The sequence below is a fragment of the Polistes fuscatus genome, unplaced genomic scaffold (genome assembly GCF_010416935.1).
Source record: "Polistes fuscatus isolate 324 unplaced genomic scaffold, CU_Pfus_HIC Scaffold14, whole genome shotgun sequence".
NCBI lineage: Eukaryota > Metazoa > Arthropoda > Insecta > Hymenoptera > Vespidae > Polistes > Polistes fuscatus.
This window is the reverse complement of record NW_025113042.1, coordinates 4147195-4275472: the sequence shown is the minus strand read 5'-3', so window position 1 is coordinate 4275472 and position 128278 is coordinate 4147195. Positions and strand designations below refer to the sequence as shown.

The window sequence follows — 128278 nt, the reverse complement described above, 5'->3', positions numbered from 1 at the left end:
CTTATCTCTTGTTAGAAATTTAAATTCATAGAATATATTTTATTAACAATTTTATTGCATTCTAAGATAGGACACGCGTATCAACGAATAATTGTAATTTCATTATTTTACATCTTTTATACGTAAATGTAAAAATTGTATCCAAATAAAAAATAACATATACGATTGAAAGATTAATAGACAACGAATTATTTAAGATGGTACGTTCCTTTATTTTTTATTTTCTCGATTCACCCTGTATATATATACGCGCTTATACGAAATACGTAATACGTCGAATATAAAATAAAGATTGAGTGTAGAGTTTGAGATCTTAAGGGGAAAATCTTATTTGTAGTCAGTAGGGAACGTTTCACGATTGCCAACGAATTTGGTAAGATAAAAAGGGTCAAATAAAATGGAAGAATGAGAGAAAGGGAAAGAGAAAGAAGGAGAACGGATTGCAGAGTCACTTCGTTTAATACTAATAGAGTGACCGGTCGAGGTTGACGTACCTTGGTCTAGCTGTCTCTCCTAAGAATCGCTCGTTGGCTACTTATCGGAATTGACTTTGGCACGTAACACCACCACCACCCTTCAGGGAGGATTCTCTTTCGGGAAAACGATCGACGGACAGGTTAGAAAAAAGAAAAGAAAAGAAAAGAAATAAAAAGGAAAGAAGCGAATGGAAAAAGGGGGAAAGTAAAAAAAAAAGACAAGGATCTACGTATATGTGCGCAAGTGTGTTACCAGCGTTAGAAGAAAAGAAAGATAGGGAAGAAGACAAAGTTACGTTACTAACTCGAAAGGAATGGAGCTTATCGAATTTCATATCGGTCAGACTACTATTACTACTTCTTCTTCAACTACTACTATTACTACTACTACTACTACTACTCGTAGGATCTCCAAGGAAGCAGAAAATAGCCAAGGACGATCGTTGCCAGATGTTACCGCGTGTCCTATGACGATACACCCACCTCGACTCGGTGTCTTCTCCGAACATTTTACTTCTCATTCGACCACACACGTAAAACAATGCTTGTTTCCTCCAACGTTTATTCCATCAAACTTTATCCGTCTCTTTCTCTTTTTCTTTCTCTTTCTATCTTCCACTTAAACAAATTTCTTTATATATATATATATATATACTTGCATGTCCTTTTAATCAAACGATCCCTTTTCGTGATAAATTTTTTGTAGATAACTACGCTAGCTTACGTCACGATTCTTTTTTCTTCTTCTTTTTTTTTTCTTTCTTCGAACGAAAAGGCCCCCGTCGTAGAGGAATATCCTACGAGAGAAGTTTCTTCCCCCCTCCCCCCTTTCTCCCCCTTTCCCCATTCTTATCCATATAGAAACCCGAGCTAATTCTAAAGCAGCAGCACCAGCAACAACAACAACAACAAGGAAAGGAAATTACGAGCTACGTGTACAAGTTTAATCGATTAATCCCACGCGGTACATTGAATATTTTCTTTAGTAGGTATATATATCGATTCCCAACGATGTTGCAATATCGTTTCTCCTATCGGTGGTCGTGGGATTTATGGAAGTATTAAAAGCTTTCACATCGTAATTTTTTTTATTTTCTTTCTCTCTTTTTTTTATTTACCTTTTCAAATTCTGTTATTCGAGTTTCGACGTATCGAACAAGTTCAATGTTCTGTCGTATATACGTCAATTATTTTAATAACATCGAAATACATTTATTAATACGTTTTTATTATCGACGTTTGAATTTACTTTTTAATAATATCCAATTGAACGGAAAATATATTTTAATGCTAATGATAAAGAAATGATTTGAAGTTATTACGAGTATAATATTTTCTCGATACAATTATTTTTCTATACAAATTTCTTGACAATAATCATTCGATGTATTTTAAAGTAAGATCTTTTTACTTTTCTCATTTCTTTTTACCACTTTGTTGATTCATTATGATTATAAAGTTCTTATCTTATTCTTCTATTATATTTTAATAATATATAAATGTTTTCTTTTTTTTTTTTTTTTTTGTAATAATAACTCAGAATATTCAAAGTAAAATCTTTTCAAACTCATTATTTTTACCTCTCCCTCTCTCTTTTCTTCTTGTTCTTCAACTTTGTAGGCTTTATTATTATTATAAGATTCATTTCTCAATCTCAAATAGTAAAATACAATACATACACAATATTCTTCTATATATATATATACATAAATTCCCTTTTAATTTTAATAATTCAATATATTCCAAGTAAAATCTTTGTAAATTCATTACTTCTACTTCTATATCTTCCTTGTTCTTCAACTTTGTAGATCTTATTGTTATTATAAGATTCATATTTCATTCTCATGTAATAAAATACAATATATATACAATATTCTTCTATATAAAATTCTATTTTAATTATAATAACAATAATTTCATATATATTCAAAGTAAAATCTTAAAGAAATTCATTATTCCTATCTTTCTCTCACTCTCTCTCTTACTCGTTCTGTCGCATTGTTTGTTCATCGTGATTATGGGATTTGTCTCTAAGGACTGCATAATGCACGATTCCGTTGTGTCGTCATATTCCACAACGATTGTGGTTTTATCTTACAACAAGAAACATCCGACAATTTGAATTACAGTTAATGCAAACCTTTGTAACCGTGCTGTAAACAATAATACATTTTCCAAGTACTAACCGTAGTATTTTACATTAAACCAAAGAAGATACGATGATACCGAGACACGTAACATTTTCAAATAATTCACAAGTTTGAAGCTTCGTTGCATCAAAATGAAAGCTTTAACGTTACCGAAACGACACTCCAACGTATAATGCAATTCTTAGATATCCCATATTACGATATTTTTTTCAAATGCATTCGCGAAACACTCGAATAAAACGATCGAGAGAGAAAAATATTACCGAATTCTATCACTTGCGATATTTTATCTCATATTTTCTACTTACTATTAATTTTTTATATAAGGTGATATTGAAAATGATATCCAAAACGTTAAACATAAAAATAATTCAATAATATGTATTAAAAAATATATTTGTTCAAATATAAGTAAATTTATTTACGATTAAAAATTATTTATACTGGTTACGTAATAATAATCATAATAATTACAAAAGAAAAAACTAATAATTGATCATCGATACCATAAAATCTGAAAAGTTACAACGTGAAATTATTATTTTCTTTCGAGTTACGGAATAATTTCGGGAATAAACTAGACAAAACGTACTTTTATACACGGTTACGTAAAAATAAAGAGAGGTGGTGGCTTCCGGTCGCACCATTCCGTCGATTTAAATTTCTCGAGAAGGGAGGATGAGAGGGTGACTTACGTAAGTCGATATAAAAACATAGTTCACGTCGTTTAATCAATTTACAATAATACTGAAAACATTTTTATATGTATACAAAAATTTACATTAACGAAAATAAATGATACGTTTCACATAACGAGTGGAATATTTACAATATCACCTTTTCTATAATTACGTATAAGAAACATTCGAAAAAATATAATAATTCTAATTGATATATATATTTTCTATTAAACGAAATGAAACAATTCGATTGCTCATTTAAATAATATTTTTCGGATGATATCATGAACAAGGAAGATATTTCAAATATTAGATTTACGTGAAATAAACGTGTATATGTGGTATATAACAAAAGAGGAGGGGGGGGGTGACTGAAGGTAGAAAAGGAAAAAGGGCGAGGAGAAGGGAGAAACGGTTAATACCCAACGAGGATGGGGTAGTGCCACCGTCGATTTCGCACAACAATGCAAAATCGTATTCATGGTGTGCAAACGGCCGAACCGAGAATACCTAACCGGAATATTGGATTTCTCTTGGTCGTTATATGTACATCTGACGAATCGTTCCAACTCGAACCATCGTTTCCTAGTAGTCGAATCCAATCGAATTCACCTAAGTGCCAATCGTATTGGTCAACGTATACGCGATCTTGTCTACCTCTTTTCACCATTTTGTCTATTCCGCACGACGAAAATTTAAGAGAAGATTTTATTTCAAAACTAATGAAACGCATCTTAAAGTCATACGAACGAACGAACGAACTAACGAACTAGCTAGCTAGCTAACTAACGTTTCGTGAAATTGAAAATCTTTAATGAAACTTTAACGGCCCGGAGACGGTCTCGAAAATTTCCGATACGAGTAATCGGAAAAGCTTGTTCACACGATAAAACGTTTCTCATTTATATCGCGATTAGATTCTAATTATTTCATTTCGTTGGAAACGCGATAATCAAATTCTAATCATTGGATTTATATACATATTTTTTTTCTCCTTAATAATACTCTTTTTATAATTCCTAATCGAATGAAACAAAACTAATTCCAAAATACATTTTGGTATTGGTCGAATTTCGCTAATATCATATTCCTAATTTAACATAAATCAATAAAGAACGAGAATCACTATTCCAATTTAATTAACTTCTCATTAAATTAATTTACAAATTATAATGAATTAATGAATACGTACAAACTCATTTCATATACTACAATTTCGTTAACACCGTGTTACTAATATAAAGAGAAATCAATGAAAAGTGAAATTCTAAAAACAATTGAATTCTTCGAATAATCATTTCGTTATAAATTTCATTTTTTTCCAGTCAAAAAACATTATAATAAATCCACCAACCATCTTTCGCACTTGTAACTATATTTATTCCACACATTTGTCAAATAATTTAACTTCCGTTCTGCTACTATATATTTTATCTTTCATCCCCCCTAAGAGTCTTGCATTTTACTTTATAGAGTCAAAATATATAAACGCAAAAACACGAACCTAACCGTATTTATTTCCCCTTAGCATTCCCTTTCAGCTCTCTTTCTTATCCTTCTTATTTTTCTTCTTTTTCTTCTGCTTCTTCTGCTTCATCTCTTCATCCCGATTTGGGTTTTCCTTGTCTCGATAAATTCAATTTCGTGTATCTTGAAATGGCTTCGTTGACGGGGAAATCTCGACGGGCAGGCAGGCAGGCAGGCAGGCTGGTTGGTTGGCAGATACTGTATCTCGAACGTGCTGCTTCCCAGCCTCCGGAATAAATTTGCGAGTGTGATGGCTTGCATGACGGAGCGTTAATATTAAGCCAAGCGTTAATATTACAAGCCATGTGGCCAACATACACATACAGACACACACACACACATGAATATATAAAACAAGACAAGGCAATGCAACACACACACTCAGAACCCTATGTGTATATATATATAAAGCTTTTTTTCTTTTCTTTCTTTTTATATATTTCTTTTTTGTTGTTTTGTCTACACCTCCTTTGGCACGGGCTCATGCCTCAACAAGATGTACATATCCGAGAACGTTATTTTACAGGATAAAATTACCTTGCAGACACAAGGGGGGTGGTAGTACCTACCCGCGTCCGACTTCTACAAAATAATATAAAAGAATATCAAAAGAAGCAAAATATAACGTAGGAAAAGAAAAGAAAAAGAAAGAAAAAAAAGTAGCACGGCTTTTTACAAAGAGAGTCCTAGCAATATATCCATGCAACGCAGGAAGCAACTTGGTCTTTGCCACAATACGTTGTCGTCCCTTTAACATCCTATCTCACCCCTCCCCCCCGACCCTTTTTTTCAACCCATCTTTTTAACATTATTGTAGACAACTCGCTAATGTATCCTTATTCACTTATTCCAACTTAATGTTGTTAACGTGTGTGTTAGTCGTGTCAAAATAAAGTTTAGTTAGAATCGTTTATACGCGTGTTGGTTATCTTTTCATGGTTTGAATTAGTCTTTGTTAACTATTCTCGGAAGAGATTAATAACGTAACAATGAATACTTTTAATATTAAAAAATTAAAATGATTCTAACATTGATCTCGATTTAATCGTCGATCTTTCGTTTCTTTTTTTTATTTTTTTTTTTTTTATTTATGCTCAGGGAATACTTAAGAAAGAATAGGCAAAATCTGTTGGAGAGAGAAATAGAAATGAAGAAAGGAAGAAAAGTTCGATCGAAGGAACGGGACACGTTTTATCCCACTTTATTTCTTTTTTTTGTTTTTTTTTTCTTTCTTTTTCTATTTCTTTCTACTCTCTCTTTTTCCTATTCTTTTCTCTTGTCCTTAGAACTTGTCAAAGATTATAAATCACGCTGTAGGTGTGCATGGGGGGTCTCTTACTGTTCGGTACAAGCAGACTTTCGGATGATTGATAACGAAACTTCGGAAACGGTCGCCATCGGCAGTCGCGTTCGTCGTGTAAGTCACGAACTTGAAGAATCAAGATCCTTATATAATATTCAGGCGCTTTTATTGTTTGAAAAATTATCACGACCGGCAACGAGAGAAAAAGTATTTTAACTTTTGTCGATCGATTTTACCAATGTGTTCTTCTGTCTTCTGTCTTCTTATTTTTTTATTCCACTTCTGTAACAAAAAACTAGATAAAAAGGGCATGTGTGGGAAAATGAAATCCGATGTAAGATCCGTGACCAAAATTATTTGATTAATTTTAATTATTTGATAAATAATACAATTTAATAAAAAAAGAATTGAAATGGTCGAGAAGCGAACATTACAAAATATCCAATTCTCGATGCATTAGAATATGCGTTTTACATTTAAATAGAAGTGTATACCAAAAAAATACATGTCTTTTGTTGCATGGTTTTTTTTGTAATATACAAATAATATATGAATGAAAAATATTTCAGTTCGATATAAAATTATTAATTGATTAATACAATTACAAATATACACGTAAGAAATTATTCAAGACACGTTATGAAAAACTTCAATAATTGTGAATATATCACAATAATTAAAAAATAATTAACACCGCATTTAAAGGAAAAAAAAAATAAACAATATTGCACCTTGCGTCGTATTACAAAATGCATACGCAATTATGTATATCGCCATAACCATAACCATAACGAGATTAAATCTACATTTGATCGATAGATTACATAAATCATTTATTTAATTACGTTTAAATTAACACGAAGTATGCAGTTATATCGAATATCTGATGTACATATTATATTATTTATATACACAAGATACTTTCTTATTTTTAATAAACTATAAAAAAACAAAAAATAGTAATACAATTTCATAATTTTCGAAGCACATATTTTAAATAAATATGAATTAAATTATATCAATGCAATATGAAATCTTAGAAGAAGAAAAAATTGAAATTCAATATACATAAATATTAATTGAACAGTTAAACAATATTGATAATTAATTAATTGCTATTGCTTGCTTTAACAGATCCTAATCTAATCAAGTCTCATAGATTGTTAACCGGAATAATGTGAATAATTTTTGATTTAGGTGGGTGATTGATTCTAATACATTGGACTAATCAGATTAGTCCAGATATTTAGAATAAAAAAAAATATATAAAAAAATGTAAACAAATATACAAAAGGTTTTATAAGAACGCTATTTATGATTGTAAAAAATAGAAAAAAAAAATAGTAGAGTAAGATTATTCCAAATTAACATCTACAAGCTTGATAATCACCCAGGTGCATTTACAATCCCGTATACAAGCCTGGGCTCCCTGTATTCAACTTATTCATAATAATCCACACTCTCTGTCTTTCGAGAGAAAGAGAAAGAGTGTGGGACAGCCTTTTTTAAATTAGCTTTATTCGTATATCAAGATTTTTATGCATTTTTATTCATATCATATAATTTCTTCTAATTATAAATCTGCGTAAAAATATTTCAATGATTTTTATATCATTTCTCTTCTGGGTTTCATTTCTCTTAGAAAACTTTTATTTATGTATAAATTTAATAAAAAAATTCTTTGTTTAAATATTTCTCATGTGAAGTTGATATATTTTATTTGTCAATAATTTTAGAATAAAAATGCACACATTCTTGACATATTTATATGCACTCGCATGTGCTGGCTGTACTTTCGCGTATTTTCATTCGCTTAGCAGGAATGTTCGATTGCATTTAACAATTATATTCTTCTGCATTTAGCAGGTGTGTTTGTACTTACTGCGATTTTTGATATGTTCGATTGCATTTAGCAATTATATTCATCTGCATTTAGCAGGTATGTTTGTACTTATTGCGAATTTTAGATGCACTTTCGAGTGCAGGCAAGCCTTTTAAATTATTTCATTTATATATTGTACCAAAACTATACATTTTTATTCCAAAAAATAATCTTTCTACTTTTATATGTAATAAATAAAAAATCTATTAATCATCTTTATATTACTCATTATTACTCCTCCATATACATCTCTTATAAAATTCATTTCAATATTTACGTATAATAAAAATACTTTCTCCTACTCTCTCTTATGAATTTATTAACTCTTTCATTTGGTATTCATTCATAAATAATTTTGGAATAAAAATGTATATGCCAGGTATATTAATATGCACTTATGAGTGCTGGCTGCCATTCGTTTTATTTCGTTTCTTTAGCAAGACTTATACGTTTTTAATCAGAATGATTCAATAATACTTTCTCAATCATTTGCACTATGTAAATATAAATCAATTATTATATTTAAATTTAAGTGAAATTTTCTAATAATTATTAGATAAGTTTCTTTGGTTAAAAAAAAAATCACGAAGACTGAAATATTTTAAATATTCATTTATTTAGTACTTTTATTAGTGCATACATTCCTTCATTTTTGATCATTCTGAATAAGAAAAGTATATTCTTACTATATTATGTTCATCTGCATTTAGCAGGTATGTTTGTACTTACTGCGATTTTCATATGCACTTTTCAGTGCTGTCATGTACTTACTGCGATTTTCATATGCACTTTTCAGTGCTGTCATGTACTTACTGCGATTTTCATATGCACTCTTCAGTGCATTTAATCAGAATGATTCAAATTGTTTTTTCTTTAATTTGTTACTATTTAAAATAAAAATCTACTATCATATATTCAAGAAAAAAAATCTGCAATTAGGATAAGAGACTATGTGAAGCAAAGTGGAAACAGAAATCTTTTAACTTTTTGAATGCAATAAAAAATATAGTACATTATATATTACATATATTTAATAAATTATTATATTTTATATTATAGATAAAAATTGAAATGAATTTAAATGATATTAAAATATTTATTCATTATATACTTTGATTAATGGAATTATTAATTCAATTTGAATCACTCAGAATGATGAAACCTTATCTGCATGATGAATATCCTCTTCTTTCATCCTTGTATCCAAATGCACACTTTTGTGCAAGCTGCAGCAATCCATGGACGTCCACACAATTTAATCGTACGTGACTCTAATTTAATGAAAAATATCTAAGACAAAACTCTAATTTATATACTTCAAAAATACAAAGGACTCGATTTTTAATTTAATTTAATTTAATAAGAAAAATTCAATGAGACTCTAGTTTGAATCTAATTTAATAAAAAAAAACAGCAATGACTCGACTTTGAATTAAATAGAAAAAAATGCAATGACTCGATATTTAATCTAACAAGAAAACTGCAATGACTCGACTTTTAATTAAATAAGAAAAATGCAATGACTCTATTAATTAAATAAAAATAGCAAAATCTAGATTCTAGTATTTAAAAGACTTTAATTTTTCACGAACGCGAGTGTGGGACAGCGTTGGGAGATGGAATGGTCCATCATCTCCATTCAGGAACAACTTATAACTAATACTACTACGAGCATAAGTGACAACGTGATAAAGGGGTAGACAAAGGGATTTTGATATGACCACGAACCATTGATCAAAGGGTTATCAAAGATATCCTTTGAAAAATAACTCGTAGTCGAATAGTTGCCCACTTGATACCACAATTTGTGGGGGCCTCTTCGGCATTTAGCCTCTTCTTTGCTTCGTGCCCTGACCACTGCAATGGAGCATTCCCTACGTGCGACGCAAGAAAAGAATTACGTGTCAAAAAACGCCCTACCGTTTGAAACAAAACATTCACAAAAATTGGCACATTTCAGTGGATTATATCAAAAGAATGAAATCGTCCCTGAGCTAAACCGACCTAATCCCGACCTGTTCTCACCATACGCGACAAGACTCAAACCCTCGTGTTTAATAAAACGCATTTTATTATACGAGACGCATTTGATCTAAGCTGAAAGAAAATTGGGAAGGAAACAACACAGTTATTAGTAATTTTATTTCCGCAAGTTTTTACGCTGGTATTTTTTTTTTGTTTTTGTTTGTTTGTTTTTATTTTTGTTCTTATTCTTACTTAACCTAACGAGAGGTAAGAGCTTGCAACGTACAGTATCGATTTATCCTAAATAATATAACCACTGAAATATAACAAAGTTCATAAATGCATCATCCCAAACGCCACTGACGAATCCCAACACGCAACCTCAACTGCGTTCCTACCTGAGTGCGTCTCGATTTTTTCTAATACGAGTTTTACTTATTTATTTATTTGTAAAAAAAAATAGTTAAAAAAATAAATGTGTAATAGATTGAAAAAATATTGAATTAATTCCGTAAATTAATCACACTAGCCTGTGGACGATCAATGAACTCGAAAGAATTCAATGATCGTACGCAACTACACAAGCACATTTAATCGAATGCTCCAGCAGATATAATTTTTCTGAATGATGAACCTATTACAAACTAGGATTAACACGTTGCACATTAAAGGTGACAATGTTTCGATAAAAAGAAAAAATTACAACAATTGTAATAATCTCAATTTATTCGAATAAGTGTATGTTATTTCTAACATTAAGAATTATATTACTAAAGATCGCGAGGTGCAAGTGTTAATATACTTAAAAAACTAAGTATCAAAACTAATTCAAAATCCTTTGCTAAGTTCAAAAGATATTGGGTGATCTATCTAATGTTCTCATTGGTTGCAAAGTATTTTTGAACTGTTTGATACAATTATCTTAACTTAATGCATAGTATCAGCAAACAAAATGGAGAGAAAAGGTATAATGAAAAGTGTAAAAATTTGCTGACACTTAGCCGAAACCCCGGAGGCAGGAATGTCCATCCTGAATGGAAGCAAACCTATTGCCGTACCTGGTCCTTACCTACTTAAAATTAAAGTATTCACATACACTCAGAAAAGTATGCTACCTGCCTATCCCTCCACCTATATTTAAAAGTGCAAACAGGCACACCAACACAATCATTCCACGCTGGATCTGTTACTCACACTCCACCAGGGTGCAAAAAGCCTAAACTAGAGAGCATGCCCCGGGGCACCTCCGACACCCTAGTTCAACCACGTGTTCTAAACTTATATTCTATAAGGTTACGTACCCAATGCTGTAATCGTCTGCCAAGGCTAGTGATTATTGCAATAATAACTAAAGCAAAAATACTGGTACATACTAGTATATATCTGCATACTAATATAATACAAGTATTGTCAAATTTCCACAAATAAATGTGAAAACTCTACTATTCAAAACGATTCGGGAAAAAAAATGAGAAAAATTTAATGTAAGTAAAAAAATACAAGTACATATCACACGTGAGTGTACAAGTATTTATCTAAATATTGAATGATGAATTAATAAAAAACTTTCGCGAAACGATGTACAGTACACGCTACCTAATACGCACACACCGGTGTAAAGTACATCGTGCAATCACTAACACAATGACAGCCGCCAAAAAGGAAAACTTATTTACTAATAACCCATGCAAACTTTTTCTCACCCATACGTGTAACACCTGGGCAACACGCATCGATGAGAACGAAGAGTGCATAGGGGGGAGAAAAGGGGAATTAGTATATTAGGCTGAAAATCCTGATCTAAAAATACATAATTAACATACATATATATATGAAAAAACATTTTTATAAAAATTCATCTAAACGGATTAAGGACTCTACAAGTCATTTGGTGAATAATGACTTAAGCAAGTGAATGAAAAAAAAAAAAAAATACCCCATAAGAAACGTTTTATATTATATTAATATATAATACTGTTTCGAGGTAGTGCAGTGTAGAGTGATTCTAACGGTGACAAAAGATGGATATTTCTTAAAAACCTCGGACGACTCTTTCATTAAATGGCTGTTCTAATTAAAGAACTGGGTTTTAAACCACCACTTAATTGCCAGAATCTATCCGTTCGCGAATTTCGTTTGTCTTCTTGCTCATTTATTGATAACAATATCGAAGTATCGATATATCGAAGTAAATTACGATTTGAAAAACTAATCACGATTTGAAAATCTAATCATTATTAAGAAACTAATTACAATTGAAAAACTAATCACGAAGCAATGCATATAAAACAATTTTTACATGCTTTATTGGCACGAAATCGAGTAAATTAATGCTACTAACACGATTAAATACGTAAAGAGAAAAAAATAAGTACAATAATTAATAGCAGTGTCAATTAAGTGAATTGAAACCGATGAAACAAGAAGACCCTGGCCTGATCTAAATAAATCACATATATAAAAATCACATATATATTGGGAATCACTCGTGAGCAAAACCAAAGGTTCTACTCACGGTCGCTTATGCTCGTTTTGGACAAGACACATCTACGAATACAACCAGGAACTCGTGCCGATATTGGAACTTTCATCCTCGGCATGATTGGGTCACTGGAGGAACTTTAAATTTGTTCGCTCACTCGTTACCAATTGTTACCATAAAAATAAAATAAAAAATGAAACTGAACAATTGGCAGTAGAAGTTCTGCGATGGCTCCGAAACACTCGTCCCCCTCGCTGTTGGTTGAACGATGTCGTGAAGTTGATTTAAATTGGATGAATCGTTGAATCGATGAATCGATGAATCGATGAATCGTTGAATTGTTGAATCGATGAATTTATGAGTAATCTGTAATTAAAAATACAAAATAAAATTAATTATGTTTCATATCATTCAAAACATTTCGCATAAATAAAAATAATCATGATTTAAAAAACGAATGAAAAGTATTAGGATAAAAAAATAATACTAACCGTTGATTGATCCAGACGAAGCCCTAGATTCGTCGATAAAGATGATCCAGAAGAAATAAAGATGTGAAGTTGATCGATGAATTGTTGAATCGATGTATTGTTGAATCGTTGTATCGTTGAATCGATGATTAATCTATATTTAAAAATAAAAAATAAAATTAATTATGTTTCATATCATTCAAAAGATTTTTCATGAATGAAAAACATGAATAAGAACAATCACGATTTAAAAAATGAATATGTGAGAAGTAATAATTAAGATTAGAAAATAATACTAACCGTTGGTTGATCCAGACGAAGCCCCAGATTCGTCGATAAAGATGATCCAGAAGTTATAAAGATGTTAATTCACACTTTCAACCATGACAATATTTTAATCGAAACGCAAATCCTCTTCTACCGAATTGGCCGAAAGTGTGTTAATGATTCTAATCGCGTACCGAGCAAATTGTTTTTTCAACAAGAATATTTTAACAAATTCTTGCACTGATTTTAAATTACGATTTAATTACTTTTCAAGCAATCTATGCGATTGCATAACAAGAAATGAAACATTTTTCAAAACGAAAACTGACTCTAAGATTGCATTGCCCGCAATCGCAACTGGAGCTCTGAAAATCAAAGTTTAGTTAAAGCAAGTCGTAGCGTACTTTTGTTTATTTATTATGTTACTAATAAAAAATATATTATATAATCGTTTTATAATTCAATTATTTAAACAACGTATTTCAAAAATTCTGGAATCGTGCTACTATTTTTATATGCTTTAATTATTAATAAAAAAATATTCAATAGATGTGATCACAAACTTGTAAGCTACATGATAAAAAATTCAGATAAAATACAAACGAACAAATATCGCGTTGCATTCTATCCTCCAAAAAATACATTTAATCGCGATAAGGTTATTTTTACAGAAGTATACTAATTGCGTTAATACCTATAGGAAATAATAGATATAGCATTAGTGTAAAATTAAACAAGGTACAATATTTATGAATAGATATTTGAACTAATTAATTAGAATTGATTGAACGTGTCTAGAATTATTTATGCGAATTTAATACCATGAGAGAAATAAAATGAATTTAAATGAATATCAAATTGAAACACAACAATTGCAACGCGCAATTAAATAATTAAATTAATAGATCATTTCATTTACATTACAATTAATTAACGAAACGAGAAGTTAACATTTTCTAATGCACCGAACGTCAGCCATTGGCCCGACAGTGCTTACGTTGCACCATGCAATTTCTATGGACATCGTAAGCAATATCGGTTACCGGATCTCACCACTGGGAGGTTGCTGCGTCGGAGATCCATTTAAAAAATTGATGCACTTTTCAAATTAAAGAAAAGAAAGAAAGAAATATACTCGCACGTTTGTACATCACGTTTTATATACCACCATTGATTAGTATGAATACCATAGAACGATGGTGAACGTCTTTCTAAAACGATGGAAACAATGGGACGATTGCAAACTTCTATCTAAAACCATAAAAAGAATGACAGATTATGGTAAAAATCTTTGCGAAACTATAGAAAAATATAAGATATAATTCTAATTACAAATCTTCTTACCTAATTTTAAGACGTTCGTGTCATCGATAATGATTGCGTGAACCTGTTAATTAAATGCGATTTGATTAGATTATAAGATTTGATATTAAAATATTATTTAATTATGTAGTAATAAATACATACACGGAGCGGAACAGGTAACGACTTGTCTCACCGCCGTCCGAGTACAAAGTGAAAGATGACGTAATACGCGTCACCTCTCCCCTCCTGTTTACCTTATAAGGTAGTTACTTCTCTACGCGTACTAGACGAAAAACATTTGTATACATTGCCGATGCTTGCCTCGTTTGACTTTGACCTTCTCCTTCATCTCTAAACCGTCACTGTTGTACACGTGCTATCGTATTGATTTTTCTCTCTCTCTCTTTCTCATTATACTGTGCTTTATAAACAAAAAAGAAAACACGCGTGTTAACGAAAGAATTCTCGAATTAAAAAAAAAACATACAACGAACGTATTTACAATTCTTTTTATACTGTTCTATGTTTTCTAATTTTAAAGATAAATTTTTACTTGTGTTTCTCAATATTTAAATAATTAACGTGTATATTAATCTATTTATTATTCGATTAAAATTATGAAAAAAATAATCGTTAAATTAGTCTCCAATGTAGAATAATTGAAATTACAATAAAATCTTATTATACAAATAATTAATATCCGGTGCGTGATCGTTTTTTATTTTTCCTCCCACGTCTATTCACAAATCTTGCTTGATCGATATCACTCCCTTTTATATTTAACCTGGGAATTCCGTTTGAAAATATTTAATACCTTTTTCTCCCTTAAGATAATAAATGTTTCTCGAATATAATAATAAAAATGTATATAATAGAAACATTTAAAGAATCGTTAAAATATTTGTTCTCGTATTTTCGATTGATTCATCGCAAGGTGTCGACTTTAATAAGAACGAAGCGTTTCGTGGATTAATACCATACAATAATGAATACTGATAGCTATTGGCCGAGTGTAAGGTTGGAGGAACTAGCAAGAGGTTGCTTGCCGGAGTCGTTGTTGGAGAGGGTGGAATGGAGAGTTTGCTCGGCGTTAGAATGGTAGGAAGCAATTAATAACTTTGTCGTGGCAGGCAAGCAAGCAAGCAAGCAAGCAGGCAGCAAGCAGGCAAGCAAGCAGGTAGGCAGGTAGACAGGCAAGCAAGCAGGTAGGCAGGTAGGCAAGCCAACTAGTACCAAGGTAGCTACCTAGAAACAGCCACCACTAGACCTCTATGTTGGGTACTTTTGGTAGGAGGGATGATGGGGGGGGATGATGGGGAAGGTAGACGAGCAACCCAGGCCTGCTTGCTGTACCTACGTTGCAATAATTACGACGTCACGCCTCCTGCCCAACCTAATTAACTAATGTTACGCTACTCTCTCACTCTCTCTCTCTCTCTCTCTTTCTTTCTTTCTCTTCATCCACTGTCTCTCCACTATTCTTCATCTTTAAAATTATATAATTCCTTACCCAGTCGAAATAAAACCATAGAAGTGGACCGAGTCATTTAAACGAATGCTAAAGGTATACTACACGTATCTTATTCTATCCTCTATCTCTTTCTCCTTTATCATTTTCTTTATATCTTTCTATGCATATTTTCTCTCTCTCTCTTTCTTTATCTCTTCATTTTTTGCTCTTCTTTCATTCTATTTCGGTTTCTCTCTTCTTATATTTTTTTCCTCTTTCTTTTTCGCACGTTTTCATTCCCTTAGCTACCCCTACCTCCTAGTTTTTCTACTTCTGTGGCTAAACAGAGGATCTATTTTTGTAGGATTCGCAAGTTTCTTCTAACATTCGCAAAGTGCATACTAAAGCTGACACGTAACCAGTGGCTGTGTTATTGTAGGTCAGTGGTTAAATTTGAAACGATTTTGAAATAGCTGACGCGTCGAGTTCACGTTGGGGTTTGTTCACGTTGGTTAAATGACTCAAGACGACGGTGGAAATAACGAATAGTCTAGTTAACGGTAGTTATTTATTTAATAAGCACGGAAAGAGATTAAGAGTTAATATTTCGTTTTATCCTTTGTGTAAATAAACGCTTAATTACGTTTTCAAAATAATCCGGCGAATGGATTTGTGTCCGTTGCAAAATATCGCATAAATATAAGATCGTTTTTTATATCATGTATAATGATTATTTTTGAAAGAGAAATAAAAAGACAAGAAAAAACACATCGAATATTGTCGGGATACAATTTGACGAATATAATATTCAAAGTTTTCATTCAACGCAAAAATTCGTGTACATTTTTTATGATTTCGGGCAGCGTACAAACCGAACAAGAAAACAAAAGAGATAGATGTTGTAAAAAGAGACGGAGAGATAGAAAGGATATGTATTTATATATGTACATATATATAGAGAGAGAGAGAGAGAGGAAAAAATTCGTGTTAAAAACTTTACAAACTTCAATTATATTTAAAGCCGTATTTTTATAACAGACGAGCTTGGAACAGGCCGTTAAGCATGCAGCTGACACTATTTAAACAATTAGAGGATAACCGTCAACGAGTGTGAACATTCTGTGTGTTTATGAATGAATACGCATCGTTAACGAAATTTAACTGTTCAAAAATAAAATGTTCCTCCTAAAAATGTATTGCTTGTCACAGTTTTGCATTCGAACGAGTGTTTTTTTATTTATAAATATTTGCCATTGTCTAACAAACCTCAATCTCTATTTTATTTTAATATATTATATATTATCATTGTGTGTATCATTATAATTATTAATGAACTCTTCTATCGTATAATGTAATAAAGAAAAAATAATATTATGTGTGCAGCAAAATGTGCATATACAATATTTTATTTATTTCAATGGTCAGTGTTTCAAATAATTACATTTATATGATTTTATGTGATAGTTAAATGATAAGCTGTGCTTTTAAATACTGTTATTTTTAACAATTACATAAATATTATTACAAATCATAGAGAGAATTTATTATATCGTAGACTTTTAATCGCGTTTGTTCTTTCGTAAACGTGACTGTCATTTTTCGACAGTAGTATAGGTAAAGCTGTAGTCAGTCGTGACCACTTCGAATCGGATATAAACGGACGCTTATTCTCCACTTTGAAATCTTAATTAAACTCAATTAAAAGGGAAAGAGGGAAAGAAAGAGAGAGAGAGAGAGGAAGAGAGAGTGAGAGAATGTAATAGAACGAAAAAGAAATAGACAGAATGATAGAAACTGCAAGAATGAGAGAGAAAGTTTTAGAGCTAGCGAGAAATAGACGGAATAAGAGAAAGTACATGAATGAGAGAGTGAAAGACATACATAGATACAATCAACGAAGATAGAGAGAAAGAGAGAGAGAGTAAGAGAGAGAGAGAGAGAGATCAAAAGAGATCTGTCTATTTTGAACTTTGAACAAATGAGAATTAGAAACGGAAAATCAGAAATACCGGCAAAGGGATAAATAGACAGAAATACGTAGAGGAAGAATAGAACAGATAGAGAGAGATAAAAATACCAAAATGAAGGGAGAGAGAATGAAAGGTAGTTCAATAAACCTACTCAATTAGTTCGCTTAAATCTGTTGGCTGATTTTAAGAGGTGCGAATGCGATAGAGTTCGGAAAGAGTACTTCGAAAGTTTATTATCTCTTTCTCTTTCTCTATCCCTCTCTCTCTCTCTCTTTTTTCTCGATCAGAAGGTATACAAGAATTTAAAGAAAATGCTTTTAACGTAGCAAGGCATTATATGCCAGCCAGCTGTCCACGGTTCGTAAGAGATGGAACGAACCCCTCTTACCGTTCGAAGACTTTTCTTTTCTTTTTCTTTTTCTTTTTCTTTTTCTTTTTCTTCTCTCGGGGCGATCGAAGGAAAAGTTTATTCTTTCGACGTGACGCGTCCACCCACCCACCCAGCCCCGCTCCTATGCCTTCTTCGTATTTTTTTTCCTCCTCTCTCTTATTTTCTTTTTTCTCTCTCTCTCTCTCTCTCTCTCTTTCTGTTGAGTTTTTCGAGTCTCTGCCTCCATTGAACGATTCATTAATTCTCGAAACGGGACGATCCGACGGAATAGTATACTTTGGCAAAGCCATTTCAGCTTTTCTGTGATACCAAAGGAGAGTAGTTAAGAAAGATAAAAAAAAAAGGAATATGTATAGGTATATATATTCGTTGACCTCCTCTTTTTTATCTCCCTTTATCGAATTAACTTTCATGAATTTCATTTTACCGTGTAACACATCAATTTGATACCTTTATTTTATTTTTTTTTCCTTATCGTACCTTTTTGCAACCTCATCGATTGATTTACAAAGAAATAATTATATATTATATAATTGTTTTTATTTCTAATGCACGCAAACATGCACGCGTACTTTTTATATGAGAAAGAAAGTGATGCATGTACGTAAATTGAAGTGAAAATTGAAGTGAAACTAAAATCAAACGGGGAATCAATTGAAATTCCAAATTAAATTGTTTAGCAAATATTTCTTCTATTTTACTTGTATAAGTAATAAAAAAAAAAAAAAAAAAAAGGTATGGATTATTTCTTCTTTAGAGAAGGGGTGAGAGGGGTGGGGAGGGGAAGGTAAGGTTAAGGAATGCTTTGGATGTTATATCCTTCGACGTGAACGTTTGCAACTCTGGTTCAGGAAAAGCAATAAGACCGTCAGCTACCGGTGATTGCTTCATTTCCGTAAAGAGCCGGACTATCTGAGCTTCGGTTTCTCTATCGAAATTCGCCTAGGTGAAAATATCGATCGATCGAACGATGACGAAGGGAAGAGAGAGAGAGAGAGAGAGAGAGAGAAATAAAGCTTGTGAAAGCTTCTAGGAAAGCTTTCGAGGAAGGTAGGAGAGACGTACACTTTTCACCGTCACATCGACGATCGTTTCCCATCGAAGTCTGACAGTATCTTCGATGGATCGAGTTACCATCGAGTATCGGTTCTCTCGTTTTCGTGTGCCCATTAAAAATGCAATCGAATCGAAAAAGAAGAAGTAGAAGTAGAAGAAGAAGAAGAAGAAGAAGAAACATCAACGCCGATCTATTTCTTTTCGAGTACCAAGTACCCTACTCTCTTTCTCTCTCTCTTTCTCTCTCTCTCTCTTTCTTTCATACTTCGATTTTAAATAGTTTTATTTGTACTAAGAAAAAAGAAACTTCGTGTAAATGGAATAAACGAGTGTTCGAAAAATTATCTATACTTTGTATATATTCTTTTTTCTATATAATGTTCTTGAAAAAGTTTAATTAGAAAAATATGGTAATATTAATGTAAGGTAATACTAACGTAAGATTAACGAATAAATTCAATTGGTTAATTGCGTAAAAATAAGACAGCGTATAAAAAGAAATGCCCTTAACTTTTTTATTGAAATTCTTTCGAAAGCAGAACAACGTTAATTACGAAATATCTTAGTGCACGGATTGATTGCAAGTACTTACTACGAGTATCTATTATATTTTTTGAAAGGTGTTAAAAGTTTCGACAAATTGTTCATAAGAAAGAAGAAAAAAAGGAAATGAGAATAAAAGAAAAAGAAATAAAAGAGAATGATAGATAGATAGGTCAAAAGCGTATCCAAGTATACTCGAACGTTCTTGGCAAAGACTTAATACTCGAAAAACCTTCGCCAAGTTTTTATTCCAACTTATTGTAAAGACACAACGGTTTTCCTTAGTAGAGAAGATGCACAGAAAACCGATCTTGTTATTTATACTTTTAACGGGCAAAACGTGCCACCGAACTTTTTATTCCAATTTTCTTTCATCTACTCTTTAAAACATCATTATGGAGTTGCATAAGTTTTCTCGTTTAATCTCTCACGCGATAATAATACTCACTGACCGATTTAAAAATGTTAACATTGGTTCATTCATTTTTTCCTTCAACGTATTTCCCCTCCCACCTCTCATTCTCTCTCTCTCTCTCTCTCTCTTTTGCATTTACATATTTACATATTATTCGCCAATATAACCAGTGAATACGTAATACGGTAAAAGAGTAACAGAGATGGAACGATTGAATTAATAGCTCGAACGATTACTCGACCTTCCGCGAACGTGAAACGATCTCAACGGGAATAATAATCAATTAAACGCAAAATCAACGACTGAATGACGGACCCTCGTGATACGTATCATCGGCCAGTTCTTGATAATTCCTATCTCGTTCTACTATTTTACAAATTATTTTTAAAATGAATGAAGAAAATGTAAAATAAATATATATATATATGTGTGTATGTGGTATTTGAGTTTCAATATAAGTATTAATTAAAAACATGAATCGTATAATTAGTTAGAGTAGTTGAAAAGCTAATAAACTACATTCATTCATTCATTCATTCATTCACTTCATACGTATTTCACTCTCTCTCTCTCTCTTCTTCTCTTTTCTTTTTCTTCAAAAGCACATTAACTGAACATAAAGTAAGAGACATTACTTCCAGGCCTTCCTTCTTTACTTTTCCTTTTTCGTAAGATTAATAACTTTCGTTGGTCGTTTACTCGGTCAGAAAACTTTGGATACGTAGCGTTAAACTTTCTAATATTGTTGATAAATTATAAAGACATTAGAGAGATAAAGAGAGAGAGAGAGAGTAGAAGAAGACAGAGAAAATGGATTTAATTAATTCATAAGTGAATATCATACTTTCTTCTTTATGATTAAAGATACGAAATTCATTTATGTTTTAATTATAAATGAATATCACGATTACCAGTTTATGATTAAATTAATGAAACTCACTTATACATGTTTAAATCTTTAACGAAACACAATTATTATATTTGATTAATTTCCTTAATATAAAAAGTTAAGAATTTCTTCTCTGCACATAATTATAATAATGTTTGATTTACACTCGCATTATCAGATTACCTCTTTTCTGGTTGACTGTCCCATGCGGCTACTTACTGCAAATGAGATATGGTATAAAAAAATATTACAACAAAAAATGGGAAAAAGATATAAAAAGGAAATGTAGAAAGCAAAAGAGCTTTGATGTTTTCTTCTTCTTCTTCTTCTCTTAAGTTACAAGACAAAAATAAGATCAAATAAAAAAGGATAAGAGAAGAAACTCTCTTTAGTCGTGCTCGAATCTACGGTTAGTTAAGAATTTCTTAACGTATAGAGTGCGTAACCTTTTAATCATATCTTTTGTTCTGGAACGTCCTTTGTCTTTTGTGCTTCCGTTGAAGTATTATTATTAAGAGAAGAAGAAAAGAATATAAGGGTTGCGATGGATAAATTCAAAATTAGTTTAAGTGTCTTATTAATTAATTCGTATAATGCATTCATTATTTTTGTTTCAATTATATCATAAATTTCATTTCATTTATAACGAATATTTTTCACATTTTTTAATTCCGCGATATAAAATGATATATAATTAAAAAAAAAAAAAACAATATTACAGTAAGATATTATATAACGATAGGAATTTAAATTACTTATTAATATTTCTCGGATTGTTTGTTCTTTTTTTCTTTTTTACGAAAAATTCATCGAATTTACACTTCACATCAGAATCTTTTTTCTCTCTTTTTTTTTTTTTTTTTTAATTTTTTTCTCTTTTACACTCACTTATTTCTACTCACTGATAACTGATCCTATCCATATATCGTCATCGTTCAAACGATGTTAACTCTATTACCTTTACTCGTTCTCACATTTTTTTAATCACATTTAATCGAGATTTAGTTTCGAATAGAGTGTACGTAAAAGTATGCGTTCGACGTTAATAAATTAAAAAAAGAAAAAAAAAAAAGATCGAAAGAGTGATTGAAAAATTGATGGAATCAAATTGCCAAAGCTTACGATGATAGTTGTTGACTGTAAAAAAAATACATAGAGTCTATAAAGTGGTTAAATAATTATATAAGAATAATAAAAATGCAAGAATCAGAGCATTATAGATATGTAATATCGCAAGTATATTACATTTTCACGAATTTAAAAGCAATACTTTTATGTTTTGACGTATGTAATACTCGAGAAAATATATATATATATATTATATATGCATGTATTTAAAAATTAATTCGAATTTTCCACTCTCACACGTTCAACATATTGCATAATATAATATTTACATAATTTTGTATTAACAGGGGATATTTGACGATACAAAGGAACAAAAATTGAATTATTTATCGCGCATCGTTCTTTAATCCTCGTTTATTTACAATAAGGTAATTTAAATGATTTTCATTTGCATAATTTGTATCGGGGATCTCATCTAACGAAATTAAATAAGAGTAAATGTAACAAATTTCACAAAATTGACTACACTTATTTTGGAGAATGGAAAGTAAATTAGATTAAATTATAAAATAGATAGAGATCCGGAGAGTGAGAAAAAAATCTTTGCGTTTTTTTTATTTGTACCGTTAACATTTTGTTATTTATCTAAATAGGATGAGAACGTTCGATCGTAATAATAATAATAATAATAATAATAATAATAATAATAATCGAAGTAAATTACAGAACGAGAAGGAGCTTTAACGCCTAAGAGGAAAACGTATTGCGTTTGACTTCGTAATTTTGTCGTTCTACTTAGTTTCTGGGTACACACTTATAAGAGAGATTGAGAGAGAGAAGGTACAGCGAACGAACCGGGTTATACGTTCGTAGAACGGTTACATCGAGCACGATTTACGTTTATTTGCGATTCCACTTCTAACGGAGCGACGCATTTCCTCCTTCTCTACGACTAAAATTTATCCGTGGTAACAGCTTGCATTTCGTCCGGATTCGTGGTGCATTAATCCGATAAACGTGATTCCAAATGAATGATTTACGCGCGTTTTCCAACAACGGACAATCATTGAACTATGTTCTCCTTCTCTCTCTTATTCTCTGTATCCTTTTTTTTTTTTAGTTTAAGTTCAGTGATTGACGAAAGGATTCTTCCCTTTCAATCTCTTCGCATGTTAATTAATTCAATAACTTGCATTTTGGATCTAGAATAATTAAATATTGTCTATTTTCCGATTGATTTGTGATAGTTAAATTTGTTAAAAGTGCATTGTAACATTCCATTGAAAGATAAAAGTTATATCGGTAGATCGGATGATTCTAAGTGATTTTAAATATTAATTACTTCCTTTTCCCAAACTTTCTAGACTAATTGTTATTAAATATTTACTAGGTTTGTAATTGTTATTATCGGATAATAAAACTTTTGATTCGCTCTCTGTACTTTTTGCTTTTTACCGCAAAATCTAATTTAATATTAAATATAATTTACGTCCCCGCGTCATTTATCCTTATAATTCACGAAGATAATTTACATGATAAAATTATTAAATTCGTAATAAAATAATCGATAACGATATGGTCACGCGCGCATCCAAAAAAAAAGAAAAAAAAATAAACAAATTATTTGAAGTTTGAAGTCGTTACTTTCATAAGCGTGTAAAATTATAAATATATTTCGCATATATAATATATTCCGTCATATTTTTGTTTTTCTTTCTCGTTCATTAGTGAAAATGGCTGGTACACTAATTACACGTAATTATTACCAACTGTACTTTTTCCCAACCGTACTCGTCATTTCGATTTCAAAATTCGTTCCTCGTGAAAGAATAATGGTCGCAATATAGATTGCGTACCACCACACTACGAACCACCGAAATTTTATGGATTTTGGACGACGCGTAGATTGGAGAGTAAATTAAAGCATAATTTGCGGCCTTTATTAATAAACTATTATCTATTACTGTAACGCTTTGCAACGTGTATTAATCAATAGCTTGCTACGCGTTTTAATAATTTCTATTGAAAACACAAGAAATGAATAAACCAATCGAAATGCGGTCAATCAACGCATAATTATTCTTTTATTTGTTAGATAACAAATGAAATAATCATCGAGAATGTAAGGAATTGTCAATATAATAACAAGAATACAATATTTTTCAGTTTACATTTAACTTCTCGATAATCAATAAATTAAACATCGTGTATACCTTGTATAAATTATAATATTTATGAGATATGGTAAAGCGAAAAGTGATTTTTCTCTTTGTTTGTTGTATTACCATCGAAAATGCAAGTACAGCAAGTAAGCTAAAGCATAACAACAATTCATAATTAGTCTTATACATTTATTTAACTTTCGTTAACTATTAATTATATACGTATTATTTATGTGTTGTATTAATTATGTATGAATGTTCGAGCATCGGTAACGATATAATTCATATGTAATTTATGGCCATTCGATGTTTATGAAAATTATATACATTTGTTTATCATTTTAATCAACGTTCGTAATCGATAAATAATGTAATATGTTTATTTATTATAAATTGTTTTTTATTATAGTCTACTAGGATATTTGAGAAATCATAGACATCATTTAAATATGGTGAGAGAGATAGTAAAAATATAAGTAAAAAAGAGAGAGAAGGAAGGGGAGAATATACTAGTAAAAAAATATAGAGAGAAAAGGGAAAATCTAAATGAAAAAAAAAAAAAAAAAAAATAGAATGAATAAAATAGAAAAGGGAAAGGAAATTAAGAAGGAAAGAGAAAAAGGGAAGAAACGTGGGTTGAAATTAAGAGAAGTACATTTTAGACTGTTCCTCGTGAACAGCAACGGAAAATAATGTTTCCTTGTGTACCGTACCAAGTTCGCATTACGAGAAAGAGATAAAGATGGTGAATATAAGTAAGAGTGAGTGAATGAGTGAGAGAGAGAGAGAGAGAGAGAGAGAAAGAAAGGAAGAAAGAAAGAGAGAAGAAATGCTATCGCGTTTTCCTCTTCATAACGTGCCGACTGTGGAGCATTTGTCTTCATTTCTTGCACTGGTTGAAGCGAACCACGGGGTACTTAGGATTTAGAGCTTTAGTTTCCAAGTAAAAGGTGCGAAAGTCAAAGGACGACGACGTTCTGTTGAAGATGGAGAACGAAAGGAGACGAGTGGAAGAACGATTCGAGAATGAACGAGTAACGGGAGCAGCCATTACCAACGGTGATAGTTTGCTTTGAACTCCGTTGGGGACCTTTGCGGTAATCGTTTCCATGCCAGAGAAGTCTTGAGGTTCCACCAGGCACCAACGATGGTTAACGATAATTGGACTATCGCGTGACAACCGTAGTTTCCACGAAAGGTGGCAAATCTCTGTTCTACCTTTTCTTATTCTCTATTTCTCTCCTTCTTTCTCTCTCTCTCCCTTTACGCACGATTAATAATTTATACTTTTTTTCTTTTTTCTATTGTTTTCTTTCCATTCCTTCCCTAATATTTGATTATCCTATTGTTCTATGGTGATCATCGTATATTAAAATAATAATCTTCAGGAAAATGTATTTCTCATTTTGAAATTACATATGCGAAATAGAAAATTTCATTAAGTAAATTAATTAATTTATTTTTTGTTTGTTCGCTGAAACACCCAGTATATCGAGGCCAACTATCTATAGTTGTGTTCTACATTCTATATTCTACACCAGATACTAAATTATATTTCGGGTTAGGTAACGACGGCATTTTACACCTCGCGTGAGCAAACTGTTAACACTCATAGGTCATACTTATTCTGCTATGCCTTTTGTTTTTATCTCTTTTCTTTTGATTTTTTGATAAAGCTTCGCCTATTATTATATTTTAGTAACAACATTAAAACTAGATATAATTCTTTCTTTCTTTCTTTCTTTCTTGTTAAATTACTTTGATATCAATGTTAGATGTGAGATTTAACCCTTCAAAACTATCTCGCATTTAATTGTACGCAAAATATTTTTATATTCGTGTTCTCTCTAATATTTTTTTTTTTTTTTATATATAAACTAACATTTTTATTCAAAACAAATTACCAAGCGAGGAAAAAAAAAAGAAAAGCAAATGAACAATCGACGTTTGTTACACGTTCGTTCAATTACCTCGCATGCAACTCTCGGAGAAAAATCGAGAATATCGATCACCGTGGAGAAGAACGACCAAACATGAGAAAGAAAGTATTATCAAAGGGTTTGATCGTAAAACAAAATTACTTTCTTATTTGTTCGAAACGAATTTTGAAAATCGTTGGCACGCGAACTGCAACGAATGTGTTCATCAACATTGGGGGATGATGATTGTTCGGTAAAATTAACGATTCCAAATAACAAACGAAAGAAAAAAAAAGGGAAAAAATAAGGAAAACCGTGTTATTTTATAGAGAAAATTACGCTTTTAAAAATTACAGGTCTTCGGTAAAGAATCGCGAGTAAGTAACGAGAAAGAAAAAAAGAAAAGGAAAAGGAAAAGAAAAAGAAAAAATCATGAAGATTAGTCCGGTAAAAAGAGAACTTCTCGGTATGTTTTCAACGTATGCAAAAATAGAAATAAAGTCAAAAGGGGAGAAATTCAAAGTTAATCGTTTTACGATTACATAACTTAGATTGCATTTCATTAAGAGAGTGCATGTGAACCGAACGTGTCGAAGAGTGGTAACGATTCAAAGCCCGAGAGTCTAACGCTTGCATTAACTCGACAAGAAAAGAAAAGAAAAGAAATAGAAAAGAAAATAGAGGAAAGGAGAAAAAAAGAAAAGTATCGTTTTGAGCACCTCCAAGCAAAAGGGGGTTATTTCAGTAGAAACTACCACGAGTTTAGGTAAAGAGTTAAACCGTTTCACGTTTATTTCAAGAGTCGTTCGTTCCACTTTCTTTTTCTTCTTCTTCTTCTTTACAACATACTACTCGTAAGAAATTAGATTGATACGTCATTAAAAAAACTCATTACGCGCACGTAAAGATATTGTATTAAATCTAGCGTGTCTTACGATCAGTAACATGGATTAAACGGCCACGTGAGAATACCAAAGGGCTCCCGAAGGGTCCACCTTTTTATTAGGGTTCCAAACAGATTATGTATATTTTTGAATGTTGTACGATACGCGCGATATAATCGAAATTTGTATCGTTTGGGGCCTTCGCTCGACTCGATTCACCACTGCTTAGAATATGTTCCTTTCTCGAAATTCTACACCAGCTAACACCACCCCTTCCAAACTCCTTCTTTTCCAAAAGTCTAGGGTATCTCTTATCCTCTTCGGAAAGGGGTTGGTAGGTAGATAGGTAAAAGAGGTAGAATAGGAAGAAGCGAGCTTTTATCGGGAACCGATATCGAGGAGTCCCTTCGAGAGAAACTATTTTGAAAAATTAATAAAGCGCTAAAAAGCACATCGTTCTCTCTAAGAGTAAAACGAATAGTATTATGCGTGTATATGTATGTTGTGTGAATATTTTCAAAGAAGAAGAAGAAAAAGAAGAAGAAGAAGAAGAAGAAACTGAAGAAGATAAGAGTTAAGAAGAGGGTTGAGGTGGGCAAGGGGGAGAGGGTTGAAAAGATAAGCGCATTTTGGTGAAGCTGCGTATCGAGATTATCTCGCGTATTTCCTCTTGCTCGGTTAAGAGCGTTTTTGCGGTTTTGTCCTTGGCAACATAGCTAGCTAGCAAGGTACTTGGAAATAGAAAGAGAGAGAGAGAGAGACGCACACATTTAACGTTGTATTAAAGGTCCGATAACATGATGCTCGAGGAAAGTTGCTACGCCATTAAGATAATCTTCCAGAAGCAGTATTATACGTTACTGTGAGAAAGAGAAGGATAGAGGAAGACGTAAGAAGATTCCTTTTCTTCCTAGTATTTCGCGAAGGAAGGAATGAACGAGTCTAGGTGGCTGAAAATGAAGGGGGGTTAGGGGAATAAAGAACACGGAGTGAAAGTCAGATTACAAGACTAACTTTTACCTAAGACCAATACGCGAAACGTGATTACGCTAGTACGATGTGTAAACGTTCCAATCTAAACTTTATTTCGATTTACTATTGTGTACCGAAGTTTTATCAATGCTTTGTATATCTCTTTCTCTCTCTCTCTCTGTCTTTGTATTCAGTTTCTTATTTTAAAACTTCAATCAAAACTATCGCATTGTTTGGATATTTACTCCTCTGTTTTATTCCTTACTTGTATGCAGTTCTACCTGTGTGTCATCCTTACTGCGTTTCTTTTTCTATCCCTTTCTCTCTGTCTAGTTCTTTGTATACCGAAAGAAGAAACCGTAAAAGAAAGTCAACATCGTTATCGTTTTCGTTTTATCGGAATAAAACTACAACGTGGGATTTTTGATTCGATCAACGGAGAATAAGGTGATCCAAACAGATATTACGTGAAAATATGCAAAAATATTCTCGATTTCAATTTAATGGAATGATCAGCTTGAATTTCATTGCAATATTATCGTTGATACTCGTTTATTTATACGGGTACGCGTTAACAAGCAATTAAATTCATTTGAAAATTCAAATCATTGTATGAGAAATCCTAATTAAAGTTTAATCTCAATTAAAATAACGTATCATTAAGCTCACATAAAATTGTTTTTCCGTAAAGATACACGACGATAAAAAATATTAGTAAAACGTATTGTATTCGAAATAACGATAAATAAATATATGATCCTATTTGTTTAATTTAATAAAATAAAGTTATTAATTTAAAGAAAGAAGAAAAATTATTAGAATTTCAATTGAAACGATTCTAAATAATAATTAAAAAAGTTAATTTTCGAGCTAGCCAAAGGAAAACATTAAAATAAAAATTTTACAACGAGTTAACGTTAAGAATAGCTCGTATCTTTATAGAATAATTCGCAAACAAATTGTTTACGTGACGTCATAAGAATATACATGGAATATAGTAGACTCTCTAGCTAGTAAGAGAAAAAACTCACCGGTGGGCAACATTATGAATGCAATTTGTTTGAACTATCCTCAACGGAGAGTATGAACGAAGCTAACATGTACGGTGGAACGAATGAAAGAAAGAACGAACGAACGAACGAACGAACGAACGAACGAACCACGTAGGAATAGGTATACCATGTACTATATGCTAGAAAAGAGAGGAACACTTGAAACACATAGAAAGTGCTACAAGTTCAACTCGCATTATGCGAACATTACGAGGGGAACGATATTATCCGAGTGATGGATGTGTTTACTTTAAACGTATAAACTCTTTCTCTCTTTCTCTCTCTCTCTCTTTTTATTTTTTTTTTTTTATTATACACTTAACTTAAAGACGTTTGCATAAATCTCGTTAAGCATCATTAACTTTTCGTATTCATTTTGTTATATCAATTGAACATATCTCATCAATTCTCACCTTTTTTTCGTTAAAATAGAAAATCTGTAAGATTTTGCATAAATCGTAAAACAAATAAGTTGATATCGAAGAAAAAGAGAAGAAAGATATTAAAAAAAACAAAGAACACAAATGCGCGCGTTGAAAAAGAAAATAAATCAATCTTTCGTATTTTCTCTCTCGTTCTTTCTCGAATCGTTAGTTTTAGTTTTCGCTCGAGTTAGTATGTCTTTCGAAAAAGTTCGATAGTTCTTCCAATCGTACACGGAATTTTACCGAGGTGAATACAGCGAAAGGATACCGTCCATCTCTTTCACCGTATCGAAATCGATCTCAACGTCGTCCAAAGACGTTTGGGGTTAAATAAGATCGGCATCGATTTAAATTCACTGTTCGCGATCTCCTTTTTCCTAAGAGAAAAGAAAATAGGAACAAGAAAGAAGAAAGAAAAAAGAAGAAAAGGAAAAAGAAAATGGAAAATAAAGGAGAACAAACGTTCGAGGAGAAAGAAGAAACGCAAAGTGCATATCGATAGCTCGAGTCACGAAATTGGCTTAATTAACCGCTACGAAAACTACGTCGTTTCGTTATATTTTAGAAGAGAAATTCTGGTAAGAAGGGAGAGAGAGAGAGGAAGAAACGGGGGGGGAGGAGGAAGGTGTAGTTAGGGGATTGAAAGAGGAAATTGCCTCGACGAAACGAAGCACGAAACGGTGCGTCTAATACGCGCCACTGATAATCGCTACCCTCGAAGGAAATTCACGAACGGGGGGGTGGTGGTAGTTAGTTGGAGTAGGTACAGAGGTAAGGGGTGTCAAAAGGTGGCCAGTGGTGGTTTGTTAAACGAGAAGACTCGTGTAGAAAACGTTAATTATTTATTCCTTGGGAAGAATTCATTTATTCGGCAGCTTCTTCTTCTTCTTCTTCTTCTTCGATAAAAGTGGTCAAAGAAAGAGAAGAAAAATATGACGATGGTGGTGATGATGGTGATGATGATAGAGATAAAGCACTCTTTGGATTATCTTTATTGGAAATGGACGGCGATTACAGTTGGATGGGTTGGATAAAATGAAGCTTGGAAGAAGCTTGCATTTTCTTTCTTTTTTTCTTTTCTTTTCTTTTCTTTCTTTCTTCTTTCATTCTTTCTATTCTTTCGTACTTTCTTTTCGTTACTTTTTATTTTTCCTTATGCTGACACTGCAATCAAGAATTGATTAATTTGTTCTTATTATTAAATGCATTTTTATATCTGTTTTAGATATAATTAAGTTTTTTGTTCTTTTTTTTTTTATCATTGTCTGTGACTTAATTATCGAATCAATTATTACATTAAAGTTAAAAATATTAAGAATAAATAGACTACTTTATTGGCTATTTTTCTTTCTCTTCAATATTTTTAACTCTAAGATTGCATCGAGAGTATATTTAATTGTCCTGATTTTTAAATATATTTATATCTTATTGAATTTTATCATCGTCTGTTGAATTTTATTATTAACTCGATCGTTGAGGGAACACATCATTTCAATCTATTCTTATGATATTTCATTGCACATAGGGGATAAATTCATTTACCTTTATTTGTTTTCTTCGTACCTATATTTATGCGCTCTTATATTATATAATTAATAATTATATTATAAATATAATTGACAAGGAACGAATTAATTAGCTAATTATCTTTCTGTCATTCCATATTATTCTTTTTTCAACTGATACTGCGTTTAGAATAAATCCATTTCTTATCATTGTTGACTATAATTTGAAGTTATCTTCGTTTTACTCGCTGGCCTAGATAATCTTCATTTATTTTCATCGTCATTTATTCATTTAATTATTACAGTAATTGACACGTAACGAGTACGGAAATTATCTTTATCCTAATTATTTTTATTCGTCTTATTGCAGACACTCCATCAAACGGGAAAAATCAAATTATATTTGTAATTATTTTTATCATCTTTTTATTGTATTGAATATGTATGATAATAATTATCATTATAATATACGGTGTATCAATTGATTTAATTATCGACAAGATTTTCGTGAAATTTCATTGAATGAATTCAACGATCATTGATTGATATATTAATATAAGAAATATATAATTAACTAAATGAGATGAAATATTATTGAAGAGTAATAAAACGAGTATAATAAATAAATGAATCGAATAAATAACATAAGACAAAATCTCTTTCCCATGCAATAATTAAATCTGTCTGTACTATATCATTCACGCTCGTGTTGCACTTTTCTCACTCGTATACGCAGCTCCGATATATGCAAATGACGTTTTATAGAAGGAAAAAGCTTTTGTGTTAAAAAGTCAATAATAACCACCAAACACCGAAAGCTTATTTTCTGACTCTCTTGTTTTGAAGACTAACAACGGTTCCGAGAAAACGTATGCGAAAGTTACTTTATATTTTTCCGTCAAACATCAAGCACCACGACCTTTGCCGAACTGAATTTTGAATAAAGTCTTTGCGAATGTTTATTAATTCAGTAATTAGTCAGCTTATAATTGTGCAACGTAAAATTATTTTACAAACCAATGGAACTTTGTTTTTCAATCTGTTTGATGTTTGACACGAAAACGTGATATTTTTTAATTTATATTTGAGCGTTTTAGTGTGTGTGTATGTGCGCATGAATTTCTATCGATTACGATAAGAAATGAGTTAAACGAATTCTGATTAAATTCTATATTATATTAGTAAATGCTGAAACGAGTGAAAATAAATAATCGAGAAATGATTGAATTACTTCAAAGTTAAATAAAAAACATGATTTAATCAAAAATTCGAAGAAAAGAATAAATCTCTGTTTTTTTTTTCAAGACGCGACTTATGGCTTTTTTTTATTCCGTCCGAATAGAATAATAGTTTGTTAAATTATCGGAACAATAGAAAATTTAACAATAGAACAATAGGCTTTAGTAGACAAATCAAACAATAGAGGCACGAGTCTATTATTACTACGTCTGCAAATTTGACAGGAAAATCAAATAACAAAACAATTTTTAAGCTGTTCGTTTTTTTTTCGTTTCTTATAATTTTACAATTATAATTTATTAGACACAAGCTCCTTGTCCAATTATATATTTTATGTTAAATGTTAAAAATATTAACTTGAATTAATTAGATCAAAAGTAAAAAATGCATTTCAAATGTATTTGTATAGTTATTCTGAAATAAACTGGCACAGCGATATAATTTAAGAATGATCGTATATTTTATCCAAATGAAATATAACGAAATTTTATTTAACACGACAAAAAACCAATTTATTTTCATTGCATCTGTCGAACTACACGTACTTGAAAAAAGAGAGAAGAAAAACATATTTGATATGTTCGTTATTATATTTAGTTTATTTAATATGACAAAAAATAAACGAAACAATTTTCTATAGAAACAACATTTCTCTCGCGACAATTCTAAATACAATTTCAATATAACGATGTTGAAATAAAATCGATATATCTAAAAAATCTACGAATATTCTATTAAATAATATTTCAAATGAATCGATTGTGATGTAAGAAGGAAACACTTTTTCCCATGGTGAGCTCTGACGAAAAATCTGACACGTGTCTTTTACGTTCAACCCGATCATACAACGTGTTTCAAGTCTCACGCGATAATGTAAAAAATGAAATAAATCATTACGAATAAAACCCCATACCAAAAATATTTCATTTATATATATATATATATATACAATTTGAATAGGAAAAAAACAAACACACAAAAAGCTAGTTAGTATAATTTAACAGTAACGCGTGTCCCAAAACACAGATATTCAACTGGAATCGTGGAATCCCGAAGGAAGGGAAGGGGATAGGAGGGTGATTCGAGAAGAAAAGAGGAAAAGACGAAGACGGAAAGAAAGGGGGTGGGAGGAGGGAGGGAGGGAGGGAGGGTTATTTTGGTCTAGAAGAGAAACGTACGTAGAAAAGGAGAACAAGCGGTGCTCGAACGATGAGACGTGTCATCAGATAGGTATAGAGGCGGGGAGGGGGTGGATCGAGAATGGGGAGGATGGGGGGGGTTAGTAAGAGTACAAGAGGGGGATGAAAAGAGAGATGGGATTCGGTTATAAGGGTGGCAGCGCTGCAACGGCCAACCCTGGAAACTCAGACGGGGTTGGTCCGACAGGTCTCTCAGTCGCGGACAAGCCGCAAACGCGAAGACAACATTTCGCGCGCGATACTATTAACCAACATTTATATATATGTATATGTATAAGTATATATGTATATACATATTTGTTTGATATAAATATTCTCGTTATATTTAACGCGTGAAAATCGTCGTTTTCTCCCACTATTATTATCATTTCTAACGTTAAATCTCATCTTCCAGGAAAATTGTTCGAGAAAAAAAAGAAAAGAAAAAGAAATAGATAAAAACGTAAATATATTCAATATACGATATATAATAATTGATATACCATTGATGATCGTTAGAAAAGTATTAAGAACTTGTCGACAAAGGGTGTACTATAGATAGCCACGTGGTATAAATCGTTCAATTGAATTAATATGCAATTGTTTGAAATATTTCGTCAATCTATTCATTCTATCGACGTTGTTTTATTTTTTTCATTTTAAAATGAATAAGCTTGCGGAGGAGTCTATTTTTTTTTTTTTTTATTTCTTTCCTTCTTTTAATACAGTTCGGAGATCGTAAAAATAATATTGACGATTCTTCCGTTTTGTATCCCGATTAAAGTTTGAAATAGTTCGATCTCGTAAAGGGTTACGACTTAACTCTCAGCGCGCGTAACTTTCTAGCTTGTTTACGAGAGTACGCGCGTAACTTTTGCGTTGCTTAAAGTTATTGCTCATGAGTGAATTTTTCATGAAATTTAATCATCATTTTCTCCCTGGTTTTTTTTTTCGTTATTTCTTTCTGTTTTTACACACGCACACATACACACGCACACATACATATACATATGTACTAACACGTAAATAGTTTCTAAGTAATCATAGATAGGATAAATAATATCGCGACGATAAAATGTAACAACCGAAACGATTGATTTTCCTCGAAAACAAAGTCAAAGGGATACTCACCGGTATGGGACAACTTTGACACGAGTACTATCTTGGATTTTATTTCTTTGAGTATAAAGAAGAAGAAAACGAGGAAGAGGAAGAGGAAGAAGAAGAAGAAGAAAAGAAAGAGAAAAAGAAAGATCGATAACTTTTGTTCAACTTTTACATTGCACTGGTCAGTTCCGTGGATGAAAGTGCGCGTTCGTGCTATTGGCTACTACGGCGTACTACTCTCAAAGCAGTAACACGAACAGCTCTCAACTTTTTATTTGGAAAATCCGGTTTTATGTTGTCTCCTGCTACCCGAACGTTTCTCGAGAGAAGGATATTTATCTTCGATTCGATAATTCGTAATTCGTGATGAAAAAAAGAAAAAAAAAAAAGGACAAAAATAACGAAAGTAGAGACGACAATCGTGCTCTCGTAGTAGTTTTTGAAATTTTTTCTCCTCTCGTTTTATAACCCGCGACTATTTTTGTTTTATTATTTTTCTCGGATATATAGATTGTACAATTTTACCCAGGACCGATAATTTGTGATGAAAAAATACGAAATGGGAGATAACCGTACCGATTTTTTATTCGAATATAAAAAAGATTTTTCAGAGGGATTTTTTTTTCTACCCCTCTTAACATTACTATTTTTTCTTTTCTTTATATATATATATATATATATTTCTGTAATAAATTTGTTCGCTACGTTCAACGGTTACCATTTCACTATTTTTCTATTTTTGTTTTTTCTTTTATTTTATTTCGTTAAAAAAATATATACTTTATCAGAAATATTTTTCCTCTTTTTTTTTTTTTTTTTTTCTATTTTCTCGTTACAATATTTTTCAATCTTTCCTTCTATAATTTTATATCGCGATGTATATATATATATAAACGTATCTTTTTCACAAGAAAGGAAAGAAATGAAGAAATAAAAATAAAAAAAAAATCAAGAAAAATAAAGAAAACCTATTCTTGTATCATATATCATATCGAACGTAAGATTCCATTTGAGTCAAAAGAGAAGACACACACTCGCGAAGAGGATCCCATCGTTTACAGAAATAAATTGTCTCTCTCTCTCTCTCTCTCTTCCATCCTTCTCTCTTACATTTTTCTTTGCAAAGAAAAGTATTTTTCTCTTTCTCTCTTTTTCTCTCCCATTCTCTGATTCTTTCTATCACTCGACTCGAGTCAATGATCATTAAAACTCTAATTGAAGATGACAGTTCGTTTCTTGTTCGTTCGACTACTCGCAATTAATGTTACATAACGTTAGTCACGCCTACTCGTTGGGTTCAACGTTACCAAAATTTCAAGGGTGACACGTTCCATCGCGAATTCGTGAGAGAACATTTAAACTATAGTCGTTTAAGAACTCGTTCTAATCCAACCCTCCTCTTACATTTCCTCCCTCCCTTTTCCTCCACCTCCTCTTCTTCATTTTCTCCCGTAATTCCTCTCTTTCTAAATTTATAATTAGATAGAGAGAGAGAGAGAGAGAGTAATAGTGGAAAAGGGCCAAATTGTGTCAAATCGGAACTCGTGGATTCGTTCTATGTCGTGTAGCAACCCGAGTAGTATTAGAACATTTCTTTTGAAAGAACATTATTTCCCGCGTAATCGAAGTGACTCTCGTGTGTCCTTTCTCTTCTTATTCGGGTTCTTCAATAGATCCTTTTTTTTACTTCTCTTTTACTTTTTACTGAAATATCTTTCTATCTTTCTCTCTCTCTCTCTCTCTCTCTCCCTCCCACTTTTTTTCTCTCTTTCCTTCTTTCTTCACCACGTGATAACGCGAGTACTTCGAGTAAGTACTTGGCTTCTTTCCTTTCAAGCTTTTTTATCGCGAACCTTTTTCAACGAGCAGCCACATAAGTTAATCACTCGATTTGACTATTAGATATTTGCTCTTTACTTGATCATGGGAATATACACAACGTTGGAGACAAGTTTTTCCATAGATTAAAATTCTTTCTTTTCTTTTCTTTTCTTCTGACATTTCGATGTAAATTTTTGTTAAGAATTTTAGAGGAAAATTCATTCAATCGAGATTTCATTCATTGGCAATTTTAAAAGAAAACCTTTTCTATAAGGGCATAACGCATCGTCGAACTACATTTAACTCAGGAGCTAGGTCAGACATTATTCGGGCGTAAAATGGAATTTGGATAATCGATGCCTCGTATCGTGCAACGTGACACGTCTCTCTTGAATCGTGATAAAGGTACTTTAATAACTTAACAAATTTCCTAAGTTACATATAGCATATACTAGAATTTGCATTTATCTACGTTCGTTGTAACTTGATATTGCGAAATATCAGCCAAGTTAATCGAATAAATTAAATGTTTGGGGCACTTTTTATTTCTCGATTTTTTGATTTCATAATTTTATATTTATATAAAACTATATACTTTATACTTATACGACAAACAAAATATAAGGAAAGTGAGAGAAAGATTGAGAGAAATTTTCTACCACGTGTTTTTCAATCTATCCCAAGTATGTACGTCGATGATACTTTTCTATTCTCGTGAAAGAGTAGAACTGTAAAAGCAAGACCCAATTACATCTCGTTCGTGCAAAATTGGAGGAATATATACAGGACGCTTAAGACGCCTTAACTACCCCAGGATTTGTACCCTCGCACCAACCACCCTCGGGAATTCCTCTCGACTATCTTTATCGAATCCTTCCTCCTACCTTTCCACCACCACCACCACTCTTCTTTTTGCCCTCTTAATGCCAAAACGACGTCTTTTATTTCTCATTTATTTTCCTTAATATTATCGAATAAGAGAAAAATAAAGATTCAAATTTAACATTTTATCTATGAATGCATATATATATAATAATTTTTAATATTATAATCTTATTATCGTTATCTCGTTTCCGTTTCTTTATTGGTCAATCTTAAGTTTAGTCTCCTTTTTAATGTAACGAGTTTTTTTTTCGATACAAGTTTGACCTACGAAAAGAACTTTTCTTTTATGTCCACCATTTTTGTACCGCTGCTCCTTACTTTTTTCATTTAATAATATCATCGTTATTCGTTATAATAATCTACTTATTAGTTATATTAGATTGAGTTATTCTTTTTAACTAATCCCTCTTTTTTTTTTTTTTTTAATCATTATCTCACCTTGTTCCTTTTATCGGTTTTTTCATGCTTCTTTTTTTTTTTTTATTAGGAAACGTACTAGTACTCCCGTACTACTACTACCGGTTTTTAATTTTCAATTAAAATTCGGAATTCGATATTATTCCTGTATCCTCGTTCAATTTTACTTTGGAATCGGAGTTATCAATATCGTTTTGTATTAATATTTGAAAAATATTACGTAACATTATGTCACTAATAATATATATTAATGAACATCCTTCAGAAAAATTTCATAAATTTTTATTCCACTTTCTTTTTTTTTTTTTAATAAATTTTCCCCACCGAGAGAAGGACTCCTCGGGCCATGAAACCAAGTTTTATTTTATCTTTCTCTCCCTCTTCTTTTTTTTTTCTCTCTCTCTCTCTCTCTTGGAAAGTAGAACGTTGCACTCGCAGTCCAATAATCGTGTCCTTTTCATTCTACACAACTACATATATAGCATGTTACTTTTACGTATGCGATCGAACGCGCGCGCGCCATATAAGCACGCTCATCTCCCTTCCCCCTCCCCCTCCTCCTCCACCTTCTCCACCACCTCCTCGCTAATTCACAAATCGATATATTCCGAGCAAATGCGATCGTGAAAATTGCATATAACAAATGAGCATCAAGCGGAAAGGAAAATCGTCGGTTAATATTACGCGTGTATTATAAATTTGTTTCATTAGCATAAATTGCATAGATTCGAGTTAGTTGAGAGAATGGTGGTGGTGGATAGGGGTGTGGGATAGGTTGGAGGAACTCATGGTAAAATGAGGAACACAATTTGATCTTCATTTAATTTTTAAAACGGACACAGATAGGAATACGTGGACGATATTATTATATTTGTCAGATCTAATTAATTAGATGTCTCTAGTAGCATTTTATATCGTTATACTTTAGAAATCTTCATCTGTGAAACATTTTGAAAAGCCAACGCAAAATTGTGGATCGTGTTCGCTCGACGAAAATTTACTCTGTCTTTTATACGAAATTAAATGGATATTATATAACAAAGAAAATTCTTATATTATTTATTTAGAAAAAATTAGAAAATGTATTAAATGATGATGATCTCATATATCGATTTATACAAAATTATATCAGTACTTTTGTGCGTGTTGATAAGATGTGTAAGACGATCAATTAATTAGCATTTAATAACTAATGGGAATAGAATTTAATGCATAGATGTGTATGTGTCTCTGTGTGTGTATGTATGTGTGTGTACGATAAAGATAACAATATAATAACACATACGTTTTCGGAAAAATAAAATGTATTTCTTTCGAATCGTAAAATAAAATATTTGTGCATCGAAAAGCTAATAAGAAATATTTCTCATTAATTAATTGAACAATTTTAAACGTTTCATTATTTTTACCGTAACGTTTTATTACAGTATCGATTTTACGACACAACAAAATATATATATTTTTAAATCATTTCAAGATAAAAATAAAAAAAAAAATATTTCTTTATGTATTAAAAAAAAAAAAAAGAAAAAAGCGAACGACACAATTAAAAATTCAGCAAAACTTTGACATCCAGAGAAAAAGATACAGCACAATGTTTTATTGCGTTTTTAAAAATAAATACATTTGTTAATTTTACCCGCATCGATCCCCATTATTAAATATTTCCAATACAATAAATTACAACTAACAATTTCTCCGTCTATGTTTCAGATAGTTCCAAAAAGAAGAAAAAGAATCGAAGAATAGAAAAAAGAAGAATAGTGAATCTTTTCATAGAAATGACATAGGTGTTAGATAAAAGGAATGAAATAAATAGACAGGAAAATAAGGATAGACGTTTTGACGTAAGTGTATCATCGGTGTATCTTTCTGTGTATGTGTTTAAACGCGTGGGTGAATCTAAAGAAAAAAATATAGAGAATAAAGGAAGAAGAACGCTTATCGAAAGAATGAACAAAACTTTGTGAGAGAAAAGAGGCTAGGGGAATTAGAAAAAAAGAATAAGAAGAAGAATAAGAAGAAAAAAAAGAAGAAGAAGAAGAAGGTAGGAAACTGAGGGATTATATCTGGCATCGATTAATGTATACCACGATCCGTGCTTAATGGAGCGAGGTCAAGGCGAGTGCCGTGTACGAGGAGGATGACGAGAGGTGCTTGTTGGAGGACGAAAACGAAGAAGAAAAAGACGACAACGACGACAAAGAAGACGACGACGACGACGAGAACGTTGACGAAGATCAGAATTACTTTTAAAAAGGCATCGGTTACGACGAATAACACGAATATCACGAAATCAACTCTGATCAACGAAGAATACGAAGAGGTGGTAATTCGAATTGTGTGAATTAAGTTCGCGTCAGCTTGTTTTTTCTTTTTTTTTTTTTATTTGTTTCGCATTATTATTAAATCGAATTGACGACAGAAAGCAGCAGCTGCACCAACAGAGATATTTTTTCGCGTGACCGGTGTCCCTTTATCCCATCTTCTATTTATCTATCTATCTATCTATCTATCTTTCTCTCTGTCTCTCTTTCTCTCAGTTCGTTTATCTATCTGTCTATCTCTTACACATGCTACATAGATACACGTATGACACGTTCTCCTCTTGCAATTCCAAGGACCCTCATACGGGTAATTTGGCATACGTATCGATCCTCCTCCTACTGTAAACGTAGGTGATAATTTATAACGTCGTACACGAGGATCCTTAGTAATGGATGTAATACCTGCGTGCACTCCTTTAAATTTGATTTTAACTTACAAACACTGAACTAAAGAAAAAGATATACATATATATATAAACGTAGTTTAATAGATTCAGGTGGGAAGGAAATTCGTAAGATTTTTCTAAGATTTTCGTGGACACGTGCCGAAAAAGGGAAGAAACGCATGCTCGCGTAAAATTATATACGAATATCACTCATAGTTCGCGCGTGTATGTACAAGAAAGAAAGAGAGAAAGTGAGAAGTAAAAAGAAACTGTATCTCTCTATCATCAGTATATCCTCTTTCCAAACCTCTACTATCCGTTCATCTATTTTATTTTTTATTATACTTTTCCTCCATCTCTGATTTGTCCAAGTACATACGTGGGTGTCTGTCATCCTGTCTATCTGTCTGTCTGTCTATCCATCCGACTGTGTTTTATCTAGCTCGAGCGGAAAAAGTCGTTAAAGAAAATTTGAGAGAAAAAGGGGGGAATGGAGAATTGAGAGAGAAATAAAGGATCGGCTTACGGAAGAAAGAGAGAGAGAAAGGGAGAGAGAGAAGGGATACATTTTCTGAAACGCGGAATATCGCACGTAATATCGCGCAAAACGACGACGACAACAGCCGAGGAAAAGGTACGAACACGGGAAAGCAGATAAGCGTTAAACTGCCGAGAAGAAGGTGTAGATAGAGAAGAAGGAAAGGGGGAGAAGGGGGTTTTGGGTGAACGGGCTGCGGAGCAGGAGGAAAAGGAGGAGGAGGAGGAGGAGGAGGAGGAGGGGGAAAGTAGTGTACGCGCGTGTCACTCCGCTCGTGGATATATATATAAATTTATATGTACATATATATACGTGTGTGCGTGTAGCTCCGTGTGTATGTGACAGTGTTATTTACCAAGTACGTCGTCGCGCGAGTGACTGACAATAAACGCGTCTAGCGGAAAGTAAGACGCGATTTTCTTCAATTTTCACGCGTCTCTTTTCTCCCCCCTTCTCTCCCCTTCTCCCCCCAGCCCTCCCTTTCTCTCTCTCTTTTTTCATTTTTATATTTTCTTTTCTCTCTCATCCATTTTTTCGTTTTCTCGCTCATTCTCACTCGCTCGCTCATACCTTTAACCCTCTCTCTCTCTCTCTTTCTTTCTTTCTTTTTATTTTTCTATCTTCCTTTATTTGTTTCTGACTCGGCGAAGAGGAAACTCAGATATATCCGGAGATTTTCACGGGAAGAAGGAAGAAGGTGGGAGGAAAGGTGAAACGGCAGGATGGAGGACCGCCGTGGAAAGTGGCTCTACGCCGTTTTGCATCTACTGACATTTCTCTACAGGCACGCTGGTGAGTTTTCATTATCTCTTCTTTTTTTTTTCCTTATTCTTCTTTTACGCGCACACAAGTAATATGTGCATATATGCATTTTATCTTCGCGTTTGTGTCGTAGTTTTTCCTCTCTATCCTTTTTTATTTTTTTTTTTATTTTCTCATGCATTATATTTCTTTTTATCTCTAAGCTCGGTATATCAAGCAAATATTAACTCGTTAACTTGCGAAATTTCAGATAATTTTCTCTTACCACTTGTGACAATAAAATAAATAATTAAATAAAATAATTACATCAACGTTCAACCTTATATTGATTAAATAAATATTGAGATATTAGGTTGTATTAGGAAAATAATGACACGTAATTCTGTCGACGTGTAGTTATACGAAATTTCTTGTTCCAATGTTGAGACGTATTTTAAGATACGTACAAACATTAATATCGTTTTATTCGATTATTATTAAGAAAAGAAAAAAAAAGAAACGCGTTATTCAATGCATCGTAAAAATTTAGATAGGATAAATTCCATAGAACCTTTTCATCTTATTCTTCGAGAGTCGGAGATCGAAATTAAAAAACGTTGAAGGTATTTTCATTTCATATTCTCACGCGATTCTTCTAGAATTACGCACATAGAAATATCGCATAATATTCCTTGGAATTTTTCACTCTCTCTTCTCTCTCTCTCTCTCTCTCTCTTTCTCATTCAGTAGTTAGTCGACGACGCTTTTGCATTTATTTCTATAAATTGAAAAGCCTTTTATATTCTATCCGGAAGGATTTTATTATATTCAACTATATATTAATAATCCTTTACTTAATTTCTTCCCATATATACAATATATCTGTATATGTATTCGTCACTTTTTATTTTTTCAATTATTTTTTACATTTTTCTTCAAGAGAGAAAAAAAAATCGAATGGTAAATTAAAATTTGTATCCTTCGAACGAAATTAACACTTTTCTGTGTATATATGTATACTGTGATCGTTATTATTATATTCAAAATCACTCAAACATGAATGGAAAATTGTAACACATATCATAATAATCAACGATGACTAACGATGCAAATATTAGTTCAAATTAGTAATTCAAATATTCATTTCAATGAAATAATTAAATGATTTAAAAAGTATATAAATCGAGAGTAATATTAGGTATCATATTTAACATAACAATTTGACAAATAAATAAGAGAAAAATAATCGTATTTTAATATTAGATACATTTTTTTTTCTATATTTATTCTCGCGATAGTATTTTTTATTTAAGAGTAATGGTATTGGTGTTGTTAAAAAATTCGAGTTTAAATTAGACAATATTTTTGTATGGGTTTGCTTAATTCAGTAATATATTAATCTATCATTAAAAAAGATAAAAAATTTTAATAATTACGTTACCTTAATTTTAACGAAAAGTAATGAAAAACTAATTTGACGTACGTATGTTAAATTCCTAATGATTATAGAGTTCAACTTAATTATTATAACATTTGACGACATATATGTCCATTATATTATGACAAAAATTTCATTTCGTCATACGACAATGAAGTTATAGAAAATTAGTTCGACGTATTGAATGCATTAACGTGCATCGTGCCACGTTGATCTCGTCGGACGAAGTGCGAATAATCCGAAAATAATGAACCATTTTATTTTTATACGAATTCTACTGTAGAATTTAATACGTATGGAAGGTTGTAGTTGTTTAGGTAAATATTTCCAAAGTGAATTATCGATAGGTAATACGTTCGTGTATACTCTTAATAATACCCAACAGATGCATGTATACTTAAGCTTGTCTAATGTCAATCACATAAATAGGATATACGCGCACACATAGACCTTTGAATATTTACGTAATGTGTACCTTATTACCTACACGTAACGTGTAACCGTGGTTAAGCATAAACCGATCCAAATGAACTGCAATTAGAGACCTGATTTAACTCACGATGGAAACAGGAATTAATAAGTTTATTGAAATTAGGAACGATCCTTTGTGAATGTCTTATGCAATCGCTATGATGAATGGTGATCAATTAATATCATTTCTCATAATAAATGGGGCTTTCCTAATTTTCCTTTAAAGCTTCACTTCGACTCTCGAATTTCGAATATAGTTTTAATTAGAATTTAATAATAAGTTCATCGTAATTGGAAGTGATTTTTAGGAATGTCTTTTAGGAATTATATTGGAAAAATGATTGTATAATAAATCGTTTTTGAGTAAGAGGTAATTAAAACTAGAGGATTATTTGGAAATAGAAAATCATTATTGATAAAGGGATTCCCCTTTAAAGCGATCGTGTTTATTTTTTAAGTATGATAGATATCTTTGTGTCGAAGAAGGGTGCAAAAAGGGTCACTGATAAGCACGCTGTCGTGTGTCGCGACAGTATCTTTGAAATATTTGCTGGCACGAGCGCTTTAGTTATCGACAGCCGACGATACATGATGCAGTTCTATTTTCTTAAACGATGAACGAAGCTGTTTGAAGTTTGTTAGCACTATCTTCTCCTATGTATCGAACTAATTTGCATACTATAAACGAAACCGCCAATAAAACTTTATTTTCACCATATAGATGAATATTCAATAACCGAATCATTTGCGTAGGAAAAATTATCTTTCCGAATGAAGACAGAAAAAGTATGATATTATTCATTTAATAATTATTTTAATTACAATATTTTTCTCATATATATCACTGGATAAAATGTTTAAATTTTGTAATATATTGTTTTTTCGAGATAAAATGATTGAGAGAAGCACGAACGCTTTTCGCAATATCTTGATTTCTTTTGCTTTTGATTTTATTTGTATTGACATTTTTGAAATATTGAGATTTTTATGAAATTTGAAACGAGCAGAGACCGACACTACTACGTTTTATTTAATTAGACGATATATCAACGTTATAGATTTCTGTCTAAAAAAAAAATATTCTACGTGAAAGTATGTTAGAATATGCATGAAAGAGAAAATAATTGAAAAGAAAGGTGATGAAATTAGAAAAACAAAAAAATATGAAATTTTATGATATATACATTCTATTCAAATTATTGATCAAATCAATTTGTATAAATATTTGACTTAGGCCATTGTCGTAATTGCCAAGACAATTATAATAAATATGATAACAAAGATTAATTAAACAACTTAGCGGTAGTATAACGATAATAATGTCGATTTGCAACAATATTTATCACCCTTATTCCCATCGTATTAGTATTCGAGTATCGCCACACGTGCATAGTAAATACGAACGCGTATCCGCAGTAATTCGATAAAATGACGAGTAGTTTCAGCTAAAAAACTTCAAACTCGATTATCTACCGTGTCTCATTAACGCGTTGTCGTGTTACTTCCCTGCTTTTCTATCTTTCTCTCTCCCACTCTCTCTCTCTCTCTAACTCTCTTTCCCTCTCTTATTCCACACACCGTTCACTTTGTTGCCTTAGGGAAAATAAACATCGTTCGAATTAACAGAACAAATTTTCCTTCTCCACCCTTCGAGAATATATTTCCCTCTCTCTCTCTCCTTCTCTTTTTCGTTATATCTCTTTCTCTCTATTTATCTTTCTCTCTGTACCTATCTTTCTCTCGTTTTCTTTCTATCTTTGTAACATATATTCTATCTAACAATTAGTATACTTTTCCTCTCTCTCTCTCTCTCTCTGTCTTTGTCTTTGTCTCTCTTTCTATATTCCTTTTTTCTTTATTTTTTTTTGTGTCTTTGTAATATACACTCTCCTCTAAAAATTAGTATACCTTCTCTTCTCTTCTTTCTCTCTTTCTATTTTTTTTTGTTCTCTGTTTTATATACCTACTATTCTGTAAACAATTACTAACCTATTTACTGGCAAGAATAAAAAAGGGATCGTTTAATTGTTACTTCGAATTTATTTCGCAAATTAAAATAACCGTCCTATACAAAAGTACTTTCGAAATGTTACCAAATTATCCTGATTCGGAAAGATAATTCGGTAAATCTCGGTTAATCCAGCAAACACATACACACTCTTGGAAAATCGCCTACCAATCTCTATTCATTTTCACTGATTGTGAGAGAATTGTAATTAAAACATTTCTAAAGGTAAATCGTATAAAAACGAAAAGTAAATTTGTACTTTTATTTTTACATCGGTTCTATATCAATTTCAATATTGACCGTATTTTAAATCACTGGTCTGTATTAATTTTATTTGCCATTTGGATTAAAACATTTTTTATCTATTAAGTAATTAAAAAAAAAAAACAAAAAAAAAAGAAAAGAAAAGAAAAGCGATTTTTCCCGTAAATTATAGAAATTAATAATCATAGAAATGATTGGACATTTGTTTGTAATATTTAAATGCGGTCGCATATCTCACTTCGAATACATACATAATTAAATTATTTACCGATGTAAATCATTATTTTCATAATAAATTTTCACATTAATTATCTCATATAAATAATATCCAAATAATGCATACAATGCAAAATGTATGCAATTTGATAAAATATTTATAATTATTAATCGTATCTATTAATTATTAGTATTCACGTGGATTGGTTGAAAAGTTTTGAGCCTAAGTCGAGTAATAAAAATAAATCATATAAATAATACGAACGAATCGTGTCGAGTAAAATATTAAATTTCGAAAGATTAAATGATCAAATTTGATTTTGATTGTAAGAATTAAAGTAATTCGAAACGTCGAAGCTATCATAGTTCGTCGTTAATAAAATTCATGAGATATGTGATGGTGAGAACGTATTAGTATGTCGTAGGAACAAATAAAGGGATAAAGATAAATTATCAATGTAACGTCAAAACGTTCACGGAGATATGACTGAGCCCTTCGAAAGCTCATTATTATAATACGAATGTTTCTATGGTAGAAAAGCACTATGCCAGAGCATAGAATTAATATTCATGTCGGTAACAGCCCACGATCACGATGAGAACGAGATTTAAGACTATGAAAATGTTATTGAAATGAAACTAATCTTCTTCTATCCTATCTCTGCATTGCCAATCATTTGAAATATCAGTCAAATTTAACTCGCCAATTTTGATATCCTTTTCGTTTTATCCCATTTGTATTTTTAATTTTTTGTTCATTTTGTTACGCCAAGGAAGTATAACTTCTTAATATAACGCGCATACGCGTAAGTATCGATCACTGATTTACTTTTCTTCGATAAAAATAATTATTTTTCCTATTTCTAATAGTGTTACATGGTATCATCGATTTAATTAGACTTTGTTAAAATAGATTACAGATTATATGCAATATTCATTAATTATCAAAATATTGATTTTAATTACCGATAACTGATTGATTACAGAACATTGATTGCTATTGAATGATATAAAATGATACTGTACTCTAGTTATCGATAATTGAATATAGATTAAAGTGAAATAGGAGAAATAACGGAATACAATAGATGAGAAAATGATTATTGACTGATATTGAATTGTGCCACTGAATGATATTGAATTAGTTAATAAAAATAAATACTGATTAAAATGGTATTGCAGAACGAAAGTAGAAGAAAATTTGATTATATATGTTAGTTGATTGATTAATCGAAATTTTTAAATCTGCGATAATAAGTTTGATAATATTTTTTCCTTTCTATTTATTTTATTTCATCGAAATAGAAATGTATCTTTTATTTACTTTTAATTTGACGAAAAGGGAAAATTTAGCTGACAGAAGTAAGATTGAAAAGATCAACAGTTTGCACATTTTGAGAGCGTATGACATAAGCAAAGATATCGTCACTCATCTACTCTTGTTTACACTTCAAAAAGCATTTCCTGGGACGAGGAGAAAATTTAATTTAGGAGATCAAAAAAGAGGATTGTTAATATTATTGATTTTCAGCATATACTTTGAAGAAAATTGTTTGAGGAAATATGATTAAGAATAAATGATTAAGAAATATTCAACCTATTCGCATACAGATATAAATAATGATATACTTATGCTATATAAAATGTATACCTATTATTAGTACGGTATAATTATATCATAATAAGTTATACCATAAGTCTCTAACGCACAATATAATATTTCTCAGACACGAACAAATGAAAATTATGTTCTACAGAGTCCGATCATATCCCTGGCATTTGATTACAATCAAGGATTGATCAAATTTGAATAGATAAGAAATGAAAATAAGAATAAAATTCTCGATTGGATCTTAGTCGGGATAATAGGACGAGAGTTTCTGGTTTTCGGTTTGTCGATATTCCTTCGATATCTCGACAAGCAGCAGCAGCAGCGAGTCTAGAGCGTGCGTTGTTGCAGGAAATTGTAGGTACACCCAGAAATGTAACACGTTTGCGGAATGCGGTTGATTGCAAGTCGAGAACCCAATTTGCCAAACTCAAGTTCGTCGTTAGGGTGTGAGTTTGCCGCAAGGACATTACGTCGTTCTATTGAAGTTGTACCAGCTGACGTTATTACCCCGCCTTAGAAATAGGTACGACCCACCTCGACAACGGATATTATGGATTTACAACTTTTCTCTATGGGGGTTACCTTTCACGACGAGATATTTAAGCTTCAACCTTCTAAAATTGCTATAGATTCATACATTTAGACTTGTCTTTAATCTTACCTATTGGTTTTTCACTTATTATCTGCAAGCCTACGTATATTCGATACTGTTACGTGCATTTGCATCTTTTAGATTATTTTTTCTTTTTCTTTTCTTTTAAGACGGAATCCCAAGAGATACGACCTGTCGAGATTTGAATAATTCCTTGAAATATCTGACAATGAGATGTATATGAAAGTGGGTTGAATTATTTGTGAAACAATTATAAGTGGAAATGAAATGAGATTAATTTCAATGGAAATTAATTTAAGCTTTCTAATTTTGTGCTTATCATTATTAATATAGAACTTCTCTGTATCGTTTAAATGACTTTTTTTTTTTTTTATTAAAGTAATTATATCTCGTGGGATAATTTTAATTTATTTCAAAATGTTGGAAAGATATCTGACAAAAATGTTTAAGTAGAATTTAACAAATTTATTAGGCCATAAAGAATATATATTTTTTATTAACTATTAAATTGCAAGCTTAATAAAGCTTAAACAATCTACTAAATGAATTAATCTAAAATGTCTCGAAACAGAGTAATGAATTGTTCAAATCGTGAAGAAACTTTTGGCCTAACGTGCATGTTAAAAATAAAACTGATAAAATATAGCGAAACCGTCACGCTAACGAACGATTAAAAAGATTTTTATTTAAGAGGTCGATCGATGCTTGACCCTCGCAATCTGATAATCTAAATCTACGTACACGTATTCATAAATATATTCTAATATTCTGTAATGAAATAGTATTATTCTACGATTAGCATTGAAACGATAGTCATTCAAGTACACTAAAAGATTACGTATACATAAAATAAATCTATCCTGCCGGGTAAAAAGTTTCTTCGTATTTTAATGAAAAAGTTACAACGAATTTTTCTTCATATTTTATATGGAATTTTGTTTTTTTTTCAAACGAACGAGCTATAAAAACGTAAGAATTTTTGTAAGAAAAGAAAAGAAAAACTATTTTAAAAACTATTTTCTTCCATCCTCGCTGTCTAAAATTCATGTCGAGGGTAAAGAAATGTTTAAGGATTTTACTGTAAAACCTTTAGCAGGACATCACTCACACGTTGCAGTAAAGTTCAGAGTTAATGCGGTTACACAGCGTTCTCGGTGCAAAGTAACGCGTGATATATAATAACGTTAATGAATGAGCTTCCTAGAAAGTACAAGTTTGCGGTTTACATTTGGTGAGATAAACCGACGTATAGCCTGCAGCATTCAACCTTCAAGGCGTGAAATATTCCTGTCGAAAGTAACCATCATTTTTGTTTAAATTTTATTCTTTTTCTATTTCTTCTCTAGCACGTTGTGTGCACGCGTGTAATTTGTTTCCCGTGATTTCATTTTAAAGAGATATATTTTATTCATTATTTAAAATCATTTTCGAACAACATCATAGAACGAGGGGGGGGGTTTATTTAAATTTAATTTAATGAGAGTATTCTTGAAACTTATTTTTTCCGATTATTATACACCGTTTGGGTTCTCCACTTGACTTGAATCCACCGTTGGAAAAAGATAGAATGTCAAAATAAAATTACGGAGACTAAAATTCGTGAGAGTACGAATGTTCGAATTAAAGGGAAACCCCAAAGCTTATTTTCTAGAAATTTACTGGAATTTGCACGCAATGTAAACGCTTTCTCTCTCTCTTTCTCTCTCGTATTAAATGGGCGGCTGTTCTCTACTATGCCATTTAGAGGCGAATCGAAAGCTCAAAGAGAGACAGAGAAAGATAGAGATAAATAGATGGATGGTTGGATGGATAGAGTGAGAGAGAAATAGACAGATAGATAGACAGTTAGAGAGAGAGAGAGAGAGAGAGAGAAGTATATCTAGTACGAGCAAATGGACAAACGCGTAGACCGTATAGCGTAAACCATTACTATTGGGCTTATCAAAGCGATTCACGTGACTGGACGGTGGGTATTATGTAAATGAGCCGTAAAATTATTGTACCCTTCGACGTAAATGATCCCGGCAAACCCCTTGTCTGAACTTTCCAATAAATGTCGCACGACTTACACACAAGTTCGATGATCGATAGAAAATATGTCTATCTATCTATATCTATTCTATCTATATCATTCACTCTCAATAATTTTATTTCGCAATATATAAATATTTATTTTCTTTCAAATTATGTTATATAAATGAAATAATTATAGATGGAAATTTGATTTCCACGGTATAAATAATAATAATAATAATAATAGTAACAGGCAAATTAGGAGTAACGAATATTACAATTCAGTATAAGTACGGTTTTCCAGATGACCAAGTACGTTCACAGTTGAAGAGCAAACGGAAACAGGAAACGATCCTTCCAATAGCTGTCTGGAATGCGCTGGCAAAATTTATGTTTGCTCAGCAGGCGGCTTTCTCAAGAGTTTCTCGGTCTTATATCATTCTATCCGAAAAGAAATGGGATTAGGGGATCGTCGAGAGAAGAGGGATTGACTATGAAGAGGAAAGATCGGTTTACCGTATTCTCTTTTGGAATAATTGCTATTATATGACTAAAGGAATCTTCGAATTTCGATGTCTCTTCGTAAAAAGGAATTAGGATGTTTCTAGTTAGTTGGAATGGAAGTTACACAAAACCGTTCTTCTTCAGCTTTTGTCGATTCAATGGATATCGTTCTTCTTTCTTCTTTCCTTCCTTTCTTTCTTTCTTTCTTTCTTTCTTTATACGAGAACGTCGAAGACAAGAAAGAAGGAAGGGTTTTTATGGTTGCCCATATCCGGCAAACTTATCCAAGAGAAAAGTACGTGCACGAGTTGGTTTTAAGGTATAATTGAATGTCTTTGTAACTTCTTTCGAAACGCACATAGATATACATACACTACTGTATACTTACACAACTATATACCGTACATTTCGATTCTATCGAAAACGTTTCCTCCTAACAATCAATTGGATAGCATAAAAGTCACTACTTTTTAAAGAAACCTTCGTTAAATTCCAATTGTTATCCCATCACGAATTTATTCTCGATCTTTTCTTAAAGCTTTCGCAAACTTAACTCGAAGAGATAAATCTTTGACACGCGATAGGATAGATAATTTCATTTACTTTATATCATTTTTATTTCTATTATAATATCTATCATATTTTTATATATAAATAATATTAATAGCTTTTTATTTGAAGATCAAATATGTTTTATCCAAGGTAAATCTTTGACATAAGACAGGAAGGATAGAACGTGTATGCAAGCAAACGTCACTTTTCGTATCCTCTTTTAGAAAGTTGCTAGAGCAATAAATGCTTTGAACGATGAACTCGAATGCACACCAGACGAAGCGTATGCACATTCTTACTATACTTGCTTCTTCAAATGCATACGTGTATATATTTATGTATACATATCCGTGTGTGTGTGTGTGTGTGTATGTCTATGTATTTATGCGTACATATGTTATAAAGTCTAAAACGTGAGACTAAATTGTCGCTTTCGTACTAACTTATACATTGAGAACTGAACACTATAAACGCCAAGAAGAAAGAGCTTTTAATGGGACGTACTGGTACTCATAAGTGTACCGAAACTGCAACGAGTGTACTCCTGTGTACTCGTTGCCAACGTTTACTTGTTAGAACCTTCTGAGTAAATATAGATACTTACTGTATATTAAGAAGGTAAGAGAGTGAGAAACAACGAGAAACAAGAAAGAATTCAAAATATCTAACTATGCGTGTAGAACTTTTTTTAATTATATTTAAGATAGAATGAAATAATGATACCATTTTTGAATTCAGCAAATAGTATTTGGAGATATGTAAAGTTGTAAATGAGAGAGAGAGAGAGAGAGAGGGAGAGAAAAATAGTAGAATAATTGTGTTAAAATGAAAAATATCCGAGTATCATTTCAATCACATTTTGGTTAAGGAATTATTGAATTTTTGTGTACTTTAGGAAGGAAATAGAAATAGAACGAAATAGGAAAGTTTCTTTGTAAGTAAGAATCCAGCAATTTTTTTTCTTTTCGGTGCATAAAAACAAGAAGGATAGAACGAAAATAAAAGATAGATTGTATTGTATACAGGGAGAAAAGAAAGTTGAAAGAGTAGTGAAAAACGTCTTATTGTTAGTATAACTTTTTAACCATTTTCTAGATAGCAGAAAATAATGAAACCTTTCTTACTTGGTAGCTAAGAAAACGATGATCCTAGGATATAAAAACAATAAAAAAAGAAAGAAAGACTGATCGTTCAGGAAAGTCTAAAGAAGTCGAAAATATCTAGGTATAGTTTTTTAACCGCGTCTAGGAAGGAAAAACGTAATGGAACCACGAGCTTTCTTCGTAATTTAACAGTACACTGATTCGAGGTTCATAAAACAACTAACAAAGATAACACTGATGAAAACGGAAAGAAAACCTGAATCGTGGAAGGGAATTTAAAAAAGTAAAAAGTATCTTGATATTTTATGTAGAGCTTTTTTAATCCCGTCTAACGTAAGGAAACAAAAAACGTAATAGAATTGGCTTTTTTTTTTCTTTCTCGTAGAAGAAAATAAAAACGATGATACGCGAGGACTAATGAAATAAAAATAGTAATTAATTGTCTAATGAAAATTTGATAATCAAATCCAACATCGATTAATTATAATACGATAAGAAATTCTTATATTCATAGCCCTTTCGTGGCTAGAACAATGATTTAAGAAGTACAAATCTGGCAATAAAATACTAAGACGAAGTAAGATAAATCGTCGAAGTTGAATCCGATGAAAATAAAAAAATATCCGAGTATAACTTAGTAAGCACATCTAAGGAAGAAAAATAGATATACGGGTAGCTCGTGTTTCTTTCGTGGAATAAGAGAAAACGGTGAGATCCAAGGAGCCGTATATACTTGTGTATAGTGGGGAAAAAAAAGAATAAAAAGGAGAAAAAAATAAGTGAAAATAAAAAGAAGAAAAAAAAGAAAAAGAAAAAGAAAAAGTATAGATATCCGTAAAAGAAGAGACGTTGGTTCGATCGTAGATAATAATGTACGCGCAAGGCTATGGACCGTTCGTTCGTTGCTAGGTGTAAAGATTAATGGTTATAGGAGTATTATTCTTACTCGAATGGTCGTACTCTGGTCAGCGAGTGAACGTAGCTAACGGCCCATTGCGCTCGATCGGTCTCTTGGAATTATCGTATTTGATATCGGATCGTTGAAAAATATCTATGATCTGTAAAAGAATCGCCTTAGATTTTCCATCCTATTTCGTTCTTGAATGCCAAGAGAAAGAGAGAGAGAGAGGACTCGTTATCTTCAGAAAACCAAATTGAGAAGGAAAGAAACATTGCTGAAACATTTTATCTTCTTCCCGTTATATCTTAAATGTTCATAAATATTATCTCTCAATTGGATCAAAGTATTCAAAAATAAGGGACGTAAAATAAGGTGAATTCTAGAGCAACGATTGGTTTGAAATGAAACGTGCAAGTGGGTACTCAAAATTTGTAAGCTTCGATCGATTCGAGAATTTTGTTTTTCCTTTGTTTCGTAGTTGGAAATTTGTAGATTCTGGTCATTATGTATTAGATTGCAAAATCACTGACGAAATGTGTTGAAGTACAAATTTGAAGAGGGATGGTCTTAATTTATGACGTCACACGACGATAGACATTCTGCAACCCAGATGTCTTCATTAGAATTTCCAACTAATAACTTAAGTAACTTGCTACTTAGAATTCAGGACTCGGTATATATACAGTGTAACCTATTATTCTTAGGAACTTTGCATTTACGTGAAATTTCAGTTAGTTTTGTAAGCTTCGAATAGATATTTGCAATCAACATATTTATTATGCATCGAGATTTTACGAATTATCGGTAACTAAACATTTTATTAAAGGGAAGGAAACTTGGAATCCGTATGTTTGGAATTGTCGAATCGATAGGGCCGGATCAGAATTACAAATTAGATCTTGAATTTCTTATTGGGTCCAAAATATCGCAATAGAATATACAAACATGTCGAAGTGTTAATAAATTTTCCAAAACCCTATTCTATTCTAATGCAAAAATGTTGAAATATACGAGCACGTAACCGTGTGCAAGTAATAAAGAGAAATAGAGAAAAGAAGAAAGATAGAAGTATCGTTTCGAGTATGAGACCGATAGGTAGGTGGGTCGCAGTTAAAAGTAAAAATGTCTTACAAGAGAAGAAAAGTAACTCCTCTTGGCAGAGACCGAATTCGGGGAAATCGCGTTGGGTGCATCGTCTGCAACATACATGTTGGCCCCTACACATATTTACGCTTACACACATACACACATATTCGTAGTTTCGCGCAATGGCTGTATCTCTCTTATCGCGGGGTGAAGAATAGCTGCAATCCCGAAACATCCATGGATCCTCTACGACCTCTTTCTTCGACCTCTTTCTTTCTTTCTTTTTTGGTGACCCTTTATACACACCCACACACATACAGAAAAGGAGAGAAATACATACACACATCTTACTCCCTTTTTCATTCCGTGGTGAAGCACCTTTATTTTCCCCCACCACGTACACCAAGCTTGCATTTCCGCACGAGCTCGTACCACCTCGCGAGTATCCCCCCTGCCCATCCACCCCTTTTCTTCATCTCCTCTTCCTCTCTTCTATCCACCGAACTTTCTGCTTCCTCGCCTCTCCACATTTTCCGGTAATTCGATATGGTGGAAAATTGCTTTTGTAGCAGAACTTTTCTCTGCGTCGTCAACCCAACTATACTTCTCTCTCTCTCTCTCTCTCTCTCTCTCTTTTTCTCTCTTTATTACGATTTATCTATCTCTATCTTTGTCTTTCTCGGTCATCGAACGAAGATAAGAACGCGATTATATTCCTCGTTGAACAAAACTTTTCTTTCCTGATCGCATTGATCGTATAAACGTGCCCGTACAATATTTCAAGTTTAACTAAGATCTTGATAAAATGTTAGAGAGCGATAGAAGAGAGAGAGAGAGAGAGAGAGAGGAATAGAAAAGACTAGTTTGAAATAAAAAAAAGTTCTCAATAACGATATACGTTAACGTTGATTATATATTGGAGAAAAAATTCGTGAAATATTATACATAGTTTATCTACTTATTATCGCGTATACCGTTTGAACAAAATCAATGATCAAAATTGAAAAAAAAAAAAATGTATAATATTTCGACAAGATTAATTAGGCAAAAAGATTTAGAAAAAGATAGTTCAAGTGTTGACGTACGTATTTGGCACGTATCAATAGGGAAGAATAAATGCAATCTCCGAAAGCAATTCTGTTCATCGATATCGCGAAAGATCGATAATACATGTCGATAGGTTGCTTTCCCATTGAACGCATAGAAACGAATACCCCAACTACTTCTGCATCTATTCTTCTCATTTTCCCACAATTGGATACGTCGAGAAGATTACCTGCACGATAAGAGCAACAACTTCGCAAAACTGTTTCTACTCTTTGCACGAGACCGTACACGCAACTTACACATTCGTACAAATGCACGCAAAGAAAGAGAGAGAGAGAGAGAGAGATGCACGCATGCAACCACGAAGGACACAAATACACATTTTACGTATTCACAAATATATGAAAGGTACACTGAAAAATAGAAATGTGCATAGAGTTACATCTACCAACAAATACATGAAAACCTAGGATAAACAACTTGCGATAGAGAGACATTATATAAATGCATACACATTGTGGATATGCATGTGTGTAGACACGCATGTTCATAATGTTGAATATTCGTACGTATTATCATCGTGAGAACGCCGATGCTCGATTATACATACCAGTAGTAGGAGGAATCGTTCAATTGGAAAATAAACTTCACCGTTTCAAACGTTTTCTACGCAACGTAAAAATGTCGTCGCTTATGCGAGAACGAAATGAAAGGAAAGGATTACGATCAGGATTTGTTCTTTTTCTTTTTCTTTTTCCTTTTCTTTTTTTTCCTGAAATTCAAAGGTACCATCCTTTGTCGAGGAATAGGTTGAAAGAGAAAGAACGAAATGGGATAGTAATACGAGTGTGACGTCACTCATACGAATTAGGCTATCCTCTTCTATTTTATTCCCACCCTTCCCCCCTTCTTATTTTTTCTTTTTCTTTTTTGTTTATTATTAGTACCGAAACTTTTTTAATAGAACGCGTTAGAGTGCAATAATTTCTATTCAAAGAATTAATTATCTCTGTGATCACTTATGCGAGTATTCAGTTTCGATCAGGTACTCTATTTAATTGTTTCACGTTTCGGTTAATGCTATTAATTAGATAACAATTAGTGATGATAACGAGAGCACTTATGTGTGGCCAGGTAACTTCTCTATTCTCCAATAGATACGATCAATCTAATTCTATAGCCAGTACTACGTTAAATAATTATACACTATTATAGGTAATTGCAATATTTTCGTTATACTCGCTAGCAATTTGTTTCAATCTTTCGGGAGAACGACTCTCTACTCGCTAACTAGAAGATTGAATCTAGCTGAAATTATTTTTAAATCCTTGATGAGAACATATATTTTTTTTCTTTTCTTTTTTTTTGCATATAAATTATTCTACATCCAGTAATTTCAAACTGTTAATTAGACACGCGCGACGTATATTTGACTTTTAAATATGTAACATCAAATGTTGCAATTATATAACTACCCGTTTATAATTAATTTAAATTTGATACACATTAATTACAAGTAAAGTGATCCAAAGTTGGAGAATTTTATGGCTGAAGACATTTGTCGAAATGTTTAGAATCGAAATTATTGAAATATTAAAAATGATATTTTTTTTGTAATATCTCAAGTAACTCTAACGTACTTTAATAATCATAATCTTATATGTTAGAACGATTTGAAAGGTCTATTGTTGAGTTATAATACACGGCAAACAATGTGCTAAGAATGGCCACGATTCGCGTAGACTGAAGACTTATATCTCAGAAGGAGAAGAAGAAGAAGAAGAGATTCATCGATTATAGATATTGCTTTGGAACGAAGTTTGAAAAGTTTAAAAAGAACGTGCAGCTTCTGGTTGCAATGATCTCGAGACAGTTAGATTTTCTTCTCGATACATTTTTCAAGCAACGTTCGGACTACTTGTTGACATTTGTATAGGAATATATATGTGTGTGTATGTGTAGGTGTGTTTTAAGAACATACAAAAACGAACAAGTTTCCTATTTTATTCTTTCCCATATAGTCCGAGTATGAGTGAGTGAGTGTGAGTGTGAGTGAGAGAAAGATACAGATAGAAATTTTGCGGAAAGAAGAATGGCAGACGCGCACACATGACAATTTTACATGCAGAGAATTTGTGGCCTTCGGCAGATGGCCACCAACCACCCTTCTCTTCGGTGGAAACTTCCTTTTGATTGTGTGTGTGTGTATATATACGCGCGCCCTAGCTACGAAATAAGTTTTGATATTATTTCGAAGTTTACGAGAAGGGAAATAAATTCGTTCTGGAAGAGTCTGACGAGTGGCGCCTGTAAGACTACTACGATCCATGTTTTCCATCTTTTCTTCCTATATTATACAAGGTGTCTCGACAAATCTGATAACAAAAAATAGTAAAAAAAAAAAAAAGCAATAAGAAAGAAAGGGAGAGAAAATCGAAACGGGTCAACTGAGAGTATTAAAAGGAAGATCTTTTTTTCTTCTTTTTTTTGTTGTTGTTTTTTTCTCTCACTTTGGTTATTTCGTTTTTCATGAAATATCTTATATTTGTAAAACTAGGCACGTTTATTTGTCGGTTTTATATTTATCCTCCTCCCTTTTTACGATGTTTGTCTCGTTTATAATGCTTTTCTACAGATTTGGAACAGTTTGATATTTGGCAAATAGTTTACTCGGCCAGAAAAGTATTTCAACGTTATTAGATTTATGTATTTTATATTTTCAATCGGGATACTGCATTGTGTTATTTCTATTTTATTAAATACGATCTTAGGATTTTTATTGAATTTTCCGTTATTATTATATACGTATCATTAAAGAAAAAAAGAATTTATAGGAAGATATTTTAACCATAAAGCATGTACACGCGTGCATATATATTTTTTTTCTTTTTTAAATAATCGAATACTTCGTATATTTTGAATTTATAAAATTTTATTTAATTTCAAATATTATGAGAAATCGTTATAAACTCGTCATGTATTTGAAATCGAAATATATTTTTTAATTGCCGTCATTCTATATACCTGATAGAATACTTCAATCGAATTTTTAAACTCGTTGCAGATAAAATTTAGTTTTCGATAAGAGATAGAAGTTATCCGAACATAAAACTATAGCGTTAACATTTTTTAATCTGACTGACTTTCTCGTTAATATATTTTTCTCTCCCTTTTTCGTTTTTCTTTTCTCTCTTTTTTTTTTCTTTCTTTTAATAATTATTCGTCTTCTGCGAAGAAATTGTGAAAAAGTATCTTCTAGACTTCTAATATCGCGATTAATTATACAGCCTGACGTAAAATTAAAGTTCCTTTTCCAATGAAAACTTTAAACGGACAACATCTTACGAATAAAAAGGAAACTATAGCTCGTTAATATTAATAATTTTATTGTTCGATAATTATATCCAAATAAAAAGAGGTTACAAAATTAAAACAATCTCTACGATGTTTAATTAACTTTTTTTTGTATCGTTTCTAAGATTTTTTTTATTTTCAAATTATGCGATCTATAAGAAGATATTAGATATCGATGAAAGAATATAATTAAGTAGACAAAATTTATTTAAAAGATAGTAAAAGAGAGGAAGAGAGCAAGAGGAAAAGGAATTCAATAAAACCACAGTTTTTTTTATTTGCCATCCGTCAATTTTCCAGATCGGATGAATTTTTGTTTCCCACGTTAAATTCGTAATTCTTTTTGGAGTTAAAACCGTAGGGAAAAAGAAAAAGAAAAAGAGAGAGAGAGAGAGAGAAAGAAATAGAAGGAATGTACGTGCGTGTGCATGCGTGTGCATATGCGTGTGTTTGTGTATATATATATATATCAGAAAAAGAGTGAGACAAAAGCAGAGGGAAAAATCGTTCGTTTGGATGCATTCGTCGGTTATAAAAAGCCAGCCGCGATTCTATGTTTTTGTCATGTGTGCACTTGGCAGGATGCCATTGCCACGCACGGACTCACATCGGTATTTTGTTGCTTTCCGTCTCGTTAGCTGGAAAATCTATTTCTTTCTGTCGACATTGTGCAAAAACTATGCTCTCTGATTCGTTTCAAAGGCGTGTCTAACTCTTAAGGGCACCGAATCGTATGCGTTTTGCAAATTGACGAAAAGAGGAAGTCATAAGTTAACAAAAGCTGCCAACTTTAATCGTCATTGATTCACTGAATCTGCGAACAATAAAAAAAGAAAAAAAAAAAAAATAGAAGAGATAACACGTTTACGAATTACATTTGAAATTGTTTCATCCCTGTGTGTACAACGAGGGTGGGTAATTGTTAAAATAATTTCATTTAGAAATTCCCGAACAAAACTCGTATTTTTTATTATTCTTTTTTTTTATAATATTTTTTTCCTATATTTTCGTGTTGTTGTCGGTGGTGATATTTATCGATCAAATGGATGAAAGGAAAGGCAATTAATAAAAACAACGATCTATGAAAAAATAATATAGGAGAGAAATTTCTAAATTAAATTTTAGGAAAAATAAAAAATAAATAACAAAAAAAAAAGGAAAAGGAAAAGAGAAATAAAAAAAAATCTTTACTACGCTATATTGAAAATTAATTAAAAAATTTTATTTGTCTTCTCTGTCTCCCTCTCTCTCTCTCTCTCTCTCTATCTCTCTCTTTCTCTGTTTTTTGTTCTGTTTGACGGTGATATATAATACTTATCGATTAAATTAAAAAAACAATTACTTTCTAAACCAATTTTTATCAAAAACTGCGACCTTTGATGTTATATGGTAAAACATTTTCTTTCTATTTTACTTTCAATACTTATACTAAAATAATTTAAAAAGTACAGTTAACGATGCGCAATTTATTTCTATTCGAAAAACTGCTGCAACCCAAAAAAAAAAGCTAAAGGAGAAATATTTATAAGAATTTTAAACAAGTCTTAATTTCCTATAGTCAATAATTAATCTTCGTATTTTGTAATAAGGAAAAAATTCGAATTCCTCTCGTCGCGAGAAACTAAACGATATCCATCGAAAAATTTTCTCAAACATTGAAGGAAGAAAATGTAAAGAAACAAAAAAAAAAGAAAAAGAAAAGAAAGGTACGGTATGAAATGCAAGTCGATCGTACCTAAAGCGTAGAATAATAACGAATCTTCGAAAATCTTTTCTCGTTATTCGGTCGATTACGTTTTTCTTCGCTAACGAGGTAGGATTTTGAAGATGAAGGAAAAGAAGCCCGAAGGAATCTCGAGGATCGAAAATGACCGTAAAATACACGTCGGGATTGAAGCAGCCGAATGAACGCTCCGGTAAATTCGACGAAAGAAAATGCTTCTGGAAAATCGAGTGGGCGTGTAAATCTATATATATATATATATATATATATATATATATATATATATATATGTATGTGTATGTGCATGTGTATAGGTGTCTGCACTCGCGTAACCTAAAGAAAGTGCTAATTGGAAGAGAGTCGAGAGATACGAGTTGAGATAGAATAAAAAACGACAGGTGGAATGAGAGTTGGGGGGGGTGGGTGGAAGGGGAGGGATTGGAAAAGATAGAAAATCGAAGAAAAAGTTTTCTTAACGAGCAAGAAAGAGATAGACATAGAAAGTAAGAATTAGAGAGAAAGTGAGAGAGAGAGAGAGAGAGAGGGGGTGAGAGTGACAAGGGTGAAGGGGGAAAAAGAAAGATAGTGAAATATGCATACGAGGACAAACGTTATCTCGTGCTTTAGCTAGGAGAAAGAAAAGCTTTCGTTTTTCACGAGGTACGATGAAAAGCGACCGCTAAACGTTTCTTTTCTTTCCAACACACCGATATTATCCTAAAGCTTTCTTCTTCCCCTTTCTTTCTTTCTTTCGTTCTTTCTTTTTTTCTTTTTTTTTTTATATTTTTTATTACTTCTTTATATTTCTCTTTTCTTTTCATTCCTTCAACAAACTCGAAGAAATATTCGTTCGAGAAAGTCAAAAGGAAAGTTTCCTAAGTATTCAACGTGTATCAGAGAAGATCAAACGAAATTCGCCTTCGTATCTTTTCGACCATACACGTACAATACACGTGCACGTGCATTTTATATATACATATATATATATGTTCTGTATTACCAAGTTTTTTCACGACTCATGTCGATATCACGAAAACTCCGTGGAAGTTCGTGTGAGATGGCAAAGTAGCGGAAAAAAAATGAAACGAAGTAAGAAAGGGGAAAAAGGAAAAAGGGAAAAGAAGAAGAAACATTTTAGTATGATAGAATGAAATATAAACGGGGGTAGGGTAGGGCTAGTGGCGGTGGAACAAGTTTCTCGTTAACGTGGAAAAGAAATATTGTTATATTTAATTTAATAATAAATCTTACAGATAATATTATATATATATAATATTAAATAAATATCGAATATAGAGAAATACGAATATACGTTATTTAATATCATAATAGAAAATATATAATAACAGAAGATATGTAATATAATTTGAAATAGCTTGAAAATACATTTTCACTGTCCTAGTTTATACATCGAAATAAACTTTCTACAATATAGAATATGTTTGTCGTACTGCAAAATAGTTAGTAACGTTTGTATACATCAAAAGCAAACTTATGAATTAATGCAGCAAAGGAATAATATTTCAACGCTACGTGTATGGAATAAATCATATTACGTTAGAAAAGGAAATACGGGAAAGGAAAAACGGTAGGTTTGTATGAGTATTAACGAACATGATTAAAATGTAGAAAAACGGGATACAGAAAATATTCAATCGGATGATCATCGACCAGACAGATTTTCATGTATAAAAATGCACCTCTGTCAATTGCACTCGAGTGGGTGTGTGTGTGTGTGTGTATGTGTGTGTGTGTATCTCTGGAGCTGTTTATACATTTTTATACGGATACACGTGTTGTATAAATACGTATATGGCTTCGACGAATGCAACCGGTATAAATATTTCTCTACTTTCTTTTTTCTTCCACCGTGTCTCTTTCTATCTGTTCTTTCTTTTCATCTATTTAATATTTTGTCTCTCAACGTTGCTCGATCTTTTAATATTTCTTTTTTCTTTTCTTTTTAACTCAGTTATGATAGAATTTATTCATCATATATACACGTTGCTGTCAGAAAGGAAACGCAATCAACAGTCAGCACTTTTAACGATTTTATCGAAGAACTCGTTAAATAAAGTTATATTCTCTGTACAGTTATTAACAATTAAGTCACATCGATTTATCGGTGAAGAAATCTGTTTAACGATTCTTACAAATTTCCACTCGAAGTCACAAAATTGAAGATTTCATTACGATAAAGAACATATTTTTTAAGTGAACGGAAAATTGAACTTCGATCGATAACTTTAGGAAAAAAAACTAATAAAGGAAGATCTTCGTATAAGGGATCTTTATTATTATACTAAAAATATATATATTTGTAGATATTTTATAAATAGAAAATAGTTCGAAATCGAATAAAAACTATTGATTAAGGTTTGTTTTATAAATTAGGATACTCTTATCTTACGTTATTTATTTTGTACTAATTTTTCAAAAATCTTTTATCTCGCGTTTAGGTGAAACATGGAAATGTGTCGAGAATTTCGTATCATACTACTGGAATTATTATCTATCGAAACTAGCACGAAACATGTCTGGAGCTTTCGGTATTTAACTATTTGCAAGCTCGTGTTCGTGTGTTTGTTGCTTATATATAATATATATACATATATACGCATATAATATAGCTATGTAGCTATGTAGCTATGTATATTGGTCACATCCCTTTCTCTCCTTGGTATTTTATTCATGTACTCATAGCCGTCGAGCTATTACGAATGTAGTCAGGCAAGGATAGAATGATGATTTAGCTAGACAGTAGAGTATATAATTCCAATAATAGGTAGACCACACCAATACCATACTCATGTTTCAACAAACGGAATTCTAAAACACGAGATTAACATAAGCAGTAATTTCAAGGAATCTATAATGGATACTTTATTCATCGATTCTGTACATTACGCGATAGTTAATATTAAATTAAACCAATCGATAAAAAAATAATAATTAATTTTCGTGTAAAAGAAAATGTTCCATTCTTAAAACCTGGTAATAAAATAAACGATTACACGTAAAAGACAAAGTATAAACGATGTAACGAAGAATAGGATCGACGAGTTAAGAAATACAAAATGAACGGGAGAGTGGCAATAAAAGAATAAAAGAACTCTCCAGTTAAAATTGGCAGGAAAATAATTTAAATTGAGAAATCGTGTAGTTTTCTTTCTATCTATCCTTCTCTTACTGTTTGATGCTTTCGTAAAGCTTTGTGTCTCTTTTCTATCATCGTCTCGTCGTCCAGATGAAGATCCTTGAACTTTCTGAATGTCTCTTGACAATCGCCCTTGCTCTGACCCTTTCACTTCGCCTCCCCTTCATTCCCTCCCTCTCTCTCTCTCTCTCTCTTTCTCTCTGTACTGTAGTTGCTTCAACTCGACACGAGAACTCGTGAATACGTTTAGCGATCGTCGCATACCGAGCTCTCAGACCAACCCTTTGTTCTTTACTCTCTCTCCGGATTCCCAGGAATCTCCGCTTCTCGTTCTATACACTCAGGGACTTGGTACAACCCCTACCTCTTCCTTTCCTCCTTCCCTTCAAACCCTTATACCACAGACCACGTGTATGGCACCTTCGTGTATACCAAGTACACCGTCTATGTTATATTCCTATTATTTCGATCGCAATTTCGTCGTTAACGTTATATACCAAGAAAGGCTGACGTTCCTAACGTGAACTCTCATCAAGAATCTGAGATCTGTCTCTCCGCAGAATTCTATACACCTATAGTTATCTATAATTGTTGTATTCATTCTTATCATTCGTCGAATATATACAAAGCATCTGTCTGTAATCACGACGATTGATTCAAACTAAATTGTTCATTTTTCTTATAACGAAATATCTACAAATTCAATCGTAAAAATCAACGATTATGATTAAACAATTTTATTTACAATTATATCAAATACTTTTTCAGCCACGTATTAGATATATAATAGGTTTCCCAGCAGAATATATATTACACGTAGATATTTGTCTTATAATTCGCGTAAAATATTCAACAGTATATGAAGATGTATAGACACGTAGTCAAAACTAGAAGAGAAAGAGAAAAAGAAAAAGAGAGAAAGAGAAACCACTAGTCTTCTGTTAAACTTTCCTCATGTCGAGAGGAAACTTGCTTGTCGCATATGTCAGCGAGTAATGTTAAGAAAGTTTCTCTCTTATTAGACGCGAGAGATCAAGATGAAAATGGTGATGGAAATGATGATAAAGATTGTAAAAAAAAAAGAATGAAGATAAAAAAGAAGATAAAAAAGAAAATAAAAAAAAAAGAAATGATAGATAGTAATAATTCGTTCTCACCTATCCTAATTATTTATCTATCCTAATTTATTTAGATAGGAAAATAATGATAAAGATAGAGGAAAAAAGAAAGGAAAGGGTTTAAACATAGTAATGCTTGTAATACTTGACTATAATACCAAGTGCATCTCTCGGTTATATTAAACCGAACGATTCATTAAGTATTCGCGAGACAGTTTTGATGTTCTTCGGCCTACTTCATTTTTCCTATCTTTCTCGGAAAACTTTCTATAGCTTCGACGACCCCGCCTTCACAATTCCTAGAAGAAAATGTAGAGTAGTGTGGTAACTGTTCGTTGGTTGGTTGGTTGGCTGGTGGTATAAGATGTATATATATATGTATATATGGCGTGTGTGTGTATGTGTTACCGCATCGGTGGTGCTCGTTCGATCGATCATTCAAGATTACCAGAACTCTCCTTCGAGGATTCGACCGTCACACTGTTTTGTTACACCTTATTATTCGGATCACGTTTCTGGCACAGATTTTTAACGAAAAAAAAAAAGAAAAAAATAACACGTTACGTTATAACGCATATTTATCTATCTCTCTATGACAATTTTTGTCCTATATTTTATTCGAACAAATGTTTCTTTCCTTTTCTTTTTTTTACTCTTTTCTTTTTTTTTTATCGAAATTATGATCACGTTTTATTTGAATTTATATTTTATGAAATAATCATTTTAACGCTCTTAAAATATATCATAATATTGTAAGATTTGTGATCGTTAACCTCTTACTATGTTTAATTAGAAACATTTGCTATTTTTAATAGTAAATTGTGTAAAAATGTGTAACCGGAACTTATTGGAAAATCTGAGAAATTAGATCGTACGATTATATTTCTAATTCGTAACTGAGGCATTACGATATTCAAAGGACTGAGCTTTTTTATATTCACAGAGGAAAATGTAGAAAAAAGGGGGAGGGAAAGAGAAAGTTCTCTTTAGTGGATTCGGTCCAACGGTATTCAGAACGCTCGATTCGTTTTTTCTGTCTTTCTTTTTCCACCTTTATCTAACTCTCGTCGACGACGAATATCGCGTCTCTTACGCTTCTCGATTTTCAGTGACACGGTAACGTGCAGATGAGATGTAAAGAGTGTTATTTCGCGATAAAGAGCATAACTTGACGTTCTTTTCCCCCGAGCAGAAAAAGCGAAGCGATTTTTACCAGGATAATGGATAAAAATAAGGCCGTTATTTTCCTTTTTTTTTCTTCTTTTTCTTATTCCTCTTTTCGTAATTTCTGTTCGTTTTGTTTTATCCGAACATTGAGAAAATTTGAATGGGCAAATATTTATAATTGTAATTTTAATCGTTTGTACACAAGTTGATATTGTTTTTACAAGCCAAAAAAAGATTACAATAAATGTCTTTTATATATAAATAGAAAAAATCATGAGCAAAGGTCCATCGTAGTAAAAGACGAGGAAAGATATTTGGTCGTACAGCTGTGATCATAAATTGCACACGGTGGAAGAAGTTTCTTCTTATTTCTGCAGAATTTCTCTTTCTGTATCTTATCTTATCCCCGTGGACCTATTCTATAACGAAAAATATCAGTATCGGTAATGGTGTTGGCTTATATTGAAAATACTATAAATAAATCAGCGATAATATTTTTTCTGGATATTCTTCTAATTCTTCTTCTTATTCACATAAATTTCATTAAAGTATATCGATATTATTCGTTATAAAATAGAATCAGAAATTGTTATATATTTGATAAGCTGGTATGATGAAAGATTTACAATTTTCATCTTTTATAGCAATTCGATTATTCACACATTCGTATCTCAATATATTTATACCAATATCAATATACTAGTTGACCTCATTGCAGACTTTCCCCCCTCCCCTCACACACATTTTTTGACCCATTTAAGGAATAAAATAAATTAGTAGAAAACAATTTAATGCAAAAACTGCTTTCAAAGTAAACCCTGCGTGTGTGAACTTGCATATATACTATTATATACTCTTCAGAGATATTTAAAGCAGAAAAAAAATCTTAGCTTGCCGAAAAGTTGGGGGAAAAAAAAAAAGTCAAATTAAAATAAGAAGAAAAGAATTTAACTTGTGGAAAGGGTTAAAATAAATGGTTACATTTACTCCCCCGTACTATGCAATATACTTATATAATAATCATAATAATAAAAATAATAATAATAATAATAATAATAATAATAATAATCATAATAATAAAAAGAATGAAAAAATAAAAAAATAAAGAGAAATTCAGTCGAAAGAAGAGGAAACCTCACCCATGTGCCAACCATTTTCTAGCCTCAGGTGTATTACAAACTCTTGTATAAAAGCGAGCATTACAAAATGTTGAAAGGAAAGAAAAAAGAAGAAAAAAGAAAAAAAAAAGAAAAAAAGTAGGTCGTTGTGTAAAAGTTTTTCGATTGTGCAGTTTGACGCGATTCGTCATTCGGCAGAAACGATACGCTTTCGGATGTTGTTGAGATTCAAGATTCGAAAAAAAAAAAAAAAGAATCAAAAATGAAAGAAAGAAAAGTGCTCGTCTCGTACAATGTGTCTACTATCGTACTCGAGGGGTTAATAGTTTCTCGATAAACGTTTTCTTTTTCTTTCTTTCTCTCTTTCTTTTTTCTTTCTTTCTCTCTTTCTTTTTTCTTTCCCCTCTCTTTTTCTCATTCGATGTCGTTGTCGTGAACATCTCTTGGAATAACTCGATCTACGTGAGCTGCTGAGAACAGCAGCATTACCTTGACAAGAAAACGAAAGGTATATCTACTATAATAATATATATGTTACAATGTTTCACAAGGGACACCTTTAAAAAGTATAATACCTTTACGTTAGTTTCAAACGAATTAGATTTATCCACGAATTTAAAACATTAATCTTATTTGTATTTAAAGTTAACTTTTTTCTTTTGGGCAGGGGGAAATAATTAAATCGAATTTTTTCCAAAGACGAAAGTTATATATTTAAAATAACTAGGGCAGTTTATTATTTTTTTTTTATTTTTTGTAGCATTCATTATTCAATTTTTCAGCTAGGAAAAAAAATATTATATGAAATAATATAAAAATAAATATCCGTACTTTAACGTCACGTACAATTGAAACGAATAAACAGTTAATTTATTTTTGCGGATAATAATAATAGTAATATAAAAAAAATATAGTAAAAATAGTTGTGATGATCTAGTTAAATAATGTTGAGAATAAAACAGTAAACTGGATAAAAACTGTATCGTAAAATCCACTTACACGGGTATGATTTATAGTTGGAAAGGAAAGTAGCATCGAAAAGTATCGAAGTCGAGTAAAAGATACGATTTCAATTTGATTCTCGCGGTTGCTCGTCTCCACGGTAAATTGGTTCACGGTAAACTGCTAGCCGATCGACAAATTCGCTTCTCTCGTTTCAATGTTTCGATAAATCGTTTTCAACCGATCGAATTCGCCAAGTTCTTCGAATACCACTACCTACAAACCAACCTTACTTTCCAGTTGCATTTCAGGATGAATGGAGGTTGGAGGACTCCAAGAGAAATAAAGATAAAGATAGATAGATTGATAGAGAGGAAACGAAGTTCATCCTTGGTGAAGTGAATCAACTAAGGATATCCAAAAAATCTATAAAACGAACTTTGCAATATCTCGACGAGTAAAAAAGGTGAAACACTATTTGCCAATCGATGCGAAGAATATCATATTTCATTTTTCTAAACGAAAACAATCATATAAACCTTCGGAATTATTTTATTAAAAATTACGCAAAATAAAATGCGTCAAACTTTTCAATGAATATTACTTCAACATCTTTTACTTTTTTAGTATTGAAATATAATTTAATATTTGATTTATTAATTAAGTGTTTCATGTTACAAATATTTATCATTTATGTTAAATATCTTTTTCTGTATCTCTCTCTCTATTTCTCTCTGTTATTTGAGACAAACACTTGTGTACACTCGTTTACTCATCTAAGATATTGCTTAATACACGAATGATTTGAATCATCAACAAGGATAACTAACCCGATTCAAACGGAACCAAAACGATTGAATTTCACGGCTGGATTTCGACTCGATTATGGTTCTTGCCTTGCACACTCTCGACCGTAATCGAAACTTCTCTATACAGACAGGTTACCTTTGAAACTAGAAATTCCGAATTTAGTTTGGAAAAGTTTTAAGAGTTCGTGGACCAACGGACTTACGTATAATTTTATCGGGTGTTATCGTTTCGTTCGATGCTTTTGTAAAAACATTTGTAAAGGGCTTTTAATGAGAGTTTTCAAAACATACGACAAGTTTGTTTTACAAGTTTCAAACGTTAGTATTATAAGCACGCCATTTATGTGATAATACTATTTCCCTTTAAAATTGTTCAAAATTCATTAACGTCGCGCGATTCAATTTCCACGGAAAGAAAATAAAAAACAATAAAATACACGCCCTTCAACTCGAACAATTTTATATTACGAGAAAGTTCCCTTTTGGCGAGTTCTTACATTCACGAACTTGTATATATATTAAAAATTTTTATATATACATATTTAAAGAAATATTCTCAGATTATTTTTTCTTAACTCAAACGCGCGTAGGATAATTCAAGAAATAATTCTAATTGCTCGTTAGCGAGTACAACAAATAATCAAAAACAAAAAGCTCGTTTGTTCCCGTAGCAATTAATAAGCTTTTTTACGACTAGTAGTAGTTGTAGTAGTAGTTGTAGTAGTAGGAGGAGGAGGAGGAGGAAAACAAGAAGGGCGTTCATTCGGAAGATATTTTCAAAGGTGGTAGGTACTTTGCTAGCGATGGTAGCACAGTGGGTGGACGGGGGGGTTGAAGGGTGGTGCTGGAAGTTCAGGAAATAAAGAAAAAGCCGTCCGATTCGATCAGTTCAGATACATGCTTGGCACGTACCAAAGCATGGTTTAAAAGGAAAAGCAAGAACCTATCGTTCTGCACGAATCGCTGAGAAAAATGGGAATACAAGTTGAAAAGCTTGAATCGATAAGAAAGAACTTACTATATAGCGTGTACCATTCTCTGTCTGTCTCTCTCTTACTCTTATTTGTTGTGTTACGTTCGAATAAAGAAAGTCCACTCTATTAAATGCGATCAACGTGAGAGGAAAAGAGAAAACGAGAATGAAACACGATTTGTTCCCCTATTTTTTCTTCCCATCTCTCTCTTTCCCTCGTATCTTTTTCTATGTTTTCTTCTTTCTTTGATATCGATCAAATAATAAATTTACTTTTGTTTCATTCCCTTTCGCACGATCAAGAAAAAGTAAAACGTCAAAATGAGGTAATCGTTTTGTCTGCTTTTTTTTTTTCCAACAGCTGCCTGTGTAAAGTGAAATAAACGTAGAAATAAAAGAAAATAGAAAGAGAAAGAGGGTGGAGGGGAACGGGGAAGGGGGGGAGGGTAGGGATCGATGACGTTTGTAATCAGAATGCACCGAGTCATCTCTTCTCTTTCCTCTCATTTGCTCGAAGAATGTGTTTCATGGAGATTGCATCCACCAGAAACAACACGAGTGTGACTTATCTAACAAACGTTTATACGTGAGTTATACACGCTATGTATGCGTGCACGTGTGTATTTATTACGCGTAGAAATATGGAGAATTATATATCAAACGTGATGCAAACGTTTCGTAATAAAACGCATAAGGATTGTTTTATTTCCGAACACACGAGTGCAACGTTACGCTAATAACCATCTTTGAAGTTTACGGGGTTAATAACCGAAAGAGCTTATGTGCTTTTGAAAGCTTTGATTTCTTCTCCAACCTTTTCTTTCTTTCTTTCTGGTTAAACGAAAAAAGAAGTTAGCCAAGTCGATTAACTTACGTGAGATTAATTTCTTGTCTCTCTCTTTCCATTTCTATTTCTTTCTTTCTCACTCACTCACTCACTCACTCCTACACTTCTTCTCTTATTTTCTATTACTTTTCTTCTTCCCCATTTTATCTGTTCTCTTTCGGTAAAGGTAGAATCGAGTATAGAATAATTGCGAGACCTTTCGAGTGTTCGTTTTCCAGTACACATATCGACGTGTTCGCACAGCATGTCCGATTTGTAATCGCGTTTTAATCTTATAGTACATAGGTACATATGTACATACAAATATATATATACACTTGTGCGTATGTATTCGATCGTATAGATATACACATATATGAGTTTAAACCCTACGCGTTCGACCGTAATTACTCAAAACGATGGAAGAATCGGTCTATCGAATAAACGGACACACAATTTATTCCTATACGAACGAGAGCTTCGTACGCTTAATTATTATATCGGCGAGCATTCCCACGGTTTAATGACCGCTCGTTAATCAGAGCTTTCGAAAACGAGGCCGAGACGAATATAATTATGCATGCTCCCGTTTGAATAGTTTTAACCTCGTGTAATGCACCCTCTCCTCCTCCCCCATTCGCTACTTTTTCTTTTTACTAACGTTACATATTTCAATTAGACGGTTATATTTTGTATTTATCATTTTTCTTTTTCTTTTTCTTTTTTTTCTTTAATACTTTTACCCCTTAAATACGTCCCCATTTAATTCTATACTTACGCAGTAATATGTTTTTTTTCTCTGAGAGAGAAGTATCTTTTTTTCTTTTCTACCCCTCTATTCACGGCTCGTATTTATAGTATGCGTTATGATCGTGAATAGTGCAAGCTAAAAGTAGAACCGTCCCATTTTTCTCTTTTCCTTTTTTCTTCTTTGAAAGGAAGTATATTTTTAATGTCTAATTAATTTGACTTAACTAGTGATACGTTTTGATACGATTGTGTCGTGGCATTTTTTTCTTCGAATTTTTATCATATATTAGAGATGTTTTAAAATGTAATAATTAAGGGAATGGGGATCATCCCTTATGCAATCATTTATTCATTAGCATTCGTTTTCGAGCGATAAACAATTTCAATTTTCAGTCGTCGTAAAATATAGCTTCGAAATTTCGAATAATTGATTATCCAAAAATTCGATTGTTGCAAATAATTACTCGCCTCGTTAAGATTTTTCTATATGTTTATGCGTACTTAATTTTGAAATAATAAATTCCTATAGTTCATACACACTCGACGTAGAAACCAAAAGGATAAAAATGTATGTACCTATGCGTCGATGGCTCAATACATTTCAACCCAAGCTCGTCGTATAAATGAAATAAATCAAATCGTATTTCTATAATATATCAGATAAATAAATAATTCTATTGAAAAATATACGACTGTCGAACGAATAATATAACGAGCGAGAGGATATTAATGATTCGTATAATAAAAATGTTACACGTTTAACAAAAATTCGAACGATTATTCGAAGTTGTAGGAAAGAATTGTCGCATAGGTTTTTTTTTTCCGTGTTGGAATAGGAGGAAGAAGAAGAAGAGGAGGATGAGGAGGAGGAGGAGGGAGGTCGTGCCATTAATATAGGGTACAAAAGAGAGCTTTTACAGGAAGATACGGGGAGGTATGGTCTTATTTCCATACAGGTAGAAGTCGTATATTTTCTTGCTCTGACTTATGCTTGATCACGTACCACTCGGCTTAGGGTAGAGTGCTTCTAGTGCATAGCAGATAAGTGGCCAGTGCCAGTAGGCACTGTCAGTAATAGGTCAACCGTACACGAATATTCTCAGCAATAGTTACGATTCGTATATGGACAGACGAGTTATATGTATATATATATCTTTCTTACTCTGTCACACTCTCACACACTCACACTTTGTATCTATCTATCTATCTATCCATCCATCTCTCTTACTCTTTCTTGAATGTTCTCTTAGGGATTGTAAATTTTGTCCGAGTAAAGATAGATAGATAGAGAGAGGGAGAGAACGTATGAACAAATGATGTATTTATTTTGCTTTCTATTATTATTATTTATTACATTTATCTAATTTCGTTTGATTGTAAAAAGTATTTAAATTATTCTTTAAGTATTTCTAGAGAAAATCACGAATATTAGAAAAAATAATTCACATCTTAAAGAAGAGTGGTTGGTGTTCGATAATATATATATACAATTTTCAATCTAATTGAAACTAAATTCATTTAAAAATAGGTAAACAATTTTACGTGAAACGGTTCATAAATTTTTTCAATGATCTCTCGTTTTTCTAAATAATTCATTCTACATATGTGTTCAGACCAAATATTTTATAGCGTACTTTGTCATCGCTCAAATTGGATCTGAATGTACTCAACTAGACAAGTTACTCTACCAATCCAATTTCCCGTTATTAGTAAGAAGACATGCACATTCTAAACGTCTCCTCCTGTCCCCTCCTCTCTTCCACCCTCTCTCTTTCTATTTATCTCCGCGTTCATCCTTTATCTCGTTTTATCTTTTACCAAAGTAGAAGGGAAAGATTTTCTTCGCGAGTTAAATTTACGAGCTAACGGTCATATACCCGGGGTCGCGCTCGAAATTGAATTATTAAATTATCCGATCGGACGTGGAAAGCCACAGGGATTTTCCTTTAATGTAACTGGTCTCTCCCGTTTTCTCTCCTCTCCTCTCCTCTTCCTACCCACCACACTCGAACCCCACACCCCATCTTTCTCTCAATGCTTCTTCTTACTTCGTCATACGGGATTATCGATGAGTCAAATTTTAATTAATCGCTCGTAAATCAGTCGGAAACATAATGTATGACGTTTATTAACGTCTTATGTTAGTTATTCATATTTCTTTGAAGTTAATTTGTTTTATTTTTTCTTATTTTTCTATGAATTAATAATCGAACCGCGTATAAAATACTAAACGTTAGTAGACTCAATGGGGGAAAAAAATCCAATAGATAGTCGAAGACGTAAGTGGGAAGACAATACTAGAATAGATCTCAACGAAATTGGTTACGAGGTTCGATTTGGTATTTGAATTAATAATTTATCGAGTTCATATAATGCCAGCTAATAATATAATAAAATATATTTATATATATATATAATAAAATATTTTTGGAGAATTGGTAGAGTATAATTAAGTAAACGTGATTAAGGTGTTTAAACTTGAAGGAACTAAGGGCTGAAATCGTTTTTACGTTTCTGCATGTATGAGAGAAGGATATAGAAAAAAGATTTTCATAGTTAAAGGTATGACTTTTTCTTCAATTATATAAGCAAGTAAAGAAGCAAAGTTTTTACCTGTACGATTTGGTGGTTAAACACACTTGTAGTGGTTAGGTAGGTAAGTTGGTAAAATCGATTATAAAAGGAAAAAGGTAGAACGACGAGTAGAAAGTGCCGGGAAGTACATAGACCGTGAATAATTTAAAAATTACTTGGCATACCTCGAGAGTTCATGTTTTTAATGAATGTTCGCCTTGGGAGAAAAAGAGAAACACGATCCACGAATGGTATAAATTATAAAACGCAAACAAGACTCTCTATGGTACTCGTATATATTTGACCAAAAAAGACGCGCCAACAAAATGTGAGAGAAAAAAGGATACGGTAAAATATACGGGGAAATATGAATGTTCCTTCGATATTTGCTCGTTATACGAACTCAAATATTGTCCTTTACATTGATTACAAACGTCGATATAAGAAGATGACGAAGAAAAAGAATAATAATAATGAAATATCCCGTTTCGTTTGCATCGAGGAAATATTCATAATTTCCTTGATTATTTTCAACGATTGTACGCAAATATACGTGAAAATAATTTTCAAAGGATTTACAATCCGTAGTCGTCCTATATAACTTTTACGCGGATATTTGTTTGAATATTATTTTCAACGTGCGTACACGTTGAAATTGTTGTTAAATGTTTTTCGCGTTTATCATAAAAATGAGAAATATGAGAAATACTATACAACGATGCTACTTTAAAATATAAATTTTGTTTTGTGTGAATGTTTTGTTAAGATGTTGGGGTGTTTTGACACTTTGACATAAAACTTTGGTTTCTTTTTTTTTCATTCTCTCCTAATTCGTGTAACTTGCATGAAAGTAACACCGCACGAGCGAAAGGGAAATACGTGGATTACTTATGCAATAACATCAAAGGAACCGTAACCAGGACTCTTTGATGTCATACCGCTAATACCACGAGAGAGTACGGTCTTGCAAACATGTGTAACTTACACAAGTTTCCTTTCACTGTGTTATGGCGAAAGTGATGTAAAATGAAATTAATATAACCGATGACATTTTGTCGAATCGAAAAGGAAATTTTCTACTTCCATTTTCATCATAACTTTCTTTTTCTCTCGATCGATTTTCTTTACACCTTCAACTAATTATCAGTCAAGGATAAAAGTATTATATCATCTTGATTAATTATTCTCATGGTGTTGACTATATTAATTGATCTTGTTTTAATTAAACCCCTTTTTATTCATCTCGATAAATAATATTGGGACAAATTCTTTGAATCATCCAAATACTATTTTGAATTTGAAAGCGAGCGAATAACAAAGGGATAATTAAAAACATATTGTATATAACTATTACGAATATTTCCTATCAAAGCATGTTCGAAAGCGTAAAACTATCAAAGGCAATGACTCGAATAATAGTTACGTTTGTATTAACTATATTAATTAACTAACAATATTATAGAATAATATTGTTCTTGTAGTAACGCGATTGTTATTCTATGATGATATGCGTGTGCATATTCTCTATCTCTTTCTATTTATTCATCCATCTGTTTCTCTATATATCTCTATGTTTCATTTTCAATATCTTAAATGATAACAAATATTTGTATTCAATTAAAAATAACAGGGTTCAATTTGAAATAATTTCGTTAGGCAACGTTCTACATTTAAACTTTTTCTACCCCTCTCCATTTTAACTCTAATTTGAACAACAAATAGAGTTGGTCTACCTGTTCAAGGAAGTTTGATTTTTGTTTCGTGCATTCTCGAGAATCGAAGGAAAAACGTTTCCGATGGTTTTTTTTAACGAATCGGTTTCTCGTTCATTGAACAATCGATCGTTAACGCGAGTTGTAACAGCTTTTAAGGGTATTATTTTTAGTTGTATCTTGCGATGAATTGCCACCCGGTTATCGTTAAATCTTGAAACAGTGATTTCCGTGGGTACCACGGATGAAATAGACAGAGATAAATACAAATAGAAAATAAGTGTACGTGTGTGTGTGTGTGTGTGTGTGTGTGTGTGCGAGAGAGAGAAGGAAACAGGAACATCCATCATCGGTCCATCGGAGAACTGTCGACGAAGGGAAACGGATGCATACATGTATACACACACACACACACACACACACATATATATTACGTTGCACACATTGATCCTATAAATAGTTTCGAACAGCTGAGAAATGGACAACGTTGTACTGTGCAACGTGCTGTCGTAATTCGTCCCTCAGACAGTAAACGTCGATACGGATCTTGGTTCTAACGAGATACATGACACTCAACCTGTAAAGGGTTTTCCTTCTTCTTCTTCTTCTTCTTCTTCTTCCTTTTGACACTCATTTTGTCTTTTTCCATCAATTATCTTTACCGGTCTTAACTTCTCTAATGTTTTTCTTTGCTAATTTGTTCATTTCTGTTTAGCTGCTTTAATATCGATAAATTTTCTTATTTTTCTTTTTTCGTATTTCGAAGAATATCGAAAGAATTTTTCTATAAATGAATGGGAAAAATTGTATCGATGAAAAGAATTGATATTGTATATTATAAACTGTTCGTTCTAAAGTAGAAAAATCAATTTCGCATCGGTACATTTTTGATCGTATAGCTCAAGGAACTCTATTCAATCCTCTACGTACGTTCATATATATATATATATATATATATATGCATATATAGGAAAGAAGAAAGATAGAGAAAAATGAGAGAAAGAGAGAGAGTGAGAGATAACTTGTAAATGTAGCTGTCGGATCGATACATTTTGAGATATTTCATAAAGTATGTTATGAAACGTCGAGTATGATCGGTGTGCGTTTTCAAAAGATACGCGAAAAAATGTAAAGGTATTTTGTAGCTTTCAGAATGTAATCTACATATACTTCTAATATATACTTGCATTTGGATATTCATCATAGTATTCTTACAATAGTAACTTTTTTAAATATATATATTTCTTTTTTAGAATGTAATACAACTTGTTAGTATTCTTGCATATCTAATTTAACAATTGGATATAAAATTACATAATAATTTATAAAAAATAAAATATTTCTACGAATAATAAGTACTTTCGTTAATAAAAATGATTTAAATTTCTTAACGAATATGCGTGCATTGCGATTTGTTTAAAAATGAATGAAATTTTAATAAAGTTTCTGCATCGAATTAAAAGAAGAAATCTAATCAAACGAAACCAGTTTATCGTACTTTCTTTCTTTCCCTTTATTTTCTCACGAAACAAGTCAATGACCACTAGGCTATACGAAATGCATCCTAAACAGAAAAGGTTCGTGCAAGCTATCACGTATCCCGAACTAAAATCAATTTCGTCGAATGCACTTTTCATGCAATTTCGTTTTATTTTTATCTTTTTTTTTTTTATCCTTTTCTTTTCTTTCTTTTTTTTTTTTTTTTTCTTCAGTTGCAATGGTCAAAAATTTACTGTGGTCCGTACAGAATATCTATAAAATAGGTCACCAAATTGTTCTCGTGTCACTGAGAATAAAAAAAAAAAAGGGTTTGCACGAATATACAGATAGAATTGTTATCTTCTCAAATTTTACCCATTGTTTGGAACTCGAGAAAATTGTTGAAAGTAAGGGGACGGTCAATCCGTGGCCCTTTCCGTGTCATTTTTTTTTCTTTTTTTTTTGTTCTTGTAAAATTGAGATCACGCGGCCAATCGCGTTAGCTGTCTTTCACTCGTTTTAATATAAACGATACATCTATTATACATGTAAAATTTATATTGTACTTCAAAATACGAGGCAATGTTTTCACATTTTGATGAGATATGTATGCAATCAAGTGACACGTTTTCGTTCCCTGGCATACTTCCTCTTCTTCCTATACTTTTTAAGAATTTTTCAATATTTCAAATACCCTTTCGTCATTCGGATTTCGAATGGTAGCCAAATCGAATTTAAATTATTCATGCTAGTTCGAATAACGATTGAATGTAATTTGATCCTTGCGTTCAAATTTCTCAATTTAATTTAGCACGAATAATAAACATCTAACAAAATCGTATCTCAAATTTTCAATCAAACGCACAAATGATCGTATATATATATATATATATCACATAATAATATTATTAATAATAATAATTCATATACGCAAATACGATATAGAAACCATAGAAAATCTGCGAAGACTTGCGAAGAAAAACTGAGCAACGTAATATATTTATAAATTCTAAAGTCAACTATTTCACCATTCGTGTATACACGCGTACGAATATCGCGTGTCTCGCAAAGAAAAAAGAAAGAAAGAAAAAGAAGGGAAAGAAGCCAAAGAAGAAGTAGAAGCAGCACCTTGTTATCGTCTTCGATTTCCTTTGAGAAGGGGTCAAGTTTGTCTAGTCGTTCGCGGTTATAATCCCATTGCACTTGTGCATAGTTATTGTTAGAGCTCCCACGCTAACCAAGGAAGATAGATTCCATTGGTTATTGTATTAGCAAACGGATAGTTGACGGAGAATACTGCCTTGTAATACGATTTTACACTCAGTGCACATGGTTACAACTCGGTACTGTTCAAGTCAACACCCACACATTGGCTTATTCATGCTCTCTCTACTCTTCATCCCTTCACTTCACCACCCTCATTCCCCTCGTCCCTCTAACCCCCTCTCATTCCACCAATTCTCTTGATGTTCGTCTATATCTATCTATCTATCCTTGTCTTTCTCTTCTGATTTCAACTATCTTGTTAATCTTTGACTAAGATGCACATAGGCGGTTAGGGTTGTAAACCTCATACACACCGTTGATATAAGCTATAGATATTCTCTATCTCAGAAGGGTTACATCGAAAGTTTGCATTTTCAATGTAGATACAGTTATATTACCTTCAACGGTACAACCGACATGGGTTTCCTATCTTTCACAGTTTCTCAATCTGCTTACTAATAAGTATTATTTAATATTCAACATAGAACTATCATTAGAATAATCTGTTGAAAATTGAGTCATTTAAATTCTACGTACAAACCCATCGCCTTTCTTCCTTTGATTTAACGAAGAATGTATTACGTATTGAATATTTATGTATTTGGATCAAAATCATCGAAATAACATTCGTATATAAAAAGAAACAAACAAAATAGAATTGGTATTAAAAATATAACACACTTAACGCGTGCAAATCAGATAAGGCGTTACAAAAAAGAAAGTATCATAAAAGTTTGTCGATAATCGTTTCGATAACAAGAAGAAGAAAAAAGAAAAAAAAAGGCTAATGTTGACCATTCTTTTCATTGGCACCCTTGAGTTTTCTAACACCGTAACTTTTCTAAAAGCTTTCGCTTTCGCGAGAAAAAAAAAAAACAAAAAAAAGAGGAAAAAACCGAGAGGCAGACTTTTTCTTTTTCTTCCTTTTCGTTTCTCCTTTTTCTGATTCCTAGTGTTCTTTTTGTACGTGAACGTTTACGGGAAACGAAATCTTAAGAGTTGTAGACGTTAATCGAGTCCATCTTTTATCCGGACAAATCTTAATAGGTACGTCTAAACCGGTTGGTTCACTTAAGCGACTAACTTCTTAGAAAAAGAATCCAAAATATATAAATCTATGACCTCGGCAAACGTTTAATCTAATTTTTGATCGTTTAAGTAAAAACCAAAAAAAATAAAAAAAAAAAGAAAGTGCATATAATATTTAAATGAAATTTGTTTTACATATGTTGCATACATTTAAAATTAAGAAATTCTATATATTGATCGTATGAATATAAATATAAATGGGTCGTAGAGAAAAACGTTTCATTTTTAAATCTCGAAGCAAAATTAAATCCGCGCGAAACGTAGTAGTGTGTGCTTAGAAAAACGTTTGAGAACAATTTTAATTGCTTTCTTTTGTTTTTATCTCTGTTTTACTTTTTCCTATTTCTCTCTCTCTCTCTCTCTCTCTCTCTCTTTCTTTTCCTCCTTAATCCTTCCTTTTTCGTTTATTTTATTTCCTTTCTTTTTCTTGTTTTTTTTTTTTTTTTCTACTGAAAGCTCTTTATGGTGTCGGCTCACGCACGTACGGTCTGGAAGAGTAACGCCCCTCTTAAATTCGTACGCCATCTGATTCGAAAGTTAATTGCCCGGCTAATTAATTTCGTAATTTATCGAGTGTTAAGATAATCTCGCATGATTTCGTCCGAGGTAAAAAATGAAAAAAGAAAAAGAAAAGAAAATTGAATGAGAAGAAGATAAAGATAAAAAAGAAAAACAGATAGAGATAGATAAGAAGAGAAATATTTATAACGAAAGCTCGAAGCTTTGATTAAAAAGAAAAACTTCTGACTCAAATCCAAAGATTTTCCTTTGCAATTAAACAGAGAACCAACGTCTTTTACGAGATTTTCTATTATATTTCTTACATTTGTCTCTTCAATTTTATACTATTTCAAACTCAATTCATAGATGAGACACGTGATGTGCATCGTTAAGCATTTGCAACGTGATGCGTGAAATAATTCAATACGAATCATAAATCTTCGAATGAAAAGAGACAAAGACAAAAAAATCCTTTAAGAGAGAGAGAGAGAGAGAGAGAGAAATGGTTGGAACCCAACGACCCTAAAACATTTCCATCGTCTCGGTTCGTTGCTCAGAAGGGCTCGTTCCTCGATAAGTAAAAGTAAAATGAGAGAGATGGAGAGAATAAAACAAACGGGATAGAATACTTAAATGAAAGAAAGAGTAAGTGATTTGATTCTTGCGCTATGATCTTTGATAAAAAGTATCTTCGCAAACGTTTCGACACCTTTAGGACCTTTTCTTATTGTATACTTTTTAAACAAAGTAAACATTCATTCGTGTACGTGTTACCGTGAAAAACCAAAATTGAAAAATGCTAAGATTTACATGATTTTTCACCGATGTATTAGGTAAAGTATTACTTCCATTTAATCTCGTGTAAAAATGACAAAATCTTGACGTAACTTTTTCAAAATAAAAACAAAACATATTCCTTTGCACGATGTGCTCCAAACTTTTCAACCCTCATATATACCATATAAATCGCGCACACACACATATATATGAAGAAAATATGTGTAGGTAGTCTTTAGATTTTACCTTTAAGTTCTACCAACACATATTTTATTTCGCTTAACACCGTCTCGAGGAGGAAGCAAAGAGACGGCATTACTTCTTCAGGATCCGCTCCTGTTCAAGACCCTTCTCTCTCTCTCTCTCTCTCTCTCCCTCTCGTGTAACGACTACTACTACTTTTACTACTACAAGGAAAGCGACGAAAGCTTTCCTCTTTGCGTTTCGTGAAAAGACTTCCTTCGACACGAGCTCGTAATTATATTTCCAAGGGGATATACGAAGACGAAGGAGAGACACGTACGTGGAATGAGAATCCTTAATACAAGCTCTCTCTCTCTCTCTCTCTCTCTTACTCACTCTATCTATCTTTCTATCTTTCCATCTTTCTATATGTAGATGTATCTTCTCTTTCTCTTTTTCTTTTTCTTTTTCTCTCTCTGTTTCTACTATTCGTTCACGATTACGAGTAGCAAACTCTTCCTCGTTTCTGCTAATTTGAGCTCTCATTCTACGTTCACACTAACCACCTTGCTTTTCGCCAAATTGCTTCGAGCAAGACTGCGTCGGTACCAGAATTAGATCCTTTTGCCTAAGGCCGATGCAGAATACATATATGCGTAGTTATACGTAGAAAATATTAGTACGTGTAGCGAATTAGAAAAATGTATGTATATGTTCCCGAGTGAATTTTTTATCTTCGACTAAAATAGATCTTTTTACAGAAAAATTGCACGACTAGAATTGAATAAGGTTTTTTCTGCGTTATACATAATAATTCTATTCAAAATTATATATTTACAAATTGATAATGAAACTTGTGTCGAGTAATTCAATCGTATTATTTATCATTTTATCGATCCAAAAAAATAAGAACTTGCGTGATTTTTTGAGATGAAAGAACGTTTTTTTTTAACGTTTAATATATAATCCTGTTTTTGGTAAATGTTCTTTTGGCAACTGCATTTCACTTTGCTACTATGCTACTACTATGCTACTATGTTTCCAAATACCTTCACCATCCTACGGTTCAAGAAAGGAATGATGTAATTAAGGGAGCTTAACATGTGCACGTACACATATAAATGTGTATATATATATATACTAAAAAGAGAGAAAAAGAGAAAGAAAAAAACGATCGTTATACGCCTCTCTTGTAAAAGCATACCGTGAAGTGGGAGGTGTTGCCGCTTAAAACCGGAGTGGTTTCCCTAATTAAATTGTCGCGAGCAAGAAATAACGGCCCTTTATCGCACTCACGTTTTCTTTTTTTCTTTTTTTCTTTTTCATTTTCCTTTTTTATTTTTATATTTATTTTATTTCCTTTTTTATTTCTCTCAGTTCTTCCCTAAAAACGCAGTTAAATCGTTCGAAACTATACAAACTTTGACAATTATAATTCCTATCGAAAAAAGATTAATTAATTTAATCGAAATTATATTTTCTTCTTCGTTTCTGTTGAAAATTACGCGAAACGTTGGAATGATTTTATTTTTATACGAATAAAGTCAACGCGAATTACGTTGCATTTACTTTTTCTGAGTGAGTAATAATAATCGAATAATTATTGGATTTTATTTTATTCCACTACCTGGTCTAACTTATAATTTTCTTTTTTCAATGCTAATTTCACGACTTTTCCCCCGTTTCGTCTCGTCGTCGTCCTCGTCGTCGTCTTTGCTTGGACCATTCCTTTAAGAATATTCGCGTTAAATTGCTTCGGACAAATTGGACGACTTCGCCAAGGTATTCCTCCCGACTTTCTAGATTGTTGTTATAATTAGATCGTCGTAAGAGAACGCGAAAAAAAAATAGGATTTTTATTTTCTCGTTCGTTGCTTTGACTACGCGATATCGTAGGTTAATTTCAATAATTTTAATCACCTCGCATTTTCAACAACTAAATTTCAATGTAGTCGATTTGAAATAAAAAATACATTCGTTTTAATAAAAGAAATAAAACAAAGTGTAACGAAATAACGCATAATTAAGATAAACACACGATATATTTATCTTTAATAGTAGAAATTATTGAATATAAAACAAGAAAAGGGAGAGGGGATACCTTTATATTATTTACGTTGATCTTTGAAAGAGATCGTTATTATTCTCTTGCGAAACATCGCTCGTAAACGGGTCTTTCGTTTATATTAGAGAGAGTGAGAGAGAGTGAGAGGGTGGAATGCACCGGGTAACGCTTATCACGAAGGCCACGGTACATGAATTCGCCGTTATGCATCGTATTTGGCAACTAGCCAGAAGCGGATGTAACGTCGCGTTGCTGTTACCGTCGTTGCATCGGATTTAAATCGTTGAATTATCGAGTCGCACGATCGTAACGTGTCCGGTAACGAACATCCTTGCGATCTCGTTCCGATCACGAACCCCTTTTTCTTTTTTTACTATTACCAAATTTTTACCCTTTGACTAAGTGAATTGACAATTCGATCTATCCACCTATCCATCATTCAAATCGTTGATAATAAATCGAAACAAAGAAAAAAATTGTGTAACATCTGGAAGCTCTTTCTTTACTTACAACGAAAAAACAATTTTTATTTTGATTAATGGATTCTTTCTCTAAAGATTTCGTGACAAACTAGAAATGTTTGCTTACAGTATTTCGTTTTTCTTTTTTCTTTTCGTTTCTTTTTTTTCCCCTTCGAATTAGGGTAGGGTCTCTTGGAAGTATTACATGACCGAAGAAGATTCGAGATTATGGGGATTGTAGACAATTCGGGGGAAAGCAAATTACCTTATAGGATTTAGATTAGAATGCGTATTCTACGACATTTATCACGAGTCTGGAAGAATATTTTTATTTTTCGTAGTCGATATATTTTATGGTGGGGTGTGTTTCTCTAATTTAGAACCGAAGATTTCAGATTACGGGGATTTGTTGACAATTTTCTAAACACAAATTACGTTTTGATTGATATCATATCTTTTAAAACGGTTACACGAGAAATATACGAGAATATTACAATAGTAAACGATAAAGAAATCCGAAAAAAAAAAATAAATAAAAAACAAGATTTCTAGTTACTCTTACAACGATCTATTATTTTTTTTTACTATTTGCGTACGTCTGTCTCTCTGTCTTTTTCCCTTTCCACTATTCGATTCAATCTCTTCATATTTCTTTTTTTTTTCTCCCCAAGATCGATTTACACTTCACGTTGGAAAAACGTCAAGTACTTTTCTCTCTCTCTCTCTCTCTCTCTCTCTCTCTCTCTCTCTTTCTCTCTATCAAGGAAAATAGTCAACCACCATTACTTTTCGTAGCAACGTGGTGCACGATTTTTGTTGTCGAGAAAAAAAAAAAGGTAGAACAACTATCGCGTACAATTGTGTCTACGACATTCGTTAAATCTCATTTTAATTATTCATATCGAAAATGAAAAAAAAAAAGTAACTTTAGCATTTTCCAGATTTTTATCGAGATATACTATGTAATTTTGAAACCATGGAAAATCTATTTATTCAGTGTGAAGAAAGAAGAGTGTGAGAGAGAGAGAGAAAGAGACGGAAAAAGTTCGGTAAATGAAAATTGAGTCGATACAGGGACGCAATCGATTGAGATAACTCTATTTACGCGGTCTTGTTATCTATTTCCTTTTATCACTTTCTTTCTCACTTGGTCAGTATCACTGAAACGAGTTTCGATAAAATCGTGTTCGCATTATCTCATCGCGGAAAAAGAAATTTATAAAACGAAATGGACTCGATTGATCCCTTCCTTCTCCACCCCCACCTCTATTTATTTCTCCTTTATTTTCTCGTGTTTAAATATCAATGATCATTAAGTAATTTAAATTTAGCGGTTAAAAATCGCGGTTAGAAATCGATAAATCACATTTTTATCGAATAACGAATTAAATGGTATTTTAAAAAAAAAAAGGATATCGTTATATAAAGATTATATTCGTTATTTTTGAAAGGAAAAAAAAACGATCCTCGAAACTCTCGCATTTATTTAATTAATTCTATTCTATTCCATTCGTTACTTATATTTCAATAATTACTACGATAATATAGAGAATATAAAAAAGGATATGGAGAAAAAATATAAAAAACAAAATTAAAGAAATTGATAAAAATAAATAATAGAAATAATTGATACACTCTAAACTAATAATCTACTAATCATTGAAATACTCATTAATATATAGAATTACTATATAATTATATCAATAATTATATATATATATATATATATATTCGATACCAATTATATTTCCTATTCGCATAATTCCCATTTAAATAATTAATAATTCATTTTAATTCAGACAAACGAGACAAGCTTGATTAATTAATAATAATTAGATGGATTGTGGATTGATTATAAATTAGAACAAATATATAAGAAAATAATATAATAAAAAAGATACGTAATAGAAGAAATAATACAAGCGAGAGTAAAAAAAGAAAAAAAGAAACATAGAATAATCGTAAAGCCTTATCGTGTATTCTCTTCGTAAACGAAACGACGCGTTCCAGAGGAACTTATAATTGACCACAAGGTTTGTTCATGACAGTTCCCATTTCTATATCTCTATCTTCTCGTCCTCTTTCCCTTTTCCCTTTCCCTTTCTTCTCTCTTTCTCATACATACCCTCTCTCTTTCTTTTTCACCCTCGTTTTTCGTAGCCAAGGCAAGATTGCCTCGGTTACACGCGATCTAGGTCGCCGGCTTTCGCTGTCGTACTACAATACGTTAAAAAACTTTTTTACCTCTTTCCTACTTCTTGAAATTTTCTAACAGCAAGGCAAACCACGTTATCCCATTTCTCCCGCCCTTCGTTCACCCCATTCCACCTTTATCCGTATATTCTCTCTTTAGAATTTATTTTTTTCTTTTATTTTTTTTCTTTTTTTTTTCATTTCTTTCTAAATACTTAGCCTCTTGAAAATCAAATAAAATTTCGAATAATCGTTACATCTACATACCTATAAATATAATACTTAAATACACGTATATGTTATATATATAATTTATGCATGTACAGTACACGCGTGTAAAGGTGCACACACGATATATATTTTCTTTAGAATTTCCTTTTTCTTTTTTTTTAATTTCCTTCTAAATACCTGGCCTCTTGAAAACCGAATGAAATTTCGAATAATCGTTTTACCTAAATACGTATGTATAATAATACTTAATACACGTATATATGTATATGTATAATTTGTGCATGCACAGTACAGTATACGCGTATAAAAGTGCTACACACAAGCTTATCAAACGAGAAACCTTGGCAGCAAATGTTATCGCCAACGTGAATTAATGTTAAAGTGTACCTTCCTTTTCCTCCTTTTCAGTATTCCTATTAACAATATTCGCGATAAACTCAGATTAAAAAGCTATGAATGTCCAAGAGAACGATCGAACTTTTTTCTCCACTCAACTTTTTTTATTTCTTTCTTTTTTATTTATTCGTATGTGCGTGTGTGTGTTCTTTTTTTTATTGTTTTTTTTTTTTTATTTTTCTATAGCCGTTTCGAGGAGGATTAAAATTCTTGATAAAATATGCGAAATTTAACTGGGGTTTCGATTAATGCGTTATAAAGGAATCATATCTCGTATTTTCGTATTTCATTTTAAGAGATCATTCGAGAGATATTTCGCGTTTTCTTTTTTTTACGTTGGTATTTACCAAAATCAAACTAAACGAACGTAAAAAGTACTGTAATTTATTTCCAATGTTTTCTTCATTTGATATTTATACTTAATCTTATATATTTGCAACCGTATTCAATGATTTTATATTTTAATTATAATTTTGTTCGCATTAGCATATATTCATATTTTTAAACAAGTTTACGTTCGATGATAAAAAATAAACCGTCGGTAGATTTGTTAAATTATCGATTACTGAAACTTTATATTTAAATATAGCTAGTTCTCAATACTTAATCTAAATGTCACAGATTTACATTAGACGATAAGAAAACCTGAATAATTTGTTAACCTGTCAGTTAATACAACCTTTCATTTTATATGCTTTAAACTTACAAAATGTCACGTGTCAACGTTAAATGATAAAGAAACAAACCCCCTCTCTCGTCGATGAATTTAGAAACAATTTCATTGATCAAAAAACTAGAAACCTTTGAAATATCACAAAAGTCGATAGTTAAATCGTCGTGTAAGGTAATAGAGACATCATTGTAAAATCGACTTTTTGATGCAAAGTAAAACGCGTGTGTGAAAAAGATTGAAAGAGAAAGAGAGTAATAAGAGTTAATGCATACCTATGTGCGTTCGTATACGTGTATGTATGAGGTGTGTGTACAAAAGGTCGCAGGTTTTACCTCGTTATCGGAAGGTGCAACGGTACGAATCGCAAGGTAAATCGTTAACGCTTATCGTTTCAACGATCTGTCGACATACGACATGTATATATATATATATAAGTTTATATATATGTGTGTGTGTGTGTGTGTGTGTGTGCTTGTATACATACATACATATGTATATTAACTAGTTAGATAGAAAAGGAAAAGCAAAAGAGAAAGAGGGGATTAGTGAAGGGTGCTGGGAATGAAAAGAGGGTTAGCTGAGGGTGTTGGGAGTGAAAGGGGAGGAGGGGGTATAGAAATTACGCGTTTATGCTCAAGCACGGTATTAGACGCGTGTCTCTCCTCTCTTCAAAGAGCTACATGCCACTCGAAAAAGAAGGAGAGAGAGAGAGAGAGAGAAAGTGAGAGAGAATGAGGGAAACTGTCGTGTTTTTGCGTGTTTCGGAGATTAGAACTTGCCGATTCTCGAGACTTTAGCTATAACGAGAATCTCACGTGTCCGTCGTACGCTAATGATAGGCGACATGCAACGACTCTATCTATCTATCTTTCTCTCTCACTCTCTCTCTCTCATTCTCTTTTTCCTTCTTTCTCTCTCTTTCGGTATTATGCCAACGCTACAAAGGTGTGAATGCGAATGCTAAAGGTTCTCCACGAATATGAACAAGTTTTCTTTTATTTTTGCTTCTTTTCCTTTTTTTTTTTTTTATATTTATTTTCTTTTCCTTTTAAATAAGAATAAATCAAATCTATATACGCGATCTATAGATAATTATAACAAAATATTTAACCATTATATCGATTAGATAAATTTTGTTTCTACTATTCTCGGTTGTTGTAAACGATTATTTTATTTTTACAGTGAGTATATTTTAATCGGTAGTATTTTAATTAATCGATTAAGAGAGTATACACTTTTTAGAGAGGAAAAAACATTGTATATATATATAACGAAATTATTGAATAGAAAATCGGGGCAAAAAGAAAAAAAGGTATAATTTTGAGTATAAAGGAAAATTTGTAGTTAACGAATAACGAACGATATTCGTTTGGATATTTAGATTGAAAATTTACGAAGTACAATAGTTACAACGTCAACGTTGATATTTGAATAGCTTTCAGCAACGTTTATAAATCCCTGTACTTGACGATCAGCAATGTCAACGTTCGCATACTACTACCACCACCCACTACCACCACCCCCCACCACCAAGGTATTATACATACTAACGAACTTCGGGAATAGCCGATCGATTTTACATAGGTTTAACTTTTTTTCGGTGTACCCTCGATTGCCTTTTGTGAGAAAAGAGAAACCGAGTGCTCGGCAATTTCCAGAAAATAATTTCAACACCCCCAAGACCACCCTCACCCCCACAACCAAAATCGATTTTAAATTACAACGTTCATTCGCGAGGAAAACGCGTTAACGATTTTCTTTCTTGTGGTTGCTCAAAGGATTCGCGTAGAAAGAAGGACCCCATGACATCGGATTTCCTCGCTTTTAATCTGCTACCCAATCTATCTATCTATCTATCTCTATTTTTTTTTTTTTCATTTTACATTATTTCTTCCCCTTGTTTTTTTTTCCTTTGCTTTTTTTTTTTCTTTTCTTTTTTTCTTTTTTAGTTGCTTCGTTTGTTGAAATCTAACTGACTAACCAACTAAGTGCAATAAAAACGGTGCTATTAGTTAAAAAGGATAAAAATCATGAAACATATTCATGATTATTCATCCGAGCGTGTGTAATTCTTGAATTTACTTTACATCGTTTCACAATGTGTTTTACGTAACAGAACGTTAACGTTCTCTCTCTCTCTCTCTCTATCTAAATCTGATACCATAAATCTTTCTCTTTTGTTCAATTTCATATCTGCTTTCTACGTCACTTTTACCATAATTGCGGAAGATTGTCTAGAGGGTGAAAGTAATAACGTTATCATAATAGAATCACGGAACATTAATTATCCTAACGTGTAATTCTTAAATTCACTTATGTTACCTACATCTGATTAGAAATGTAATATAAGTTGTTTAATTTAACGCTTGATTTATGAAGACACATTTCATTTCAAATGGAATCATAAATGTTACGTTTCATTATTAATAATTGATAATTTATATTATTTAACTTTGATCGATTTAAGAATACGATATCTTACCTTAATAAAAATAAAAAATAATAAAAATTATATGCTAGCGTGTAATTGCATACAAATATATATATATATATAACGAGTTTAAAAATTTCAATTGAAAAACGAGATGCACGTAAGAAAACAAAAATTCAATCTAATTAACCTCATACTCTCGAGGTGTAACAAATTTCAACATACACGAAAATAAATGATTAAAACATATTAATAAATAAAATATAAAACATTAAATATTCCCTAAAACAATTAGTTGTTTGCTATGAACGACACTACTTTTCGAAGCATGGGATAAGAGAGAGGAAGATCATATCCCAAGGGAGTTTGAAGGGTGTAAGGTGGGGTCTAAAGTGGAGGGGAAGAGGGGTTGAAAATCTATCGTGTTCGAAGTTTCGTAAAAGGAAAAGGGGAAGAGAGAGAGAGAGAGTATTAACCGCCTATAGTGTTATCGTGACGTAATAGTAGTGCACCGGCAGTAACGTAAACTCGTTGACGTGCGCGAGCCGAGCCGAGAGTAACAAGAAGTCGGCTCAAATTCGTGGAATTTGCAAGGCAAAGGAGTATATATACGTTCGTTGCACGCGTTAGGCTTCCCTTCTCTCATACGTATAACGTATGTACCAACCATAAATAGATTCATGGATATAATAAGCCACCAATATACATATACCTATATATTCTATAAGTACTCTCTGAGGTATTCTTACATACACACATATATATATATATATACATAATAATATATATATATTACATACACAAATTCACATGGATATTATAAACCACTCAATATATACGCGAGCACATACATATGTGTATACGCATACAGTTACTATTCAGCACACATGGTACTCGTATTATCGGTTAACATAGTATCTATCTCATATAACTATTGGAGAATTAGATCGGATGCAAAATTCGTTTATTAAAATTCCATAAAGATCGATTGACGATTCTAATAGAAAAAAATATAAGGGACGAGGGCTCCTATAGCACCCCCCTCCCGCCCCCTTTCATCTTGTATTTCTTCGTCTCGTATTATTAAAAGCAATATTTTTGAAGACGGCCATTTTCGATATAGAGTGCATAAGGGATGAATCCATCTTTCTGGGTGATTGGTAAAAAGGGGGGATAGGGGTAAGAGGGGATGACGTTAAAGTATAAGGTTGTTCACGCGCGAAGGGAGCCACGAAGTACCTTGTGCATCGCGTGCAACGAATAGATGATCCTTTGCCCTAAGGCGAGGTGATTTTTGAAGGCTTCGTTACTAGCACCGTCTCGTCCTCCTAACCCTTGGAAAAGGATTCGATAAATTGCACGATCCAACGAGAAAGAGAGAAAGTCTTTTCGAACCGAGGAGTGGGTGGAAAGACGGGCTGGAGTTTGGAAGAAGGAAAAGAGAATAAACGGAATGAAGGAAAGAAAAGAAGTATAATGAAAAAAAGAAAGTAAAAATAAAAAAAGAAACAGAAAAAGTAAAAAAAAAATTAGGAAAAAGAATAAAAGAGAAAATAGGGGAGAGAGAGAGAAGCTTTTTCCCCGTTCGAATTTTTATTGAATACTTTTACGTGTGTATGGGTAAAAATTTTTCGATACAAAGGAAGCGGAAAGTAACTTTCTTTCATTTTTCTTTTTTATATATATATATATATATATTTTTTTTCTACTTCTTCTTCTTCTTCTTCTTCTTCTTTTTCTTCCTTTTTTGTCTTCATTTTTATTTTCTTTTTTTTTTCCTATCTCAAAGCTTTCGAGCTTTCGTCGAGGTAAGTACTCTTATATATATATATATCTTCTCTCTCACTCTCTCAGTCGAACTTGCGAGCTTTTATTCTCTCTTTATTTTTCTCTATTCATCTATCTCTCTATATTTCTCAAACAGGAAGATAAAAATTGTTTGTAGCTTGGTTCAGACGCAATCCAACATCGATACTCCTTTCTTTATTGCGACAACGTCCAAACCTTACTGAGAATCATCAGTCACAGTCATGAAACCCTCTCTCTATCCCTTTTTCTTCCTCCACTTCCTTTCGTTTTTACTTGCCAAAGGGCGTTCTTTGAATCAAGCTAAGTCTTACGAACCGAGAAAAGAACTTCGAACGCGTTGATACATTTTCTTCTTATTCTTCGTTTCCTTATTTTTCTTCTTAGTTGAAACACTAACAATTCTTGCACGAACAATATATTTTGAGTTCTTTTATCGTGAACGATTTTATTCTATCTTGATTACGAGAAGAGAAAAATAAAATCAATGAATTTTACAATCAAAAAATAGAATAAATTCATTGAATTAATTGTTCTTGAGAAATTTATATTATTCGTTAAGTTAAGATCATCTTCGCTTTTAAATCTACGTCGGATATTAAATTTAATTGTTAATAGTATTTTTATTTTCCGATGGTTCAACGGAAGCACGAGTCATTATTTAAACAATTGGAATTTTATTAGCGTACAGCAACTCAATTTTCCTTATTTCGATAATTACGAATTCGTCAGGATGTAACAATCGAATTATTTCAAGAGTTTAAATTCGTTAGCATCTTAAAACTTGTAACGACGTCAAAATTCTTTAATTCAAGAATTAGAATTTCAATCGATTTTCTTTATTTCGAGAGTTTAGAATTTGTTAGCATAAATATAACGTAATAATTGCAAATTGATATTCCGCGATTAAATGACATTGCACAATATTGTTTCAAATGTTTCATCATTTTTCGAACGCTTCGTATTTATTTATAAAACATGTATATTAATTAATATACGCGTGCATCTATGCGTGTAGAATAAAGAAGAAAAATAAAAAGAAAAATCATCAACCCCATTGATGTCTTATTCTCACGCTATAATTTTCCTAACAATTTCTACACCTGAGAAATTCTAAAGTACCAAGATTCTTCCTAATTGTCTTGCGTAATACGATTCGCTCAATTTGTATCCAGAACTCACGTGAAAACGTCATTATCTTGATGGATCGAACGAACGTTAATTATAATAACAATTCAACCCGTATGTTAGTACAAATGGTTATTACGTGTTCGTAAAGACTTGATTGGTATGATTACATAACTTTATGAATATTAAAAAGACTGTCATAGTTCTTAATGCAATCTAATTACCTATAATAATTAATCGATTATTATATAGTATCATTAGGTGTGAATTATTTCATATATTATTAATATACTAATATTAGATAATTCAAATATTATATAATTTAAATAAATACGTATCAAAATAATATAACACATATATTAATAACTATATTGTAATTTTTCATACAACACCATACATTATATTAAATAATATATATATATATATAACAGTATATCATAAATGATATAATATTTGAATATACTAATTAATCATCCCGTATAGAATATATACGTATACCAATATTAATGGTCAAATATATGGTAGATAATATCTATTGTAATAACCATACAGGTGTGCGTGTGATCTATTTCGTGATTTGAAATTATGACCTATGCTTTTAGTTACAAAATCCGTACCCATCGATCGTGATACCTACGTACGAACTTTCCAATTAATCCATGCCGATAGCTCATTGAACAATGCTGAATAGGGAGTATCATTGATGGCTTTGATCTCTCACAAGAGGATATGGCGTTAGTAAACAATTTCCTGGCTCTCTCGCATAGAATCGATTTCGATGAATAAAATGCTTGCTTTACGATCGGAATGTGTTCAGCAATGTTATCTCTCATTGCTCTTTTAACATCTATCCCTGGCTCGATTGAACAAACTTTATCGTCTCACGCGCATGATATCATCTAACTATACAAACTATTCTATTCTATTCTATTCTATTTTAATTTAACCATTCGAATAACTCTAAATGGTGTTTTATTTTGTTATTATTTAATTCTAATAAAAGAACGTTTTTTATATTTTGTTCTACGTTAATTTGCTATTTATCTGGGTCAGTGTTATTTTATTCAAACATTTTTATTCGCGATATTTTATTTTATCAATGGTATTCGAATATTAATTGAAAATATATTGTAAAAATACGATTATTTTGTTGGTAACGTTATATATAATTCATTTCATTATTATTTTAATATAGATGATGTGTTTTTTATTTCTTTTTTTCCATGTACTTCTAATCGGATTTTATTTCTCGATTTATTTAGTCGAAATAAGAGTGATAAATTTATATTTAAATTGTATTCATTATGAATATAACTTGAAAGAGTTCTCGAATTAATTTAATACACGTGTTTCCAACTGCATCTTCTTCTTTGATCTTGTAAAATAACTCTGAAGAAGTACCAACAAGTTTCGTCCTTTTTAAACTTTCTCGAGTATCCTTCCGTGAAGGATATATTTCAAGCTTCGCATAGATACTCGTGTAAATTGCTCGAACTAAATTGTATCCTTCTTTCTTGAAAAATATTAAGTATGGTTTATATCAATAAGTACTTAAGGGAGAAAAAATATTTCCAAAATTCAGAACGGTTTTACTCTTGAAATAGATCGAGTATTTATATATTTTCCAAATATATATTTATGTGTATTTACGAGTATATACGTACATGAACGATAAGAAAATTAACAAATTTTTATGAAACGACTTAAAAATACCATGCCAAATCGAAAAGAATTTCAACTTTTTGTTTTTCTTTCATTTTCAAGACAAATATCTTACACCATCGAAAAGAATGATAAAGGATTCGTAGAAACTTTACTCGCTAAGTGAATTGGACCGTGCACTCGAATAAATTTAAAGATTTCTTTTTACTCCTATGCGCATATCTAGCGTATTTCATCGAAATAAAAAAGATTAGATTATCGGAATGACGATGAGGATGACTCGTTCCTTTCTTAAAATCGAGAACTATTTAAAAATCTTTCCTAGAAATTGATATTATGCATGACTCAATGAAAATATAAATTATATATATATATATACCACATTTTCTCACAAAATGTATAATAATAATAATAATAATAATAATAATGATATATAAATATAATTATATTACCATTGTATGCAAATCGATTGTATTATTTTACAATAAACAAATAATTGTTTTGATGTCGTCATAGCCAAACGTTTCAAAATACGATCTCGTTTTCATTTACATTTATCGGGATAAGGTATTACGATTGTAATTAATTTACAAGGTACATATATAATTATTGAAATAATATTATCGAGTGAAACCAAATTATAATTATAATGAAATTCTTACTACGACATAAGCTTTGAAAACGGTTTAAAAAGTATTTGAACAATCGGACTCGATGAAGAAGAGTGAAAATAAGAAAAAAAAAAAAGAAGAAAAAAGAAAAGAAAAAACTGTTCTGAAAGTGTTCATGCGTTTAGTTGCTCTCGAGACGAACTCTCGAAGAACGCAAGCCTGATTGCAACCTCTGACTCATTCAAAGAATGAATATGGTCTATCCTTTTCTTTTTCTCTTCAATGAAACTTCGAGCTTTCAAGAGATGAGACTCATAACTTCGATCAGACGTAAATACTGTCATATTTAACGGTGTATATATTTTCTTACGAGTACTCATACGTTTTAAATGTGTGTGTGTGTATTCAATATTAATCATTTCAAATATTATATAAACGAAACGAAACGAAACACATTAACTTTAGTATAAAAAAATAAAATATAAAATAAACCGGAATATAATTTTTCATATCATTTTTTGTTTGTTTCATATAATCATTGTAATTTCATTTAAACACGAGTAAAATCTTTGAAAAGTATATCGCGAGAAAAAGAAGTAGAAGAAGAAAAGCCCCCTACTACCCTCATAATAATTACTAAACATTTCCCTTTTCTTTTTTTTTCTTATTTCTTTTTATTACATAAAAGCATGCCGTACTTTATCCGACCCTTTAATTTTTCAATTTAACCGTAACGTTATCGGAGATGAGAGTTCTCTCAAGAGCAGCATCAGCACAGCAAAGCAGCCACGAGAAAATTCATGAGAATTTCTTTTCTCCCTCTCCCTCTCTATTTTTATCTTCTCCTTTTTTCTTTCTTTTTTTATTCCTTATTCACAAGAGAGAAGCACGTCGATTTTTAAAAAATGGGGGTGAGGAGGGCTTGGAAAGAGACTTGACGAAGACGTTTCGTAAACAGAGTGAGTGTATGTACCCTCGTTCATTCGTTCCTGTTCTCTCCCTCTCTCACTCTCTCTCTCTCTCTCTCCTTCTCCCTCTCATTCACTCTCATTCACTCTCTTGCCTCTTATGAAGACGCTGTCGACTTTTTCTCATCGTCCGGAAAGTTCCGGACGGTTGCGGGTCGTTGGCCATGTTTTTCCGGAAGCTGTTGACGGCCGGAGGGTTAGTAGTAGTATTAGTAGAAAAAAAAAGGAAAAAAAAAACGAGAAGAAGAAGAATAAGAAGGGTAGGCGGCAAAAGAGCGTTTAAAAAACTGTGAAAAACGTCTGCGTGTAAGGGTGGAACAGAATGAGACGAGAACAGGGATCGGCAACTGGATGAATTTGTTAGTTGCATCCTCCCTCCTCGTCCCTTTTATTCTTTTCTTTTTTCATGTCTTTTACTTATGTTAAAGTACGAAGAACGAGACTATTTGAAGAGTTTAAAAATGTCTCCGGTTGAAGTAGCAAACAAAAATTCTCGAATATAATATCAGGTGGTTTCATAAGATCAAGTTTTTACATGCGAATAGATATAAATATAATATCTATTATGAATGAAAAATAATAACGATCGTGATAACTTTAAATATACGAGAAATAATCATTTAAAATAAGATGCAACAGCCATAAATTCTTTCCGCGCCACGCTGCGTATGATTTCGAGTTGTATATGGAAAGGCATGTAAGTAAATTTTATATTTGAACGCGTAAAAGTGCATTTACGTATTTACATATTACATAATATATACCAAAAGCGTTTAAATATTCTCCGATCGAATATGAGAAAGGATTATCGCGAAGAATACGATATTAAGCTGTAGAACGCGCGAATGGCATCCTATGAGAATGCAAATGGGTTCTCTACTGGTGCTAAATTTGCGAGAATGTCGTGAACGACGAGACGTCTTGTCGGAACGTTTCTGAGTAACGTTTAAGAGAGACGCATGACGTCGTCTTCCTCCCCCTCCCCTTTCTCTCTGTCTTTCCCGATTCCAAACAGCCAACCACCCACCCATCCACCTACCTACCCCCTCATCTTTCCTCCTTTCCTCCTTCTTCCTTTCTTCCCAAGTTGCCAACGGGAGAACTTGCAGCTGTTGGAAATTATCCACTTTGATTGCCGTTGAAATTCGTGCAACGAAGGGAAGGAAACCCAGAGATCTATTAATTTTCCAATCAATCTCAAGTAATTAGACATAGTCTTCTTCGGTACTACTACCTTTTCGGACAACCTTACAGTCTTTTCACTGTGAAAAAGTTAAACTTTTCCCGGGTTATATATATTTCTGTAACTTCTAGGAAATTTTACTATTATTTTCATATATTTATATATATATATATATCTTTTTATATTAATTATTATTACACACGAGTATCCTATTTCCATTCGCGACTCTATGCGATGATCAAACGAGGATCACGCACTTCTTTTTTTCTCTTCTTGATTTTGTAAACAATCAATCGTGTAAAAAAAACACGAATCGATCAAACTAAAATCGATGCAGTTACTCGTCAATCAAGCGGATTTAGAACGTATTGCAAACACCATTCGTTACGAGCTTGACAAAATAGTAATCAAATTTCGAATCCAAAGGGTTGTATCGCGGAAAGTTGACATCATTTGGATTGAACGTCAAAATGAGTTCTGCAGGTTTAATAAATATCAGTTAGTATACAAATAATCAGACTATCTCAAAGGCTATCATAATTACAAACGTATATTAATATTGCATGTAATTATTTATCAGTATATTTGAAATATATTCTCAACTAATATTATATATCGAAAATAAAGAAAAAATAAAAATACAATACTTTTGCATGAAAATACAAAAACAAACAAAAATTGCAAATTGATGAATAAAATAAAAATACTATTAAAGGTGGGGGGTGGGGGGAGGGAAAAGGATATCGATCGTAGCTGAATTTAAACAAGTATTATTATAAATTTATCCGTTGAGGTTCTCGATTGAGCGTATTTAATTACTTGCCAATGTCAATATCAATTAAATTAATTCGTCATCCTATCATTCGGATATTGCACGTCGCAATTGCGCGAAATAATGTCGATGAAAATTTAGTATCTTTTTTTTTTTTTTTCTTACTGTCACAAATATCTAGAAAATGTCTCTTAAACTTTATCAAAAATAAAGACAAAAGAAAGATAAAGATACGACATATGATAGTTGCATTAATGTAATTAATACTATTTTTGAAAGCAAGGAGGAAAAATGTTCTTTCTTCTTCAAAATAAAAAGTTTGAAAATACTTTTTCTATGAATATTAAATAAACGTGGCTATATATATCTTCTTTTACTATTATTTTTCTTTATTTCTCTTTCTCTCATATTTTAGAGTCAAGCACACGCGTCATTTCTTTCATCCTTTACCTTATCGTCATATCTTTTGAATCTTAGAAGCAGCAAAAGTTATACCTTAGAGAATGAACCGTGCACCGTCGTACCGTACCGTCGTACCGTTCGTACCGTTCGTACCGTGCCGTGAACTTTATCGCTATCGATCTTCTCTGAAATGGAAATTTCGACGAAGCGAAGAAGGTCACTGGTTGGTTCAACGAAAGAGAAAGAGAAAAAGAGAAAAAGGATGCAAGATAGGAAACGTGTGAAGGCGAATGAGCAAAGCGAGTGCGGAAGATCGTTTCATAGTCGAGAACTATGAGATCGAACATCGAGATTGCTCCAACTTTTCAAGATCGTTTATGGTAAAAAAGGAAAAAAAGAAAAAAACGATATAAGAACTTCATCGTTATGAAGAAAAGAAAAAAAATTCCAATTCAACGAAAAAATGTATATAAAAGATCTTGACGACTAAACACGAAAATTCAACATTTGTCATATAAAATAAAAAGAAAATTAATTACTTGAGAAAATGGAAACTAAACTTATAGCAATGTTATAGCAATATTTTAATCTTACGATTCAATTTATTTCGTATATTTTTATGAATAATTTTAAATTATATTACAACGATAAGAAAAAGTATATCTAAATAGTTTCCTAAACGAAAACGCACGATGAATCTTCTTAAATGTTATTTAAAACAAAATAAGTAAAAGATATATCGAATGAAAATAAAGATCTTCAAAATAGAGAGCGTGATTTCTTATATTTCTTTCTTTTTTTTCCTTTTCCAAAAGAAACGAGCAAGAAAATCTTTTTTCGAAATCGAGCAATTCGCAGGCATCGACTGAGGTCTTAGCAAAGAGAAATAATAAAAAAAAAAAAAAGAAAACCGATAAAAAGAAGGTGAAGCTCTTTTTATAGAAGACTTTTTTTCCCGCGTAATGTTAGAAAAACCCTGGATGAAATTTTCGGACTTGTGCAAGTTTTCTCCTTTCCTACCCTTTACTTAGAAGACCTTTTACCGAGTTCATTTGGTAAGAAATCGTCGTCGTCCTGGAGAACGCGTACACCCACCCTACCAGCCCTTCCAATATCGTGCTAGGAAATCGAATCGAGAAAGTAAGCGAACCGGCAAACCAACGAAAACGATTGTGCTCAAGTACGCGAAAGCTTTGGCTTATCCTATTCTCTTTTACTTCGACTAATAAATGTTGGTTCTTCTGTTAAGGAACTTCACGAACCTTAAATCTTATCTTTTTCATTTTTCAATTCTAAAGATCCTAAATAGTATTACCGAATTTTGTCAGATTTTTCTTTAAATAATAATATTACATCGAAGGAAAATGAACCCACGCACGGTAGTGGTCTCTTGGTAAAATTTCACTAAAATATATTTATAATATAAATACACGGTTTTTACGAATGACTTAAATTAATGATGTACAAAATTGAAGACGAAAATTTATTTAACTTCATTTAAATTTGCGTGTTCTCAAAAAAAATCAAATAAACGCGACAAATGAAAAATATGATAACGTAAAAGGTAAAACGTGTTATTAGAGTATAATTAAACTGGATAATATTTTCAAAAATATATATATAATAATAAAATGTACATTAAACGAAAAACGAATTACGTTGAATTAATAATAAAACTAGAAAGATAAAAAGCCCCAAGGAAAGTACATTAAAATCTACTTAAATTAAAGCAACTTTCTTATTTGATGTATCATCAAAGCTTAACCGCTAATTTGTATTTTTTTTTTATTTGTTTGCAGAATGTGCGTCAAAAAGCGGAGGCTCGGTTGTCGAGCATCATTCTTCAGCATACTGGGAGCAACCCTTTAGTCAACCTTATTTCGACAACACAACCAAGAGAGAAACTACGACAACAGTCGGTCAAACCGCTTACTTACATTGCAGAGTACGCAATCTTGGAGATCGTGCTGTAAGTTTTATCTGCATATTTTATTTCCTTCTCGTAATTAAAAAAGAAAATAAAAAGAAAGAAAGAAAGAAAAAGAGAGGAAAAATCTGAACGATTGAGAAATAAAACAACGAAAAACATTTTTACGAATATCAATAAATAATAAATTTCATATTGTCCCACGGATATTAACTATTACTTTCATAAATATAAGATAAAAGTAAAATATAAAGAATAAAAATTGTAAATAATTCAAAATTGTTATATGCATGTATTTGATACATTCGGTATTGTTGCTAAAATTGAAAAATTCTATTTTTCTTACAAAAATTCCATCAAATTTATCAAATATGAATTTGTTCGATTGGAAAGAAACATTTTCTTCTTCTCCGTTGGTTATTTCTTTTATTTTTCCTTCTCTTTCTCTTTAAATTCATATTTCGTATTTTCCTTTCAAAGTAAACGGTTGACTGATCTCACAATAACCTCCTACCCCTCTCTCCTACTTTCTCTCTCTCTCTCTCTAAATTCATATTTCGTATTTCGTTTCGGTGTAAACGGTTGACTGATCTCGCAATAATCTTCTCTCTCTCTCCTTCTGTTCATCATTCAAAAATATGAAAATTCTTACGATTATTCAACGTGCATAGTTAATTATTGATACGGTGATTGTTTAAAAAAGATAATAGTTACTTCTAATGACCACAATCTTGTGTTTTCTTGACTTTTAATTCGAAGATCGGCACGCGCGTTCACTCTTGACGTAATTTCGCGGATAGGTGCGTCATAGGTGTGACAGAACTTCGACAAAGAGATAAATTCGCACAAGGAGATTGTGTGCGTGTGTGTGCGCGTGTACGTGTGTTTGAGAGAGACAGAGATGGAGAATAGAACAGGTCGACATCACGCGTTATCGCTTGGACTCATGCATCAAGCTCGGTGACGCGCCAGGAAGCCGTCGTGCTCCAATCACCGATCGTAATCGCCGATAAATCAAATTTCGCAAACGTCCACTCGACACACATACGCACGAACGTAGGACACACCAACCCATACATATAAATATATTTATATATGTATGTGTGTGTGTGTGTCCAAGGAAAATACGAGAGTCATGACGCGATGACTTTAGAAGATCGAAATATTTTCTAAGAATATTTTCTCAACTTAAAAATGAGTCAGCTATTGTCACGAAGATCGTTCAATTTTATCTCGAGATACAAGTATATACATGATTTTTATTTTTCTTAACCTTTCCGTCGTTATACACGTTCAAAACTGCGTTGATTTATTCTTTTTTTTTTTTTAAATATTAACGAACAATAAATGTGTCGATCGAAAAAATGAAATAAAATGAAAAAAACATTGTAATAAATATATATAACGTGCGAGTAAGGATACAAATGTCATAGAAACGTTATAGATGATTCATTTTATCGTTGAATCCGAAATAAAAAAAAAAAAGAAAAATAAAAAAGTTCTTTTGACCGGAGCAAAAGGTAGAACTTTACAATTCTCTTTTGGGAAAAAAAAAAGGTGCAGAGAAATGCACGTTTTCACGAATACTACGACGTCGGGACAGACCATAGGAAATCGCAATCGCAATCGTCACTCGCGTATCGTCCGATAAACGTTCTGTTGACTATTTTTCTTTTTTATTCTCTCTCTCTTCTTTTTTTGTTTCACTTTTGTGCAATTTCACCGTAGCACTCGTTTCCGGATCAACAGGGAATGGTCATCGTCCCCTTGTTGGGGTCGTTTCATTGCATCGGTAGTCTCCTATGAACAATTTTTCATCTACAAAATTTCCCTCGAATGTAAAAAAAATTGCTAACTTTTTCCTATCCATTCGAGAATATTGAATTCTTAGTTTCAGAAAATACCTGAGCTAATAAGTCTACTTTACTTTTAAACTGATAATGATACTTTGGATACTTCGCAACAAAATTTATTTCATGAAAATATTTTCAATTATCTAACACGATTAATGATTAAATATATAAACTGACTAAAACTAACTAATAGAATACAAAAAATAGTTCGATATACTTATATCTTATGCTACCTTTATCATTAATATTGTTTTATATATTTGACTACAGGTATCGTGGATAAGAAAACGAGATCTACACATACTAACCGTAGGAATTTTAACTTACACGAACGATCAACGCTTTCAATCATTGCACAGCGATGGAAGCGACGAATGGACCTTGAAAATTAGTTCACCCCAAGTCAGAGACAGCGGGACTTATGAGTGCCAAGTTTCGACCGAACCGAAAATCAGCCAAGCATTTAATTTGAGCGTAGTGGGCAAGTATAATTCCTCATTTATTTTATTATTATCGAAACGTTTGGGAAAAAAAAAACAAAATAAAAAAAACTAAAATCAATAGCGTGATCAATATAGTTTACGTAAATATTTGACAAGATTTCATTACCCGTTCTCGTATGAATTTCAATATTTTTTCCCTTAAAAAGTTTCACGATCTTCGGTAACGAAGTTGATTAAATTAAAATACTCAAAAGTTATATATGCGTGTGTGTATATATATATATATATATCTTCTATGGATTTATATGTATATGCATATGTATATAAATACATATGTAAACGACAGTGGTGGTGGTGTTACGAGTTACAATACCGCATTTCGTATTGCTTACCCAACTCTAAATCAATTATCACTAGGTGCCACCTCTCACGATATAAACCACATGCATAGTGATTTTAGTTCGCGGTAGAGTTAAATTCACTATCTATATCTCTATACCCTTCTGTGTTATACGTTATTTCGGCAGTGTCGAAAGCGAAAATCAATGGCAATCCGGAATTGTACATCAAGAGTGGAAGCGACATAAACCTGACTTGCATCGTACTGCAAACACCCGAGCCACCTTCCTTCATTTATTGGTGAGTACTTCTAATCAATTTCTTTACAAAATTATTTCATATTTATTTGTTAGAAAGAATATATTTTTGTTTTTTTTTTGTGTGTTTTAATACATAATGATAAATTCCAATGAAAAGTACATTTAGTAATATTCAATTCCTCATCCCTTATCATTTCTTTCTTTTTTTTTTTTGTTCAATCTTCGACGTTGCAGAAGAGATACAATTCGTTTGAATTCTGTACGCGCGCGCGAGCACAGAAGGGTCGACACCTTTTGTACTTACATAATAGTAGACGTCACTTCAAAGGAATATTTGCTGACAACGCAACTTCAGCAGCAAATATTGGGTTTTCCGGAAAATTTCAATCCGAATAATAATTCAGCTTTACTAAAATGTTCGCGAACGTGCAAACGCATAATATATTATAGTTTTTAATAAACTTACGTATCAATTTCAAGAATTCTTTATCGAATTATAACATAAACAACGATCGTTTCCAAATCATTGTAATTTTTTATTGTATTTTTTTATTTTCAAAATATTTCTTTAATTTATAGAGAATACGATTTGTGATTTTCAGGTACAAGGGCGATCACGTTATCAATTACAGTCAAAGGGGTGGAATAAACGTCGTTACGGAGAAGCAAACTCGAACATCGCGTCTTTTAATATCCAAGGCGTTACCTGCTGATTCTGGAAATTACACGTGTGCCCCGTCCACGGCTGAATCAGCGAGCGTTCTGGTCCACGTTCTGAACGGTGGGTGAGTCGAGATTCTCTCGATCGAATTAATAACTTGCAAATTTAATTAATTCCATTTATTATCGCGGCAAGAGACACTATAGTAAAATTAGAATACAATTCGATAATCAATTTTATTCGAATCCTTATCCTAACACCTTTAATATAAATCATTATAAATTATAATATGTAGTCGCGAGCTTAATTCAACAACAGCATCTATGACACAATCGAAGATTTCTATTCAACGATTTCCTACAAAAGCGATAAAGTCCTCTGATTGTGAGTGAAAAGATGTACATGTGTGTATGCATATATATATATATATATATATACAGAACCTTTTTCATCTACTATCTAACAATATCGGATAAAAAGTAGCTGGCATCCGATAGATTTTACAATAACCCACAATTTAATTTCGTGGCCACGATAGACGTTCTCGTTGGACGTTCACGTGAAAAAGTGAACATTATGAAAATTGAATTCCTTTTTACCTAGGACAAGTTTCTAATTTCATTTTTTCACTCTCTCTCTCTCTCTTTAACATCGTGCTTCATTGTATAATTACAGTTTATGTAAATTATACATACTTCTCTAACAAATATTTTAAAAACAAATCATTAAAATAAAAACGTAAGAGTCGTATCGAAAATTCTAAACAAATAAATTTATAAATATATATATATATAATAGATGAAATAAAATAGAATTTAGAAGAAATATAAAAGCAACCCCTATTTCTAACTTTACAACGTTGTAAAGAGTTTAATTGATTTGGTTTTTTTTTCCTAGACGATAGTTTTACGAGAACAAAAAAATAAAGAAGAAATAGGAAAACATTAAAGAGAGAGAGAGAGAGAGAGCGAGACAAACATAGATAGGAATAGACAAAAACGATCGGGAGAAAAAAGAAAGTAAGAGAGAAAGAGAATAAAAATAAAAGGGGTAAATAGAGTAGAGAATTTACATCGATCGTAAATCGTGGAAGCCCTTCGCGAGAGGAGTCAAAGTTGGCAGCGATAAACCGAACAGTAAAGCTCGTAAATGGCGGCGTCGAGCTTTCGCGAGGATAAGTCAATGGTCTTTTACATTCCACCTTGTCTTTCTCTTTCTCCCATACTCTTTGGTGAGTCCTGTATCTTCGATCCTGTAGAACGACATCGAAGCCTCTCCCTTCGTAGTACCGGCAATAAAAGACGAAAGGCTCCCAACCTGATTCGAGTTTGGGTGATACGCGTGGCTGAATTCGTAAGGATGTTAGATGTAAAAGATTCAGATCCCAGGTCTTTTCTAATCATTCGAAAATCTTGGTCAAAATAAAATATCTAGTCATTGGTATATCGTCTAATAATAATTAATTATAATTAATTATATTATTATATTATTAATAATATATTTAATATATATTATATTATATATTATATTTATATATTATATTTATTATATATTATATATTATATTATATATTATATTTAATATATATTATTATTATTATTAATAATTTGGATAATTATCCAAACTATTTGTATCTCTAGTAATATCATTAGAATACAAAATCTTTCATTAGAAAAAGATTCATTTCGTTATTATTATTATTATTATTATTATTATTATTATTATTATTATTATTATTATTATTGGAAAGATATTTTTGTAAAAAAAAAAAAGAAATAAATTAAAGGAAAAACATTTCGAAGGTAACTGGGGTTGCCTTTCGGTTAAATCCGCGCTCGGTTAAAGGGTGGAAACAAAATCTGAGTAGTGGAGAGGCGTAACTGAAATGGGCTAAAGGAAGGAAGAAAGAAACGAAAGGAAGACGAAAAAATACAAAAAAAAAAAAGTAAAGGGAAGAAGAAGAAGAAGAAGAAGAAGAAGAAGAAGAAGTAGAAGTAGAAGAGGAAGAAAAGGAAGAGGTAGGGAGCTTCCTTTATTTCGCAGAAGGCGCATAAGGCACTGAGGAAATAAATTTTACGAATACGCCTGTTCTCCTCTCTCTCTCTCTCTCTTTCTTTTCTTCCATTCCTTCCTTTCTTTTTCTTTTTTTCTTCTTCAAGGATAAATCAGTCGCAAGATATTGTCCCATGCAAATCCTAAGCCAGGTGCTTCCGGGTATATCTTTCCTTTTCCTCTTTCTCTCTTACTTCCTGCCCTTTACCTCGTTTCCAGTATGCACTAGAGATAGTAAAGGATGCAGGATATAGAAGTATAATACATGTGATACCCCTTCTTCTTCTTCATACATCAATGAAGTCGACTTTTTCCTCCGAGAAAAAAAAAAAAGAAAACGAGTTACGTGCAACACAATGATGAACGTAAAGAAAAAAAATCAAACTCAGACAATTTATTTCTTTCTTTCCACTCATCATGATCTTTTGTGCTATCGTCAAATTTTCTAAATGTTCCTGTAAATCTTTAAACTTTCGTCTCTTCTAACTCAATTTTTGCATAATCATTTCTAACAAATTTCTAAATTTTGTGAACAATATACGTATTTTTGTTTCTTCCTTCTAATTTGTATTTTTTGTTCTCGATACTATATAACGCAGGAGGAAAAAGAACAAAATAGATATATCTCACGTTCGATTTGCCGTATACGAAAATCCATAAAGTCTGGAGAAAATTTCTGGTAGTTTTTTTTTCAGTCGGTGATATGGAAATAAGTTTAACGGAAAAAAGAAAAAGAAAAAGAAAAGAAAACATAGTAAAAGATAGGAAAAGGAAGGATGATCGTGCGGTGCATGTCATCTGGGATTCCCTCAACTCACCCACGTACACATACCTACATATATATATGTAAATATGTATATCCATATCTATCTACTTACTTACATATAACTTACATAACTCTATGCGTTTTCTCGATGGTCTTGTTCACCTAAAAGAAATAATCGAAGGATGAAATAGAGGAGGCATCGAATTCTTTTTTAATATCTTTCCCCCTCCCTCACTTTATATATATCAATCTCTCGTTTTTTGTGAATGAAAAAAAAAAAAAAAATAAAGAACTTATACATACATATAACACAATGGAAAATCCGATTTCACGTAGACGCTCCATTGAAAAGCTCGAACGACTTTATTCCCGTCGAGCCCGAGCCGTGATTATCCCTCCGATTCTGGAACATCGAATAGAAAGAGTTTCAACCGACGAAACTGATATTCTTCGATATGACGTGTAATATTCTACGAAAAAAGAATGGGGAAAGAGAATAAATTTACGTACCAAACTCTAAGTATCGATCAAATTTACATCATCATATTATAAGCTGATCTCTTTAATGGGAAAAAAATAGAATAATTATTTACAACGAAATCAAATTCAAAATCGAATCCAATCGCAAATTTTATTTTAATTCATACGACAAGAAAAAAAGAGAGATAAGGATTGAGAGACGTCAATTAAGAAATGAGAAATGTCGAAGAAAGAATGTAATTGCGATTAATTTAACTTTGTTAAAGTATCGAGATTTTGATGAAAGTGGGTGTGGGTGAAAGGTGAAGGAGAATAGCTCATTTAGTTAAGAATAATTACTACGATTTTTGATAAGTGATTCAATGAAATTTTGACTGTTGGAATTCATGTGTTATTGTATAATATTTCATGGAAATTATCTGAAACAAAAATGTTTATGATAAAAATGAATATCGCGATTAACTTCGATTATTGCAACTAAGCAAATTTCTAAATAGTCAAATTGAACTTTTAATTACTTAACTTCTAAATAACTAAATACCGATAAAATCGACTAACTTCGATAACACACATAACGCGTATAAATTCGATCCACGTGTAAGAGAGTATAACCCCGTCACGAATAGAAATAAATTGTAACAGTTAGTTGAAACGTAGTTCGATTATTCTAAATAAGTAAATACCTAAACTAACTTGTAAATAACTAAACAACAATCAAATCAAATAACTTTGATGGTACACATAATGCGTGTTAATCTAATAATACAACGTTGTCGACAATTACAAAGATGGAAAACAAAAGTTAATTCAAATTGCAAATAAATTCAAACGATGATAAGTTCAAATGTACATCTTCAAATGAAAATAATTAAACAATCAAGACTCTAATATTATTAAATATTTCATCGATATCAAACTATTCGTTAAACTTTAACTTTTTAAATAACCGAATAACGATCGATTCTACAAATTCTTCGAAATAATTCATTCGAAAAAGACAAAGATAGAAGAAAAGTAAATACGAGAAGCTAAGAACAAATTATAGGAATAGTTGAAGTGTACATTCTGAAGATTAATACCAGTCATATTTCTCAAGTTAATCGCGGAAAGATTCGATGGAAAAGTTTCCGACAAGATTTTGCTGAAACATATCAGAGTTGGTAGATCGTCTAAGCTCTAGGATAACGTACGTGGAATATGCATTACTAACTCACCCTATCTCATTCTCTTTCTCTTTCTATCCTGATATAGCTGTACGAAATAGAACATGTACGTATTTCTAATATCTTCTCTCCCTCTCTCTCTCTTTCTCTCTTTCTCATTCCCCTCCATGGCATTTCAACTTTGACTTCTCATTGATATTGAAAGCTTGCGCATTAGGTTCGGCAAACGTTGGAGAATAATTTAAAACGTGTACGTGAAAATAAGAGAAAATGAGGATTATCGTTATAACTAGTAACAGAATATTTCGCTAACGAGTTTCGCAATGTATAATAACAAACCATCGTTAATTAATAGGTAGTGATAACTATGTTTAAGTGTAAATGTATGAGTACTTATATCATGTACCATACTCGGGTCTCCATTACCTAACAAAATCTATGCTACCAGGGATGAAAATTATTAATAATCTCTTGTTCGTATTGTAATATTATATTCTATTTCATTTTTAAATAATATATAATATATATAAAGAAATATTATATATAAAGTATATATCAAGAAATTATTAAAATAAATTTAATATATTATTATATATTGGGTTGGCAACTAAGTGATCCTTCCTCTTCAAAAGTAGGAATGAAAGTGAGAAAGATTAGGGAGGGGATATTTCTTTCGATAAACGAAATAAAACGAAACGAAAACAAATCAACAAAGAATAGAAAACATCGAGAAAATAAATATTGTTGTTTAAATTTTTAACTGATGTTAAGATGCGTCTAGAGGGTAAAAAATCAGCACACCGAAAAATTGGTACATTGTAATTTTATTTTAATAATTTCTTCTTCTTTATAATTTCTTTATATATATATATATATATATATATATATATATATTTTAATTTACTACTAATGTATAATTTAATTCTAAGGTAATAAGAATAAATCGTATCTATTTGAAAAAATCTAATTTGAAATTATTACGCGATGAAAAAACAAATAATATCATTTTTAATAATAATTTAATATTGATGCATAAGTTAATTTACCTTTCGACGAAATAGTTCTACTTAAGAGATAGATAACGAACGTTTATCTTCCGTTAATTTTTTACTTTAATTTCGTAGAAGCATACTTTCTTCTGATTAAATTTCAAAGTTTAATGTAAACGGAAAGAAAATGGAGAAAAAGAGATAGAATGAATGAGAAAGAAAGAAATAGCTTCAAGAGGGAGAAGAAAAAGAAGAAAAAAAAAGAACAGACACGAGACAGGAACTTTGATTTTTTATGCTTTTAGTTGTTGACTTATATAAAAGTAAAATAACATATAAATTATTATTAATTGAATATGCGCATAGAGACATCGAGTTTGAAATCTCAGCTTAACATTGAAGTTGTACCATCGATTTTAACGATAAAGGAATACAGAACACGTGCAAACTTTCAAAGTACATAAACCGAAAGGAATCGACGAGTGGATTTTCAATCCATGAAAATTAATTATTTCTTTATCCTTTCCTGCGTACAACGTGCATACAAGTGTGTGTATGCATGCGTGTACGTGTGTTACGAAAATATTTAATCCCTTTTCGAAATGAAATTACTTTTATCGAACAAGAACGGAGTTACGTTTATTGAATGATTTTTTGAATTATAAAACAATTAAGAAAATTTCATGATATTATAGTAATCAAAATATAAATTTTTGACGCACTAGAACTATTCCATGTGGAGAATTTGTCAGGAAATAATTGATTCGAGTAAAATCGATCTACATTATTAATAACGTTTAATTAATGTAGTATATATACGCGTACTTTAAAAAATAAATTATCTTCAACTCTGACAAAGATATTCTCACGTGGTGCACTAAAGAAGATTGGATGTAGAAAATAATATGCGATGCTTTTGCCATTCAAAGAGATAACAAAAAATAATCTAAAAGTCAAAAATGTTTAAAAGGCTCATATTGTATTTTTTATCAGTACTACTGAGCGCGGAACTATCTTTTCTTTTATTTATTCTCTTTATTTTGTGCCCTTTTCTCTACATTTTTCGCATACATCACATGGCGGCGGCACACACTGATTTTTCCATTTCAAGTTAAAAATTCAGAACACTTTTTACTAACCAACGGAGGAGGACTAGACAAAAAGTTGCACAATTTTCAAAAAGTGTCCGAATATTTTTTTCTGAATCCCTCCTCCTCCCTCCCTCCCTCCATCGTACGTGCTTCCATTTTCATCTTTCTCTTTCTCTCTCAGACATTTTCTTTTCTATTTTTCATACGGGTATACCGTACAAAAGACAAATACGAACGATGTAGGGGTGCTAGCATCGCGAAGGATGTACAAAAAATTTGTTTACTAGTGTGCACAAGAGGGATTAAGCTGTCGAGCGTGCGAAATATCTCGCGCCGTTCATTTTTAACCACGGTCACAGCATGAAAGTGTGCTAGGAAAAGAGAAAAAAAAAAAAAGAGAAAGAAAGAAAAGAAAAGAAAAGAACAAACAATACAACAAATAAGTCACGATTGGTTAGAATAAATGCTTTCCCATTAGAGTATACAGAAATATTGCAAATAATAATTGATGGTTAATGAATTAATAAAACGAACCGTTGTAATTAGATGAGATTAGACCGGAGGATCGAATTTGTTTACAAATTTCATAAGAGAGAGAAATAGTTAAAATGAGAAAGGGGGAAGGAGAGGGAGGGGAAGAGGAGGAGAGTATTTTACAACGATCTGAACCGATGCCAAATTTTTTTACGAACCACGAAGCGTGGAACGATAAATTACTCGAGTCCCTCGTACCTCGCGTGGATATCAATTATCAGCTATGGTATCTGGAGCGCGGTGAAAATGATAACTGCAGGACGATATGGATGTTGCCACGAGGCGTAGCTGGTATATATATATATATAGATATATATATGTATACTCGATGCAGACCGTGTAATTTTGGAATACATATGAAAGAGAATGAGAGAGAGAGAGAGAGAAAAGCATCACGAAGCTATCCTCGGAATTGCAACTTCGAAAAGGCTAGAAATTTTTTCGATATACTACCTCCATTCGATATATACAGTTACTATCAAAAATATTCTAACGCTGAGGTAGAATCGTGTAATTTAATAGTTCGTTCGTATATTGATCTTGATAATTGTATATTTTATAAAATTGCATACGACTAAATGCAAGCCCAGAAAATGACGTTGACTTTTTTTTCAAATTTTATCGTAGGATAACGTCAATTTAATTTTCTTTTTCGTATTATTTTGATTACAGATTAATCAAAAGTTTGTCAAATGAATAATACGTTTGTGAAAATATTAATAAATTACGTAGAACAAGATTTGAACATAGCCCAGGTGTGTTTGCTTTACGATACCATAAAGTCAGTTATACGATTCATCATCGATATATTTTTAGGAGTCACTGTACACATAGACGACACGAGGATAGAACGTTCTCATTCTCTTTCTATTCGTACTCGAAATAGCCTTTAATAGATTTCGACGATTCGTTGAAAAACGACATGCAACATCCGTACATAGAAACATTTCATATTGACGTGTTTCCATCGATTTATGATCGAACGCTTTATTTCGATATAATTTCTGATAAATATATATAAAAAAAAAAGAAGAAAGAAATAAAGCAAAAGAGAGAGAGAGAGAGAGAGAAAGAGAGAAATCAGAATCGAATGAACGAGACATCGAGTTTATTGCTGAACAGCAATGAACGTGATCTTCAAAGACTACGATTCTAACGAAACTTTCCTGATCTAGAATGGAACTAATACAAACCCATTACCGAGAGTTAACGGGTATTTCTTCAAGCTGTAACTACGCGTTCAAGATTTATCGTTGTTGAAAGAAGACAGTAAGAATGAAAAAGAAAGAAAGAAAGAAAGAAAGAAAGAAGAGAAAATTCCTTCTTCCTTCCATCTTCTATTTTCCCCCTTTTTTCTCTCCTTCTTATCTCTCACTATCTTTTTCATTTTCTTTGTCTCGTTCGAAGGTTCTTCTACGTTAATACCGAGCCCGTTCCACAATCTTCTCTTAGCTTTCGTTTCTATTTATCTTTTCACGAAAGAGGAAAACTTGCTTGAAGCAACTTTCCTTTAACCCACTCGTATACGTTTCATCCCATTTTCCCAGACGACCACAGATATCTTCTGTCTTTTTCTCTCTTTCTACCTCTCTCTCTCTTTCTCTCTCTTTTTATTTCTTTCTAATGTAAAATCTTAGCTTAGTAACGTAATTTCTATTTAATTATCAAAGCTCTTTCTCTCTCTCTCTCTCTCTCTCTTTGAGAAGAATTTCCTTTTCGATTAGTCCTTTAAGTCGAATTGGGATGTACTTCTTTTCCTGTGAGAACGAAAAAAAAAGAAGAAAAAAAGGAAATCAAAACGAGCATACAATCGGAATGAAAGAAAACATCATGACTAATTAATTTAAAAAAAAAAAACCAAAAAGAAAGAAAGAATATTAAAGGAATAATTCGAAAGCTGCTATTAAACGCAAACAACGCGAACCTTCTTCTTGTTTAGATTTCATTAGGGACGTAGAAAAAAAAAAGAAAAAAAGAAAAAAGAAGGTATTTTTGCAACTATCATTCTTCAATATTTCTTATCCCTCTTCGCGTTCGTATTCATCCAACCGATTCGTTTGCACTCCCATTTGTATAATCTTCAAGAACCCTAGAAAACCAAGCCAACCTTTCGTTTAGGATAAGTGTGGGTATTACTAAGGGGCAGCCCTTATTACTACGGTTAAAGTTTTAAAGTTGAATAACTTAATAAAATATAATTTATATCTTGCTTGTGAAGAAAATTGTAAATAACCACACGATACTTCAACATTTTTAATGATTACAAATTGGTATTTGTACTTTTTCATTTGTATTATTATTTTATCCGTAGAATTTGCCATGCGATAATTGAAAATATATATATATATCGATAATAATTCTTTTTCTTTTTAAAATTTCATTCATAGAAATTACTATACAAATATCGATATCTCTAACTATCGAAATAATTTGGACCAATGTGTCCCTCTTTCGTTATCTCGAATTTTTCAGTTTTCTTTTTTTAAATTTCTCTCTTTCTTTCTTTGTTTCTTTGGTTAACTTTATCTTCCAACATTAAAACACGAAAATCTCGATAGAAACTCGTTCGCGTTTTCACGAGAGACATGCAGGATAAAATAGAAGTAGAATATACACGTGGAATGAATTATGCTCGCAGGGGCGGAGTCTCTATGTCCGATTCGCGTGCTAGATTATTCAGAGTGAAATAAGCTAAATGATAGGCAAAAGCCAACGATCGAAATCAACGTGTTAGAGAGAACATCACTAAACTACCTTTGCTTCTATGTATATATGTGTATTTTACTTATGTGTATGCGTACGCTTATGTAAAAGTAATATGTCCAGTTCTAATGTTTATGTATGCACCCTTCCTCTGTCTATGTGTGTGTGTTTGTATTTGTGTTTGCGTTTGTACGTATCAGCTTATGAAAATCACGACTAGGAGGACGAGACTCGTTAAAAAAAAGAAAACACAAAAGAGGAAATAAAAAATCCCGCAAGCGGGAAAACGCTTACGCGTAACCGTTTCTAACGCTTGCCGGACATATACCGGTATGCTTTTAAAAGCGCAAAAGTTACATATTTATGCGCTCCAATTAAAATTTACCTCCTACCCTTTGAAAATCATCGCATGAGAATTGCAAACGTTGTTCAAGAATATAAGAAAAAAGTCAAATGAAATAATAAGAATAACTCGACTTAAAAGTCTTTACCGTTTCTTTTGTCGTACTCTACTATTACTTTTATTTATTTATTTCTTTATACTTTTGTAATTTTTTATTCCGATTCGGTTGACTGACTGTAGACAATATAAAAAGACGATATAATAATATTGTTGATTATTTTATTATGATCGAAGTTATGGAATAAATGAAATGTTACGATTATTATTATTTTGCAGGAAGAGAATAAAATTATTTTATCCGAATGCGAACTTTCGTCCATTAAAGTTTACGCAGAAAGTACATTACACAAATGGAGTTTATATAGAAAATAAAACTGCATACTTCTATTTGGTTTAATATGATTTTTTTCTTTTTTTTTTTTTCAAACCGATTTAGCAGAATTCAAGAAGCGAACTTTTGTCTTTAAAGTTTCGAGAAACGGCATATTACAAATGAGTTTATTTTCAAAAGACAAACATCTATTTGGTTTAATATTCATTTACCAAAGTGATTTAAAATAATTGTAGAAACAAATTTTTATCCATTAGAATTTACATAAAAGTAGTATATTAAAAATATATATTTATTTTGAAAAAAGGCAAATAATTATTCGATTAAAAAAAATATAACGAGATAAAATAATATTTCAAATTTTGAATAATCTGTGAATAAAGTAGCCGTACTACTCGAAACTTTTTAAAACTTTTTCTTACAAAAACGTAAGACATTCGATCGTATCAACACAGACCTTTTCCTTTTTATTTTATATCCAAGCTTAGGATGGTGGTTGATGATAAATCAAACGATAAGTTGCAAGCATCCGTTCAACGATTGGTCCAATTTGATCGGCAAAAAAGTGCGACCTTTGTAATGGGGTGTTTACTTTGGAGAAAAAGAAGAAAGGGAGAAGAAAAGAAAGACTTAGAAGTAAGACGTGGGAAGGGTGGTTTGAGGAAATTCGAGGGGTGGAGGTAAAGGTAAATTGGGTTTCTCTGTTCGAGCTCATGACGTAGGCGGAAAATCGAAGACTCGCGTGTAACACGTATGCCAAGAAAAGAGAAGGGTCTGAATATCTTCCCTTTCGACTATTTTACCGTACTTAGATCCTTTATGCGGGTTGATATCGGAATTACTAGTTTGATTTGCTAAAGGATTCAACTTTAACAACAGATATATTTGCCCGAGGGAAAAGAAAATAGTTTTATCGTATTAAAATTTTATATAAAAATGATTAATACAAATTATATAGATAAATAATAAAATAAATATTTATTGAGAGCAAAATAATAGAATAAAATTAAAGTTACGATTAAGTGAACATTTAAATACGAAATAGTTATTACGTTGAAAGCCTTTTGCAATAATTAAGACCAGGATTAATTCTAAATAAAGGTTTGCCATTATTCATTGCTATCTTGGATACCTTTTTCGGAAATTCGTCGTCATAATAATAAAAGAAAAGGTGGAGGTTTTTCAACCTAGGACGTTGTTCCTTGTTTCGTTCTTCTATTGTTTAAAATCAGAGAAGAAAAGGACAAGCCAAGGAAAGGTGATTGGTTGAGATAACCTTTGGGAAAGGTCAACCGTTGTGTGCTGTTTACTTCAGCGGTATTAAAACTTAAGCTTGCGGTAAAGCTCAACGCAAAAATGTTCTTTGTGCTTATCTAAGCACGAAGTAGGAGTATTTCCCGGGTCGCTAGTGAAAAATCGTCGAAAGAAGAAGATAGATTCGTTGGGTAGGATTATGTGACTTTTTACAAGTTGGTATTTTTGGTAATTTCGAAGAGATATCAAAGAAACAGGAAGATAAGAATGTTACTTTTTTAAATATCGTGATTAGTTTGCATGGAAAAGAAATATTTTATAAATATTTATTATTGTCCATCATTTATATTATTATTAAAATAGAGAAAAAGGAGATGAGATAGGTATAGTATATATATATATATAATTAACTCTCGAAAATTATTATGCGGAAATTTTCACCCCCAAGCGAATTACATTTTAATCACAGTTATTAAATTAATTTTCGTAATTCCCGTCAAATATTATTAAATAACAATACAAACTCTTAATTGCATTTATATACATATATGTATATCTTTTCGATTAGTCTATTCAAAATTGATGCATTAATATTTATGGAATAAATTAAAATTAACAACAATCAAATTGATCATTTTATTAAAATGATCCTCATCATTTTTCATCGATGTTAAGAATGCGATATTACAGTAACAAAATACGAAATTAAACGAAATCAAATATCGTGCATTGTTAAAGAAAAAATTACATTTACTATAGACGTGAGAAATATTGAAGAAGAAAAAAATAGAAAGAGAGAGAGAGAGAGAAAGAGAGAGATAGAATTTTTCATCATCCATTCCTCTTTTCATTTCATTCTAACGTTACTCGAAAGCAAGTCTCGCGTATTCCACTTTCATATAAATTCAACAAGAATTTCATCGGCATTGATCCTAATAAACCAAGATTGTTGTATTAATAATTCAACTTCAAATTTTCGACAAAGTTCTCACTTTTGCTATCTTGACGAATACATTTATCATTTTATTTGGAATTTATTTAAGAAACTTTGAACGAAACAATATGAAAAATAATGATGCATAAATTACACGACTATTATGAAGTATTATACTATTTTTTTTTTGTATGTTTAAGAATGCATAAGTTCATAGAAACATTAAAATTATCAATTAAGAAATGAAATGAAAATAAAAATGAATAACGATCGCTTATAAGATTATTCCTTGTAAATGAGAAAGGGGAGGGGTGGGGAAGGGTTGAATACGAGAAAATGCATAATTGATCGTTTTAATAACTAAGATAACATGATAATTACAATATTATAATTATTCAGCGAAACTAGAATTCTCAGGGATATCTTAGATAGAACGCTACCGGAATGCATTATAATGTGCAATTAGGTGCACTTTATTGGCTCTAACTTATAATATCCAAGTGGCATCGTAAGGAAGGAACCTCTTTACGAGGAGAAGGATGATGGTGGTTCATCTCGATGGTACCCTTTCTCTCCAGAAACCAAGACCAAAGTACCAATTTCAAAGTGATAGTAACCAGTGTTAGTTTCCTACGTTGTATTACGTATTCTGACAAATTATTCATCAACTATTCATCTTACTATTTCTACCTCGCGAATAATTCTTTCTTTCATATTATTTTTTAACACGTTTCGAAATACCTCGAACTATTTTCTTTCTTTATCATTTTTTCTTCTATCGCAAAAAGGAATATCAACGAGATATTTATTCGATTCACGCGCGTATCGGAACGTTCGATTTAATTAAGATTTTATTATTCCTATCTAAAATTACTTTTATTAAATATACAAAAAAAAAGATATGATTCCCCGCGAAATAATTATCAATGATCAAAGTTGTTTTACAGAGAAAAACAAAGAAAAAGATGATGAACGCGTTGGTTCGGTAAATCCTAAATTCACCTTTGTAAAAAGGTGTTGGTTGGTAGCAGAGAGGAGTAGGAGGTGAACGTCGATTCGAAATGGGTCTCGAAGTGTAAAGTGCATCAAAGGAAAATGCTTCGTACAATAGTAATTAAGGTTGGCGGTTCTCTAACGAGTACGTGGCCACGTTCATTCGTCTTTCGAGACTTTGCAATAGTGCTCGTCAACGTAAAAATGCATCCTACATGCGACACCAAGCGTACACCACGCTTGTGTCCTTTTTACATTGGATTGCTGCTATTGCAGTTGCTGTTGCTGCTGCTACTGCTGCAGCATGCAAGAGTCTAGGAAACAAAAGAAATTCGTTGGTTAAACCGCGCAGGGTGAATTGTGTGCTGTGTTGAGCCGAGTAGAAAAACAAAATATAAAAATAAAGAGAATAAAGCAAAAAAAAGAACTAGAAAGAGAGAGAGAGAGAGAGAGAGAGAGAAAGAAAGAAGATACTCTATACACCCCAACGCTCGTTAATAGCTTTCTTTATGACTCGACGAATCTCACCTTTCTCTACATGCGAAAGTGATTAAGCTTATAAAGTTCTCTCTATCTTTATTTCTCTTTATTTTTCTTTCTCTCTTTCACACTCTCTTATTGCTCTCTTTCCACCTTTTTTTTCTTTCTCATTTTCTACTTTTCTCGCTCATTTCGATCCCTCTACCTTTATCCTGTCATTCTACCTGCATCTCTTAAAAAAAAGGAAAAAAAAAATCTCTCTATTTCTTTCCCCTTTGGATTGGTTCTCAAGATAGAAACCCTTTTTTACCTCAGATAACGATTAAGAATTTTTCATAATCCAGCATTGGAATTTTAACGAACTTTTCAAAAATTCCTACATTTCTTTCTTCTTCTTCTCTCTCGTTCATTCTCATTTCACGAAATCGTAATTTCAGAACCAGTTATCGAAAGACGACTATGCACGGAGAGAGGTATCCCTTTCGCGGTAAAGTACTATAGATAATGAAAAAAAAAAAAAAGGAAACAAAGAGAAAAGATATCGTAGGATTATCGAGACACCGCGTACTTTTTCTTTCTTTCTTTCTTTCTTTCTTTCGCTCACCCATACACATGCACATACAAACACATACTTACTTAGGACGAAATGCGAGGAGAAAGCAACGCGATACTGCGTCGCGTTGCTGAGTTCGCGATTCAATTGGAGGATCCAATAACTAAACCAATTATCTCTACTGCCGAATGAGAAAGTTTTAATCCGTTCGTCGATTCAAGATAGTACTGGTGGTGTTAGTACCTCTTCACTCTCCTCTCCTCTCCTCTCTTCTCTTCTCTTCTCTTCTTGTCTCCAGCAACGTCGTCCTTGCGTGGGTGGTCTGGGTGATAAAGGGGGAAACAGGAGGTTGGATCGGGGCTGGTTGAAAGGAAAAGAGACGGTATACCAACGTTGAAATTATTCTTTCGAATGCGATAACCCATGCGGTGGGCCCATTGTTCCCCATTGTCGAAAGAATTTTCCCTCAATCGACTACTCCTATCTCTTTATTTTTATTTTCTTTCTGTCTCCCTCTCTCTCTCCCTCTTTATTTTCCCTCCATTTCTTTCGTTTCAAACCGTGCATTGTGATATTCGCGCTCGAAAAATAGTACCTGCGGTTTCCTTATCCGAAATGAGTTTTCATACTGTTCACTTTATTTCTATACATGCATGAGAATTTCTTTTTTTTTCTTTTTCTTCTTTTTTTTTTTTAATAAGAATTATTTGAACGCGTTGGACTGTTTCTTCTATGCGCGAATTTTCTACGATTTTGTCAACTATATTCGTATTTGATTTTTATTCGTTGAATTATTTATAAACAGTTGAAATGATTTAAATGATTGTTTCGTAAAATTGAAAGAAAAGTTCACAATTTTGACTTAACGATTGTGTAAATAAAAAAGAAAAGAAAAGATAAAAAAGAGAGAAAAAAATCAAAACGTCGGTATCATCCCCCTATAAAATCTCGAGCACGAAACATTTCCCAAACAGAAAAGGTAAAAAGAAAAAAAAAAAATAACATACTCCGGTAAATACTTTTGATCGTAGTCGACGAAATGGCCACTTCTAAAAGATATTTCCTCGCGGGTAGCCCATCGTTACGATAAGAAGAGAGAGAGAGAGACTTTATCTTATTTTTCTTGCTTTTTTTTTTTTTTATTTTTTCCCTTCAACATAACAGGGAGGAAACATTGGGGGATCGTTATTCTCTTTTAGCCAGTAGCCATCGGTTATGACGTAATATACGTAATGTAGGTAAACGACCACTCGAATAAAAAAAAAGAAGAAGAGAACAAGGAAAGGAGTATAGGAGGAAGTAAATAAAAAAAGAAAAAATAAGAAAAAGACACGAGGACGAGGATAAGGGGTTAGTCATTCTCCTTATACGCGTAGGTATAGTATATCTCTTTTTCTCAGTATAGCGTTGGTATAGAACTGAAGAGCATACGCGAGTCGGAGCAAAGGTTACTGTTCTCCATTCTAGAGGATGAACTTAACTGCGTGCTGCAGTCAGGGCTTTCCTCTTCCTGAAACTCTCTCGTCCTTCCTCTTTTCGAGATGAATACTCCTCCTCCTTCTCCTCCTTCTCCTCCTCCTCCTCCTCCTCCTCCGTAGCTCTCCAGCAACAGCAGCAGCAGCATCAACACAGCAGCATCTCTTTTCTATCCCTTACTCATCCCCTTTCAGCTTTATCCCTTTACCTACCCCTCATCTCTTTCTCACTCATCATTCCCCTTTATCCACCACCCCTCAAACTCTCAACTCCTGCAACTGACCTACCCATACCCTACTATCCTCCTCCTCTTCACCGACCTACCCTCCGGTTACATTGTACTACCAACGACCATTCTCAACCCGAATATTTACTAATGTCTCGTAAAAAGCGTAATAATTCTTGGTCGCTGTCCTCCTCTACTTCCGTATCTCTTTCTCTATATTTCTATCTCTGTATTTATATCTCCCTCTCTTTCTTTTTCGTTCTTCCTATCTTTCTTTTTCGGTGTGTTAGCCGTGTCCCACACTATTATCCTATTAACCCGGTTTCAATCCAAAATTCTAAATATATTCATAAAAATGTATACTAATAAATTTATCGAATATTTCTTCCCATTGTTAAATATTTCAAATTTAGAGAATATAATATATTATTTTAGAATTCGCTAATGTAATTTGTTTCTATTTCGTATACTTCATTATGACCCTGTTAAAAACTTCAGAAAAGTTAATAAAAGTCAATTAAGATTTTAATGCAGTTTTCGGATCTTCTTTCCATTGCCATTGTCAGGCTATCAGAAACAACGATTAAACTTTTCATTTTTGTACGTTCAACTTTTGCATATATATTTTTTCTTTTTCTCTATTCTTTTCCGCGTCGTGACCCAGTTAAAATCTCAAGAAAATTTAACAAAGATCAATCAAGTTCTTAAATGCAGTATTCGAATGTTCCACTTAACATCGCGAGATATTGAAACCAACGACGATTCTTGGGTTCATTTTCTTACCTCTTACTTACTTCCAATTGTACATTTTAATTTAAATCCAAGATAAGTTAATAAGGATCAATTAAGATCTTAATGCATTTATCGAATCCTTCCTCTTAACGTCGAGATATCGACAATGATCATTTTACGATCATTACAGTTCCTCAATGTCTTCAATAAAGATAAGCTTGACCTCATTCTTGCTAATAGTATTGGAATAACATTTTTAGATGATATTAAAATATATATATATATATAGATCTTGGGGGTGAAAAATTTTGTATTTCACGAAAAAGGTTCGCGAATAGGATGTCATCGTCCATATCTTGTTGATGGGTAAGATGTCCTTGTCTTGAAACTTACCTTCGTGGAAAGAGAAATGTTTCGAGACCATATACCCAGTCTTTTACTTGCAAGTTGAATTTCAAGCGATAGACATGATGTAACACTGCTGTCGTTGTTGGTTACAAAAGACACTCGTTTCCCTCCTTCGGACGTTGAGCTTTCACAATAAGAGAAAAAGGGAAAAGGAAAGAAAGAAGGAAAGAAAGAAAGAGAGAAATGAACAAGTAGAGAAAATATAACCGACGTGTTGTAGGTTAAAACGAAGCACCAAGAGAAGAAAACTTTTCGTGAGATACGAGAAGACAGGTATACTCCTTTTTCGGTGTTCCGGACAAGTTATCGTAGATTTTTCCAGCAATATGCACGCAACCTAAACTCCCTGGAATACTTAACATCTCTTAAAATGTAAGAGCTTACGAGTATAGCAATGAATTTCTTCCAACGATCGCCCACGTTTGGTTTTATGATTAATATCAAATATTATTTCTCTACACATATATTTCGTATTAATCATTATAAAATATATTTATGAATGATAAATGGTAAGTGATTTAAGTAACTATTACGACTAACTTAAAATGTGATTTAAGTTGAGAGTTTGCATAGTATAGAATATGCAGGCAAGGAACGTTCACTGGAATACTTAACATCTCGTAAAATGTAAGACCAAAAGGTATAGCAATGAAATTTTTCCTTTCAAATTTATATCCCATAAAAGATGAAATAGAAAATATTTCAGGTATAACAAATTTATCATAATTTTCATTTTTCTTTTTTTTATTTTTTAACAAATTATTACTCTCACGTAGAAATTTGAATGAAGAAGACGTACGAATATTAAGATAAAATCAAATCGTTAATAACGTTTGAATTCAATTGATATATAATATGAATACGTTGAATCATAGAATTAGAATGAATAGTATCTAGGATAATAGATGTAAACCATAGTGATCGAGAAACGATGTTTAATCGATAAATGCGTTTATTATAAGTAGATCACAGAGAGACAGCTTGACAGCGGTCATCATTGATAGCAATATACTAATAGCCATGATAACGTTTGAAACGTGAGAGTCGCTTTGAACGATTGCACGAGCCGGCAATACGGCCGAGGATAATGTCGATAGATTGCCAATTACCTGATTAATCAAGTTCGATTTAATCGTCTCGGAAATTTGCATAGGTGCAACGCCCCGTGAGACTTCCTCACGGACACGCAAATATCTACACACAAACTCGTACACGCACATACAAGGATCTACTTACGCACCTATGTATTTACACATATAAACATAGGTGGTCAGTCAAAGATGTTCAACCTGGTCATGTCAACCTGTCTAATCGGATATTTTCCAGTAATAAAATTCCAACAAATATTCGGATACTGTGTGCGTATATAGTAAAATCAATTTTATGGTTGCATTTTTCTAATTTTTAACGTAGATACTTACATATGAACATAGTCAATAAAAAAGATTATTCATCCGTATATAATACCTTCTAATTAAATGTTACTAATAATAAAATAAACGAGGCACTCATTGAAATGTTATATTTAATTTGCGATAGATGTCAGTCAATAATCTTAATAACATTTAATTTTTCCCTATAATATGGAAAGATTTCTCAGGAGTTATAACTACCGTCTGTCTTCATTAATATACTTATATATATAAATCTACCCTGTGTCCTTTGTAGATTACTCTGACAACTCGCGGTTAATATATCACTGCCGTGAACGTTACTCGCTGTTACTAACAGAGATTTAAGAGGTAGGGTAATGTTACGTAACGAGAATCGTGAAATGTAAAAGACGTGTCAGTAGTAAGAGAAAGCTAGCTGTGAAGGAGAGTATGGGCAAAGGGAAAGGGGCAAGGGTGTAAAGGGAAGAAAAGTTGAGGAGACGAAACGGTGTAATTAGCACGTTGTAATAAGTGGTACAACTATTTGAAGACAAGTATCGTTGTATGGCAACATTTTCTCTTTCTCTCTCTCTCTCTCTCTCTCACTATTACCCTTTTCCACAACTCCCTACATTTATTTCTCTCTACAATTCTCTCTCTCGCCATTTCCTTCATTTTTCTCTCCCTCTCTCTTTATTTCAACCACTCTCTTTCCCTATTTCTCGTTTCACCTTTCTCCACAACTCTATCAGTTTCTCCTTCCCGTTTCTACAACCCTATCTATTTCTCTCTCTCTCTCTCTCTTATTCTTTTTTACTTTGTTTTATTTCTTTCATTTTTTTTCTTACTTCCTTTTTCTATTACTTCTCCTATTTTCCTCTGTCTCTTTCTCTTCTTTAAATTCATGAAAATGTAACAAATAATTAGTTTAACCGCAAGGCTTGTATGTTAGAATTCGAGAATACCTAGACGAGAGGTTGAAAATTAATGAACTTCATTACGCGTTACGTTTAATTGACGCATTAATTATAAGAGAAACGAAGAAAGCCCTGGTACACGAAAGTCGTGAAAAAAAATTAATTTGCTCGACGCGAGTACTTCTCGTTCCACTTTTCTCTCTCTCTCTCTCTCCTTCTTTCATTTTGATACATTTATAAAAGTCGATATACCTGTATATATATATATATATATGTTTCAAAATGCAAACTGTCCAGACCAATTTTCATCACTTCAACTAATAATTTAACGAGAATTTCCATAAAAAAGAAATATAACTTGATCATCTATTTATTTCTCTGTCTTTCTATTTGTATAAAAATAAATTTGTGAAATTGAATCCAAATGGAAAAAAAAGAAAGACCAAAAAGATACTTTCGTGAAAAATATGTTAATAAATCAAAAAAAAGAAACAGAAGAAAGACAAAAAGAGAGAGAGAGAGAGCGTGTACGTTAAACGTTAATAAAAATTCAGTTCACTTTTCACCGATGAAATTGGAATTCTGCGTTTATGTGAGAATGCAATTTTTAATTGAGGCATTAGTCGATGCATGACATTCCACCCGCATACGTTTTGTTGTGTCGTTCACGCGAATACCAATTCTAGGGGAACTCGTCCACGGCATTTTACCCGGATAATTAGGGGAATGGCGAATCAACAATGACAAATTAACGAGTTTGTTGGGCCGCGTTGAATCACGTTTCATCTTTTCCACGATTTTTACATCTTTTTCTTCCGTATACTCAAATAAATATATGCATGCACACATAGTTGTGTATATGTGTATGTGTGTGTTTAAACATATATATATATATTATATATTAATACACACATATATACATTTCTTATTTTTATATTCTATATCGTTACCGGCAAATTATAAATCGATTAATTGTACATACAGCAAGCTGGGACATTCGAAACGTTCCAGTAAAATGTTACGTATTTTCTTTCTCATTCTCTTATTCATTCGTTTTGAATATTTCGTTATTAAAACGGCTAATTAAAATTACATCGAGTTGAATGACAAAACGAGGTAAAACGTATAAAAGAAATAAAGTTCTTTTACCGAACACGATTCAAACGATTTATTCCGTTCCCGTACCTCACGTAAATATACAATTCTAACCGTGAGTTATTGAATATGCACAATTTTCAAATATTTATTCGATATTTCCTTTTGCGCAAGAGTAAAGCATAGATCGAGTCTATGTTTGATGGTTTTCGTGGATGGATTTGAAATCCCAAGGAAGCGAGGAATAACACTCTTTGCGGGAATCTTTTCTTAAGAGAAATAGTACGAAATCCCAGAACCATTTCGTCGAATTCTTCTTCTTTCCGATGCACGGACGACGTGCTTCTTCCTTTTTTTTTCTTTTCCTTTTTTTATCATCGACAGAGATTTTCCTTTTACGTGAAATATAAAAATAAAAAAGGAACATTTTCGAAAATTCTCCGAACAAAATAAATAACAAGATAAAATCAATGATATTATTTTGGAAAATTAATCTGCTAGAATATTTTAATCAACGAATGTGTTTAACGTTATATCCGTAAAATGAAACTATATTCTGAAACAATATCTTTGTAATTTTTAATCTATTATAATATAAAATATCATTTACTGCGAACCGACAACAAGGCAATCAGAAATTCGTACGAGCGCGATCTTTTTACTCCGTTCGTTTAATTATTTTCAATTATTAATAATTATTATCGAAATAACGTATATAATTGATAATAATCTAACAACAATTAAAATTATTAAATGTATTAATAATAAATTCATTTTCTCATGTAAAATATCATTATTAAATACAATATTACACAACCGTAATAAACGTTCTTCGTAACATCGTTGTTATTAAATTTCTAACTACAGAAATTTTCTTCGTATTATATTATCTACTATATTTTGCTATCAAAGTTATTTCTAAATGTTCTTATTATTATAAAATTCTCTACTTTAGAAAATTCTCGCATAGTTCAAGGATGCAAATTTCTAGACATTCGAGAAGAGACACCCTTTACTCTGCTCACCTTATGTCACTTTCTGTCCCCTCCTCCCCCCATCGTTTCCACCCCTTTACGTCGTTATCATCGACGCATAGTTCACCTTCGTCGTTTTCCTTCAACGCTTTTGTCCTCTCAGTTTTCTTCTCGACGTTTCTCAAATGCATCCCCGGTTCCCTCAGGTTGCACTAGAATTTTCTTCCTTTATCTTTTTTCCCCTTTCTCGCTACCACCCCTTAGAAAAAGGCTGATGGTCCGTTTCCCATGAGAAACGAGCACTTTTTGTTGGTACCGTTACCCGTTCGTCGGATTGCCCGCAATAAATTGAACAACGCCTTGCTTTTGGTATGCTCCGATAAAAAGAACAAAAAAAAAAAAAAAATAGATAAAAAACATTGAAGCGAAACAAAAAAGGAAAAGAAAAAAAATGGTAGGTAAAGGAATAGGCATTTGGTAATGGGGGGAGGGGATTCGAGGGAAAATAGGATCCATCGATCCTTTCTCCAACGATTTCGAAGGATTTTAAAACGTGGTAGGAGGAGGAATCGTTCGCTTAATAAAAACATTCCACGGCATCGTTTATTTTTCTGAGAGCTCGGTAGAGATGCGAAAACGAATGAGAGAAACATACAAAGACAGAGGGAGACAGAGGAAAATGGCAGATCGTTTTTATCAAACTCATTCTTATTCTCTCTTTCTCTCTCCCTTTTTATTATTTTTTTATATTTTTTTCCCGGCCGCGTACCAGTGTGACAAACTTTTCTCGCCTTGTATACCCAAGAGGGATTTTGCGCATTAATATCTCCGTAGTAATATCCTTGATTAAAATTCTATCGTTCTATTGGGAAAAAAGGTTGGCCCTAGGGTTTATAGGAAAGATGCGATAGTAACGGTTACCTGGGGAAAGGGGAAAGGTAAGAGGGAGAAGAAGGGGTAGGATGGGGTTGGGTGAGGTGAGGCAAAGATAAGGTAGTTAGGGTGGAAAGTTCCAATGGCGGTTAGGGGTAGAGTAGATGGCAATAGAAAAGGATTAATTTTCTTCGACAATAACTTCGATCTCTGGTACGTAATTACACCGCGGAACCTTCCTTCTCCATTCGCAACGTAGAAAATAACTTCTCTCGTTTGTCTACTAAAGTTAGAGAGAAATAGAGAGTGTAAGAGAGAGAGATAGATAGATAGAGAGGGTGTAAGGGTGAAGAGAAAAAGACGAAAGAAAATTAATTCAATTCAGTCGGTTCCTTCAATTATCCTTTTCGCTCGTCCACAATTAGCAATTCGATGATCCGATCGGCGGCCATGCGACAGAACGAAATTTCGAAACTTAGTTGAAATGCTGAAATGTTCCTCCATCTTTCTTTAACTTCTTTCTCTTTATTCTTCTTTCTTATGTGTTTTTTTTTTTTCTTTTTCTTGCTTCACTTTTTCCATCGTAGATTTATTCTCGATTATATTTAGGATTCTAGTTTCTGAAGATATAATTCTTTAATTTGATTGTATATATATGTATAAAATCTAATTCAATCACGGAAATGGAACATTGAATAATGTATTTTTTGTTGGGTCATTCTACTGTTCGGTAATTAAGTTTTATCTATTATTATTGCCATCAAAAATAAAAAAAAAATTGGATATGGTAAATGACGATGAAATTAAGGATTGCATTTTTTTGTTTAGGTAATAAGATATTACTTTTTGAAAAGTTGATTAAAAAACTTGATTAAATACGATTTTATACAGACAGCTTCTAACATTAGCATTGAAAGTGATAGTGGGGGGACAAAAAATTATTAGCATATTCATTAGATGAATTTTAGTGTTTAAAAGGGATCTAACATATAAATGTGTCTCTAACCTAATTCAACCGTAGAATTAGAACATTGATTTAAATATAATCTAATTAATTCTCTTTTATATAAATCACGCGTTTAGTTTCATCTATGTTTAATAACGAGGTAATTCGAAGATCTAATTTATTCTTAATATCTTTACATACGATCGTAAGTTTTATTCGATTTTATTTAAAAAAGACAGAAATATTCTTAGAACAGTTTTAATTATCGAATTCTTGTGCTGAAATGAAACATATACATACACGTGTCTATTTTAATTCGATCACGACAGAATAAATCATTTATATTTTTAATAAAAATATGATACGTTGAAGAAAGAAATATAACATTGATTTATGTATTCCTTGGCTCGTCCTGTTACAGGAGAACATCCGGCGGCAATGCAACATGGAAATTCAAGCAACAGCGGTGCTGCAACGAGGACACTGGCGTTGCTGCTCTTACTTCTGCACGCCGGATCCTTCGCGAGGTGACTGGTCGATTGCGAGGACGTTCTATAAACGCGCCAACATCGATCGTGTCTCTCCCAAGCCTCCTATCTGACAGGGGAACGTGTGGAATAGGGAGAAGAAGAATAAGAACTAGAAGAAAAAGAACAAGGAGAAGAAGAACGAGACTGGAAAAAAGATCTAGAGCTAGAGAGAAAGAGAGAATAAAAAAACCGAAAACAGAAACTACAAAAAGAAAAAGATAAAAAAACCATCAATCGTTGGAGAGAAGGAGAGAAAGAAGAAGAAGGAAAAGGTAGTGGGAGATGTAGGTGAAGTTTGTAGAGGGTGTAAGTGAACGTGGATAGGAGTTGGGATTGGGATGGTA

General features: G+C 32.1%; 1 protein-coding gene across 7 annotated transcripts; it reads left to right on the top strand.

Annotated features, from left to right (window-relative positions):
• The first annotated feature begins 33813 nt into the window (after positions 1 to 33813).
• LOC122514174 (basement membrane-specific heparan sulfate proteoglycan core protein-like) lies at positions 33814 to 128055 on the top strand. Of its 7 annotated transcripts, none has more exons than XM_043630841.1 (8): positions 33814 to 34088; positions 39573 to 40181; positions 41757 to 41898; positions 99975 to 100144; positions 102226 to 102436; positions 102926 to 103037; positions 103600 to 103778; positions 127826 to 128055. In XM_043630841.1, the coding sequence occupies exons 3-8, from the start codon at positions 41829 to 41831 to the stop codon at positions 127933 to 127935; spliced, it is 852 nt and encodes a 283-aa protein (XP_043486776.1). In that variant the 5' UTR covers positions 33814 to 34088; positions 39573 to 40181; positions 41757 to 41828; the 3' UTR covers positions 127936 to 128055. The 7 variants fall into 7 exon arrangements, with proteins under 7 accessions (XP_043486776.1, XP_043486778.1, XP_043486774.1 ...); XM_043630843.1 differs by having other exon boundaries at positions 39569 to 40181; positions 41768 to 41898; XM_043630839.1 differs by having other exon boundaries at positions 39569 to 40181.
• Positions 128056 to 128278: the final 223 nt, after the last annotated feature.

Coding starts and splice junctions, on each gene's coding strand:
- LOC122514174 (XM_043630841.1), top strand. CDS start 41,829: ATGGAGGACCGCCGTGGAAAGTGGCTCTACGCCGTTTTGCATCTACTG. Junction 103,038..103,599: donor CCACCTTCCTTCATTTATTG/GTGAGTACTTCT, acceptor TGTGATTTTCAG/GTACAAGGGCGATCACGTTA. Junction 103,779..127,825: donor TCTGGTCCACGTTCTGAACG/GTGGGTGAGTCG, acceptor GTCCTGTTACAG/GAGAACATCCGGCGGCAATG.